Source organism: Arachis ipaensis, chromosome B6 (genome assembly GCF_059453495.1).
Source record: "Arachis ipaensis isolate K30076 ecotype BB chromosome B6, ASM5945349v1, whole genome shotgun sequence".
NCBI classification, from domain to species: domain Eukaryota; kingdom Viridiplantae; phylum Streptophyta; class Magnoliopsida; order Fabales; family Fabaceae; genus Arachis; species Arachis ipaensis.
Genome location: NC_142441.1, coordinates 13,058,185 through 13,191,806, shown reverse-complemented (window position 1 = coordinate 13,191,806; position 133,622 = coordinate 13,058,185). Strand labels below are relative to the sequence as shown.

Here is a 133,622-nt window from a genome sequence, read left to right as displayed (position 1 = left end):
GGAAGAACCACGTCTTGAAACGTATCTCTTGTACCCTGCATGCAGATATGACCAGCATTTAACCACCTTAGAACGCATTAAACGCAGATTGTGATTGGCAGGTGATAGATCAATCGCAGGTTGCGATTGACAGGCACGGAGAGTGCATGGACGACTGTTTATGGAGAATGCTGAAGCGGTCTTTATAAACAAAACGCAAGTTGGGCTGAAGCAAGGTTTTCACTTTGTTGAGAGAGTGTTGGAGCTTTAGAGTGCAGGAGGGTTTGTGAGGGAGAAAGAAGAAGAATACAATAAAGGGTTAGAGTTTCAGTGAGAAAGGAAGGAAAAATAGTTCGTAATTTTACCAAACTTAAAGAACATATTATTAAATATTTGAATTATCCTCAATAGGTAAGTATTATTTTTTAATTTTATGATGAATAAGTAAATTTATTTATTTGTATTTTATGTATATGTGTTTTAAGTAGTAATTTTATTATTATTTTCATCATTATTATTATTATTGTTGTTGTTGTTGTTGTTGTTGTTGTTGTTGTTGTTGTTAAGTTTTCAAAAAAAATTATTATGATTAATATATTGTTATTTTTTTTATAATACTGTTTAAGATAATAATAAATTATTATTATTTTTTAATAATAAATAATAATATTTAATACTTTTTATTATTTTTTATAATTTATTATTATCAATAATAATAATAATAATGTTGTTTATAAAATTATCATTATCGTGTTTTTATTATTATTTTTTAATATAATAATAGTTATTATTATTATTATTATTATTATTATTAGTAACGTGGTTATTATTATTATTATTATTATTATTATTATTATTATTATTATTATTATTATTATTAGTGTTTTTGGGAGTAGTTAATGTTATGATTAGTATATTATTAAGTGTTTATAATAATGTCTATGATAACAATAATAGTTTTTTTTTATAATACCGTTAGTACATTATTATTATTATTATTATTATTATTATTATTATTATTATTATTATTATTTATTTTTTGAATATATTATTAACTGTTATTATTAAGAATTTATTATTATTATTATTATTATTATTATTATTATTATTATTATTATTGTGATAGTTATATATAGTTGTTGCTAGTTATTAAGAAAAGTAATAATATTTTTTTATTAATGTTATTGTTAACACAAATTATAATTAGGGTAAAGTATTAAATTGGTCTCCTATGTTTGGACGTAATCCTGTTTTGGTCCTTAAAATTTAAAGTGTCCTATTTGAATTCAAAAAAGTTTTATTTAGCTTCAATTTAGTCCCACCGTGAGGGCAAAGTAAAATGTATTGATGCATCCACGGTTGATTTTATGTCTTTGGAGCTTGTATTTGTTCTCCAAATTATCGACCTTGTTCTTGTACTGTTGTCATGTAGTACATTCCGTTAATTATTTAACTTTGCCCTCACAGTGGGACTAAATTGAAGCTAAATAAAACTTTTTTGAATTCAAATAGGACACTTTAAACCTTAAAGACCAAAACAGGATTACACCTAAACGTGTAGGAGGCCAATTTAGTACTTGACCCTTATAATTATGAAGTAATATTAATAAGGGTAAAGTATACTTTTTGTTCCTAAAGTTTGACAAAAATTTCAAAAATACCCTAAGTTTTATTTTATTTCAATCTTGTCCTAGAAATTTTCGATTTGCATCAAATATACCCTCGACGGCTAAATTTTCAAACAATTTAAGACCAATTTAACAATAATGCATGAAAATTATGCTTGATTTGTTTGTGTTGAGGGTTGTTCTTATGAAATTGTTGTTGAATTGGTCTTAAATTTTTTGAAAAATTAGCCGTCAAGGGTATATTTTATCCAAATCGAAAACTTTTGGGACAAAATTAAAACAAAATAAAACTTAGGGGTATTTTTGAAACTTTTATCAAACTTCAGGGAATAAAAATATACTTTACCCTATTAATAATTATCATTTTTTTGCAGGCTATCAAGAATTTGTTGCCCAAAAAACTAGATCCATCAGAGACCTTTAACGAGATAGTTACAGCGTCACTGGTATTTACTGGGTTTCAACACGTTTCGCGAGTAGGCGAAATGAGAGGCCATTCTGTACTCATGAGTGCCTTGGTGGAACAATGGAGGCCGAAAACCTACACGTTTCACCTTCTAGTCGGCGAAGTGACGGTGACGCTAGAAGACGAGACACATATTCTTGGCCTCCCGGTTAATGGGGAGCTCGTCACGGGTAGAACAGACAGCAGTCATCAATTTCTGGTGGAAAATTCCATCGCTTGTTTCAGTCAGGAGCCCGGTCCACACGATCACGTCTTAGATAAGGTAAATCTTAGATGGGTCTGACGGTGCAGAGACACCGAATCGTGGGACACGCAGGAGTCCATTGAACGATATGTTCAGACTCATATTTTCTACGTGCTCGGAACGGTTGTGTTTACGGATAAGTCTACCACTTCATTGAACTCGAAATTTCTACCTCTACTTCGAGATTTCCACCTAATTCTACTATACAGTTGGGGGACAACCAGTCTGGTACATCTATACAGATCGTTGTGTCATGCATCACGACACAACTGTAAAGAGATGGATGTGCCACTCATACTACTTTTTGTTTGGGCGTGGGAGCGTATGCCGTTTCTGACGCCCATTCCCCGCGATCAGCTCGTCGATGTTGGTGTTCCACTTGTGCGACGGTATTGTTTTTTACTGTTGTTATTATTATTGTTATTGTTGTTGTTGTTGTTGTTGTTGTTGTTGTTGTTGTTGCAATCATTCTAATTTTGTTCAAGTAGAGTCATTGGCACCGGCATACAAGATATACACGGAAGCCTACTGCACATTTTAGGATAGGACTCGATGACATGGGACCCGATGATGGAAGTTTTAACCATTTATGTTAGGCTGCTTATTTAGAATAATAATTTTACTAATCGGCCTCGTGGTTACTAATGTGCAGCTCATATGGCGGCCGTATATGGAAGTGGGGGTTTCGGAGTACCTCGTTGTAAATTTGTTTATGTGCTCCACAAATTCACCATTAGTGTCATTCGAGTGTATAGAGTGGCTCCCGACAGACTGAGTTAGACAACAGTTCGGACCGCAATAGTTTTCACCAAACCCGGCATTCGAGATAGGTCATGAACATTGTAGGCAGTTGACAGGCCCACAGAACCATGACTGGAGAGACAGGAACAGTCAATGGGTTAACATGTGGATATCTGGCCGCTATAACACACTACCGTTAGGGGAAAGATTGTCAACTTTCATCCGCTCTTGGTGTACTATGAGTGGTACACACAACAGTACCGACATCACCTACGACTGTTAGATAGAGTTGTAGGTGAAGAGGCTGGTGCGAATGAACCATAGGAACAACAGGAAGAACCAGCTGGACCTCAGCAGCAAGTTCTCCCTCATGAGCTGCAATTTCAAATATTATTATTATTATTATTATTATTATTATTATTATTATTATTATTACCGTATTTAATTATTATGAATTATTATTATTTAGGTTTATTAATTATTATTATTTACTATTAATTGTAATTAATAATTAACTAGGTTCCGGTATATGAACACCACTTTCAGGCACCGGCATATGAGCACCAATATCAGATGCCGACATATTAGCAGCACTGTCAAGAGCTGGCATATGGTCAGCATTTTCAAGCACCGGCCTACGGCCAACAGCAACAATTTTGGTATATGAACAACATCAGCAGTGGCCGGCATATGAGCAGCAAGAACCGTACATACCAGAACTACAACCATATCAAGCAGCTGAACCCTACATACCACAGATGGTAATTCCAGTAGATGGTCAGTTTAGTCCGTTGGGTGGATCTGAAACCATAAGTTTGTCTCAAGTCCTGAGAGATACAGATTATCTATTTCCATCGCTAGAGCAACAAGGGCTTGCTGCTTCTCAGCAATCCGCTGGTCGCGTGCCACATCAGGTCACGCCAGTGACTTCGACATGGATCGATCGTCGGATCATGTAGATCATCCTTGTCCTTCCGCACAATCGAGTACCGAGTTGTTCGATTTGAATAAATACCCGCAGTAGGAAGATTGAGTTTTAGGACATGACCTTCAGCACTGGTATGATTATGGTGGAGCGACTGCTCCGGGAATGAGTGGTTTCGGTTTGTACGAAACTGACGATGCGAGCATGCCAGATGTCGGTGCTTCTGACATTGGCAGTGGTCTGGATGCCGGTGTGTCTCAGGGTCGTTGGTATAATTTACAAACACAGACTACGCCACCGGATAAATACACCCCATCTTTGTATTCGAAGAAGGCGCCGAGAAAGTAGTCTGTTACAGTTTATCTTGTACTGCTTGAGTTTGGCTTTGTTTTCAATGTTGTATCTCATATTCAGTGTTGTATCTCGTATTGTATATTTAGATGTTTTTGTTTGTTCTCGTATTCTTATTCCATATTTAGCTTTGTTCTCGTATAACTCTGTGTGAGATTAGCCTGTCCCATAATTAATCTAAATTTATTTATTATTTAGTGTTTAATGCATACATAAATAAACGGACAATTTACTATAATAAATAAAATGGAAACCAATTTTACCAGAATGCACAAAATGAAAAATGGATACCAACATGCATTTTTTGCATAATCTATGTAAACTGCGACAGGAGTCCCGCGATTTACAGAATACACGTAATCCGCTATAGAGGTGTCGCGAATTACGTGCAAGAAAAACTGATCATAAACCAATTTTACGTGTGGGCGTGAATTGTGCATAAACCGCGAGAGGGGTGTAGCGGTTTATGCATTACTATAAATACGCTAAAGGGGTCTCGCGGATTACATTTGTGCTGGAAGAAAAAGTATTCTAGGGAGAGAAGTAGTGGTTTTCTAGATAGAGGAATAGAGATAAAAGTGGTTGAGTTGAGTTGAGATCGGAGCCGGGACCATGGCGGAGGCACGCAGTCTATACAGGCTCAACGGTGTTGCGCACGTGGCTGGGAGCATAAACGAAGAGGTTAGCATTATAATTTTTAGTTAATGTATTTAAATTTAGATTTAAATTATTATTTTAATAAGAAAATGTAGTATTTAAATTATTATTTTAATCGTTTATGTCTTTCATTGAATTTTGTGATTAGAAAATAGGAAGTGTATGTTACCAGTTTAAATTTTAAAATTGTAGTTATGTGGTAGATGACTATAAATTACTGTTGGATTTTTTATATGTTTGGTTTATTCTGTGACATGCTCCAGCTGACTAGGTGTATATATAGTGTCCGGAGGCAGCAGAACATGCCTCTGCATGACAGGATCATACCATATCTGGAGAGGGCCAGTTTGTACCACATGGCGAGGCTCAACGCCAGGTAGTTCTGGTTGGACGAGCCCTTAGTCAGTGCTTTCATTTAGAAGTGGCGTCCTGAGACGCATACCTTTCATATGCCCTTTGAAGAGTGCACTATCATACTGCAGGATGTAGCATACCAGTTGGGGCTGCCCGTGGATGGTTTACCTGTATCCAGTTGCCTTACTGATTTTGAGAAGTTTATGGAAGAAGGCAGACTGGCATGGGAGTGGTTTGAGGAACTGTTTGGCGAGCTGCCACCACAAAATAAGGTGAAGTAGTATACAGTCCAATTCACCTGGTTTCATGAGAGGTTCAGGGTGCTGCCAGATGATGCTACGGAGGAGACCGTACACATATATGCATGGTCTTATATTATGATGCTGCTTTCCACTCAGTTGTTCGGTGACAAGAGTGAAAACTGGGTTCACATACAGTGGTTGCCCTTTGTGGCGAGGCTTGATGATATGGGCAGTTATAGCTGGGGTCGGCATCGTTGGCCTGGCTATATCGATGCATGTGTCGGGTGGCCAACAGAAACATGACAAACTTGGCAGGCCCCCAGCAGCTACTGCAGTCATGGTACTTGCTTGATATACTTCGCCGTCATTGAGTGGCACCAGGTGGATAGGGTGCTGCCACAGCAGGGTGGCGTTCAGCACGAGCCTGAGCCGGCATCGAACATTGATTGGCTCCATGCCAAGGATGGGAGGGGTGGGGACAGATGGTTCTTGAGCTACTACCAGGTATGGCACCTTAGTTGGCAGAACAAGTTTGATGATGTCCTGAGTATCCCCCGGGTGCCTGATCCCGGGTCGTCCGAGTGGTGGTGGTATAGAGTGGCTCTTAGGTTTCTGTCGCCAGATTCCTTGATTGCCGATCCTAGGGCCGAGGAGATCTCATAGGATGTTGTTCAGAGAGGGTCGTCACAGGCTCCTTTGAGGGTACCCATGCCAGACGTGCCAGATAACAGGCGCGTCGAGCGGTGACGACGCGTTGGTACCCGGGGTGCTGACTTATAATCGCATGCGCCTCATTTTGTACCGCCGGATTGCCTGCCAAGTCTTCGTCATCATTTTCGTCATCGACTTCATAGTTGGCTTCAAACTCCTCTTCATTGTCGTTTTTATCTTCTTCCCAATCTATATCCCCGAGTTCATCAACAATGACATCATCGCCAACCGCATCCATCCCTGTATGTTGTTCAAACTCAACGTACAGCTCTATCATCGACACGTGAAATCAGATTTGTTGATAAATATAGAACATCCGCTGCATGCATGCGTCGTCAGTGATGGACATTAGTTGAAACTGTATCAGCCCACCAAATACCTGTACAGAATTTCTATACAAAACGTTGCTCACCCTTTTTAAAATGTGACTTTGTATGTTCTCACAAAAACTATTTTGCAACTCTACAAAACTCATGGTACATGGAATAACAAATGAAAACGGACATTCACAAACAAAAGTCATCATTCGTGTGTGTTTGGTATAATCTCACCGCTATAATACACTCGCATATTTGCAATACTTTTCATAACCTCAGCCTCACCTAACCCGTTTTTTTTTTTTACACAACTAATTGCCAAAAAAACTCACAAGTATGAGATATATGAAAGAAAGAGGAATGAGAATATAATGGAAGTGAGATACAACTTGGTTGAATTGAATTTTGTATTTATAGGTAAGACTCTCGATTAAAATATTATTTTTTATACAAAATGCAGGCTGCGTTTTGCAGCTTCTGAAAAACTTTTTTGACCCGTTTAAAACGTAATCTACGTTTTGGGGTTTCCAAAAAAAAAGTCAATTTCTAAACACAACCTACATTTTGGATTTCAAAAAAAAAAAATGTCCATTTCCAAACGCAATCTGCATTTTGGATTAAAAAACAAAAACAAAAAATTTAAAAAGCTGAAACTTCATAAATGTAGCCTGTGTTTTGGTTGCACAAAAAAAAAAATTAAAAAATGAGATAAAGACAAAACATAGTCTGCATTTTAGCTGACACCCATAGCAATACAAATACTTAATATACATCCATTTTATTGTATTACACCATCATCATTTCCATTTTGAAAAAAACCAATTTTTTAAAATATACGTTAGATAAATTTTTAATTTAAAAAATAAAAAATAAATAATTTAAAAAATATCAAAATTTAATACAAAAAAATAAGTTAAGTAAAATTCAAACAACAATTTATAAATTTTTTATTTTTTTCAATAATATAAAAATTTAATATATTTATATTTTTTATAGATACTACAAATTTGAAGGTCAAATTTATAATTTTTTTAAAGTTTATAAATTTAGTTTATAAATTTGAGGGCCAGATTCATATTCTAACGTTAAAAAATTTTTGAACATGTCAACCGGAAGGTCTGATTTAGGTTTTTTGAATTTTTTTTATTCAAAGTCGATCTTTAATTTTCTATCTCCACCCAAAATATGATCTTCAATTTTTTGTCACCACCCAAAATCTAAGCTTTGATTTATAGTTTCTAAGTAAAATTTTTTTCTATATTTATAAAAAAAAATAAGAAACACACCAACTCTCTAATTATGTTATATTTTTTTGATCCATTACCAAAATAATTAATCAACCTATAAGCAGCGGCGGAACTTGAAACAAAATTTTGGGGGGCCAAATAGAAAATAATTGTCAAAATATTTTTTATATGGACCTCATTTAAGATAAGTTAGTCTAATTTCATCTCTCTGGTTTGAGTGATTTTGCCAAATTTAAAGCCGTTTTTCAAGATCTCGTTCCAAAAAGTTAAGGTTAAAGTCATCAGATGTAACTTTTTGAACTTTTGAAAGTTATATCTCACTTTCTTCGTGATTCATTAAAGTAGAAGAACTATCTACAGGTGTTGATATTGTAAAGTTATATGTTCTCCTTCTTAAATATTAGCATTCCTCTTAAAAAATGTATCAATTCTTTTATTTTTTATTATTATTTTATATAAAAATTTGAATATATATCCTGTAAAATATGTAAAGAAGTTAGAAGGACAAATATTAAAATTTATAATATTTATTGAATTTTTTTTATCAATTTATATAAATACAATAATATTAATACTTATTGAATATTTTATTATTTTTTATCATATAAAAAATTAAATTAAATAAATAGTAAAATATAAAATAATATTAAATTAAATAAATAAAAAATATCTAATTTTTTATATTTGAACTTTAAGATAGAGAGAGTGTTGTTTATTGAACTTATTAGATACTTTAAGTCATAGTAAAGTATTTAAGTCAATTGAACTATTTTTTATTTTTTAAAAAAGTACTAATAAGTTTTTTATAAAAAGTTTAGGGGGGCCATGCCCCCTTGTCTGAACTAAGCTCCGCCACTGCCTATAAATACTATAAAATTGACCTTAAACATTTTAGGTTTTTATCTTGTGACTACTCACGTGCTTCTTCGTATGAAGCTGTTGATAACGGAAAATTATTAAAAAATAATTTAATTAAATTTATTAAATTATTTAATAATTTTTAAATATTAATTTTTTATAAAAATTTTACGTAAAATTTTATTTTATTTTTATATATTTCATATCTACTACGTGAGCATTAATCGGAACTACTTTAATAATGGGGTCCCAATAGGAGTGTTTATAGATCAGATCCGATCTGTATATTCGTGATTTTTATCTGAATTCGATCCAAAAATTACGGATATAAATCCGATCTGTAAGACTATCAGATCGGATCCACATACTAATATGATCGAATTGCGAGTTTTGTATAAATATCCGTATATCTGATCTGTATATCCACAAAAATAAAAGAATAAATAAGTAAATATTATTTTTATATTTTATTTCAATTAATAATTATCATATATGTTGTATTATTTTAATTTATTACTTAGGAAAAATATGTTTAATATTATTTTAAGAGTAAACATATTTAAAAGAATAAAAAAATAAATTTTATTGATATTTTTTAATAAAAATAAATATTTAATTTTTTTTTTTTGTGTTTTACAGATATAGCCGATATCCGAAATTTTAGTATGGATCGGATTGAAATTTTGATAATATCCAATTCGATCCAATCCACATTCACCCTTAAGATCCGACGCGATTTGGTGATAAATAGCAATCGTAAAATCCTATTATAAAAAATTATAAACGTTTTACATTATCAATTATTATCAAAATAAAATTTTATTTAATATTGATTTACAAATTAATTATTTTAACGTTTTTAATGATTCGTCGTAGTTATATGATAGAATGTTGGTATTTCATTTTATAAGAAAGGAATTTAAATTAAACATTTTAGCTTTTTATTTTTATATTTTAAAAAAAATTATTTTCAAAATACAAATATTCTTTAAATGTGCTTTAAATTTGATTTCCAAGTGATGGAATTGGAAGTTTAAAAAGATCTATTTTGAATTTACTTTAATATATTAATAGTGTAAAAATTGTATATTATTTTATTTAATAATAAAATCTCTTTTGGATAATTATTTAAGTAATAAATAATAGATATAAGAATTTATGTTTAATAATATGATGTGATAAAATATAATTAAATATCAATATCAAATATTCTTCACACTAATAATAATACATAAAATATAAATAAAATAAAATGAATTAATTCAACAACTAATAATCTTTTTTATTTTTTTTGGGTACCTACAAGTATTTCCTAACCCGTTCAAGCGTTTGTCCAACAACTACTAATCTTAACATTCTGATTTTTCATCTTTTAAGCCTGTGGCCTTTAATTTTTTTTTTTTTTTTGGGCAGCTAGAGAACCCAAGTTTTATGTACATCTTTGCCCCACACCCAATATATATGATTCGGATCCCATGCAAGAAAAGAAAATATTAGTTAAAAATTTAAGCTCTGAAAAAATCATTCTCCATCATGATCAGTTGGTCCAAGAAGGGACGAATCAAGATCATCATCATATTCCAGAAGATAACAATTCCGCCAAACCAAATTGATTATTATATGCTGTTTCACCAATGTCTGATGTTGAAGTAGACGGTTGACCACAATCTTGCCTCCTTTTTTCTAGTTGACCAGCACCATAGGATATCATCACTTCCTCAGTAGTATAGGTGTTAGCATGATCAATTGTCCCCTTTAGCTTTGTTGAAAATTTACCAAATTTCTAATTAAGGTCACAGTCACAAGTAGCTAGATTCAGATGAAATTTGACACATCAAATTAAAGTACACTTTTACCAAGTAGTAAAAAGTAATTTCCATTCACGAATAGGAAAGAAGAATAAAAATTCTGATCTTTGTTACTCTCCTTGATTAGGAAATATACCTCTTACACTAAAGTTGGATTGGTTTCGTATAGCTGCAGCAGATCCTTAACCGTTTTTATTCCAATCTCAAGCAGCCGCTCATGGATTTTCCCACCTTTTGATATATTTTCCAAACGATATACTTCATCATTTAGACATGGAGGGTACTGTTTCTGATTCACTGAATTAAATTACCAAATTGATAGTACGTATTAGTGTATCAAATTATAGAGAAATGCTATTTATTTGTACACTAAAATCAGTCACCAATATATTTGTATATAAATACATGTGTGGTTTAATTTATTTTCATAATGTATTTATATTCCAGCATGTATTTTATATTGGTGACTGACTTTAATTTGGTGGCTGATTTTAGTGTACATGTAGCATAATCCCAAATTATATATATATATATATATATATATAGTCTTATTAGCTTAATTAGGTCATGATCTTAATCATGTAAGGTTAGAATCATAAGAAAAAAATGTTATACATACATATGATATATTATATATATATTATGGCACAATTTTTCGTATTAAATGAAATATCAAATAACCAAAAGAGTAATGTTAAACAAAAAAAAATGTTTGGTAATTAATTTTTTTCATGTGAAATAATTTTTAAAATTATTTTATTTATTTTAAATTTTAAGTCTTAAATTATAAATTTTTAACCTTACAATTTTAAATTATAAATTTAAATACTAAACTTGACTAATGTTTAACTAACTAAAAAATTAATTTCATATATGTTTAATTAAATATATGTATAGATAACACAAGACAGTAATTTGGTATGCAATAATGAATAATGATAATTATCCTATTATATACGTGATAATTAAGAGCAAATAATTGAAGACTTACACTCTCCTCTACTATCCTTGACGATAAAAGGATTACTTATGGCTTCTTTGATGGTAGCTTGATGGGAAGTTGAGGACACAATGGCTCCTAACCTGAAATGGCGGCTCCATGTACACTTGGAGTTATCAGTAAACATAATTTTACCGATATAACCAACTCCATTGTTCAGTGTAATAACCGTATCTCCTTTCAGTAACTTGCTTCTATTCTCTCTTTCTCGGGAGATATTAGCCTTGAATTCCGTTGTGCTCCAATTCTCATTCTCATCACCACCGAACTCACCATTAAGGACACAAATCTTGACCTTAATGGAAGATAGTAGCGGATCATCAGTGACTATTAGCTGAGACCTAGTATCGTATAAAGCAATCTGAATAGGGCTTCCATCTTTAGCTTTGATGTTGGAGTGTGTAAAAACTGTGGCAGGTAAATCATTCTTGAAAACCAGCTCAAACGATTTGACCACATGTGCGCCAGTCTCATTCATAGTTTGTCTTGATCTACATACATACATCAAATTTAATCATTTAAGACCGTACAATAATCAACACAAATAACTCTTATTTATGCTAATAATAAATTGGAAAATGAATTAACTCTAGGGTTAAAGAGGAACTAACGTTAGAAGAGCTTCCATCTCCTCGCGCAGCTAGTTGGACATACAAATACAATAATATACGCACAGTTAAGTAATATATTAACCATAGTTAAGAAGATCAGATCCTATAAGGTATATATATTTGTAACTAATTTCAAAATGATAAGAGGGAAAACATTGTTACCAAATTTTGGACAAATTTAGCCACATAGGGCACAACCTCTTTCTCTATGTCCAGTGCGAACCTCAAATATTTTCCGCCAGTAACGATACTACACATGGTGAAACAAAATCATAGTTATATATCTTATAACAAAGAAACATATAATAATAATTAGAACAAAATATAATAAATAAAAGAAAGAAATTTATATATATACAATTTGTCTGGCTGCTGTTGATGAGTATCTTCTTCACGTCTCCGTTTGGAATGTTGATGAGCAGCAGCACTTTCATATTCCCTCGTTGAATCCATTTCGAAAGCACAGGAAACTAATTAGGAATGCCCTAAAATTGAAGTTGTTAACTCTTTGGAACTCACTAATAAGAAGTAGAATTAGTTTGTTGATGGAAACGAATAGTTATGGTATGTATTGGTTAATATTGGTTTATATAGATACTTAGATAGTAGTGTTTGTATATTGAAGCACAGAAGGTTCGAGGAATTTACTACAGCGAATGAAGGTTCGAAGAAAACGCTACGCAACTGATACTGTTTTTGCTCAAATGCACAACCAGTGTCACTAGGGAGAGAGAATTTTATTTAGCCATTATTTAGGAATTTAATTTTGATTATCGGTATAATATTTTATACGTGTATTTAATTATATAATAATACATTAATAAAATTAATTATTTTTTATATTAACTATATGAATCGTAAATATTCATAAAAAATTATTATAATTGTACGACTATATAAAATATTTTATACTGTGAATATATTATAATTAAATCTCTTTATTTTAAATTTTGTATCTTAAATTCTAATTATAAATTTTAAATTTTTCAAAATAAAAATTTCTAAAAGTTTATTTATAATAAAAAAAGGTTGATTAATATTAATTATTTAAAACAACAATTGTTTATACTTTTTCCTTCTAATTAATAAGGTATCTCCGTATAATTGAGTATGAACATGTTTTCATCAAAATTGGAACTTCTCGGTTCTTTCTTCATTATTCTTTTATTTCTTTCACTCACTCAAAATTTTTTTTCGTTGGTGTATGTGTCTAATATATATGTGAGATTTCTAAAACTAATAACGTGTTTTATGTGAAGTTAATGTTATCAATCAATAAAAATATAATGTTTCATAACAATGTTATATGAGAGGTAAATATTATCATTTTAAATTAATATTTGACTAATAATAATTTAAATTTATATTTATTAAAATTATATACAAAAAATATATAATTATTATATTTATATTTATTAAAATTTGTGCATATAAATCAATAAAATTGGTATTTATATTTATCATAATTTATTCATATAAATTAAAAAGATTATTTATTAAAGATAATCTAAAATTTATGCTAATCAAATATTAACCGAAATTATTTAAAAAATAAAATATTTTTTTGATTTTTAACGTTTGGATCAAGGCTAAAATGTTTATATATGAATAATTTTAATGTAAAATATAAAAATATATGATTATTTTAGTATTTTATACTATTATGATGGTAGAGCACAAAACATCATTGATATTTTGTAATAAAAAAATTTTAATTATAAAAGAATAAAACGTTACTGACGTTTTGTAATAAAAAATATTATTTTAATTATTAAAACACAAATGTTATTAATGTTTTCTTAAAAAAATATTATTTTAATTGAAGAAATACAAAATATCACTGACATTTTGTAAATGGCTATAGTAATGTTTAACATGCAGTTTGGTTCATCATAAAAAGATTTTACTTCTAATAATACAATATTAAAAAAAAGAGTTCTTTGGATCAAATCTAAATTTACTTCTTATGTAACGTTTCAACTATTTTTGTCTTAAAAAATTTTAAATAAATTTAATGTTATCCTATTATTAAATTTAATATGAATAATTAATAGAATGAGTGATATAATGTTAACAATCTTATTGTTACTAAAACCTTCTTTTAACATTTTTTTTTAAATCTCATTCTTGTAAAAAAAAAATCTAAAATCTAGTAATTATTCACCAACGTTCTATAATTAAAAAAAAGTTTTGTGTTGATGATTGTTGACAGGTCAATTTTATTTACATACTAAAATTAAATATTATTAACTTTTAAATATATTAATTGTTGATGTCGAATTTATCAATAATTAGAATAATATTAAATGTATTTAACATTTTTTAGGATTAAAATATGATGTTTGATCTTTTTTAGAACAAAAAATAGAACATCTAAACATTAAAAATTTAATTAAAATGTAATCTAAATATTAAGGAACTAAAAGAATATTTTATCCAAATTAAAAATTGTTGGCTCCTGCAATTTTCCGATATATATATATATATATATATATATATATATATTAGTGATAGTAATATAATTTCATTAAATATGTAGTTGTGACACGCGACACGTAGAGGTGTATATGGGTCCGGCCACATCGGATTTGGCTTAACTCAGATTCGATCCGAAATATAGACTGGGCCTAATTTTTAGATTCTAACCCGATCCTAGACCTGATAAATCCTACGTACCTTCGGGTCGGGTGAAAATCGGGTAAAAAACGGGTCTGTAGTATGTAAAATTCACCTAATCTTCAATCATTATTTCACAATTCACATAGTAAAATTCACTTAAAAAAAATATAACAAGAACCAACCATTCTCTAAAATTAAAGTATAACCATAATCAATACTAATATTGTTTAATAACACCAAATATTTAAATCAATACAAATAACACAATATTATGCATTAGTCTAAAGTCTTGCATTTTAAATATAAAACATTAACTTATAACCTTAAAATGACTAATAACACAAAATATTAAGGTTTATAATATTTAAATTCCACATAAAAATAGCCATCATCCATCACTAATAACACAAAATATTAATTGTGTATGATGACCGGGCCACCAGGCCGAGTTCGGGTGACCCGAGCTATGGCATGTACCCGACCCGAATAATGACCGGGTCTATTTTTTAGACTCTTACCCGACTCTAAACCCGATGAAATTACACTAAATTAATCCCTAAAGTGTTCGGAGCTAAACTGAGTCTTTAGACCGGACCGGACCATATACACCCCTACTGAGACGCATAGTGTTAAATATGAATAATGCTATATGTTAACAACTATTATTATTTTGGATTTGTATTTAATCATTAATAATTTATATTTATATTTACTAGAATTTGTATATATAAATTAATATAATTTATTTTTATATTTTTAAAATTTATACACATAAATAAATAAATTTATTTATTGAAACTAATTTAAAGTTTATGTTGGTCGAATAATAACTAAAATTAGAAAAAACTGATGGGATAAGTGTTTCTCATTAAATAATAAATATAGTGTGAGGAATTTAAAGTGGTGGGTCTTTGGGACTCCGAGTCAGTAACATAAATTTCCACAAGTAAGCGCGTTTGAGACTTTTAGACCAGAGACAAGATCACATAAGCTGATAAGCATACGTGAAATTAGTTACATTATATGGCATTTGAATGATTATCTTCTTAATCGGGTGTAGCTAACATACGGTAACTTAATGAAAAATTTTAAATATTTTTATTTAATAAATATAAAATAAATATATTACAAATTTAAATTTTTTTTTTATATTTTTAATAAAAAAATTTAATTTTATAATCTTAACATGTGACACATAATAAATAAATCCTTCTTGATTTAGTTTAGTAGGCGTTCAGGGTTTAGCTATGTTGAAGCCGCTTAAATATGCTACAGTCAGTCATAGAACCACCTACAAATTAATTATAACGTAACGAATTTATCACAACGCAGAAGCTCAATCTCCTTGTTCGTTGATCCCTAGATATAGCATACTTAATTAGCTTCCCTTTTTTGCTTTGTTTGTTTCTTTCTAACTAGATTTCATCTTGTCTTACGCTCATTTATAACCACCTTAGCTTACACGCTAGCTACAAGCTGTGGCTACTCTGACGAAAAGATTAAGAAGTTGTATATAACTGAAGAAATTTTATGTACTACTGCAAGAAGAAATTTGTCTTATTTGATATATATATATAAATATAAACTATAGTATAATAATCTAATTTCTCTCTTTCTCTCTCTATCGCATAATCCAATGTAAGTTGTTACCATATTCAACTCTGTAGTAGGGATTTCCCCTGTATATTAATGATATAAATGACCAAAAAAAAAATAAATACATATTATCAGCATTATAGATCAATTAACAACTAATGCTATTGGGGAGTCAAAATTGATTATTTTATTGACGAAAAAAAGTCCTAATTATTCAGTAACATGACTGCAATACACAGGACCAAGGTTGCGAGAACCGGACCGGTCATCAAACCGGTCGAGTTACTGGTTCAATGGTTCAATGGTTCAACCGGGGTTGAACCGTGGTTGAACCGGTTTAATTAAATATAGAGTAAAATCATAAAAAATTCAATACATAATTTTAAAAATTTAAATTCAATCATTTCTAAACTAATAAAATTCAAAATTTAACAATTTCACAAAATAAATTATTCATAATTTATCATTAAAAGTCACCATCACTTCACAAAATTAAAGCATTCTGTCTATGAAATTACCTAAATTGCAAGAAGTTTGAGCATTTCACTCATTTAGGTGTTTTCATAACAAAAATAACATCAACCACAAGCATGAAGAGCTACCATGAGCAATGGATAAACATGAGTTTCATAACTTAAACAAGCATCAAGAGACAACCCAAAGTGCATTATTCTTGAACAATTTGCCTAAACAAAGAGTGGTTCAAACTATATGGTAACTACAACATATAATTCAAACTCAAAGCATCACAGAGGCATTTAATCGAACACCTAGCACGCAATGTACAAATTTAGCATAAACAAACAAACTTCAGCTACAATGCTTATCCATTCAACAACTTCCACACTTAATATAGCCAAACACAACAACAAATAGAAGTAACCAAGCTTATATAAGCAAGCAAAGCATCAGCCAACCGAGAAATTTCCAATTCTCAAAACTTGCAACAAACCTAGAATCTACAAACTGAACTACCTTATTCCAACAACCTAGAATCCACTAACGAAAATAAAAAATCCAACTAAACTAATGTAGAACAAACTATAGACTGGCAGAGCGTTAATGGATTCTATTGAGGCTCCTCTGTTTGGTGAAAAATCCTCAGGAATGCCGAAGACAGAAATTATGCAAGGTAGGCAGCAGCAAATTGTTGCACACAGTATAAAGGGCATGGCATATCCGATAAAGCTGAAGGTAAGGAAGACTATACATAACCTGCACAGATAGAAACCTATATTGTTAGAAGACCTGAGAAAGTGAAAAATAAAGTGAAAATAAACTGTTTGAGTTATGACATTACCTAAGCATCAGATCCAAATCAAACACCAAAGGCAAGAAGCAATAAGAACAAAATGGCAAAAAAATAGAAGCAAACAATGGATGAATCATAAATTACCCCTATACTCGTCACTGAAGCAAACAGAAGCAACAAAATTGGATTGAAAAACAGATTCATGAAGCACAGAAGCAGCAAAAACAGATTGAAGATTCATGAAGCAGCAAACAGAAGCAGCAAAAACAGATTGAAGATTCATGAAGCAGCAAAAACAGAGGAACTAGGAAGCATGTTCAAACAGAACAGGCGAGCTTAGAAAATCAGTCTTACCAGCGAATGAGAGGCGGGCTCGGCGAGCTGGGCGAGGAGGAGGCGGCCTCAACGCGGTGGTGGTCGCGGCTGCTGTGCAGTGGTTTCGGTGGCTAATGACGAGCGCTGCTGGGTGGCGAGTGGCGACTGAGGAGCGCTGCTGGGTGGCGACGGAGGAGCGCTCTGGAATCTGGTCTCTGGAGCTTGGTCGGCGGTGGCGCTGCTGGCCTTGGTGAATGGTGGGTGAGGGGGGAAGAAAGGGGAGGCTGGGTGCTGGGAGCTTGGGGTTGCTGAGTGAGTGAGTGTCGAGTGATTAGGGTTAGGTTAGGTCTTCCGCCAGTTTCTCTTTTTTTTTTTTTTTTTTTTTAAAAAAAAAAATAGCCAAAACGACGTCGTTTTGCTTTTGAATTTCCAAACCACTGAACCGCCAAAAAACCGGACGGTTCTTCCGGTTTACCGGTTAACCGCCGGTTCGACTGGTTTTTTAACCGGTTTTTTGCCATTCGGTTTTTTAAGTTACCCGGACCGGCTAGGTAACCGGTTCCCGGTTTTCCGGTTGAACCGGCCGGTCCGGTCCGGTTTTCAGAACCATGCACAGGACATGCAGAGAGTAGGGTGCAAATGATAACCTTACTCAAAGTTCAACCTATGTTTCATCCCCTCGTAAAACTATGTACAGTAGTGAAATATGAGGATCATTGATAAAGTCCAGAGCCGTGAGGAGATTGCAGATTGATGATGGGTGCGAGAGAAGAGGAGTAGAGAAAAAGAGCATATGAAAGTGAGAGATTTTTTACTGGAAAAATAAGGAGAATTACAAAAATGTTAACTACCTCCTAACTGAAGTTATATACAAGTGCTAACTAAAGACTAACTCTAGTTAATTGGTAACTATGATCAGTTAACAATTCTAACTAACTCTGGTATAAATATTTAGGCTAATCACTATGTTAAGTAACATTATATTAGCTAATATCCCCCCTCAAACTAGGAGTGTGAATATTTAACAATCCTAATTTGGAGAAACATGAACTAAAAGGTCCTGGTGCCAGAGTCTTAGTGAGGAGGTCGGCTGTCTGGTTGGCTGAGGTTACTGGCAATAGCTTGAGAACACCCTCATGAGCTTTATCTCGGACGATATGGCAGTCCGCTTCAATATGCTTTGTGCGCTCATGTAAGACAGGATTGGCAGCCATGTGTAGTACAGATTGACTGTCGGTGTAAAGAATAAAAGGGTCTTTGTGAGAGACTCCAAGCACCTCTAGTAGCCGAAGGAGCCACAGCCCTTCACAGGTGGCGTTCGCCAAAGCACGGTACTCAGCTTCAGAGGACGACCGAGATACTGTTTGTTGCTTGGTGCTCTTCCAAGATACTAAAGTAGTGCCAAGAAAGAAACAATATCCCGAGACAGACCGCCTAGTGTCGGGACATGTCGCCCAATCAGCATCAGCGAACCCTGTGAGCTTGAAATCGGTGGTGAGGGGGAAGAACAACCCAGTGGCTGGAGCATTCTTCAAGTAACGGAGTATCCGCAGAGCTGCTTTGTGGTGTTCAACAGTTGGAGAGTCCAAATATTGGCTCAGTTTACCGACCGCAAAGGCAATGTCCGGTCTGGTGTTGGTAAGGTATTGAAGCTTACCAATGAGCCTCCTATAGGCTGAAACATCATGGTACGGGTCCCCGAAAGTTTTCGAGAGATGAATCGAGTAATCCATGGGCGTAGTTGCTGGTTTCGCCTCCAATAAACCGAATTCCTCCAAGAGATCAGTGGTGTACTTCTTTTGATACAAGGCAAGCCCTTTAGTGTTGTAAGCTACCTCCATTCCGAGAAAGTATTTCAACTTTTCAAGATCTTTGATGCTGAATCTAGCATCCAAGGTGGATTTAATTCGGTCAATCTCGGAACTATCATCTCCTGCCAAGACAAGATCATCCACATACACTAAAATGGCTGTGAACCTTGACTTTGTGCGCTTAGTGAAAATAGAGTAATCGGATTTGGATTGTGTGTATCCAGATTCAGATAGGACAGAAACAAGCTTAGTATTCCACTGCCGACTTGCTTGCTTGAGGCCGTAAAGAGACTTATTCAGCTTACACACAGAACCAGCAGGAGCAGTCAGACCTTCAGGAATCTTCATGTAAACCTCTTCCGATAATTCACCATGCAGGAAAGCCGTATTTACATCCAATTGCTGGATGATCCAACGCTTCGGGACAGCAATGGAAAGAAGAACTCGCAGGGTGGTCATTCGAACTACTGGACTAAAGGTGTCGAAGTAGTCAAAACCCGCTTGTTGAGTGAAGCCCTTAGCCACCAACCTGGCCTTGTGTCTTTCTACAGTGCCATCCGCATTGAATTTCACTTTGAAAATCCATTTTGAACCCACGACATTCTTCCCAGGAGGTAGACTAGTAATTGTCCACGTTTGATTATGTTCAAGAGCACGAAGCTCATCATCAATTGCATCCTTCCAACACTTCAAGCCCACAGCTTCTGCCTAAGACTTTGGTTCGGAAATGGCAGCAACAGCTAGGGAAAAAGCTTTGAACTTCGGAGACAAATGGTTGTATGAGGTAAACTTTGAAAAAGAATACCTGTTTGAAGTTGAGGATGCTAGTGTAGACGGATTTGTAGGGCAATAATAATCATGTAAGTATGTAGGTGGTTGCTTAGTCCGACTGGATTTACGAATTGGTGGGGGAGGAGGCGGGAAAGATGCAGGACCGTTAGGAGCGGCTGTGGCCTCATTATCAGGGGTAATGGCAGAATCTGAATGATGTGAAATGTCATGAGATGCATGTGGAATGATAGAAGAGGTGCCAGACTCCATAGGAGTTGGAGTTTCATCAAGCATAGATGCATGGTGTGTGCTAGGTGAAATATGTTCATGAAGTGTGTCAAGTGACTCAAATCTAAAAGGATCAATGACTTGAGGTAGGGATGCTGGATTGTTGCGAACGGTATCAAGTACCACTGGCTGGTCAAAATTGATTAAAGTCTTGTGATGAAATGGAAATACCTCCTCATAGAACTGAACATGTCTAGAGAGGAGTATTTATCTTGTGTTTATGTCAAGCAGGATAAAACCCTTTACATTGTGTCTATATTCTAAAAAAATGCATTTTCTTGCACGTTCATCAAATTTTCTCCTATGGGTAGTGAGAGTGCAAGCATAGGCTAAGCAGCCGAAAGTCTTCAATTTCATCAAATTTGGGATTTTGGAAAATAATATTTCATAAGGGGATTTATCTTTTAAAACTGAGTTTGGTAAACGATTGATGAGGTAGGCAGCATGCCCAACTGCATAAGTCCAGTAACATTTAGGAATTGAAGAATGAAAAAATAGTGCTCTAGCCATGCTTAATAAGTGTTGATGCTTTCGTTCAACCACCCCATTTTGTTGGGGTGTTTCCACACATAATGTTTGGTGTAAAATACCTTTTTCAGCAAAGAAATTGTGTAGTTGAAATTCAGATCCATTGTCCGATCTAAAACATTTTATAGTTTTTCCAAACTGTGTTTGAATATATGCTACAAATTCTTTAATCAACAACTGAACTTCAGATTTCATTTTCATAAAATAGAGCCAGGTAAAACGACTCTTGTCCTCAACCACAGTTAAAAAATATTTGTGTCCCGCAATTGAGGGAGTAGCATAAGGACCCCAAACATCAATATGTACTAAGTCAAAAATTTCACTAGATTCTATGACATTTTGTACAAAAGGGAGTTTCTTTTGTTTGGCATAATGACAGAAATCACAGGGCTTCATGCAATCTATACTATCAAAGAGAGGATATTTTCTCTTTATTACAAGCATCCTATCTGCAGGTATATGCCCAAGTCTAAAATGCCATGTTTTTGTACTATTTTCTACACTACGTTGTGCTAGTATATGAGATGATGTATCTATATTATGAGATGTGAGTGCAGTCTTATGTGCCTCCTGTGAATTTGGTGGTGTAATTATCAATGTGTAAAGCCCGCCAGCTACACTAGCATACCCAATCATCTTCCAAGTATTCCTGTCCTGCATCTCACAAGCAGTGTCAGAGATGGAGAAATAGCAATTTAACTATTTGGCAGCTTTAGAAACTGATAACAGATTAAAAGTAAAACATGGTATGTATAACACATCAGTGAGATACAGCTTGTTTGAAAACATGATAGTTCCAGCGATGTGAGTTATTGTTTGGTGACCATTTGGAAGTTTAACTAAGATTGGTTTTATATTGTGATAACTATGAAAATTGGCTAAAGAAAATGTGACATGATCGGTGGCACCGCTGTCCACGACCCAGGTATGTGCAGAAAAAGACTTTGTAAACAAAATTTGAGATATATGTGCACTCATGGATAAAATATAGCTCGGTATACCTGACTGTGTTGTGGTTTGGTTGATGACATGACCAGGCTGTGAGGAATTGTCCTGTTGGAGAAGAGCAATTAAAGTGTCTTTTTGTTCTTGAGATAAGGAAATCGTGGATGTCTTGCAGTCTCCTTTCTGAGTTGAAAGCTGCAGCAATGCCTCACTTGACTCATCAATTTCCACACCAGGTGAGGTTGCTGCATAGTTGAAAGCCTTTTGCGGTTGTCTTATATGTGGAGGAGGTCCATATTTCTTATAGCACGTGTCTACCAAGTGCCCCGTCTTGTGACAGAAAGAACATAGTTTGGGAGGCCCTCTACCTCCTCTACCACCCCTTCCTCGGCTAGAACGACCTCTGCCCCTATAGCCATTTGCATTTTGATGCTGATAGTGCTTCTCATTCTCAATCAAGTTAGAAGAGCTTATGAGTGCCCTGGGTTCACCATTTTCTAAGGGATGGAATTGCCTCTCTTGTTGAGTTAACATGCCAAAAGCTGCATTCACATCAGGTAAAGGTGCTATGAGCATAATTTGAGACCTAACGGTGCCATACTCTTCATTTAAACCTCTCAGCAATCTTACTAATTGGCGCTGCTTTCTATATTTTCTCATCACTCCTGAACCACATGTGCATTCTATGCCACAGACACAACTCGGAATAGGTAAAAAGGTTTCCAATTCCTCCCAAATGGTTCGCAGTTTAGTGAAATAGGCAGTTATACTGAGTTTTCCCTATTTAGCTGTGTACATTTCTTCCTCTAGATCGGCAATTCGAAACAAGTCTCCTTGATGATATCTGTACTTGAGATCATTCCACATGTCATAAGCATTTTCATTCCAAATAACGCTCTGAGAGATTTCACTACTCAGGGACAGATTTAGCCAAGCTACTACATAGGTATTACATTTTTCCCAAGCTAAAAAATTAGGATCAGTTTCTTCAGGTTTCGTTAGGGTTCCATCAATGAACTGTAACTTGTTCTTTGATTTTAATGCAAGTCTCATATTTCTTGACCAAGAGTGATAATTCGAAGCAGTTAAAGTCACATTCACTATCGAGATTCCAGGATTCTCACCTGGATGAAGATAATAGGGGCTGTGCAGGTCCAAAGTTGAATTGGTTGAGGAATTGCGAGAGTTCGCGCCGTTCGGAGAGGGATTGCGAGAGTTCGCACGGTTCGGAGATGTAGAGCGATTCATTCTGCGCCGAGAGTTTTGGAAGTTGGTGAGTCGATTCAGGAGTCTGGTGAAGTTGCGAATGTCGTTTGGAGAGAATTCATCCTCCATATCTGAGTCTGGATTCTCCAAATGTTCCTCATTCGCCATGGATGGGCCGAATCGGGAACCTTCGGTAACAATCTCCTTCTTTCTCTTAACTCAACTCAGATCTCGTCACGATTACAACCTCCACGCTCACCGCACCATGATAAAGTCCAGAGCCGTGAGGAGATTGCAGATTGATGATGGGTGCGAGAGAAGAGGAGCAGAGAGAAAGAGCATATGAAAGTGAGAGATTTTTTACTGAAGAAATAAGGAGAATCACAAAAATGTTAACTACCTCCTAACTGAAGTTATATACAAGTGCTAACTAAAGGCTAACTCTAGTTAATTGGTAACTATGATCAGTTAACAATTCTAACTAACTCTGGTATAAATATTTAGGCTAATCACTATGTTAAGTAACATTATATTAGCTAATAATCATGAAAACAAAAATCTGTAAATATTGACATCTGCCGTTATATTCGAAAATGAAAATGAAAATGAAAATAGAGATAAATATAGAGATGAAGGCAAAAATCTGTTTGTGAGAATGGAGATGGAAATAAGAATAAAAATCTTCTGAACAGAGATATATATATATATTTAATTTCCAAAATAATTATATGTATATTAATTAATTTAATAAGATTTTTTTAATTATTAACTTCTTAGATGGAGATACAGTAGTACAAATAATTTTTTATGATAAAGATGTTAATATCTGCTATTTGAAATGAAATTTGGATAACATTCACTTTTTTTTTACATATAAAAGTATTCATGAAAAAAAAATTGATAATTTAATGTTTAGATTTAATTTATAACGTATAATGAGATAATTAAAAATATAAATTTATTTTATCTTAATTATACTAAATTTAACATAATTTTTGTTAAATAAAAAATCCTATAAAAATTTGTGAAAAAATAAAATTGAAATTAGTGCATCCAAAAATAGTGAGAATTTTGAATTTAAAAAAAATGAATAAAAAATTGGTGAAGGGGCTAGTTTGGAATACGACATTCAATTTCAGGGACTAAAATGAGCCTCTTAATATCAAGGTTCAGAAAATCGGACCGATCATTAAACCGCTCTAGTTACTGTTTTACTGGTTCATTGGTCTAATCGGTTCAACCGTGGTCCAACCGAAAAAATTATTTTATAATAAAATAATAAATAAATTATAAATAAACCCTTTAAATTAAAGTATAATTTTAGTAATATAAATTTTAAAATATTTTCTAAATTTAAAGAATACATGAAATGCCATCTACCAAAATCTTAAGATCTTTTAAAAAAGTATAAACTCCAAAAATGAAATGCCAACATAAAAGTGTCATCAATCATCATAAATCCATTTTTTACTTGTGCAGAAACATCAAAAGATGCAACTTAAAGACCACTACTACCGCCACTTTGATATAAATTAGCATCAATATCACATTATTGATACGTGTATTCTGAGAAAAATTGAAGGAGTATTATATTATTATACATAGAACCTATCCAATAATAATTAATATTAGGGTTAAGTACTGAAATCATCCCTAAGGTTTGGGGTGAAAATCAAAATCGTCCCCGACCTTTTTTTTGTTATTAAAATCATCCCCAACGTTACAAAACGTTATAAAATCGTCCTTTGGTCCATAAATAAAATTTTTCGGATAATTTTGCCCTTAAACAAAAATTAAAAAGTCTTTCCACCTTCACCACTACCCTCTGCATTATCATCACCATCACCATCGCTACACCATAACCACCAACAATCCAGCAACACCAACAACAACAATAAAAAACAAATCAACAAAAATTTCAAATTAAACAATTCAGCAATCATCAACTATAATTTCAGATCCAAAATTAGCGACAACATAAATTAAAAAATTTTAAAAAGAAGAACTCATATGTTCTTCAAAAAAAAAGAAGAAGAAGAAGAGAGAAAGAGAACAACGTGAAGAAACTGGGAACAAGAACTTAAAATTGCAGTATCTCACATCACAAAATAGAAGCAACAGATTAATTTTGAGTTAACCAACATGATCTCACTAACGAAGCTATTATCCACTGCCACCAAAAATAGCCTTGAGCTTCTTCACTTCAGAAAGATCAAGTAACGTAGTCTTGGTGATCAAATCAGAATTCAAGTTGCTACCAAACAACGCAACATCAAGAACAGACATCATCACCATTCATATATAACAGAAGCCTCATCATTCTCCTCTTCACCTTCCTCACCCCACCACCACCCCCACTATCATCATCAACACCAGAACCCACCACCACCCCCACCTCAGAAAATCATAACTCAGAATAATCAACAAATTCACTTTGAACAATAATCAACAAATTCAGCAACAACAATATTTCAAATTTAAGCCAAATCACAAAAAATTAAATTATAGATATTCCATAACAAATTTTACTAAAAATTCAGAAATTCTACAACAAAAATCCAGTTCAAAGAAGAAGAAGAAAGAGGAGGAGGAGGAGGAACAGTGGCGGATCACATGCGGCAGGACGGCGGGGCAGCGGTATAGCGGTGCAGCGGTGCGGCTTCCCTTCCCTCCCCTTCCCCCCCACCCCCCACAACGGCGGCTCTGGCGGTGGTGACGCTCCCCTCGGTGGCTCACTCCCTCTCTCGCGCTGTCTCTCTTCTCGGCTCAACTCTGATTCGCGACGGCACTCTTTCTCCTTCTTCCCTTTGATAGCGACGATGACAAGCAAGGCAGCTGGGCATGGCGGCGATGGTGCTGGACACGGCCTCCCTCTCTTCCCTTCTCAGCTCTCTGTCACTCTCTCCCTCAAGCCCTCACCGTTTTTTTCTTTCTTTCTTTTTGTTTCCTGAAGCCGTTTCTCTCTATATCCCTTTCTTTTCTTTCTTTTTTATTTATTTTATTTTATAATTATATTTATTTTATTTTATAATTTTTTTAATGAGGGGTAGTTTGGTAATAAAAAAATAAAATTGATAAAAATGATGATTTTAAAGCGTTTTTGAACATTGAAGATGATTTTAATAAGGAAAAAAGGTCGGGGACGATTTTGATTTTCGCCCCTTACCTTAGGGACGATTTTAGTACTTAACCCTTAATATTAGTATGCATTAACTTACCGATCTTACAATTTACAAAGACCGAAAGACATACATCCTAATTGGATAAAAGTGTTTCTCATTCTATAGCAATTATACTTGATGAGTTTGGAAAACTCTAAATTTTAATTTGATGATGAACAAACATTATTAATTTAATTAAATTACAAAATTGTCAATTTGATTTTGATTCACATGTATTGATTGATAATTTTGTTTGTGCAGATTTTTATTGGGCCGAAAAGAAAAGAAAAGATCCTAATCCCAATGAAATCAAATTTCAGCCTGGTGCAATATTGTCATATGAATGTTGGCTGAAGTATTTTATTTGTTGGGCCAGTCTAAATCATTATTGTTGCAAGCCCAATATGCTTGTAAACATTCAGCTTTGTTCAAAATCTGTTATATTAAGTGGCTGAAGTAATTTGTGGTTAATTGGGCTAGAATCATGTTGAACTAAGCCCAAAACTAAATTGCTTGCTAGAAGCAAGCTTGCATGGTCCGAAACCATTAAGAAAGCAAAGTTTCATTGCTTCCAACGGATCCTACTTTCATCATGTGATGGATTTCAAATGCATTTAAGTTGAATTAAACTTACATTGGAAACATGAGAGAGAGTTAGCTATTGATTTGATGGATATCATCAATGCTACACGCTACCTAATGCAAGGGAAGTGGAAACTTAATTTACTTTATCAAAATCCATTAGTTAGTGTTCAAATTTCTCTCTCCTCTCTTTCTCATCTTGCTTCTTGTTTTCGGTCATTACATAGCAGCTATGGAAGAAACTTTGAGCCACTGAAAAGAAGAAAGTGCAAGCAACAAGACCATCAAAATGATGGCAAGAAAAAAGAAAATAAAAAGTATGCTGTGGCTGTGATTCTCATCACTTATGGTAAGATTTGGTGAAGAGATCTTAGCTTTTCCATACCCAAAAATGGATGAAGAAGATTTCGGTCAGTAGAGGAAGATCCTTGGAGGGATGGCTTGACTCTGATTTTTCTCAACCACCATAGGAGGTAGCTACAGTAGCTACGTGATGAAAGAAGCAGAAGTTGGAGCAGATGAAGCTGTCATAATCATGAAGCATCAAGGGCTAGAAGTCCATCTTGGGGTGCAAGGCAAGATGGAGGGCTCGGATTGATGAAGATTGGTGACCAAGGAAGGACCAGAGGTAATTGCATGTTGGGTTTTACATTCAGTTTCCTATTCGCTCTCTCTGGCCGAACCGATTTGCATGAAGAAGAAGAAGATTAGCTTGGTTTGTTTGGTTTCAACCGTGGAGGATTCTCCCTATATATAAGGGTGAACAGCCAGGGCTTGAAGCAAGGAGTGAGAGTGCAAAGCACAGAGTTCTCATAGCTACCTAAGCTAACAGAAGTTCTTCTCCTTCAATGTTTTCTGTTTTGTATTTTTCTGTTTAATTTTGTCTATCTTGAGTCTCATGGAAAAAGGCAAACAGTGAGGTTTGTAAGAAAAAGCCATAGATCGGAAAAAGGTAGAGAGTGCAAAATTAAAAAAAAAAGCCATAGATGTCCTTAGAGGTCCTTTGAACATCTGTGTTGTGTTTCATGATTCTGTGGGAATCCCCTTAGATTCTGGACTTGTCCTTAGATTCTGGACTTGTCCCAGATAGGAAGGGTAGTTCCTAGGGAGAATTGGTGTATGTAATCAAGAATGATTATAGTGAAATTCCATCATTGTTGTGATGGAGACTGAATGTAGGCTGCATTGCACTTAGCAACTGAACCAAGATATATCTTGGTGTAATTCTCCCTCTCTTCTACTCTATTTCTATTTCTGCTGCTCAAAGAGATAAAACTAAAAAATATCTCGTGCTGATCGACGAGACAAAAAGAAAAGTCATGTGGCTAGGTATGAGACAAAAGAAAAAGTCTCATGGCTGGTTACGAGACAAAAAGGAAAAAAGTCTCCAGAAGTTGTTTCAAAGACCAGCAAGTATTATTAAGTGAAAAGGGGCTAAGATTCAACCCCCCTTCTCTTAGCCACTGAAAACCATCAATTGGTATCAGAGCTTGGTCTTAAAGAGATCAAGCTTTGCAGCTTGGAGAAAAGATCCAGATGGCGGAGAACAGTGGCTCAACTCTAGTGTCCTACAATCTGACAGAAGGACAGTCAAGCAACAGACCTCCTCTTTTCAATGGGAAGAACTACACCTATTGGAAGGAGAGAATGAAGATTTTTGTGCAAGCAGTGGATTACCGACTCTGAAAAATTATATTGGAAGGTCCTTAGTTTCCAACCACTACAAATGCTGAAGGAGTGATCTCACTCAAACCAGAAGCCAGCTGGACCGAAGAAGATAGAAAGAAGGTGGAGCTCAATGCCGAGGCTATCAACTTGCTCAACTGTGCTATCAGTTTTGAGGAGTACCGACGGGTATCACGATGCACAACAGCAAAGAAAATCTGGGACAAACTTCAAATCACTCATGAAGGAACCACCATAGTAAAGAAGACAAGGATAGACATGTTGAACAGAGAATATGAAATGTTCTCAATGAAGGAAGGAGAATCAATAGATGAAATATTTAAAAGATTCAACATTATCATTGTTGGCTTGGATGCTATGGGGATTAAGTCTCCTGATTCTGTGCTTGTGAGAAGAGTCCTAAGATGTCTTACTAAAGAGTGGGAAACAAAAGCCTTAATCATTTCCGAGAGTAGTGGTTTAGATTCCATGACATATGATGACTTGAGAGGAAACCTACTTGCTTTTGAAAACAGTTATTTGAAAAAAAATTCAAAAAAGAAAGGAATTGCTTTAACATCTGTTACTAACCCCCTGGATGATGAATCCGGTGATAATTCCTCTGAAAATGAATTTGTGTTGTTTGCCAAAAAATTCAGAAAAATGGTGAAATTCAAGGAGAGAAGCAAGGAAAGCAAGTCTAGGAAACAAAGGAAAGATCTCAGCAAGGTGACATGTTACAACTGCAAAGAAACTGGGCATTTCAAGTCAGATTGCCCTAAGTTGAAGAAAGAAGAGAAGCCAAAGAAGGGAAAGAAGAAAGGGCTGATGGATTCTTGGGAGGACTTAGAAAATGATTCTGAAGATGACGAAGAATCCGAAACTAAGTCTCAACCATGCCTCATGGAAGATCTCGTTGAACAGGTGTGCCTAGCATCCAAAAGGAAGGAGAATATGTGGTACATGGACAGCGGATGTTCTAGGCACATGACCTGAAATATAACCTTCTTCATAAAGCTTGATGAGTATGATGGAAGACTTGTCACTTTCGGTGATGATGGTAAAGGAAAGATAGTGGCCGTTGGGAAAGTTGGTAAAAGTTTTTCATCTTGTATAAATGATGTTCTTCTTGTAAATGGTTTGAAACATAATTTACTTAGTGTAAGCCAATTGTGTGATTTAGGATATGAAGTTATTTTTAGAAAGTCTATGTGCTTAGTTGTTTGTGAAAAAATTGGGGATATTTTGTTTGAGGCTAAGAGGTGCAATAATGTGTATGGATTGACTCTTGAGGAATTGAAAGAACAAAATGTAACATGTTTTACTTCTCTTGAATATGAAAAATGGCTATGGCATAGAAAGTTGGGTCATGCTAGCATGTACCAAATTTCTAAGCTAGTCAAGAAAAATTTGGTTAGAGGAATTCCAGATATCAAATTTGATAAGGATCTTACTTGTGATGCTTGTCAATTAGGCAAACAAGTAAAATCTTCTTTTAAACCAAAATATGGAATCTCAATCAAAAGGTCATTAGAGATGTTACATATTGATCTTTTTGGTCCAACAAAAACTCAAAGTCTAGGAGGTAAACAGTATGTGCTAGTGGTGGTAGATGATTACTCTAGATTTGGTTGGGTACTTTTTCTTACTCATAAAAATGATGCTTTTCATACTTTCTCAACCCTTTGTAAGAAAATTCAGAATGAAAAAGATTTAAAAATTGCTCATTTGAGAAGTGATCACGGAAGAGAATTTGCAAATCAAGACTTTGAAAAATTCTGTGATGATCTTGGAATTTCTCATAACTTTTCATGCCCTAGAACCCCTCAACAAAATGGGGTGGTTGAAAGAAGGAATAGAAGCCTTCAAGAGATGACTAGGGCCATGCTTTGTGAGAATGAGATTCCAAAATTTTTATGGGCTGAAGCTATAAATACAGCTTGTTACATTTTGAATAGGACCATTATTAGAAAAGGATTGAAGAAAACTCCTTATGAGCTATGGAAAGGGACCCCTCCAAATCTTAAGTATTTCCATGCTTTTGGATGCAAATGCTTTGTACTTAACAATAAAGAAAATCTTGGTAAATTTGATCCAAAATCCTATGAAGGGATGTTTGTTGGATACTCCACCACTAGCAAGGCCTATAGAATTTACCTCAAGGAACATAGGACCATAGAGGAATCTATACATGTTACTTTTTGTGATTCTAATTTAATTCCCAGTACTGTGATAGATAATGATTCAGATTGTGAAGAAGCTATCAACAAGGGAACAAGTGAAGAAAATCCCAAGTCTGCTCAAAATGAAGAATCTGCCAGTCTAGTTTTGTCTCGTCAGAATGGAGGAGACATTTCCATTTTGTCTCCTGAGCCAGCAGGAGAAACTGGAACAGAACAACCCATAGAAACTCATCAAAGCTCAACACCACTCCGAAAGCCTAGAGAATGGAAGTCCATGAGGGGTTATCCTCATGACTTTATCATTGGAGATCCCTCACAAGGTGTAACAACAAGATCCTCATCCAAAAGGCAATCCGAACCAAGAAATTTTGCTCTCTTGTCACAAATGGAGCCCAACAATGTAAAACAAGCTCTTGAAGATCCATCATGGGTCAAAGCCATGCAAGAGGAGCTTGCTCAATTCGACAAGAATGAGGTTTGGACATTAGTACCTCATCCAGATGGTAAGAAAGTTACGGGTACTAAATGGGTATTCAAAAATAAATTAGGTGAGGATGGAAAAGTTGTTCATAACAATGCTAGATTAGTGGCCCAAGGTTACGATCAAAAAGAGGGGATAGATTTTGATGAGTCTTTTGCTCCGGTAGCTAGAATGGAAGCAATTAGGTTGCTTCTTGCCTATGTTGCCCACAGGGGTTTTAAAATGTTTCAAATGGATGTAAAATATGCTTTTCTTAATGACTTTATTGATAGAGAAGTGTTTGTGTCTCAACCCCCCGGTTTTGAAGATAAAGACTTTCCAAACCACGTTTTCAAACTTTCAAAGGCTCTTTATGGCCTTAGACAAGCTCCAAGAGCTTGGTATGAAAGGCTTAGTGCCTTCTTGTTGGAAAATCAATTTCAAAGGGGTACCACCGTGATAAACTACTATTTTATGGTTTATCTTGTGCTTAATTGAGTGGATTTTATCAACTCCTTACCCACTTATTCATACTATTTGCATGGTTTTACATTTGTCTTCCTAATTATGTGCTTTGATTGAAAACATGCTTCTTTGGCCTTAAGTTCCCTATATTTTAATCCTCTCTTATTACCATTAGATGCCTTGATATGTGTGTTAAGTGATTTCAGAGATTACAGGACAGGAATGGCTCAGAGGATAGAAAGGAAGCATGCAAAAGTGGAAGGAATACAAGAAGTTGGAGAAATTGCTAAGCTGTCCAGCCCGACCTCTTCGCACTCAAATGGCTATAACTTTAGCTATAGAGGTCCAAACGACGCGGTTTCAGTTGCGTTGGAAAGCTAACATCCAGGGCTTCGATTTGTATAATATGCCATAGTTTTCCTGATGCTAGGCGACGCGACCGCGTGCTCCATGCGGCCGCGTCGCAGTGACGAAAATCAACGTGTTTGAATTCGCAACCAGCGAATTTTGGGCTGTTTCTGACCCAGTTTGCGGCCCAGAAAATACAGATTAGAGGCTATAAATTGGGAGAATGCATCCATTTATGAGGAAGCTTTCACATTCACAATTTTAGGAGTAGATGTAGTTTTTAGAGAGAGGTTCTCTCCTCTCTTTTAGGATTAGGATTTAGGATTTCTCTTAGTTTTAGGAGTGGCTCTCAATCCCATGTTCAATGTTCTTTTATTTATTTTTCCAATTCAATTTATGAACATCTATGCTAGATTTAATTTCTTAATTAATGTTATTTGACGTATTTCAGATTTAAGATTGCTTTGCTCTGTTTAAGATTGCTTTCAATTTAATTTAGATATTTTTCTCCCTTTTGGCTTTGGTCAAGTGATTGGTAGTACTTGAGTTATCAAACTCAGCAAGTGATTGAAATTGGTAGATTCTGCTTTAACTAGGATTGCTCTAACACTAGTCTCTCCACAGGAGTTGACTAGGACTTGAGAATCAAGCTAATCAGTCCACTTAACCTTCCTTTGTTTAATAAAGGCTGACCAAGTGGGATTAAAACCCAATTCTCTTCACACCTGATAAGGATAACTAGGATAGGAATTCCAATTCTTATACCTTGCCAAGAGATTTTATTATTATTATTTTATTTCACTTGTCATATAACATATTCTCTCCTTACTTCCAAAACCCCAATTTACAAACTCATAACCAATAATAAGAACATACCTCCCTGCAATTCCTTGAGAAGACGACCCGAGGTTTGAATACTCGGTTATCAATTTCAAAGGGGTTTGTTACTTGTGACAACCAAAACATTTGTATGAAAGGACTTTTGAAGGTTTAGAAACTATACTTGCAACGAGGATTTATCCGCAAATTTCTAGACCACACAAAAGTTCTCTCATCAAAATGGCGCCGTTGCCGGGGAATTGCAAACGTGCCTTATTATTGGTTATTGTAAATATTAAAAAAAAATCAATTTTCAATTTTCAATTTTAAAAAAAAAATTCAATTTTCAAAATTTAAAATTCAAATTTAAAAAAAAAATTCAAATTTTAATCTTCAAATTTCAATTTTAAAAATTCAAAATTCAAATTTTAATTTTCAAATTCAAAAATTTGAATTTAAAATTTGCTTTTATTTTTGTTTTTAAATTTTTATTAACTAACTATGAGTTCTCACCCCTCTCGCTTCAAGTTTGATTCCAATGTTGTTGTTAGGAATGGAAACTATAATGAGAACAGGCGTCAAGGTTGGAAGAATCAAAGATGGGAGGAGCCACAAGGATTTGATCAACCCTCATGGCAACAACCACCTCCAATAGACTATCAACAACCACCACCATATGCCTATGAATCCTCTCCTCAACATGACTTTGGACCACCATACTCACAAGCCCCTTTCCGCTATTCACCTCCATATGACCCTAACCCTTAACCACCATACCAACCACCTTATGAGCCATATGAACCATATATAGAACCACCCCAATTCCAACCCAATTACTCACAAGAACCACCACTTCAATATTCACCATCTCCATATCCATCAATCCAAGAGCACTATGATCCTATTTATGAAAGCCGAGTGCATCAAGAGACAAAGGATCGTTTCAAGGAAACAGTGGATCGATTTCAGGCAACCATTCATCAATTGGAACAAGCGATAAATCAATTAGCTTTCCGACGTTCGGACACTCAAGGAACTCTCATGGCTTCATGTGGGCAATCTATTGAAGAACGTAGCATGAAAGAGACATTAGAAACTCCAGTGGATAGTAAAGAGCATGAATTTGTACTGGAACAAGTGGAGGAAGCCGGAATTATTGAAGAAGAAGAAGTGGTTGAAGACTTAGGAGATGCAGAACCTCCATGGGAAAGTCTAGTCATAGAACCCCCTTCCAAGACGTTTGAAATTGATGCTGAGGAGGGTGTACAACCTCCAAGGCATATCACAGTTAAAGACTTGGAAGAGGTTGATCAAGAGATGGAGATTCAAGAAGAAGAAGCACAACCTCCCATGCTCTTGGAAAGCAATGAAGAGAAGATTGAATTGGAAGAAAGCTACCAAGAGGAAGAGGTTGAAATTGAAGAAGCTTGCAAAGAGGTGGTAATTATCAGAGAAAAGCACAAGGGAGTAGAACTTGCAATTTCATTAAAAATACCTCCCCCTAAGTTGCCATCATCCTTCACAACATTCAAGTGGGTAAAATTCATATCCCTTAGCTTTCTAATTCCACTTGAATATGGGCTACTGGAGATGGATGGTCAACTTAGAACTCTTTGTGGCATTAAGAGTAAGAGGAAGATGGTCAGTGGTAAGAAATGTCCTGCAAAGTTCATTATGGTTGGAAGCTTTAATTTTAAACGCAAAGGTTGGTGTAGAGCTCAATTGAATGGGTCTAGGAAGTTGTTTGGATGCTTCAGTGAGAATTCTAAAGCTGAATCACCTGGATGGAATCATGATAATCAACTTGAAGACGGATGCAAAAGCAAGATTTGGGACCCCAGAATTCATTCTGGCAATCAACACTCTTGGGGCCTTGTCACTTGCTTTAACTTACTCGAAGGATTTCTGCGCCTAGTTTGGGATCCCGGAGGCCATTGGAATTACAAACATTGGTGGAGATTCCTGGATGAGTTCAAGCACAAGCCACCATAACAGGGAGCTCACCAAATGTCCAACTTAAGGACTATAACTAAAAGTGCTAGGTGGGAGACAACCCACCATGGTATAATCGTTCTTTTTTCATTTTTATTTAAGTTTTATTTGTTTTCGAGTTTTATTTTATTATATTGAACCTGGAGTTTTGCATCACATTCATATTAACACTGTATTTTGTATTTTTCAGACAAAAAAAAGAAAAGAAAGAGAAGCACGCACGCGACGTGGCAGCGTCGCTGACGCGTCTGCGTCACCAGTGCAATGGGAAGAAAAGAAAATGAACAGAGAGTCACGCGAGAGCGTGGCTGGAGGCGTGCCAATGGCACAAATCGTCCCACGCGACCGCGTGCCCCACGCGGCCGCGTGACCTGGATTTCGACGTAACAAGGGTGCACAGCCAAAAGTTGTGCTAGAGTGGTGCTGGACTGGTGCTAGACGCGCAGTCCCTCTCACGCGATCGCGTACCCCATGCGACCACGTCATATCCTCATAATGGCCACTCATGCGATCGCATGCCCCATGCGATCGCGTCACCCTGGATTTTGGCAATACTGAGTTTTGAACAGAGAGTTGTGCGACCGCGAGGCTTCACTCGCGCCACTAGCATAAATCGAGTCACGCGATCGCGTGCCCCACGCGTCCGCGTCACCCAACCTTATCGCGCACCACGCGACCGCGTCAAGCACGCGGTCGCGTCACCAATGTCGCACAACCTATCCAGATTAGTGCCAATTTTCTTATCTTTTCTTTTCTAATCCTAATTTCTTCCTTCTCTCTCCTTTCTTACTTTCTTTTTCTTTTTCTCATCCTTTTTTACTCTCATTCTATTTTATTTAATTTATTTGCATACTTTCATTCATTGAATTTTAATTTTGTGCATATTTTTATTTTCTTTTTAAAATTATTGGTGTTCAAATGTTCTTATTCAACTGTTATTTCTTTTCTAGTATTATCTTGGTGCTTATGACTTGTTTTATTCTGGTTAGGTAATATTATTTAAATCAATGCCAATCTTTTATACCTGTATTACTTTTGTATTGATTTTTAATTTATATTATCTTTCCTTCCCCACTCTCTTCCCCATTGTTGCATATTCTGCACCACTGGTATGCCATGGCTTCTATTGTTTTCTCATTTACATGTTGTAGCTACCATGTAAATGAGACCCTTTTCATTTGGCATTAATCCAACCATACTTCATTTATTTTCTTATCTCTATTATTGGGTTACCTTTCTTCCCTTTTTCTTTCAGGATGGCCACCAGAAAGAGAACTGGAAGACGTTTACATGGGGAGACAGACAAGTCCATCTGCACAATCCTTAGAGAAAAGCAACAGTTGAAACAACCCGTCCACCTGCACATCTCAGCATGCACCGAGGACGGTGCAATCTTTAAGTGTGGGGAGGTCGATACCGATCTCCGTGGGTTAGTACCTTCCTACCTCAAACACCAATGTTTATTTTTTTCTTATTACTTGTTGCATTTGCATATTTAATTGCATGTTTATTTGATTTTATGCATTTAGTTACTACTTGGTTGAAGTAATATTTTCTTTTTCAAGAAATTTTATAGCATTTCACTAATTTGAAAATTTTTTGTGTTAAATTTGTTTGAAGTTGTATTTGAAACATGGTTTTTGAGCCAAAGAACACACAACCTGTGAGATTTTGAGCTTATTTACATGGTTACATTATTTAACCATAAATTTTTATTCCTGTGTGTTTCCTTCTCTATGATTATAATCTATATTTTGTTCCAATCTATATGTCCATTATTTAGTGTATTTACATGCTTGCATATGATTGAGGCCATTGTTTGATTTTAGCTCACTTATCCCAATTAAGCCTACCCTTTAAATCACCCTTGTCAGCCACTTTGAGCCTTTTAATCCCCATTTATTCTATATTTTACCACATCACTAGCCTTAAGCGGAAAACAAATTAATTATCCCAATTGAATCTTTGGTTAGCTTAAGATAGTGTGTTAATTAAGCGTGGGGAAACTGTGAGAACTTGGGTTAATAATGGAATGTATCATGTTTCTAATTTTGAATATTGAAAAATTTGGGTACCTACTCATGTAAAACAGAAAATTAAAAATTCCATATGCATTGATATGTTATTCTAGTTTTTATGTCTCTCTAAAAAAAATAAAATAAAAAAAATAAAAAAAAGAGAGAAAAAGAAAAAAAAAAATATATATATATATATATAATATAATATAATATAATATAATATAAAAGATCAATGTTAAGTTAATAAAAGATCAATGCATATGTGATAAAATTAAAGAAAAAATGATACATGAGTATGTAATGCAAAAGTGAAGACTATGGGTAGCTAGGCATGATTTTAGAGTTATATAGAGTATATGTATATTAGGTGAAAGTTTAGGTTAATTAAAGATTCAATTCATAAAGCTCACTTAGCCATATACATATACCCTTATCCTTACCTTAGCCCCATTACAACCTTGAAAAGACCTCATGATGTTTGCATTGGTATATTAAATATTGTTGATTGGTTAGGTGAAAAACAAATTTTAGAAAGCATGACTAGAGAAGAGTAGAGTGATTGACCCTATACACTTGAGAGATTAGAGTGATATACACTACTAGTAAGGGTTCAAGGCTTAATTCTATGCTCCCTGCTTTCATGAGCTGTCTTCTTACAAGTTTACTCGCTTTTTATTGTATGATTTGAATTAGTGAAATCTGATTTATTTTTGTCTTGGAGAACTTATTTATTTTTAACCAAGTAGGTAGAAACATTTCTTTGCATGTAGTTGCATTCATATAGATAGGTTGCATTTCATACATTCTACCATTCCTCTTCATCTTTATAGCTTCTCTTGAGCTTAGCATGAGGACATGCTAATGTTTAAGTGTGGGGAGGTTGATAAACCACTATTTTATGGTTTATCTTGTGCTCAATTGAGTGGTTTTTATTAACTCTTTACCCACTTATTCATACTATTTGCATGGTTTTATATTTGCCTTCCTAATTATGTGCTTTGATTGAAAACATGCTTCTTTGGCCTTAAGTTCCCTATGTTTAATCCTCTCTTATTACCATTAGATGCCTTGATATGCGTGTTAAGTGATTTCAGAGATTACAGGGCTGGAATGGCTCAAAGGATGGAAAGGAAGCATGCAAAAGTGGAAGGAATACAAGAAGTTGGAGAAATTACTAAGCTGTCCAGCCTGACCTCTTCGCACTCAAACGGCTATATCTTTAGCTACAGAGATCCAAACGACGCAGTTCTAGTAGCGTTGGAAAGATAACGTCCGGGGCTTCGATTTGATATATAATATGCCATAATTTCTCTGACGCTAGGCGACGCGATCGCGTGCTCCATGAGGCCGCATCGCAGTGACGGAAATTAGCGTGTTTGAATTCTTCTCCAGCGATTTATGGGCTGTTTTCGACCCAGTTTGCGGCCCAAAAAACACAGATTAGAGACTATAAAGTGGGAAAATCCCTTCTTTCATGAACAAGCTTTCACAATTCACAATTTTAGGAGTAGATGTAGTTTTTAGAGAGAGAGGTTCTCTTCTCTCTCTTAGAATTAGGATTTAGGATTTCTCTTAGTTTTAGGAGTGGCTCTCAATCCCAGGTTCTTTATTTTTATTTATTTTCCCAATTTAATTTATGAACTCTTCCATGTTACATATAATTTTCTTAATTAATGTTATTTGAGGTATTTCAGATTTAAGATTGCTTTGCTTTATTTATATTAATACTTTTAATTTAATTTAGATATTTTTCTCCCTTTTGGCTTTGGTCAAGTGATTGGTAGTACTTGAGTTATCAAACTCAGCAAGTGATTGAAATTGGCAGATTCTGCTTGAGCTAGGATTGCTCTAACACTAGTCTCTCCACAGGAGTTGACTAGGACTTGAGAATCAAGCTAATCAGTCCACTTAACCTTCCTTTGTTTAATAAAGGCTGACCAAGTGGGATTAAAACCCAATTCTCTTCACACCTGATAAGGATAACTAGGATAGGAATTCCAATTCTTATACCTTGCCAAGAGATTTTATTATTATTATTTTATTTTACTTGTCATATAACATATTCCCTCCTTACTTCCAAAACCCCAAATTACAAACTCATAACCAATAATAAGAACATGCCTCCCTGCAATTCCTTGAGAAGACGACCCGAGGTTTAAATACTCGGTTATCAATTTTAAAGGGGTTTGTTACTTGTGACAACCAAAACGTTTGTATGAAAGGACTTTTGAAGGTTTAGAAACTATACTTGCAACGAGGATTTATCTGCAAATTTCTAGACCACGCAAAAGTCCTCTCATCAAAATGGCGCCGTTGCCGGGGAATTGCAAACGTGTGCCTTATTATTGGTTATTGTAAATATTTTATTTTTGCTTGTTTATTTTTTTATTTTTGTTTTTATTTTTGCTTTTTCTTAAGTTAAGAGGTTATTGGTTTTTATTTTAAAATTTTTATTTTATCTTATCTTATTTCAAAAATCAATTTTCAAAATTCAAATTTAAAAATGTTCAAAATTCAAAATTTAAATAACCTTTTAATTTAAATTTGTTTTTATTTTTATTTTTAATTTTTATTTGCTACTATGAACTCTCACCCCTTTAGCTATGAGTCTGGTTACAATTATGTTGCAGGAAGAAGAAATTACAATGAGAACAGGCATCAAGGTTAGAACAATCAAAGATGGGAGGAGCCACAAGGATTTAATCAACCCTCATGGCAACAACCACCTCCAATGGACTATCAATAACCACCACCATATGCCTATAAACCCTCTCCTCAACACAGCTTTAAACCACTATACTCACAAGCCACCTACAACCATTCACCTCCATATGACCCTAACCCGTATCCACCATACCAACCACCCTATGAACCAAATGAACCCTCCTATCCACCCCAAACCTCCATGGAGAAAGCACTTACTAATCTAAACTCTACTATACAAGCTCTCGTCGCCCAAATCAGACCACCAAATACCTTCAACAATCAACCCTCAAGCTCTAGTGCACTTCCTTTTCAACCACAGAATGATCTCTCCATCCCATCACCACCATCCATGGAAGAGCACCCACATCCATCAATCCAGGAGCAACATGATCCCAATAATGCTATTGACATGGAACAAGAGAGAAGGGATCATCTTCGCGAATCCATACTTCATAAGGAGCTAGAGGAGGCCCTAAAGGTGAAGGTAGTAAAAACGCTTGAAGTCGAAGGAGTGGTTGAAGAATTAGTGAAGAAAGAATCAAGGGATCATCTCAAGGAAGCATCGGATCGATTTCATGCAACTCTATATCAACTAAATCAAGCGATAAGTCAATTAGGTTCCCGACGCTCGGACACTCAAAGTGTTCCCATGGCTTCATGTGGGCAATCTAATGAAGAACGTAGCATGAAGGAGATATTAGAAACTCCAGTGGACAGTACGGAGCATGACTTTGTACTGGAACAAGTGAAGAAAGCTGTAATTATCGAAGAAGAAGAAGTGGTTGTAGACTTAAGAGATGCTGAACCTCCATGGGAAAGTCAAGACATAGAACCTCCTTCCAAGACGGTTGCATTTGATGTTGAGGAGGGTGTACAACCTCCAAGGCATATCATGGTTAAGGACTTGGAAGAGGTTGATCAAGAGATGGAGATTCAAGAAGAAGAAGCACAACCTCCCATGCCCTTGGAAAGCAATGAAGAGAAGATTGAATTGGAAGAAAGCTACCAAGAGGAAGAGGTTGAAATTGAAGAAGCTTGCAAAGAGGTGGTAATTATCAGAGACGAGCACAAGGGAGTGGAGCTTGCAATTTCATTAAAAACACCTCCCCCTAAGTTGCCATCATCCTTCACAACATTTAAGTGGGTAAAATTCATATCCCTTAGCTTTCTAATTCCACTTGAATATGGGCTACTGGAGACGGATGGTCAACTTAGAGCTCTTTGTGGCATTAAGAGTAAGAGGAAGATGGTCAGTGGTAAGAATTGTCCTGCAAGGTTCATTATGGTTGGAAGCTTTAAGTTTAAACGCAACGGTTGGTGTAGAGCTCAATTGAATGGGTCTAGAAAGCTGCTTGGTAGCTGCAGTGAGAATTCAAATTACTTATCACCCAGCTGGAAAAATACAGATCCCAACAAAAATGGGTGTAAAAGCAAAATTTGGGATCCTGGAATCTGCTCTGACATCTGTCACCCCGGGAGCCTAAGAATCTGTTTGAAGCTTCTTAAGGGCTTTACATGCTTAGTTTGGGACCCCGGAGGTTACTAGAGATACAAACATTGGTGGAGATTCCTGGATGAGTTCAAACACAAGCCACCATAACAGGGAGCTCACCAAATGTCCAACTTAAGGACTTTAACTAAAAGTGCTAGGTGGGAGACAACCCACCATGGTATAATCATTCCTTTCTTAATTTTAATTTTATTTAGTTTTGTTTGTTTTTGAATTTTATTTTATTTTATTGAACTTGGAATCATGAATAGCATTCACATTAATCATTGCAGTCTACATTTTGCATAAAAAAAAAAAAGCACGAACGCGACGCGGCAGCGTCACTGACGCGTCCGCGTCACTAGTGAGTTGGGGAGAAAAGAATTGAACAGAGAGTCACGCGAAAGCGTGGCTGGAGGCGCGCCTTTAGCATAATTTGACCCCACGCGATCACGTCGCTGACGCGTCTGCGTCAGGTGGGAACATTGGCCTCCCACGCGACCGCGTCATCCACGCAGCCGCGTGCCATGTAAATCGACGTAACAAGGGTGTATGGCAGCAAGTTGAGCTGGAGTTGGGCTGGACTCGTGCTGGAAGCCTAAGTCCTCCCACGCGAACGCGTGCCCCACCCGTCCGCGTCATATGGGAAATAAGGCCACTCACGCGATCGCATGTCCCACGCGACTGCGTCACCCAGATTTTTGGCAATAGGCATTTACACAGAGAGTTGCGCGAACGCGAGGCTGCACTCGCGCCAATTGCACAAATCAGGCCACGCGATCGCGTGACCCACGCGTCCGCGTCACCTGACCTTATCGCGCACCACGCGACCGCGTCACCCATGCGACCGCGTCGCCTGCGCCGCACAACATATCCAGATCAGCCAATTTTCTTATCTTTTCTTCTCTAATCCTAATTTCTTCTATCTTTTCTTCTTTCTTTCTTACTTTATTTCTTTTCCTCCTCATTCTTTTTCACCTTCATTCTATTTTATTTAATTTATTTGCATATTTCATTCATTGCATCTTAATTTTGTGCATATTTTTGTTTTCTTTTCTAAATTCTTTATTTTTCCTTTGGTGTTAAAATTTTCTTATTTAACTGTTGCATCTTCTCTTGAATTATTTTGGGTGCTTAGTGACTTGTTTTATTCTGGATAGGTAATATTATTCATATCAATGCCAATCTTTGATACCTGTATTACTTTTACATTGAAATGAATTTATATTATCTCTCCTTACCCACACTCTCTTCCCTATTTTTGCAAATTTCTGCAGTCTTGCTTTGCCATGTACTTCTACTGTTTTCTCATTTGCATGTTGTAGCTACCATGTAATTGAGACCCTCATTATTTGGCATTAACCCAACCATATTTTATTTATTTTCTTATCTCTATTTCTGGGTTACTTTTCTTCCCTTTTTCTTTCAGGATGGCCACCCGGAAGGGAACCGGAAGACGTTTACATGGGGAGACAAACAAGTCCATCAGCACAATCCTTGGAGAAAAGCATCAGTTGGAGCAACCCGTCCACCTGCACATCTCAGCATACACCGAGGATGGTGCAATCTTTAAGTGTAGGGAGGTCGATACCGATCTCCATGGGTTAGTTACTCCTCTATCTCAACACCAATGATTTATTTTCCTTATTCATTGTTGCATTTGCATGTTTGATTGCATATTTGTTTAATTTTTTTCATATTTTACCACTTGGTTGAAGTAATATTTTCTTTTTCAAGAAATTTTTTAGAGAATTTCACTAATTTGAATAAAATTTTAATGTTACACTTGTTTGAAGAGATATTATACTGGAACATGGTTTAGAACTCGAACACACAAAACTTGTGAGATTTTTTAGCCTATTTGAATTGGTTGCATTTTATCAACCAAGATTCTGTTTTAGTGTGTATTTTTCTCTCTAAAATTGTGATCTTTGTCTTGCTTAATTCTATATTTCCATTATTTGATGTATGCATACACTTACATGATTGAGGCCTTATTTCACTGAGCTTACATACCCATATGGCCTTAACCCTTTCATTATCCATTGCAAACCAATTTTGAGCCTATTTTACCCCTTTGTTCTTTACTTTAGCTCATCACTAACACTAAGCGGAAAACAATAATGTCCTTAATTTGAATCCTTGGTTAGCTTAGACTAGTGGGAGTGCTTATAATTTAAGTGTAGAAAAATTGAGATTGAAAATATTTGGTTTGAGAATTGAGTATGTTAGAATTTTTCTGAAAATGTGAAAGAAATATTTAGGACATGTTCATGCATTCAATAATTTAACCATATACATTGAAAAAAAAATAAAAAAATATATAATATAGAAAAAAAAAGAAAAGAAGAAGAAAAAGAGAAAAAGTGCAAATAAGAGAAAGGGGACAAAATGCCCCAAAGTAAGTGGTGAAATCAATGCATATGTACGGTACTTAGAATTAGAATGCATGAATAATGTGGAAAACATGGTTGATAGATAGTTAGATTTTGTATTGTGATTACATGGATTGTCTAAAGTTAGGTGGAAAGTTTAAGTTAATTAAGGATTCAGATTTTAGTCCACTTGGCCAAATACAATCCTACCTTGACCCTAACCCCATTACAACCCTTAAAAGACCTCTTGATATGTGTATCTGTGCATTAAATTTATGTTGATTGTTAGATGAAGAGCAAGCCTTAGAAAGCAAGGTTAGTAGAGGATTGAGAGAATCGAACCTTAAACACTTGAGTGATTAGAGTGTATACACTACCGGTGAGGGTTCGATGCTCAATTCCTTGTCCCCTGCTTTCATGAGCTATTTTCTTCTTGCAAGTCTATTTGTTCTTCATTTTCATGATTTGAATTAGTGAAATCCAGTTCATATTTATTCTTGGAGAACTTATTTACTCTTAACCAAGTAAGTAAAAGCATTTAGCATGTAGTTGCATTCATAGGTTGCATTTCATACATTCTATCATTCCTCTTCATTCTTTATAGCTTCACTTGAGCTTAGCATGAGGACATGCTAATGTTTAAGTGTGGGGAGGCTGATAAACTACTATTTTATGGTTTATCTTGTGCTTAATTGAGTGGATTTTATCAACTCTTTACACACTTATTCATACTATTTGCATGGTTTTACATTTGCCTTCCTAATTATGTGCTTTGATTGAAAACATGCTTCTTTGGCCTTAAGTTCCCTATGTTTTAATCCTCTCTTATTACCATTAGATGCCTTGATATGTGTGTTAAGTGATTTCAGAAATTACAGGGCAGGAATGGCTCAGAGGATAGAAAGGAAGCATGCAAAAGTGGAAGGAATACAAGAAGTTGGAGAAATTGCTAACCTGTCCAACCTGACCTCTTCGCACTCAAACGGCTATAACTTTAGCTACAGAGATTCAAACGATGCGGTTCCAGTTGCGTTGGAAAGCTAACGTTCGGGGCTTCGATTTGATATATAATATGTCATAGTTTTTCTAACGCTAGGCGACGCGACTGCATACTCCATGCGGCCGCATCACAGTGACGAAAATCAGCGTGTTTGAATTCGCAACCAGCGAATTCTGGGCTGTTTCTGACCTAGTTTGCGGCCCAGAAAACACAGATTAGAGGCTATAAAGTGGGAGAATGCATCCATTCATGAGGAGGCTTTCACATTCACAATTTTAGGAGTAGATGTAGTGTTTAGAGAGAGAGGTTCTCTCATCTCTCTTAGGATTAGGATTTAGGATTTCTCTTAGTTTTAGGAGTGGCTCTCAATCCCAGGTTCAATGTTCTTTTATTTATTTTCCCAATTCAATTTATGAACATCTATGCTAGATTTAATTTCTTAATTAATGTTATTTGAGGTATTTCAGATTTAAGATTGCTTTGCTCTGTTTAAGATTGCTTTCAATTTAATCTAGATATTTTTCTCCCTTTTGGCTTTGGTCAAGTGATTGGTAGTACTTGAGTTATCAAACTCAGCAAGTGATTGAAATTGGCAGATTCTGCTTTAACTAGGATTGCTCTAACACTAGTCTCTCCACAGGAGTTGACTAGGACTTGAGAATCAAGCTAATCAGTCCACTTAACCTTCCTTTGTTTAATAAAGGCTGACCAAGTGGGATTAAAACCCAATTCTCTTCACACTTGATAAGGATAACTAGGATAGAAATTCCAATTCTTATACCTTGCCAAGAGATTTTATTATTATTATTTTATTTTACTTGTCATATAACATATTCCCTCCTTACTTCCAAAACCCCAATTTACAAACTCATAACCAATAATAAGAACATACCTCCCCGCAATTCCTTGAGAAGACGACCCGATGTTTGAATACTCGATTATCAATTTCAAAGGGGTTTGTTACTTGTGACAACCAAAACGTTTGTATGAAAGGACTTTTGAAGGTTTAGAAACTATACTTGCAACGAGGATTTATCCACAAATTTCTAGACCACACAAAAGTTCTCTCATCACACCGACACTATTTTATTTATTAAAGCATCTAATGATGACATCCTCCTAGTTCAAGTTTATGTGGATGACATTGTGTTTGGTTCGGCTAATGAGTCCTTGTGTGAAGAGTTTAGAAAACTCATGACTAGTGAGTTTGAGATGAGTTTAATGGGAGAGCTAACTTTCTTTCTTGGCCTCCAAATTAAACAAACTCCTAGTGGTACCTTTATTCACCAAGAAAAGTATTCACAAGAACTAATAAAAAAATTTGGCCTAGAAAGTTCCAAACCAATGGAAACACCAATGCATCCAAACACAAAACTTGAAAAGGATGATGATGGCAAAGATGTGGATGAAACAAGGTATAGAGGAATGATAGGTTCACTTATGTACCTTACCTCCTCTAGACCGGATATTGTTTAAAGTGTGAGTGTATGCTCAAGGTTTCAATCTCACCCAAAAGAATCCCATCTTTCAGTCGTTAAGCGCATCATTATATACATTAAGGGAACTAGTGATTATGACTTGTGGTATCCAAAATCTGATGATTTTTGTGCAGTAGGGTTTTGTGATGCAGATTATGCGGGAGATAGGGTGGATAGAAGGAGCACCTCCGGCATGTGTTGCTTTCTTGGAAGCTCACTTAACATGTGGTCAAGCAAAAAACAAGCCACATTGGCTCTATCCACAGCTGAAGCTGAATATATTTCTGCATCTGCATGTTGTTCTCAACTAATTTGGTTAAAAACGTAGTTGGAAGATTACAAATTAAAGATCAATAGTATACCCTTATTTTGTGATAATATTAGTGCTATAAACATTTCAAAAAATTCTATTCTGCACTCAAGAACGAAGCACATTGAAATCAAATATCATTTTATTAGAGAACATGTACAAAAGGGTGCTATTGATATTCAATTTGTAAAATCTGAAGACCAACTTGCTGACATTTTTACAAAACCCCTCTGTGAAGACAGATTCTGCACTTTGAGAAAAAGTTTGGGAATGATAGATTTAAGCTCTATTGATAACTTGTGAAATTTTTTATTCTGTTCAGTTTTGTCTCGTAGAAAAGCACGAGATAAAAATCAGGATGTGTTGAAAGGGCTATGATCAAGGGGGAGACTGCGTAGACTTTAATTCTTTTGGGCCCCACCAAACCTCTTTGACCCCACTCTGACCGTTTTGTTTGTTCCTCTTTGTGTAAATCAAAATTCCTTTTTGTTGACTCATCAAATCTTGTTACAAGATGTTATTGTCAAATCAAATCTTTTCCTCTTCTCGTCCCTTGATTCTAGGAAACCACTTTTCAGTTTTCATTTCAAATAAAAGGAAACTTCCCCTGGTTAATAACCGCCCATTAATGAGTATTAACTCCCTCCAATTCTCTCTCCACTCTACATTTCATGCGTCCCTAACCTTCCTCTTCTCTCCACTCAATTTGGCTCTCTTCATCTTTTCCCCTTCCACTTCTCCATTTTCTTTATCATGAAAAAGAAAACCGCTCCAAGAAAAAGTGAAAGAATTCTTGGTGTGCGAAATCGTGATCATTCCTTCCTTGGTAACGGCGCTAAAAACTCAATACGCACGTTCATGTTCTTAATTTTGTTTCACAACTTCGTACAACTAACCAGCAAGTGCACTGGGTCGTCCAAGTAATAAACCTTACGTGAGTAAGGGTCGATCCCACAGAGATTGTCGGCTTGAAGCAAGCTATGGTCACCTTGTAAATCTCAGTCAGGCGGATTCGACTGATTTTATGAATTGATAAGTAAAAGATAAATAAAATATAAAATAGGATAGTGGTACTTATGTAATTCATTGGTGAGAATTTCAGATAAGCGTATAGAGATGCTTTCGTCCCTCTGAACCTTTGTTTTCCTGCTGTCTTCATCCAATCCTTCCTACTCCTTTCCATGGCAAGCTGTATGTTAGGCATCACCGTTGTCAATGGCCACCTGTCCTCTCAGTGAAAATGGTCCAATGCGCTGTCACTGCATGGCTAATCATCTGTCGGTTCTCGATCATACTGGAATAGGATCCATTGATCCTTTTGCATCTGTCACTACGCCCAGCACTCGCGAGTTTGAAGCTCGTCAACTCATTCAATCCCTGAATCCTACTCGGAATACCACAGACAAGGTTTAGACTTTCCGGATTCTCAAGAATGACCGTCCATGGGTTCTAACTTATACCACGAAGACACTAATAACTCGGACTCGGTCCCCTGTATTAGATATCCAAGAGATATCCATTCAATCTAAGGTAGAACGGAAGTGGTTGTCAGGCACGCGTTCATAAGTTGAGAATGATGATGACTGTCTTGATCATCACATCCATCATATTGAAGTGCGAATGAATATCTTAGAAGCGGAATAAGTTGAATTGAATAGAAAAACAGTAGTACTTTGCATTAATCTTTGAGGAACAGCAGAGCTCCACACCTTAATCTTTGGTGTGTAGAAACTCTACTGTTGAAATTACATAAGTGATAAGGTTCAGGCATGGCTGAATGGCCAGCCCCCAAACGTGATCTAAAGATAAAACTAAAGATAATCCAAAGATGTAAATACAATAGTAAAAAGTCCTATTTATACTAAACTAGTTACTAGGGTTTACAGAAATGAGTAAATGATGCAGAAATCCACTTCTGGGGCCCACTTGGTGTGTGCTTGGGCTGAGCATTGAGCTTTACACGTGTAGAGGCTTCTCTTGGAGTTGAACGCCAGTTTGTAACTGGTGCACGAAATTGTGATGTCCAGGCTCAAACTATTCTTGGCACGTGAGCAACTTGGTACGCGTAATCGTGATTACACATTCATAATATGTCACAACTTCGATATAACTAACCAGCAAGTGCACTGGGTCGTCCAAGTAATACCTTACGTGAGTAAGGGTCGAATCCCACGGAGATTGTTGGTATGAAGCAAGCTATGGTCACCTTGTAAATCTCAGTCAGGCAGATATAAAGTGATAATGGTGTTTTCGAATATTATATAATAAAATAGGGATAGAGATACTTATGTAAATCATTGGTAGGAATTTCAGATAAGCGAATGGAGATGCTTTTCGTTCCTCTGAACCTCTGCTTTCCTGCTATCTTCATCCAATCAGTCTCACTCCTTTCCATGGCTGGCTTTATGTGATACATCATCACTGTCAATGGCTACTTTCGGTCATCTCTCGGGAAAATGATCCAATGCCCTGTCACGGCACGGCTAATCGTCTGGAGGCATCACCCTTGCCAATGGCTTCATCTTATCCTCTCAGTGAATAATATGCTCACGCACCCTGTCACGGCACGGCTATTCATCTGTCGGTTCTCGATCATGCTGGAATAGGATTTACTATCCTTTTGCGTCCGTCACTAACGCCCTGCAATCGCGAGTTAGGAGCTCGTCACAGTCATTCAATCATTGAATCCTACTCAGAATACCACAGACAAGGTTTAGACTTTCCAGATTCTCTTGAATGCCGCCATCATTCTAGCTTACGCCACGAAGATTCTGGTTAGGAGATCTAAGAGATATTCATTCTAGCTTATTTCACGTAGAACAGAAGTGTTTGTCAGGCACGCGTTCATAAGGGAGAAGGATGATGAGTGTCACACATAATCATCACCTTCATCACGTTCTTGGGTGCGAATGGATATCTTAGAAGAGAAACAAGAAGAATTGAATAGAAAACAGTAGTACTTTGCATTAATCTTTGAGGAACAGCAGAGCTCCACACCTTAATCTATGGAGTGTAGAAACTCTACCGTTAAAAATACATAAGTGAAGGTCCAGGCATGGCCGATATGGCCAGCCCCCTAAACGAGATCACAGGATCAAAATACAATCCAGGATGCCAAATACAATAGTAAAAGGTCCTATTTATAATAAACTAGCTACTAGGGTTTACATGAGTAAGTAATTGATGCATAAATCCACTTCCGGGGCCCACTTGGTGTGTGCTTGGGCTGGGCTTTGAGTGTTACACGTGTAGAGGTCCTCCTTGGAGTTGAACGCCAGCTTTAGTGCCAGTTTGGGCGTTCAACTCTGGTTTTGGCTCCTTTTCTGGCGCTGGACGCCAGATTTGGGTAGAAAGCTGGCGTTGAACGCCAGTTTACGTCGTCTATTCTTGGCCAAAGTATGGACTATTATATATTTCTGGAAAGCCCTGGATGTCTACTTTCCAACGCAATTGGAAGCACGCCATTTTGAGTTCTGTATCTCCAGAAAATCCACTTTGAGTGCAGGGAGGTCAGAATCCAACAGCATTAGCAGTCCTTCTTCAACCTCTGAATCTGATTTTTTGCTCAAGTCCCTTAATTTCAGCCAGAAAATACCTGAAATCACAGAAAAACACACAAACTCATAGTAAAGTCCAGAAATATGAATTTAACATAAAATCTATTAAAAACATCCCTAAAAGTAACTAGATTCTACTAAAAACATACTAAAAACAATGCCAAAAAGCGTATAAATTATCCGCTCATCACAACACCAAACTTAAATTGTTGCTTGTCCCCAAGCAACTGAAAATCAAAATAGGATAAAAAGAATAGAACATACTATAAATTCCAAACTATCAATGAAACATAGCTTCAATCATATGAGCGGGACTTATAGCTTTTTGCCTCTTGAATAGTTTTGGCATCTCACTTTATCCATTGAGGTTCAGAATGATTGGCATCTATAGGAACTCAGAGTTCAGATAGTGTTATTGATTCTCCTAGTTCAGTATGATGATTCTTGAACACAGCTATTTTATGAGTCTTGGCCGTGGCCCTAAGCACTTTGTTTTCCAGTATTACCACCGGATACATAAATGCCACAGACACATAATCGGGTGAACCTTTTCAGATTGTGACTCAGCTTTGCTAAAGTCCCCAATTAGAGGTGTCCAGAGTTCTTAAGCACACTCTTCTTTTGCTTTGGACCTTTGACTTTAACCGCTCAGTCTCAAGTTTTCACTTGACACCTTCACGCCACAAGCACATGGTTAGGGACAGCTTGGTTTAGCCGCTTAGACCAGGATTTTATTCCTTTAGGTCCTCCTATCCACTGATGCTCAAAGTCTTGGGATCCTTTTTAATTGCCCTTGCCTTTTGGTTTTAAGGGTTATTGGCTTTTTGCTCTTGCCTCTTGGTTTTAAGAGCTTTGGCTTTTTCTGCTTGCTTTTTCTTTTTCTTCTAATTTTTTTTTTCGCCTAATTTTTTTCTCTGCAAGCTTTGTTCTTTGCTGCTTTTTCTTGCTTCAAGAATCATTTTTATGATTTTTCAGATTATCAAATAACATGTCTCCTAGTCATCATTCTTTCAAGAGCCAACATATTTAACATTCTTAAACAACAACTTCAAAAGACATATGCACTGTTCAAGCATACATTCAGAAAACAAGAAGCATTGTCACCACATCAATATAATTGAGCTAAGTTCAAGGATAAATTCGAAACTCATGTACTTTTTGTTCTTTTGATTTAAAACAGTTTTTATTTTAAGATAGGTGATGGATTCATAGGACATTCATAACTTTTAAGACATAGTTACTAACTACGAATGATCATGTAATGAAGACACAAACATAGATAAGCACATAACATAGAAAACGAAAAACAGAAGAAATAAGAACAAGGAATGAATCCACCTTAGTGATGGTCTTGAGCTCTTCTAGGTCTCTTCCTTGTCTTTGCTGCTCCTCCTTCATTGCTTTTAGATCTTCTCTGATTTCATGAAGGATGATGGAGTGCTCTTGATGTTCCACCCTTAGTTGCTTCCAATAATTGTGTGGAAGAAAATGTATCCCCTGAGGTATCTCAGGGATCTCTTGATTTACAGTCAAATGTTCTACCACTGAGCTATAGACCCTTGATGGAAGCTTTTGTCTTTCCTTTCCTCTTTCTAGAGGTTTCTCTGGCCTTAGGTGCCATCAATGGTTATGGAAAAAAACAAAAAAGCTATGCTTTTACCACACCAAACTTAGAATATTTCTCGCCCTCGAGCAAAAGAAGAAAGAATAGAAGAAGAAGAAGATATGGAGGAGATGGAGGGATGTGTGTATGAATGTGAGTGGTGGATGGAAAACAGAAGGGATGGTCATGAATGAAGAGATAGAGGGTGAGGTGGGTGGGGATCCTGTGAGATTCACAGATCCTGAGATGATCCTGTGGGTCCACAGATCCTGAGATGATCCTGTGGGGTCCACAGATCCTGAGGTGTCAAGGCATTTACATCCCTGCACCAATTTAGGCATGCAAAATGCCCTTGCACACAACTCTGGGCGTTCAGCGCCAGGTTGGTGCCCATTTTGGGCGTTCAACGCCCATTTGTTGCCATTTCTGGCGTTGAACGCCAGAACCATGCTTGTTCTGGGCGTTCAGCGCCAGGATGTTGCCCATTTTGGGCGTTCAGCGCCAGAACCATGCTCTGTTCTGGCGTTTGAACGCCAGGCAGATGCTCCTCCAGGGTGTGATTTTTCTTCTGCTGTTTTTGATTCCGTTTTCAATTTTTATATTTATTTTGTGACTCCACATGATCATGAACCTACAAAGACATATAATTAAGAAAAATATGGTTAGATAAATAAAAATTGGGTTGCCTCCCAACAAGCGCTTCTTTAATGTCAATAGCTTGACAGTGGGCTCTCATGGAGCCTCACAGATGTGCAGAGCTTTGTTGAAACTCTCCAACACCAAACTTAGAGTTTGGATATGGGAGTTCAACACCAAACTTAGAGTTTGGTTGTGGCCTCCCAACACCAAACTTAGAGTTTGACTGTGGGGGCTCTGGTTGACTCTGCTTTGAGAGAAGCTTTTTATGCTTCCTCTCCATGGAAGCAGAGAGAGATCCTTGAGTTGTAAACACAAGGTTATCCTCATTCAATTGAAGGACTAATTCTCCTCTGTCCACATCAATCACAGCTCTTGCTGTGGCTAGGAAAGGTCTTCATAGGATGATGGATTCATCCTCTTCCTTTCCAGTATCCAGGACTATGAAATCAGTAGGTATGTAAAGGCCCTCAACCTTTACTAATACATCTTCTACTTGTCCATAAGCCTGCTTTCTTGAGCTGTCTGCCATCTCTAGTGAGAATTTAGCAGCTTGCACCCCATAGATTCCCAGTTTCTCTATTACAGAGAGGGGCATGAGGTTTATTCCTGAACCAAGGTCACATAGAGCCTTAAAGATCATGGTGCCTATGGTACAGGGTATTATGAACTTTTCAGGATCCTGTTTCTTCTGAGGCAATGTCAGTTGATCCAGATCACTTAGTTCATTGATGAACAAGGGAGGTTCAACTTCCCAAGCATCAATGCCAAATAATTTGGCATTCAGCTTCATGATTGCACCAAGAAACTTGGCAATTTGCTCTTCAGTAACATCCTCATTCTCTTCAGAAGAGGAATACTCATTAGAGCTCATGAACGGCATAAGGAGGTTCAATGGAATCTCTATGGTCTCTAGATGGGCCTCAGAGTCCTTTGGTTCCTCAGAGGGAAGCTCCTTATTGATCACTGGACGTCCCAGGAGGTCTTCCTCCTTGGGATTCACGTCCTCTCCTCTCCTCACAGGTTCGGCCATGGTGCTTATGTCAATGGCCTTGCACTCTCCTTTTGGATTCTCTTCTGTATTACTTGGGAGAGTACTAGGAGGGATTTCAGTGATCCTTTTACTCAGCTGGCCCACTTGTGCTTCCAGATTTCTAATGGAAGATCTTGTTTCATTCATGAAGCTCACAGTGGCCTTGGATAGATCAGAGACTAGATTTGCTAAATTAGAAGCATTTTGTTCAGAGTTCTCTGTCTGTTGCTGAGTGGATGATGGAAAAGGCTTGCTATTGCTAAACCTGTTTCTTCCACCATTGTTAAAGCCTTGTTGAGGCTTTTGATCCTTCCATGAGAAATTTGGATGATTTCTCCATGATGAGTTATAGGTGTTTCCATAAGGTTCACCTAAGTAATTTACCTCAGCTATTGCAGGGTTCTCAGGATCATAAGCTTCTTCTTCATGAGAAGCCTCTTAAGTACTGTTGGATGCAGCTTGCATTCCATGCAGACTCTGAGAAATCATATTGACTTGCTGAGTCAATATTTTATTCTGAGCCAATATGGCATTCAGAGTATCAACTTGAAGAACTCCCTTCTTCATAGGCGTCCCATTACTCACAGGATTCCTTTCAGAAGTGTACATGAACTGGTTATTAGCAACCATGTCAATGAGTTCTTGAGCTTCTGTAGGCGTTTTCTTTAGGTGAATGGATCCACCTGCAGAAGTGTCCAGTGACATCTTAGATAGCTCAGATAAACCATCATAGAATATATCTAGGATGGTCCATTCTGAAAGCATGTCAGAAGGACACTTTTTGGTCAACTATTTGTATCTTTCCCAAGCTTCATAGAGGGATTCACCTTCTTTCTGTCTGAAGGTTTGAACATAAGCTCTAAGCTTGCTCAGCTTTTGAGGAGGAAAGTACTTGGCTAAGAAAGCCGTGACCAGCTTATCCCAAGAGTTTAGGCTGTCTTTGGGTTGAGAATCCAACCATAATCTAGCTCTGTCTCTTACAGCAAAAGGGAAAAGCATGAGCCTGTAGACTTCAGGATCTACTCCATTAGTCTTAACAGTATCACATATCTGCAAGAATTCAGTTAAGAACTGAAAAGGATCTTCAGATGGAAGTCCATGAAACTTGCAGTTCTGCTGCATCAGAGAAACTAATTGAGGTTTCAGCTCAAAGTTGTTTGCTCCAATGGCAGGAATGGAGATGCTTCTTCCATGTAAATTGGAATTAGGTGCAGTAAAGTCACCAAGCATCTTCCTTACATTATTATTATTTTCAGCTGCCATATCCTCTTCCTGTTCGAAAATTTCTGAAAGGTTATCTCTGGATTGTTGTATTTTAGCTTCTCTTAATTTTTTTTCAGAGTCCTTTCAGGTTCTGGATCTGCTTCAACAAGAATGTTCTTGTCCTTGCTCCTGCTCATATGACAAAGAAGAAGGCACAGAAAAATAATAATAATAGGGATCCTTTTTGCCCAAGCACAGAGGTTCCCTTATGTAAGTAGAAGAAAAGAAGAAAAGAAAATCTGAACTCAGAGAGAGAGGGGGTTCGGATTTTTGGTGAGTTGAAGGAAAGATGTTAGTATATCAATAAACAAGTAGAAGAAGATGAGAGGAGGAAGTGAATTTTCGAAAACAATTTTTGAAAAAGAGTTAGTGATTTTCGAAAATAGTTTTTGAAAAAGGTTAGTATTTTTTTTCGAAATTTTTTTTTTAAATCAAAATTAAAAATAAAAATAATTAGTTAAAAAGAAATTTTTGAAAAAGAGGGGAGATATTTTCGAAAATTAGAGAGAGAGAGTTAGTTAGGTAGTTTTGAAAAAGTTAAGAAATAAACAAAAAGTTAGTTAGTTAGTTGAAACAAATTTTGAAAAGATAAGAAGTTAGGAGGTTAGAAAAGATATTTTGAAGAGATATTTTTGAAAAGGATAAGATAAGAAGATATTTTTGAAAAGATATGATTTTTAAAATCACAATTAATGATTTGATTCACAAGAAATCACAAGATATGATTCTAGAATTTCAAAATTTGAATCTTTCTTAACAAGCAAGTAACAAACTTGAAATTTTTGAATCAAAACATTAATTGTTATTGTTATTTTCGAAAATTTGTGATAAAAATAAGAAAAAGATTTTTGAAAAATATTTTTGGAATTTTTGAAAATAACTAAGAATTTTGAAAAAGATTTGATTTTTGAAAAAGATTTGAAAAAGATAAGATTTTCAAATTGAAAATTTGATTTGACTCATAAGAAACAACTTGATTTTAAAAATTTTTGAAAAAGTCAACTCAAATTTTCGAATTTGATGAGAGAAAAAGGGAAAGATATTTTTTTGAATTTTGAAATTTTTTTTTTATGATGCAAGAGAAAAACACTAAAAAGATGCAATGCATGAAATTTTTAGATCAAAACAATGAATGCATGGAAGAATGCTATGAATGTCAAGATGAACACCAAGAACACTATGAATGTCAAGATGAACATCATAGACACAATTTTGAAAAATTTTTAATGCAAAGAAAACATGCAAGACACCAAACTTAGAATTCTTTAATGTTTAGACACTAAGAATTCAAGAATGCATATGAAAAACATGAAAAGACACAAAACAAAAAATCATCAAGATCAAACAAGAAGACTTACCAAGAACAACTTGAAGATCATGAAGAACACTATGAATGCATGAGAATTTTCGAAAAATGCAAGATGCATATGCAATTGACACCAAACTTATAACATGACTCAAGACTCAAACAAGTAACAGAAAAATATTTTTGATTTTTATGATTTTCTAAATTTTTTTGGATTTTTTTCTTTTATATTTTTCGAAAATCATTTAGAAAAGAGAAAAAAAATAAGGATTCAAAATTTTTAATATGAATTCCAGGAATCTTATGCTCTAAAGCTCCAATCAAAGGGTCAGGCATGGCTTAATAGCCAGCCAAGCTTTAGTATGTAACTCAGACATGACACGCCTGACATTCCTTACATTCAACAGCCAATTGGCTAAGAAAGATAAAGAAGCTCTTCTCTTGAGTATAAGAATTGAGACATGGCTTTACAGCCAGCCAGGCTTCAACATGCTTCATGAAACACTAGAATTCATTCTTAAAAATTCTGAAGCCATAGAATAATTTATTTTTGAAAACATTTTTATTTTAAAATTTTTTTTTTCGAAAACAAAGGAGAAAATTTTGAAAGATTTTTGAAAAATTTTTTGAAAAGAAAATTTACCTAATCTGAGCAACAAGATGAACCGTTAGTTGTCCAAACTCGAACAATCCCCGGCAACGGCGCCAAAAACTTGGTGCACGAAATTGTGATGTCCAGGCTCAAACTATTCTTGGCACGTGAGCAACTTGGTACGCGTAATCGTGATTACACATTCATAATATGTCACAACTTCGATACAACTAACCAGCAAGTGCACTGGGTCGTCCAAGTAATACCTTACGTGAGTAAGGGTCGAATCCCACGGAGATTGTTGGTATGAAGCAAGCTATGGTCACCTTGTAAATCTCAGTCAGGCAGATATAAAGTGATAATGGTGTTTTCGAATATTATATAATAAAATAGGGATAGAGATACTTATGTAAATCATTGGTAGGAATTTCAGATAAGCGAATGGAGATGCTTTTCGTTCCTCTGAACCTCTGCTTTCCTGCTATCTTCATCCAATCAGTCTCACTCCTTTCCATGGCTGGCTTTATGTGATACATCACCACTGTCAATGGCTACTTTCGGTCATCTCTCGGGAAAATGATCCAATGCCCTGTCACGGCACGGCTAATCGTCTGGAGGCATCACCCTTGCCAATGGCTTCATCTTATCCTCTCAGTGAATAATATGCTCACGCACCCTGTCACGGCACGGCTATTCATCTGTCGGTTCTCGATCATGCTGGAATAGGATTTACTATCCTTTTGCGTCCGTCACTAACGCCCTGCAATCGCGAGTTAGGAACTCGTCACAGTCATTCAATCATTGAATCCTACTCAGAATACCACAGACAAGGTTTAGACTTTCCGGATTCTCTTGAATGCCGCCATCATTCTAGCTTACGCCACGAAGATTCTGGTTAGGAGATCTAAGAGATATTCATTCTAGCTTATTTCACGTAGAACAGAAGTGTTTGTCAGGCACGCGTTCATAAGGGAGAAGGATGATGAGCGTCACACATAATCATCACCTTCATCACGTTCTTGGGTGCGAATGGATATCTTAGAAGAGAAACAAGAAGAATTGAATAGAAAACAGTAGTACTTTGCATTAATCTTTGAGGAACAGTAGAGCTCCACACCTTAATCTATGGAGTGTAGAAACTCTACCGTTAAAAATACATAAGTGAAGGTCCAGGCATGGCCGATATGGCCAGCCCCCTAAACGAGATCACAGGATCAAAATACAATCCAGGATGCCAAATACAATAGTAAAAGGTCCTATTTATAATAAACTAGCTACTAGGGTTTACATGAGTAAGTAATTGATGCATAAATCCACTTCCGGGGCCCACTTGGTGTGTGCTTGGGCTGGGCTTTGAGTGTTACACGTGTAGAGGTCCTCCTTGGAGTTGAACGCCAGCTTTAGTGCCAGTTTGGGCGTTCAACTCTGGTTTTGGCTCCTTTTCTGGCGCTGGACGCCAGATTTGGGTAGAAAGCTGGCGTTGAACGCCAGTTTACGTCGTCTATTCTTGGCCAAAGTATGGACTATTATATATTTATGGAAAGCCCTGGATGTCTACTTTCCAACGCAATTGGAAGCGCGCCATTTTGAGTTCTGTATCTCCAGAAAATCCACTTTGAGTGCAGGGAGGTCAGAATCCAACAGCATCAGCAGTCCTTCTTCAACCTCTGAATCTGATTTTTTGCTCAAGTCCCTCAATTTCAGCCAGAAAATACCTGAAATCACAGAAAAACACACAAACTCATAGTAAAGTCCAGAAATGTGAATTTAACATAAAATCTATTAAAAACATCCCTAAAAGTAACTAGATTCTACTAAAAACATACTAAAAACAATGCCAAAAAGCGTATAAATTATCCGCTCATCACAACACCAAACTTAAATTGTTGATTCTTGAACACAACTACTTTATGAGTCTTGGTCGTGGCCCTAAGCACTTTATTTTCCAGTATTACCACCGGATACATAAATGCCACAGACACATAATTGGGTGAACCTTTTCAGATTGTGACTCAGCTTTGCTAAAGTTCCCAATTATAGGTGCCCAGGGTTCTTAAGCACACTCTTTTTTTGCTTTGAACCTTGACTTTAACCGCTCAGTCTCAAGTTTTCACTTGACACCTTCACGCCACAAGCACATGGTTAGGGACAGCTTGGTTTAGCCGTTTATGCCAGGATTTTATTCCTTTAGGCCCTCCTATCCACTGATGCTCAAAGCCTTGGATCCTTTTTATTACCCTTGCCTTTTGGTTTTAAGGGCTATTGGCTTTTTGCTCTTGCCTTTTGGTTTAAAGAGCTTTTGGCTTTTTCTGCTTGCTTTTTATTTTTCTATTTTTTTCGCCATTTTTTTCTTTTCTGCAAGCTTTTGTATTCATTGCTTTTTCTTGCTTCAAGAATCATTTTTATGATTTTTCAGATTATCAAATAACATTTCTCCTTTTCATCATTCTTTCAAGAGCCAACATATTTAACATTCATAAACAACAACTTCAAAAGACATATGCACTGTTCAAGCATACATTCAGAAAACAAAAAGTATTGCCACCACATCAAAATAATTAAACTAGTTTCAAGGATGAATTTGAAACCATGTACTTCTTGTTCTTTTGTTTTTAGAACAGTTTTCATTTAAGAGAGGTGATGGATTCATATTCATAACTTTAAGGCATAGACACTTATACACTAATGATCATATAATAAAGACACAAACATAATTAAACATGAAGCATGGAAACCAAAAACAGAAAATAAATAGACAAGGAGATTAAGGAATGAGTCCACCTTAGTGAGGGTGGCGTCTTCCTCTTCTTGAAGAACCAATAGTGCTTTTGAGCTCCTCTATGTCTCTTCCTTGTCTTTGTTGCTCCTCCCTCATAGCTCTTTGATCTTCTCTAATTTCATGGAGGATGATGGAGTGCTTTTGATGATCCACCCTTAGTTGTCCCATGTTGGAACTTAATTCTCCTAGAGAAGTATTGATTTGTTCCCAATAGTTTTGCGGAGGGAAGTGCATCCCTTGAGGAATTAGTGGTTATGGTAAAAAAACAAAAAAAGCAATGCTTTTTCCACACCAAACTTAAAATATTTGCTCGTCCTCGAGCAAAAGAAGAAAGAAAGGATGAGAAGAAGAAGAGATGGAGGAGATGGAGGTGTGTGAATGGTTCGGCCACTGGGGGTTTAAGGTGGTTATGGTGTGTGAAAAGGAAGGAGTGATGGTTTGAATTTGAGTGGGTGGGTGTAGGTGGGTGTATGATGGTTTTGGAGGGGAATTGGAGGTGATTGGTGGAGGTTATTTTGGGGAAGAGAGTTATGAAAAGGTGTGAAGAGGAGAGAAGAAGTGGTGGGGTCCACAGATCAAGTGGGGTCAAGGACTTAACATCTCTGCTCCAATTAGGCGTGTAAAACGCCCTTGCTGTGCAATCCTGGCGTTTAACGCCAGACTGCTGCCTGTTTCTGGCGTTAAACACCCAAATGTAGCTTGTTTCTGGCGTTTAACGCCAGGTAGATGCTTGTTTCTGGCGTTAAACGCCAGCTTGGTGCCTGTTTCTGGCGTTAAACGCCAGACAGATGCTTGTTTCTAGCGTTTAAATGCCAGACTGTTCTCCTCCAGGGTGTGTTGTTTTTCATTCTATTTTTCATTCTGTTTTTGATTTTTTAGTAGTTTTTGTGACTTCACATGATTATCAACCTAAAGAACACATAAAATAACAATGGAAAATAAATAAATATGATTAGATAACATTAGGTTGCCTCCCAACAAGCGCTTCTTTAATGTCAATAGCTTGACAGTGAGCTCTCATGGAGCCTCACAGATGTTCAGAGCATTGTTGGACCCTCTCAACACCAAACTTAGATTTGAATATGGGATTCAACACCAAACTTAGAGTTTGACTGTGGGGGCCTTGGTTGACTCTGCAGTGAGAGAAGCTTTTCATGCTTCCTCTCCATGGTTACAGAAGGAGATCCTTGAGTTTTAAACACAAGGTTGTCCTCATTCAGTTGAAGGATCAATTCTCCTCTGTCCACATCAATCACAGCTCTTGCTGTGGCTAGGAAGGGTCTTCCAAGGATGATGGATTCATCCTTATCCTTCCCAGTATCCAGGATTATGAAATCAGCAGGGATGTAAAGGCCTTCAACCATTACTAACACGTCCTCTACTTGTCCATAAGCCTGTTTTTTTGAGTTATCTGCCATCTCTAATGAGATTCTGGCAGCTTGCACCTCAAAGATTCCAGTTTCTCCATTACAGAGAGTGGCATGAGGTTTATCCCTGATCCAAGGTCACATAGAGCCTTTTCAAAGGTCATGGTGCCTATGGCACAAGGTATTAAGAACTTTCCAAGATCCTGTTTCTTCTGAGGCAATGTCAGTTGATCCAGATCACTCAGTTCATTGATTAGTAAGGGAGGTTCATTTTCCCAAGTCTCATTACCAAATAATTTGGCATTCAACTTCATGATTGCACCAAAGTACTTGGCAACTTGCTCTTCAGTAAAATCCTCATTCTCTTCAAAAGAAGAATACTCATCAGAGCTCATGAAGGGCAGAAGGAGGTTCAATGGAATCTCTATGGTCTCTAGTTGAGCCTCAGATTCCTTTGGTTCCTCAAAGGGAAACTCCTTGTTGATCACGTCCTCTCCCTCCCTTGTAGGTTCGGCCATGATGGTTAAATCAATGGCCTTGCACTCTCTCTTTGGATTTTCTTCTGTATTGCTTGGGAAAGTACTAGGAGGGATTTCAGTGACTCTTTTACTCAGCTGGCCCACTTGTGCCTCCAGATTTCTAATAGAGGACCTTCTTTCATTCATGAAACTTAGAGTGGCCTTAGATAGATCAGAGACTATGTTTGTTAAGCTAGATGGATTCTGCTCAAAACTCTCTGTCTATTGCTGAGTGGATGATGGAAAAGGCTTGCTATTGCTAAACCTGTTTCTTCCACTATTATTAAAGCCTTGTTGAGGCTTTTGTTGATCCTTCCATGAGAAATTTGGATGATTTCTCCATGAGGGATTATAGGTGTTTCCATAGGGTTCACCCATGTAATTCACCTCTGCTATTGCAGGGTTCTCAGGATCATAAGCTTCTTCTTCAGAAGATGCCTCTTTAGTACTGTTGTATGATTCTTTCAGTCCATTCAGACTCTGAGAGATCATATTGACTTGCTGAGTCAATATTTTATTCTGAGCCAATATGGCATTCAGAGTATCAATTTCAAGAACTCCCTTCCTCATAGGCATCCCATTATTCACAGGATTCCTTTCAGAAGTGTACATGAACTGGTTGTTTGCAACCATGTCAATGAGTTCTTGAGCTTCTGCAAGCGTTTTCTTTAGGTGAATGGATCCACCTGCAGAATGGTCCAGTGACATCTTTGATAGCTCAGACAGACCATCATAGAATATATCCAGGATGGTCCATTCCGAAAGCATGTCAGAAGGACACTTTTTGGTCAGTTCCTTGTATCTCTCCCAAGCTTCATAGAGGGATTCACCTTCCTTTTGTCTGAAGATTTGAACATCCACTCTAAGCTTGCTAAGCTTTTGAGGAGGAAAGAACTTGGCTAAGAAAGCCGTGACCAGCTTATCCCAAGAGTTCAGGTTGTCCTTAGGTTGAGAGTCCAACCATACTCTAGCTCTGTCTCTCACAGCAAACGGGAAAAGCATAAGCCTGTAGACCTCAGGATCAACTCCATTGGTCTTAACAGTATCACAAATCTGCAAGAATTCAGTTAAGAACTGAAAAGGATCTTCAGATGGAAGTCCATGAAACTTGCAGTTCTGTTGCATCAGAGAAACTAATTGAGGTTTAAGCTCAAAATTGTTTGCTCCAATGGCAGGGATGGAGATGCTTCTTCCATGTAAGTTGGAATTTGGTGCAGTAAAGTCACCAAGCATCTTCCTTGCATTGTTATTATTTTCGGCCATGTCTTCTTTTTCAAGATTCTCTGTAAGGTTTTCTCTGGATTGTTGTATTTTAGCTTCTCTTAGTTTCTTCTTCAGAGTCCTTTCAGGTTCAGGGTCTGCTTCAACAAGAATGTTCTTGTCCTTGCTCCTGCTCATATGAAAAAGAAGAAAACAGAAAATATGGAATCCTCTATGTCACAGTATAGAGATTCCTTTATGTGAGTAGAAGAAGATATGAATGGAAGATGGAGAATCCAAACACAAGGGTGAGGAATAGGTTCGAATTCTTAGATGAAGAAGGAGTGTTAGTAAATAAACAAATAAATAGAAGGAGGTGAGGGAGAAGAATTTTCGAAAATTAGATAAAATAAAATAAAAGTATTTTTGTTTTTAAATTAGAATTAAAATTAAAAATTTGAAAATTTAAGAAAGTAAAAATTAAATCAAATTAAATTAAAACAATTAGTTAATTTAAAAAGGAATTTTGAAAAAGATGAAGGTGATTTTCAAAAATTAGAGATAGAGAGTTAGTTGGGCAGTTTTGAAAAAGATAAGAATCAAACAAAAAGTTAGGTGGTTAATTGAAAGAGATTTTGAAAATCAAATTTTGAAAAGATAAGATTGAAATTTGAAAAAAGATTTGATTGAAACAAAAAGATAAAATTGATTGAAAAAGATTTGAAAATCAATTTGAAAAAGATAAGAAGTTAGAAAAGATTTTGAAATTGATTTTGAAAAAGATGTGATTAAAATTTATTTTGAAAAAGATTTGAAAAAGAAATTTAAAAGATTTGATTTTTTTTAAAATTAAAGTTGATTACTTGACTAACAAGAAATAAAAAGATATGATTTTAAAATTTAAAGATTGAACATTTCTTAATAGGCAAGTAACAACTTAATATTTTTGAATCAATCACATTAATTGTTAGTATTAAATTAGAAAATATGAAATAAAGATAAGAAAATGATTTTTGAAAAGGATTAGAAAAAATGAAAAAGGTTTGATTTTTGAAAAAAAAAAATTTTGAAAAAGGTAGGATTTATAAATTGAAAATTTGATTTGACTCATAAGAAACAACTAGATTTTAAAAATTTTGAAAAACTCAAATCAAATTTTCGAATTTGATGAGAAGAAAAAGGAAAAGATATATTTTTTTATTTTTGGATTTTTAATGATGAAAGAGAAAAATATCAAAAAGACTCAATGCATGAAAGTTTTGGATCAAAACAAATGATGCATGTAAGAACACTATGAATGTCAAGATGAACACCAAGAACACTTTGAATGCCAAGATGAACATCAAGAACTTATTTTTGAAAATTCTTAAGAAAAAAAAAACATGCAAGACACCAAACTTAGAAATTTTTAATTTTTAGACACTATAAATGCAAGAATGCACATGAAAAATAAGAAAAGATGCAATACATGAAAATGCAAAGATCAAACAAAGAAATTCATCAAGAACAACTCGAAGATCATGAAGAATGCAATGCATGAATTTTTGAAAAATGCAAGAAAGAGATAAACATGCAATTGCCACCAAACTTAAAAATTGACACAAGACTCAAACAAGCAACACAAAAATATTTTTGATTTTATGATTTTATAATTTTTTTTATTTTCGAAAATTAATTGAAAAAAGAAAAATAAGGATTTCAAAATTTTTAATAAGAATTCCAGGAATCTTGCACTATTAGTCTAAAGCTCCAGTCCAGGAATTAGACATGGCTCACTAGCCAGCCAAGCTTTCATTGAAAGCTCCGGTCCAAAACACTAGACATGGCCAATGGCCAGCCAAGCTTCAGCAAGACATTACATGCATTGAAGTGATTAGTTGAAGCCTCAGTCCAAAAGAATTTAGACATGGCTTTACAGCCAGCCAGGATTCAACAAATCATCATGAAACACTAGAATTCATTCTTAAAAATCGTGATTATTCCTTCCTTGGTAACGGCGCTAAAAACTCAATACGCACATTCATGTTCTTAATTCTGTTTCACAACTTCGTACAACTAACCAGCAAGTGCACTGGGTCGTCCAAGTAATAAACCTTACGTGAGTAAGGGTCGATCCCACAGAGATTGTCGGCTTGAAGCAAGCTATGGTCACCTTGTAAATCTCAATCAGGCGGATTTCACTGATTTTATGAATTGATAAGTAAAAGATAAATAAAATATAAAATAGGATAGTGGTACTTATGTAATTCATTGGTGAGAATTTCATATAAGCGTATAAAGATGCTTTCGTCCCTCTGAACCTTTGCTTTCCTGCTGTCTTCATCCAATCCTTCCTACTCCTTTCCATGGCAAGCTGTATGTTAGGCATCACCGTTGTCAATGGCCACCTGTCCTCTCAGTAAAAATGGTCCAATGCGCTGTCACTGCATGGCTAATCATCTGTCGGTTCTCGATCATACTGGAATAGGATCCATTGATCCTTTTGCGTCTGTCACTACGCCCAGCACTCGCGAGTTTGAAGCTCGTCAAGTCATTCAATCCCTGAATCCTACTCGGAATACCACAGACAAGGTTTAGACTTTCCGGATTCTCAAGAATGGCTGTCCATGGGTTCTAACTTTTACCACGAAGACACTAATAACTCGGACTCGGTCCCCTGTATTAGATATCCAAGAGATATCCATTCAATCTAAGGTAGAACAGAAGTGGTTGTCAGGCACGCGTTCATAAGTTGAGAATGATGATGACTATCATGATCATCACATCCATCATATTGAAGTGCGAATGAATATCTTAGAAGCGGAATATGTTGAATTGAATAGAAAAACAGTAGTACTTTGCATTAATCTTTGAGGAACAGCAGAGCTCCACACCTTAATCTTTGGTGTGTAGAAACTCTACTGTTGAAATTACATAAGTGATAAGGTTCAGGCATGGCTGAATGGCCAGCCCCCAAACGTGATCTAAAGATAAAACTAAAGATAATCCAAAGATGTAAATACAATAGTAAAAAGTCCTATTTATACTAAACTAGTTACTAGGGTTTACAGAAATGAGTAAATGATGCAGAAATCCACTTCTGGGGCCCACTTGGTGTGTGCTTGGGCTGAGTATTGAGCTTTATATGTGTAGAGGCTTCTCTTGGAGTTGAACGCCAGTTTGTAAACTGTTTCTGGCGTTTAACTCCACTTTGCAACCTGTTTCTGGCGTTTAACTCCAGAATGCAGCATGGAACTGGCGTTGAACGCCAGTTTGTGTCATCTAAACTCGGGCAAAGTATGGACTATTATATATTTCTGGAAAGCCCTGGATGTCTACTTTCCAACGCAATTAAGAGCGCGCCATTTGGAGTTTTGTAACTCCAAAAAATCCACTTTGAGTGCAGAGAGGTCAGAATCCAACAGCATCTGCAGTCCTTTTTCAGCCTGAATCAGATTTTTGCTCAGATCCCTCAATTTCAGCCAGAATTTACCTGAAATAACAGAAAAATACACAATCTCATAGTAAAGTCCAGAAATATGATTTTTATTTAAAAACTAATAAAAATATACTAAAAACTAACTAAATCATACTAAAAACTATGTAAAAACAATGCCAAAAAGCGTATAAATTATCCGCTCATCAATCCTCTTCTCCCAAAAATATTCCACACCTCAAACCCACACTCATATACACATTCATTCTACCTCTTCATCCTCTCCCTCACCACCATCCAAGCACACAGACATAATCAGGAGAAAAGTCATTGCAATAAAGACGTCTTCAAGGAAAAAGAACGAGAAGGTACCCGTGGCTGAAGAAGAAGATTCCCACACCTCACCTCTTCCATCACCGCCGCCATCACCACCAAAGAAGACCACTCCCGGACGCAGCTCCCAGAAGACAAAAAGCTTCGTGTTTGAACTTCTACAACGGACACGACTGCTCCATATTCAGAAACCAGTCTACCCCGGATTGGTACGTGAGTTCTATGCAAACATGCGGCTGATTGATGGCACCATCCACTCCTATGTTAAGAGGGTTTACATGACTCTGAACTCTGAGACTATCGGGACTGCCCTAGGCTATACAGACGAGGGGCCAAGAGCGTATATGACTGAGAAGTGGGACTCCCAAGTTGGAGTCACATACAAGATTGCTCTTCAACATATTTGCGAGAACCTATCTGGCTTGGACGGCACCATTCCGACTCACAAGGCACTCGGCCCTACAAACTCCCTGCTCTACAGGATCATCACTCATATCCTTACCCCTCAAAGTGGTTCACATAACCGAGTAACTATTTCTGACTCTCTCATACTTTTTGCTCTTGTTACTTCTACTCCTATCTTATTTGGTTACCTTATGATAAGACACATGTGGGAATTAGTTAAGAGTACCAAAAAGGAAAATCTGCCTTATGTCATGTTTTTAACAAGTATCTTTGAATATTTTAAAATTGATCTCACAAATGAAGCTGTAGAAAATAAGGTATCTATGATCAAAGGAGGAGGAGCTATGAAGGGAACCAAGGGGAAGAAGTCAGCTGCCTCGGATAGTGAGTTTGAGAGTCGGCCTGAGTCCTCCAAGGCAACAGAATTAATCAAAGAAATCCTCACTGAATTCTCAAACATGTCAGAGCTAATGGTACAATCCTATAAGGCAGCCCGCAAGCAAGCCTATGAAAATGAAAGGGCTTGGATGAGGTGCAAAGATAGAGTGAGTCTGATGTTGCAGAGTTTTGGGGAGGAATTGGGTGCTGCTAGTGAAGAAGAGGCGGATGAATCTGAGTTCCACTTATCTGATGATTAATCACTGTTCTTTCTCTTTGTTGATATTTGGCTTTGTTTTGGCTCAATCTGATACTGTAGTAGTTTACTTTGATACTCTAGACCTAACATTGTGACACACTCTTGATATTTTGGGTATATTCTGGATTTTTTTTGTTTCCCATGACATCTTTTGCAGGTGCCCGTTGATGCCAAAAGGGGGAGAAATGGATGAAAATTGAAATTGAAAACAGGGAATGAAATCCGTATGGATTTATGATCACCCTTGTTTTAATTATTATTTGCTGTTTTGTTGTGTGATATGATATATGCTTGTGATGCACCTGTTTTATAGATTTGCCTGCTGGGTTTTGAATTAGAAGTATGTTACCTTGGTGAATATGTTTGTTGCTTTGAATTAGGAATACACATTTGATTTACCTTGGTGAATATGCTTGCTGAATACTTTATTTTTGGCAGTTTCTTTAAGCTGTGATATGAAAATAATGGTTGATAGTTGCTATGGTTTGAGATCAAAAATATTTTCCTGGCCATGATTATTTTGCTCTGATTTGTTAATTGGAAAATATTTTCAAAATAGCTTGAACAAACAGCTTCTTGAAACATCAAATTTTTATGTACTCAATTACTTTGTGTGTTTGAGCAGAAAATCAATTTATGATAACAAATGAGTTTTGCTTATCAAACCAATTCTTCTCATAAATCAAGCATTCAACATTTCAAAAATTAATATGTTGAATAACATAGTTGCCTTAAGCTTGATTTCTAAAGTTACAGATATAATGCTTCCCTTAGTAAAATAGCATACATTAAGGGGGAGCCTTGTGACAATTGAAAAAGGAGAGAATACTAATCTTCAAAAAGAGTACTCAATACTCAATACTCTAATTTCTTTCCATTTCAATTTTAATAATGTTTGTCATCAAGGAGGAGATTGATGAGTTTAGAAAACTCTAAATTTAATTTGATGATGAACAAACATTATTAATTTAATTAAATTACAAAATTGTCAATTTGATTTTGATTCACATGTATTGATTGATAATTTTATTTGTGCAGATTTTTATTGGGCCGAAAAGAAAAGAAAAGATCCTAAGCCCAATGAAATCAAATTTCAGCCTGGTGCAATATTGTCATATGAATGTTGGCTGAAGTATTTTATTTGTTAGGCCAGTCTAAATCATTATTGCTGCAAGCCCAATATGCTTGTAAACATTCAGCTTTGTTCAAAATCTGTTATATTAAGGGGCTGAAGCAATTTGTGGTTAATTGGGTCAGAATCATGTTGAACTAAGTCCAAAACTAAATTGCTTGCTAGAAGCAAGCTTGCATGGTCCGAAACCATTAAGAAAGCAAAGTTTCATTGCTTCCAACGAATCCTACTTTCATCATGTGATGGATTTCAAATGCATTTAACTTGAATTAAACTTACATTGGAAATATGAGAGAGAGTTAGCTATTGATTTGATGGATATCATCAATGCTACACGCTACCTAATGCAAGGGAAGTGGAAACTTAATTTATTTCATCAAAATCCATTAGTTAGTGTTCAAATTTCTCTCTCCTCTCTTTCTCATCTTGCTTCTTGTTTTCGGTCATTACACAGCAGCTATGGAAGAAACTTTGAGCCACCGAAAAGAAGAAAGTGCAAGCAACAAGACCATCAAAATGATGGCAAGAAAAAGAAAACAAAAAGTATGTTGTGGCTGAGATTCTCATCACTTATGGTAAGATTTGGTGAAGAGATCTTAGCTTCTCCATACCCAAAAATGGATGAAGAAGATTTCGGTCAGTAGAGGAAGATCCTTGGAGGGATGGCTTGACTCTGATTTTGCTCAACCACCACAGGAGGTAGCTATAGTGGCTACGTGATGGAAGAGGCAGAAGTTGGAGCAGATGAAGCTGTCATCATCATGAAGCATCAAGGGCTAGGAGTCCATCTTGGGGTGCAAGGCAAGATGGAGGGCTCAGATTGATGAAGATTGGTGACCAAGGAAGGACCAGAGGTAATTGCATGTTGGGTTTTACATTCAGTTTCCTATTCTCTCTTTCTGGACGAACCGGTTTGCATGAAGAAGAAGAAGATTAGCTTAGTTTGTTTGGTTTCAACCGTGGAGGATTCTCCCTATATATAAGGGTGAACAGCCAGGGCTTGAAGCAAGGAGTGAGAGTGCAAGGCACAGAGTTCTCATAGCTACCTAAGCTAACAGAAGTTCTTCTCCTTCAATGTTTTCTATTTTGTATTTTTCTGTTGAATTTTGTCTGTCTTGAGTCTCATGAAAAAAGGCAAACAGTGAGGTTTGTAAGAAAAAGCCATAGAGCGGAAAAAAGCAGAGAGTGCAAAATTAAAAGAAAAAGCCATAGATGTCCTTAGAGGTCCTTTGAACATCTGTGTTGTGTTTCATGATTCTGTGGAAATTCCCTTGCAAGTTGGGTTAGCACTTAGCAGTTGAAAGCTTGGTAGTGACCAAGTCAAGTTCAGGATTGGGGTTTAGATTTTGAACTTGTCCCAGATATGAAGGGTAGTTCCTAGGGAGAATTGGTGTATGTAATCAAGAATGATTATAGTGAAATTCCATCATTGTTGTGATGGAGACTAGATGTAGGCTGCATTGCACTTAGCAGCTGAACCAGGATATATCTTGGTGTAATTCTCCCTTTCTTCTACTCCATTTCTGTTTCTGCTGCTCAAAGAGATAAAACTAAAAAATATCTCGTGTTGATCGACGAGACAAAAAGAAAAGTCTCGTGGCTGGGTACGAGACAAAAAGGCAAAAGGTCTCCAGAAGTTGTTTCAAAGACCAGCAAGTATTATTAAGTGAAAAAGGGGCTAAGATTCAACCCCCTTCTCTTAGCCACTGAAAACCATCAATACTCATGAACAAAAATCACATCAGAAGAACAAAAAATAAAGTTATCTTACTTTAATAAGTCTATACTTAGGCTCATACTTCTTAGCATTCTCAACAGTGTCATAAATCAAACCAAAACTATTGGATGTGCCCCCTCCAAAATGGGTGCGGAACTTGAACACAAACGCAGTGTTGGGATCCTTAACATCATAAATTCTAGCAAGCTTCTCCTTAAGCTCATTTTTCATATTCCAAACACAACAAATTAAAATCCCTAAAAGCCATAATTGTCCAACCAATAATTAGTGAGAAAATTTAATTAAATTTAAAATTTTTAGCTCACAAACAGAATGTACCTTAGAAACATTTTTTTCTCCTTGTATGAAGAACATCAATGACCTATAATCACACAATTAAAGTGAAAACAAGGCTCAACTACATTAATAACCTGATCCCTAATAATTCAAAAGCCAGATTTATTAATGCTATTATGCTAGAATAAAAGCTCTAATTTTCACAACCCATGCAGAAGCAGTCTATTTCCAACATTAAAAGAACAACAAGAATAGAGATGTCACAATCTAGACATAATTAAATCACAAAACAGAAACACAGCATAGCACATCACTACCAAAAAAAATCACAAAACACAAAACAATAACAGAACAGAGCAGCCAGAACTAATCAATAATCATTAATCAGATAATCATTCAATAAAAACATAAATTATCAAAATAAGATCAAAATAACAACATAAACTAAGATCAAAACAATAATAATAAAAACAAAATCAAGAACAACAAACCACAACAAAAATAATTTATCAAAATTAACAAGTTATTAAAATTTCAAAAACAATACAACAACCTAATAATCAAAATAAGTTAACAAAACAACCAAATAATCAAAACAAGTTAACAAAACAAGTTAATACAACAATCCAACAATGAAACAAGAACTGGAATTACAACCTACTAATTAAAATAACAACCAATTAAAGCAAGAACTGCAATCTCCACCCAATCATTGTCCCAAGCATAAATAGTTCTGCATAACTATTCCCAATTTAATCAAATTCCCAACTAAGTGATTATGCACACACAAAAAAAAACTAAGCATGATCTTGAATGAATAAACTAAATCATAGCCAAGCAAAGTAAGGAAGGGACATCTTTAAACAACAAATGAACAAAAAAAGAGCAAGAGAACAACCATTACTTTTTGTATGACTCTGAGCAGTGAGCAATTAGCAGAGTATGAGGGAGAGGGAGCAAGAACGTCGGTGATGAGGACGCAATGAACGACGGGCGACGAGTACAAAAACTCACGACGTGCGACAAATGACAGAGAGAAGCTTGTAATTCGCAAGTCCACAGAAGGGTTGGAGGCGACCGGTTGGACAGTTGAGAGACGACCGAAGCATGAGGGACGGAGGTGGTGAGAAGAATGGTGGTGACGATGGAGGCTAGGGCTGAGCGCGATAGACAATAGTACGAAAAGAGAAGCACACATTGACTGCGACGGACAATGGCAGTGGCTCACTCCTTGTGGCTTGTGGCGGCAGTAGAGTGGTGCGCAAAATTACACTTCGCACAACTGAACCAACAAGTGCACCGGGTCGTCCAAGTAATACCTGAGCGAGTCAGGGTCGATCCCACGAGAATTGTGATTTGAAGCAAGTTATGGTTATCTTGTAGATCTTAGTCAGACGGATAGAAAAGTTGGTTGGTTGTTTAAAACGTATAAAAGCAAAATAAAGATAACGTTACTCAGTTGATGGTGAATGCAATGATAAGAAGATGGTTAAGACTTCAGAGATGCTTTATTCTTCCGGATCAATTCGGTTTTACTGTCTCCTCCAACTGTGAATGATTTCTTCTATGGCAGGCTGTATGTAATTAATGCCTTTCTTAAGAGGTCGCCGATTCTCCTCCAGAGCTGAACACCAGGGTTAGTGTGCATCCAGTTTGATTGAGGGTGAAGCTCCTGCAGTCCATTCCCCTTAGTGATCCTACTCAAAATGCCACAGATAAGGTCAAATCTTCCGGATCAGAGAATGATGCACCTTTGGTTCTAGCCTCTACCACAAAGACTCTAATCTCCCCATACCTCGGCTGAACTGGTGCCTCGAGAAGTTTCCAACAAAGTCGTAGATTAGCCGTCTAAGAGATGTATAATCAAGCTAGTGGTTCATCATTGTCCGATGAAAGACTCACTCTGAACCCATGTAGAATGAGATAACCTTGTACCGGTTCAACGCATTCATAAGGATGAAGAACGAAGATAAATCTTAGAATAGAGAATCAAACACGGATTGAAGATTGAACAGTAATACTTTTATTAATCCATAAAACTCAGCAGAGATCCTCTCCTCAACCTAGGAGGTTTAGAGACTCATACTGATAGAAAATACAATGAAATGTGTAAAGTGTTCGAAGATAATGGTCCTTCCTATCTATATATACTAATCTAATAACTAAGGATTACAAAAATATGATTAACTAAGGTTTGTAGTGTGAAAATCCACTTCTGGGGCCCACTTGGTGAGTGTTTGGGCTAAGCATTAGTGTCTCCCACGTGCTAGGATGCTCCTTGGGCATTGAACGCTGGCTAGGGACACCTTTATGGGCATTGGATGCTGGCCACTTCTCTGTGGGTGTTAGACACCTGGACTGGGGTAGATGGCTGGCGTTGAATGCCAGTTTTGGGCCTTCAATTCTGAAGCAAAGTATAGACTATTATATATTTCTGAAAAGCTTTGGATGTTAGCTTTCCAACACCGTTGAGAACTCTCCATTTGGATATCTGTATCTCCAGAAAAGCTCTTTCAAGTGCAAGGAGGTCAGATCGTGACAGCATCTGTAGTGCTTTCTCTCCTCTGAATCAGACTTTTTCTCCAACTCCTCAATTTTAGCCAGAAAATACCTAAAATTGCATAAAAACACACAAACTCATAGTAGAATCCAAAAATGTAAATTTTACACTAAAACTTATGAAAATATAATAAAACTTAAATAAAACATGCTAAAAACTATATGAAAATGATGGCAAAAAGCGTATAAAATATCCGCTCATCATAGAGGCTAGTGCTTTCATTTTTCTTTGGAAGAGAGAAGCTTGTTCTGCTTTCAGTGGGGACTAGGGAGAAGGAAGGAGAAAGGAGAAAGGACTCTAGGGCTGGGGGCACACGCAGGCTTTCTGAATTTGTTTTCTAAATGAAACAACATCGTTTCATTTGAACCAGCCGGGTCCTGGTTCGGTCTGACTGGCTAGTTTAACGGTTCGCATCTGATTTTTGAATAAGCGGTTTTACCTAAAAAATCAAACCGTAGAAGCTATTGGTTCATTGTCGGGCCGGTCCGATCCATTTTTAGAACCATGCTTAATGTAACGTGAAGGACTAATTTGGTACATCTCTAATGATGACATAGCGGATGACACGTGGACGAATACTGTTGTGACACATGGCCAAATAGTATTGTGTCACGTGGCACAACCATCTACGTCACCATACGATGTCACTAGTCAACACATCATCATACTATTATATATGGCCAAACTATCGAGTGACATGTGTCACTAACAGTCTACATCATGAAGCCATGTCATCACGCCGTTAACGAAAAATGGGTCAAGGATTAACATGGTGCACTTTTGTCAATCTCAGAGACGTAATTGATGTAATTGGAATCTTAGAGACGATTTTGGTGCACGACGCCAATCCCATGTACTATTTTGAGGTTTAACTCTACATTCCTTACATATATATAATATGATTTGATTATTGAATAATGGTACAATCTAAATCTTTTTGTTAATCAAATCCAATCAAGTTGGTCTGACATAACAAAAATCAGTTATAACTAATATTATTCTAAGTATTGTTGTTTAACTTGGTTAGACTTGGGTAAAAAAAAAACTTGAATGTATAACATTATTCTTGATTATTATACTTGGTTACTAAAAGTATTACCTAATATTTTTTAATTGATTACTTGTGTAAAATTCTTTTAAATTGGGATTGCACATAATTTAAATTTATTGTAATAAATTTTATTTATTTTTAATATTTTATTACATAATATAAAATATTTTAATTTATTATAAAAATAATTTAAATTTTTTATATATTTCATAGTTATTAATATAATATATTTATTTTGTTAATATTTAATTATTAATAAATGAATATATAATAAAACTTTAAATCAAATATTTTATATCAAGTTAAAAAAATTTTATATTATGTGATCAAATATTAAAATAAATAAATTCAATAAAATAATAATAAATATATTATTATTATTATTATTATTATTATTATTATTATTATTATTTGATTTAATTAAATAAGTGTTTCTAATATATATATATATATATATATATATATAATAATTGTTTATAAATATTTTAGTAAAATACACTAAAGTATGTTTTATTTTAATTTTACAAAAAAAGAAATATATATTTGATTAATCTAAATATTATTAAATATTTTACACGACAAGAAGTCTCTTTTTACCCGAGGAAATCTCTTTTCTCCTCTTGTACATAATTAAGATGCATGCATTCAGTGCATTGTACATCTAAATATCCTTATTACCTCATGGCACCGTTCCGAATTCAATTTTGTTATGGCTATCTTTAGGGGTGTTCACTGTTCACAGTGCGGTTTAGATCCGTTTTGAGTCAAAAATTTATCTGATCTGAATTCTAATTTTACTTGCAGTGCGATTTAAATTAAATATTTTTTTAAAAAAAATTCGATCTGATTCGATCCAATTTCAAGTGCTTTGGATTGGATTAGATTTGCGGTTTTGTAAATTAAAAAAATTAAATACATATAACAAGTCTTAACAATATCTCAAAAAACTAACGATAAGTCGATAACATAATAATAGAAATAAAATTATAGGTTAGTTAAAATAAATAAATAAATAACATTTTGAACATAAAATATTTATTAAATAATAATAATACATGAATAATATAAAAATGTATAACAAATTGAACATGTTATAAGTATAATTGTAAATATAATAATAAAATAATAATATTATAGCACATTGTGTGATTTGGATTGGATTGGATCGGTAATGAAAAATAGATCCGAAATCCAATCCAATCCAATGATTTGCAAAAAATAAAATTCAATCAAATCTAAATTAGTACAATTTTAATTGATTTTCAGTTTGAATTAAATTGAATGAACAGTTTAATTTGGATCGGTTTAGATTTGAACACCCTAGCTATCTTCTCCATTGCCATTAATTCTTATAATCATACATTCCATTATTTACTTTGTCCGAAAGCCTATATATCTTTGCTCGTTTCGGAAAAATAAAATTATATATACCACCACTGTTGTCTGTTCCATTGAATTAGTCTCCAAAAAGACAAAAGTCTTTTATTTAAAGATATAGATCAGGTAAAATAATTTAGTTAAATATGTTAATAATTTTAATTATTAATTTTATATAAAAATATATATGATGTGAATAATTGTTTTATTAAATGTTAAATAATTTAGACACAAAAAATATTAAATAATTTAGTTAAAATATATATTTTAAAACGTGTTAAAATTATTATTAATATTTTTTAAAATAAAGAAATAAAAGATATATTAAAAATATAAAATTATATCTTTTCATAAAATAATTTTAAAATAAATAATTTTAACATATATTTTAAAGACACATTTAACTAAACTCAATATTAAATGATAATAATTGTTTTTATTGATTAAAAAAATTAACAAATACAAATAAATACCTAAATTATAATTGAATAAAGTTACCCGGCCCATTGCCAAACACTGCCGTATGTGTTTGTCTTTCAAAGTTCTTCAAATAGCTATATATAAACTATAGAGAGAGCCTAATAAGTGCTATACATCTTCGCCCCCATGCATTTCAATTATTCCCACACATACAATATAGAAATTGCCATATTAAAATGTCATATGAACTCATCAGAAACAATAATCCCAATAATTATTCCCTTCTATGCGCGTTTCAGGGGATATATAGTAGCTCAAACAGTTCTTTTTCAAAATCAAACTGGCCATTGTTATCTGCTCCAGCAACGTGTGGTGTTGAGGTAGAAGGTTGGACAAAATCTTGCCCCGTTCCTAGTTGATCTGCATGATATGATAAAGCAGATGGATAAACAAATTCAAGGAAGCTAAAATTAAAGCATAGCTTGTTAAATACTATATATATATATATATAAAAGGATAAACGGGCAAAAATACATTCAAATAATTTTGTCGTTAAAAAATATACTAAAATTTTGTTATCGATAAAAATACTCTCAAATAATTTAAAAATATGATAAAAATATCCAACGTTAAATATGTATTATCAAAAAATATATTATAAATATATACTCAGCGAAAAATCAACTAAGAATAAAAATATCTCACTTTTCTAATCATGTTTACAAAAAATCGCATTAAAATTTAATTTTTAAAATATTTTTTAAAAAATACATATTTAATATTAAATATTTTTATTGTATTTTTAAATTATTTTAAAATATTTTTGTCGATAATAAAATTCGAGTAATTTTTTGTTAATACAAAATTATTTGAATTTATTTTTTGAATCACATACAAGATTACTGCACAACTAGATAAAGAAAGATAGGCAGTACTACAAAATTATTAAGAGATCTGTGTTCTAACAAAAAGTACAAAACTGTTTAATATAGATATAATAAAGTAATGCTTTATCCTGTGGGTTAAGTTCTATTTTTTTTTTAATAATTAAAATATCTTAATTTTATTTTAAATATTTTATTTGTATTCTAGTTTATTTTTTTTTATTAAAATTAATTTTTCTTTTAAAAAATTATTTTATTATATTTTTTTTCTTATTTCTATATCAGTTTTATTATCAAATTATTACAATTACCAAGGTCATTACAACTACTATTATAATTATGTTGTTGACATTACCTAGATAAAGATGACAATAAAAAAAAGTACTTTTAAAAGATAAAAAAAAATTGTGACTAAATAATTAAAATAAAACAAAATAAAATATTAGAATAAAATAGAAGGTTTCAAAAACTAAGAATAAAACTTAATCCAAATAGTTAGATAATACCAAAACAGTAATTTATTTATCCGTTTAATACATATACATACTTGCATAATTCATACCTTGATGTTGTAGACTTGCCATTGGGCCTGGAAAGGTATGTGCAAATGCTAGTGTCTCCTCAACATGCTGCTGTATATATTGTCAACCAAGCATACTATAATATCATCAGATATCCATCGATAAATAATAATGTAGGTATATATTCATGAATTTTTTATTTTTTAAATCAAAGTAAAAATACAAGAGAAAATCAAACGTTAATCTAGGATTATTACCAATGATGATCCTAGTCAGATAGGTCGATTAGAATCTCAAAATATAGAGCTCTTTAAAAACACTGGTAAAATAATAACTTTTTCTTACCATGTATAGGCAAGAGTAAATTTTACAACTCTAACTATTACAATTTCTTATTAACTCTAAATGAAATAATAATTCATCCTGGTTATTGTATTGTAATGATAATTAACAGGCATCGCCTAAACCAGTTTATAAAGTCCTGCAATAATTATTTATACAACTCTTATTACCAGAGATATAACAGGATTAGTATATTTAAAAGCTGATGATCAGTAATTCTGTTTTGTCCCACTAATTAATTATCACAAAGATTCAAGTTAAAAGAAGTATGATACTACCTATACGGATCAGAGGTAGGTGTACCTTATCATCATCGGAGTTGATGATAATATTCTGCGGATGACACTTTTGTCCTTGACATGTCACTGCCGGCGGAGGATAACAACTAGTCTTAGCATGCTTAAGTGTTTCCCTCAGCTTTCTTGGACTTTGGCCAAATGTCTGTGGCCAAAAACAGAAGATTCAAGTGAAAATCTATCATATACTCAAATCACACGCGCACTGCACTGTATATTAATAAAGGTTTAGCTAACTTTGTCCTAAGGGCATAAAGAACACGAGTTAAGATTGTTATTAATAAAAAATTTTAAATAATTTATTTTAATAAATATACAATAAATGCATCAAAAATTTAAATTTTGCATGTTCGCTGAAACCTATTAATAATTAAGTTTCAAATAGTAAAAAAATAAAACATGAACAAATAACATACCTTTTGTAACAAAGGAAGATCGGTGGGGTTGTCAAAACGCAAGAGATCCTCAACAGTTTGGATTTTAAGGTGACGAAAGAGGCGGTCATGGACGTGACCATCTTTTGATATGTTGACCAATCGCCATATTTCGTCCTTAGGTGAGGGAGGGTAATGCTTCTTATTCCCTGATAATGGTTGATGATTAAGATTATGTGTAATTAATTATTATTATTAAGTAAATAATTAGTTGAGTAGTGACCTCTGCTTTCCTTGACCCTGAAAGGATTGCTTACAGCTTCTCCGACGTGTTGTTGATGACAAGGTAAGTGAACAATGGCTCCTAATCTGTAACGGCTGCTTCTTGTACGCTTTGAGTTACCGGTGAAGCTCATGTTGATGTGACCAACTCCTTCCTTTAGTGTGATAACCGTTTTTCCTTTTAGTAACATGGCTTTATCTTCTCTTTGGTGAACGATGTTGTGCTTGAATTCGCTTGTGCTCCACCTTCCATTGGAGCCGAAATCGCCGTTGAGGGCACAAATCTCGACCTTAATGGAAGACAGTGGGCCATGTGTTACTACTGAATTACTCACAGTATCATATAGAGAAACCTCAACATCATTTTCTTTCGCTTTGATTTTGGAGTCTTTATAAATTGTATCACCCAAATCACCCTTGAAAACCAACTTGTAGCGTTTCTCCGCCGCCCTAGCAGATGTCGTCGTTACGCTGCAACAAATTAAATTACATCAATTACTTCATCCATATTATTAAGAATTAAATTAATTAAGAGGAAGAAATTAAAACAAACCCTGAATGTAGTGATGCTTTGAGCTCCGCCACGGACAGTTTGCTCTCCAACTCCTCCTTTACCTAATTGAAATAATACGATACAGAGACCATAAGCGTTAAGTTAACTACTTCCCGAATTTTTCAAAGAAAATAAAAAAGAGTGTTATGTATTTTGTTACCACTTTCCGAATGAATTTTGTGAGAGCCGGCACGATTTCCGTTTCTATGTTGAGCTTCACATATTTTCCAGTCCTGATACTAAGTAATTAACACAAGACACAAGAGAAAGAAACCACAACTTAATTAAACACACAATATAGCAGATAAGAAATTAGAATTTGTTTATTGATACCAGATGCCTCCCTCCTCACGTCTCCGCTTTAAGTCTCCAGCTTGGCTTAGTGTGTTCATTTTAGAAACACAATAATCAATATTATTCAAATTCAACAACTAAAACCCGCTAGTTTAAGCTGCGTAAAGTTAACTTGATCTTTGTATGTAGGGCTATCAGATCACTACTTACTAAGAACGAACTATCACTTATCAAGAAGGATTATATTAATTTCACATTAACGTTCATGATGCTGATTGAAGTGCTTTTTAATTTATAGAGATTAGCTGCGAACCTAAGAGAGAAGATTAATTAATTTCAATATGAACATTCGAGGAAAACGAATTGTGTTGCACCACCACCACCCCGCGTTTATTAATGCCGCGTCTTATGAAAGCCTTCTAACGTTTATGCAGTTATAAAATTAGTTTTGCCCTAATTAAACTACGGGGCAACACAAAAATTCAAAATTTAATAATTTAGAGTGCTATATATTATATATATGCTCTCTAATAAAATTGTTTATATCACTCGCATGAAAATGATAAAATATAAATATATATTATATTAAATAATTTAATCGAACATCATAAATTATTTAAAATTTTTCAGTCATTATTTTTACGTAAAACTATTTTTAAATAACTTAAAATCACATCCCAACCTCAAACACACAAATTAACAACCCAGGGATCATAAAATAATAATTAAACCATATCAATTTCCAGGATAGTTCGCGTTCCTTTCCTTGCCAAGAAATTTCCGGCCCCAGCAATTTCTGTGAAAAGCTCTCCTTTGTATAGATGATGATAATATGTTATATACAGATGTAGTGCTATATATTACGGTTATTTGTTAACTGTGGCAGTTCTAATTAATCCAAGGGTACTTTAATTAATTTTTTTCCTTTTGCCATTTACTAACACTACATGCTAGTCTTTAACCCTATATGACATTTTAAGTTCATATTCTTGCTGAACAGAAAACGTCTTTCCAAACGTGAAAAATAGTAGAAATAATTATTACCTAATCTATTTAAATAGTTATTCTTCGTTCTCATGATATATTTCTGTTTGACTATCTGTCTTTTTATGCAATTCATATTTATTAATGATTATCACGCTAATTGAAATAGCTTAATTAGTTTGGTGGTCGCGGTCAACATTACTTTATTTTTTAAACATGTAGTTTTTTTTTCCCCTTAAAAAAACGAAAGAAAAATACGAGTTGACAACAGTTATTTCATATTTTTCAGTGACCATTTTTTCTCCCGCAATATTATATATTGCACCAAAATTTGAGTTAAATCATTGGATTGGTGCAAAAGAATTAAGAAGCACTTTAGCTGATGAGCATAATTATATTCAAAGAAAACATTAAAAAAACACACCCAGGCCAGAAGTCAGAATGATATAAGTTAACTAGGGATAATTGCCCTGCAATTCTCTTATCATAAGCCTAGTGCATGCATCGACCTAATGATTAATCAAAGCATCAAAATTAATTCGCAATGTTACATGAACATATAATATGCAAACTCAACAGTCAACACGCAATAATCATAACCCACTTTGCATAGATATGAATATGCGTTCAGTATAATTTATTAAATGTTTTAAAGGTATGGATTTAACTAACATATATTTTAAAATTATTAAACAAGGTTTTTATAGAAAAATGTGTAAAATTTAATTTCTAATACATTTGTTATATTTTTATTAAAATACAAAATTTAAAAATTTTAATGATAATAACTTTAATATATATTCTTAAAATAGATATTAACAAACTTTAAAGTAAATAAAATTTTTGATTTATGTTATATACATCAGCCATATTAGAGAATTATTAGTTTAAAAAGGTAAAAAGAAAAATTAATTTTTAAAAGTTTAATTTTATATTTTGAAAATATCATTTATTTGCTCTTAAATTAGAAAAGTGTTTTCTACACGCAAAAATATGAATAAATGATCAAATTAATTCCGAAAAAATTATTCATTTTTTAAATTAGTCTTCGAAACATTTTTTGAATTAAATTTATTTTTCAAAGATTTTAAATTAGTTATTTTAGTTCTTCCGTCATGTAACACGTTAAGTGGTAGCACAACACATACTTAATACTTCTAATTGACAGTTAATATAATAAATTTATGAAATTAGATTAAATCAACTCTAAAATAAAAAATTCTAATACCTCAAGTTTTTTTTTTAATTAGGTTTTAATTTGATATAATTTTAAAAATTTATCATGTTAATAGTCAATTAAAATTTCTATGTATATCTTGTAATATCGTTTAACGAGCCACAATAAAAAATTTTGGCATCGTCAATAAATAACAGAAGGACTAACACAATTAATTTAAAATATTTAAAAGATAAATTTGATTAAAAATATTTTTTAAAGACTAATTTAAGTTGTGATATTTTATAAACGAATTTAACCCTTTATCCCAAAATATCAATCCACTCAAAAATTTTCGGAAAGTTCCTAACACAACTTTTGAAAAATAAAATATACAATCAATTATGTTGGCTTTTTATATTTAAATTAAATAAATTTAATATTTATTGAAATATATAATCCATAGAGTAGTTACTAATTTAAATACGTGTTACTTAGATACTGAAACATAAAAATCATAAAAAAACATAATCCAATGACTTAGTATCTAGGATAAGTAATAGTGTGTGAAAACAAATAAATCGGTTAAATTCAGAATACATATATACAAACTGCACATTTATTTATAAATCTGATTTATTTATTTTTACACATTGTTATTTATTCAGATATATACTGAGTTACTGGATTGTATTTTTATGATTTTTGTGTCTCAGTATTTATGATGTGTAACCGTATTTAAATGAGTAAATACTTAATGGATTGCATATTTTGTAAATATTAATTTTTTTAATTTAAATATAAAAAAGTCTAATTATGTTCGTTAGATATATATTAAAATTAATCATTAGTTTAAAATGTATGTTAAAATATAAAATATATTAAAAATAAATTAAATAATATATATTATACATAAATATATAATAACTAATTTTAATGTATAAATAATATTTTTAATGGACAATACATTTTTAAAGTTCAACCATTTTTAGATTGATTCCACTAGAAAACTAACTAAGATATAATTAACTTAGACTTTTTCTTTTTAGATTATTACTGATATTTTGTTGGTAGGTCTTAGGTCTGGTAATGTATAAAGTAGCATAGTATTTAGATTCTATCTTAATCTTAGTTAAATTTTTTCTAAAATTTAATTTTATTTTATTTGTAAGGTGAGAATCTTTTATTCTTAAACTCTATTCGCATCTTAAAATTCTTTCATTTAATTTTATCGATATTAAAAATATTTTTTTAATTAAATATAATATTTAATCATTCTATATTTTTATAAATATATTGTTTTGCGATGTACCTGAAACAGATTGTAAATTAATTTAGGTTCGGAAAAGAAGTTAAAAATGGTGATAAGAGTGCTAAATTTAATTTCTAATACATTTGTTATATTTTTATTAAAATACAAAATTTAAAAATTTTAATGATAATAACTTTAATATATATTCTTAAAATAGCTATTAACAAACTTTAAAGTAAATAAAATTTTTCATTTATGTTATATACATCAGCCATATTAGAGAATTATTAGTTTAAAAAGGTAAAAAGAAAAATTAATTTTTAAAAGTTTAATTTTATATTTTGAAAATATTATTTATTTGCTCTTAAATTAGACAAATGTTTTCTACTCGCAAAAATATGAGTAAATGGTCAAATTAGTTTCGAAAAAATTATTTATTTTTTAAATTAGTCTTTGAAACTTTTTTTGAATTAAATTTATTTTTTAAAAATTTTAAGTTAGTTATTTTAGTTCTTCGTCATATAATACGTTAAGTGATATCACAACACACACTTAATAGTTTTAATTGGTAGTTAATATAATAAGTTTATAAAATTAGATTAAATCAATTCTAAATTAAAAAATTCTAATATCTCAAGTTTTTTCTTCAATTAGATTTTAATTTGATATAATTTCATAAATTTATCATGTTAATAGTCAATTAAAACTTCTATGTATATTTTATAATATCGTTTAACGAGCCACAATAAAAAATATTGACACCATCAATAAATAACAAAAAGACTAACGTAATTAATTTAAAATATTTAAAAGATAAATTTAATTAAAAATATTTGTTGAGGACTAATTTAAATTGTGATATTCAGAATCGAATTTAACCCTTTATCCCAAAATATCAATCCACTCAAATTTTCGGGAAGTTCCTAACACAACTTTTGAAAAATAAAATATACAATCAAGTATGTTTGTTTTTTATATTTAAATTAAAAAAATTTAATATTTATCGAAATATATAATCCATAGAGTTACTAATTTAAATACGTGTTACTTGGATACTGAAACATAAAAATCATAAAAACAAATAAATCGGTTAAATTCAGAATACATATATATAAACTGCACATTTATTTATAAATCTGATTTATTTGTTTTTACACATTGTTATTTATTCAGATATATACTGAGTTACTAGATTGTATTTTTATGAATTTTGTGTCTCAGTATATGTGACCGTATTTAAATTAGTAAATACTCAATGGATTGTATATTTCGTAAATATTAAATTTTTTAATTTAAATATAAAAAAGTTTAATTATGTTTGATGTATATTAAAATTAATTATTAGTTTAAAATATATGTTAAAATATAAAATATATATTAAAAATAAATTAAATAATATATATTATATATAAATATATAGTAGCTGATTTTAATGTATAAATAATATTTTTAACGAACAATACATTTTACCATTTTTAGATTGATCCCATTAAAAAACAAACTAGGATATAACTAACTTAGACTTTTTCTTTTTAGATTATTACTGATATTTTGTTAGTAGGTCTTAAGTCTGATAACAAGGGCGGAGCTACTTATAAAGAAAGGGGGCAGTCGCCCCCCTAATTTTAATTTTTTACATATAAATTATATGTAAATTTTTGTTTAACCCCTCTTAAAATTTTATTTTAATCTTATTTTATTGTATAAATATTTTTGGCCTTCCTCTAATATTTTATCTAGCTCCGCCTCTATCTAAAAATGTATAAAGTAGGATAGTATTTAGATTCTATCTTAATCTTAGTTACAGGTTTAAAATTTTTTAAAATTCAATCTTATTTTATTTGTAAGGTGAGAAATCTCTCACTCTTAAATTCTACTTGCATCTTAAAATTCTCTCATTTGATTTTATCGGTACTAAAAATATTTTTTTAATTAAATACAATATTTAATTATTTTATATTTTTATAAATATATTGTTTTGGAATGTACCTGAAACAGATTGTAAATTAATTTAGGTTCGGAAAAGAAGTTAAAAATGGTGATAAGAGTGCTAAAGATGTCTTCACGCCAATTTCAAAAACAGTAATAGAGTACCAACTAAAGATTTTGATGCAGCAATAATTTTAAGTAAATTTAAATGAGTTAGGAGAGAATATAATAATATCTAAATTTAGTGAGATATTTATAAAATAGAGTGATAATTTCCTAGATCTTTCTGAATGAATAGTGGGTGATTCATTCTCTTAATTAATACATGAAAAATTATTCCACGTTGTGGAGATACCGCACGTGGATAATAACGGAGATAATAATAGGGAACAGTAACTTACCCCCAAGTTAAGTGGGACACGGGTTATGGTACCCATGCTTCTGCCAAGTTGCGTAGGCTGACTTGCATCTCCTAAACCACATCTGAGTGGATATGGGTTGCTCTCCAGGCGGCTATGGCCTTTGTTCTTTGAGCCATGGTGCAAACTGCAAACACATACTAATAAAATAGAAAAAAAAAAGATTAAATACATATTAAAATTAAAAATAATAAAATCATAATAAAATTATATTAAAAAATATTGATTCGATCTCATCAATTTTATTATGTATGTATTATAATTTTTAATTACATATTATAATATATCAAAAATACGAATATATTGAATTGAATTAAGTTTAAATTCATAATTAATATTACTCGTAGTTTAATTTACTCTGCTTTCAATAATTAATTTGCTATAAATTGAATTGCCAATTTTATTTGTAAGAATTGGATCGAATTAAATACCTACAAATAAAACTAATATTCATTAAGTCCAGTTACCAAATCATTTTTAAAAAAAAGAGAAATAAGAAAAAAATGATTTTGTAATTTTTCTTATCCAAGATATCTTATCCGTCATCACTTTATCAGTCCATGTAAAATAAGGTTGATGACCAAATATTAATTCATTTATATGGCATGAAAATTGTACTGACAACAGGGGATATGTGTAAGATCCATGTTAATATTTTTTAAAAGAATTTTCAAAGTTTTTTTTATTTATATTATATTATTATTGCAACTTTGGTAACAAATAGACACACAAAAAAAAAAAAAAACTATGGTAACAAATTAAATGTTTTCTGTAGAGTAGTAAGGATCTAAAAAACGAACCGATTATTTAAATTATTTTAATTATTGATTTAATCGATTTAATTATGGTTCAATTAAAACAACTGTTTAGTCACCAAAAAAAAAAATTAAAACAACTGTTTTATAATAAAATATAAATAAATACATTAAAATATAATTATAATCTAATATAAATATTAAAATATAATCTAAATTTAAAGTATTATATTAACCAAAATTTTATGACGCTATCGAAATATAAACTTAAGAGTTAAATAACAAAAAAAAATATCAAAATATAAAATACCAACATAAAAATAAATTATTATCAGCAAGTGCTTTTTAATTGATACTATTCTCAAATTGTGATCATAAAATGTATTAATAATAAGAGTAGTCTCTGTTTTGGGAAAAAATTTGTATGAAACGCTGGCCTAAAGTCAACGATACTGCTTGGGGAAGACTGGTGAAGAAGCAAGCAATAGTTGTGAGTTGTAACAACTAGATCTGACTAAAAGTTCTTGGAATAATGGAATATATAAATCTAAGCAGAAAAGTTATTTTAGGCTGCGAATTGAAGGAGGAGGGACACAACTGACCTTTGAGCTGAAGCTATTATTGCTTTTGCTTTTGTAGAACTTGTCCATCAGACCATTGATGATAGCAGAGCTCCTCTATTGCCAGATACATACATCATCTTCTTCGCATTCAACTCGGATCTGTATTTCTACATATTGTTTGTTGTTGGAAATGTAAGCCTAAGAAATAAGAATACGTACATATGGCTGGAGAGTGGAGGAGAAGGAGAAGTGGCCATGACGGACTTATCACTTGAACATAAATTAATGGCAGTTATATTGACTTGGCGGTCAACTTACAGCTAGTTCAATTGTTATCATTATTATTTTGTCTGTTTCGGACTTTCCGTGTGGAATCTTGTCTTCTACCATACCACGTGAGGCATTGCAAATAATACAATATAGTTTAGACAACATTATTTCATTTTATTTTCGTTCTATATATGTTAATAATATAATTTTCTCCGTTCAATTGTATATCTAAAATGCGAAGCAACATTGAATTGAATTTGGGAACCAGATATACAATTACATTCACTCGCATAAAAGAATAAACAGGAAACTGACTAGACTAGACAAGACGAATTGCTAAAGACACCATGACCGTCACCGTGGTTTAGGTTCAGGGATGGTTATTTACTTATTTACGTTACAGCTTACAAGAGAATAAAGTAATGAAGCAAATCAATAGTGATCGTGGGAAAGAAGGTTGGCCTTCCTATTAGCGGCATAGAGTATGGTCCATTTAAGAGCATTTCGGAGTTTAGTCGAATGATTTTGCCCCATAATCACCTCCATCAGAGTTCAAGGGGTAATTTATTAGAAACTGATCAAGCTGTAATGGATTCATGTACTCTTCCCATTTGGCCTCATATAGCAGTTGTTTACTGGAACACCCTACTTGTTCGCCTCCACCGATTGCCCATGGTTGAACCATATGTCCTTGCCCTTCCCCTACAACACCGGTGTTCCTCGAACTTGCTTCAAATGGTTTCAAATCATTCAGGTTCTTGTATGCATCCTGCTTTATTGTTTCCACGCAACGCTGCCATTCACATACAAACACAAGTCTCTTCATCAAATTAGGTACTATATATTGAAACTGTAGCAAGTGTTCTCAATCATACTCATAGGAAAAAGCGGCAGAAGAACACAAACCTTGCCTTCCGCATCCAAACACTCTACACTGCAAAAATTTTGGCCATCATATGAAATAGCCACAGGCTCATAGATGCAATTTAAGAGCAGGGATATTGCTTTTGGTTGCTCTGCTGTTCTTGTGAAATACTGGTAGATGTAGCGCTCATTTTTATCTATCTCACAAGACTTAGCATGCTCAATAATCTTCTCCCAATACTTCCCCGCAATCTTGCAATATCCACAAGCAGAAATTTACATCAGATTAGCATATACATTTAAATATAACAAACTGCAAAATTACCTGTCTTAGTGAAGCTTGGTCAGTTGTGTGCCGGCGCAACAGATCCTTGACAGTTTTAATTCCGTCGTCTGACAACTGCCTGCAGATCTGACCATATTTCGAGATCTTATGCAGACAACTCACCTTGTCATCTAATGAAGGACGATCCGGTTTCTGATTTGCTGAAATGATCACAACAATATGTATTGTAAGTAAAAGATCAATGGACACCCAAAAGCCAAAATCACTTGAAAAAGAATAAAAAAGACTTTGCACTCACCGACTCCTCGCTTATCCTTCACCCTTATAGGCTCACTTCTTCCTTCTTTGATGTCTGCTACAGCGGGAGAATTCGAATGCAGTACTCTAACTCCAATCCGGAACTTGCCACTTCTGGTCCAGCAAGAGTTATCAGTAAACTCAACATTCTTGAAAAAGCCAACTCCATTTTCAATGGTAATAACCGTGTCTCCCTTGAGCAATGGTCCTTTTCCTTCTCTTTGACTTTCTATGTTGCTATTGAATTCCTCAGCAGTCCAATCCTCAATTTCAAAGTCACCCCTCAGGACGCATAGCTGGACCTTCAAGGAGGGACCATCTCCCATGGTGACCTTGGAGTGCTGAACTGTGGCATCGCACACCGCAACTTGGAGCGTGGAACTGTCCTCCGCTCTGATGTTGATGTGTGTGAAAATGGTTGAAGGCAACCCTTTCATCAGACATAACTGCAATGATCTGCCTCCACCTGCTGCTGGACTAATCTTCCGCTTGACCAAAAATCCATGACTGAATTTCAATCACAAAAACAATGTCTCTAATTAAAATGTATGTTTATTTTCTTTTCTTTAGCTTAGTGATACGCGCTTAATCCAACGAGACATAGTTGGAATGGAAACAAACCATGGGGAAGATAGCGAACGGTGCAGCATAGGTGGAATCATCTGTTCTAGCATAGGCGGAATCACCTTTTCTAACATAGGCGGAATTGCCTGTTCTAGCATTGATGGAATAACCTGTTCTAACTGGTTTAAGAAAACAAAGAACAATCAATAATAAATTTTCTTCTTCTTTCTCAAAAGCTTAAGGTTAAGTTTCTTAATATGGACATAAGCAAACAAACAACTCATTTCAACTACAAAGGTGATTTTTTTATGAGAGTATGTTAGAAATCAGCTAGAACAAATACTCACCACTCTCTTAAATTTAGATTCCCGGAGGAACGCCATGTCATTGGTGGAACTAATACCGGAAGCAGTGCTACAAGTAAGCAAAGCAAAACGCGAAAACATGAGAAAAGGGACAAAGACGATAAGAGAGGTGTGAAGTGCATAAAAGACAAGAGAGGTACCGGGTGTCTGGCACTGCTTTTCGTTTACAAAGAGAGACTTGAAGGTCTCTCTCATCATTTCCCTCATTGCATGACGATGCTCGCTTGTTTAGTGCCATTCACTGATGCTTTCTAAACGCAACTTCTGTGTCAAGAGATTTTTAATTTTTTTGGTCAAAGTGATTCTGGCAACCAAAAACAAACAAACGAACAAGCTAGTTCTACACTTGTTGTACGTAGTAGTAAACAATTTCACTCAAGTAGTCTTGGTTTCAAAGCTAGTTACAAGAAAGAAACAAACTGAAAATTTTCAAGCTCAAATCCAGAAAATCTAAACTGTGGTAATCATACAACTACTTTCGTTTTCAGTTGCTTTTATATATGTGTGAAAATGGACAAATGGTTTTAGTGGCAGTCAGGTAGTTTCAGAGAGAATGAGATGCGAGAGAGAGAGAGAGATTCAGAATTTGATAAATTGAGAGAGTGAATTGCTTAACCAGTTGAAGTGAATGATGGAGGAGCCATGCTTATATAGTGTGCAGGGATTTAAGTTAAGGGGAATGCTCTACGCGCAGGGGTTTAAGTTAAGGGGAACGCTACGCGTCTTTCTTTTTAAGATATTTTTTCATAATTAAAATTTAACACATATAATTATTTAAATTATATTATTTTTGTCAAAATTAAATGAAACAAATTAATTTGATCGAAAAATAGTGAATTAAATTTTGAATTTATTTAAATTAATATTATTTTTTATAAAAAATTATTACAATATCCCTATTATATCAAATGACTAAAATACTCTTATTATATATATTAATTTTGAGAATTCTAAATTTTAGACATTTTCTTCTCTATCGTTATAAAGTTAGAATTTAAAGTTTTCAAAAAAAATATATATATATATATATATATATGATAGAGATATTTTAATTATATTTTATAATAAAAATATTGTAGTAATTTTTTATAAAAAATATTAATTTATACCAGTTTAAAAATTTAATTTATTAATTTTTTTTGTTAAATTGATTTGTCCGGTCTAATTTTAATAAAAATAATATAATTTAATTAATTATATATGTTAAATTTTAATTTTTAAAAAATATCTTAAAAAAAACCGTTTTTGACATTTTTATCTAAATACCTCTCTTAACTTAAAAACTAATCATCTAACTAATAACTCTACTTAGTTACAATAATATTGTGCTTAGCTGGCATAACTAACACTCCACTCTAACTAACTTTGTCAACATCAGCACGTCTATCATCACTGACTATTCTTTCAATGTGAATCTGGGAAAGATCCTCACTTTCTCATCTATCATCTATCTCTACGGTGTAAAAGTCAAGAAATCCCAAAAATAGAAGTAGAAATAGGGTTGGATAATTAAATCAATAACATTCAAAAATAATAAAATATAATATCTTAGAATATTAAAAAAATTCGAAATCAAATTAAATTGAAATTAAATTAAGTTGCAATCTAATTTAGAAGGCTATAGAAATTATTATAAATGCAAGAAAAAATTATGAAAATTACATAAATGAAAGTTTTTAATGCAACACATCAAGTTTGACAAGTCAACTAAACATTAATGAAGAAATAGTGAGCAATCTAAATATATATGTAATTTAAAGCAAATTCTACAAATTTTATTGTGCCACCTATATATATAACTAAGTATTAATTGTTAAAAAAATTATTATTTTATTAAAAAATTTTGTCTATAAAAAACATATGTTTATGTAATGATCATCACTCCATAAATAAAATGTTTAGTATTTATTTTAAAATTCTTTTTATATTCTTATGATTTCTAGTAAATTTGAGTGATGAAAACGATGGGAAGTGATAGATTATATATCGGAGATTCGAGGAAAACCGTACCGAATTTACTCAAAATAGGTTTCACCTTATATTGTTAGCTTAGCGTGGTGCATTTTTCTTTCTTTGCAACACCAGACCACCATACGCGGTTTTTCATATAAGTAACACGCACTATATCTACTTACCAAGGCATTTTCTAACGCTATTTCAAAATTATCAGAAATTTATATACTTATAAAATTCTTTTTTTTTTTTTTTTCCTTTTGCCAGTTACTAACCCTGCATGCTAGTCTTTAACCCTAAATGACATTTTTCTGTGGTCATTTTTCCCCTTCAATATTGCCCTAAAATTTGAGTTCAATCCTTCGGTTGGTGGAAAAGAATTAAGAAGCACATTAACTGATGGGCTGAGCAAAACTATATTCTAAGAAAACATGCAAAAAACTCTCAGCATGATATAAATTACCTAGGCATATATAATTGCCCTAATAATTAATTCTCTTATCATAAAGCCTAGTGCATTGACTTAGGAATTAATCAAATTAAAGCATCAGAACTAATTCGCAATACTATATATGAACATAATATGCACTCAATATAGCGCAATTTAATGCATATAGATATAGGTATTTATTATGGTGTCTAAAAGATATTGTCTCATTGTTAAAATAGATTAAATAATTAATTTTAAATTTAAAAATATAAAAGTTAAAAAATTTAAATATTTTAAATTTATTATAAAAAATAATTCAAACAAAAATTAGATACTAAATAAAAGATACTATAAAATTGACCATAACTTAATATTCACTCAACAGTCAACACGCAATAGCACAATTTAATGCATATAGATACGAGGAATATGTGTTGAAGAGAACTTATTAGGTGTTTTAAAAGTAAATGACAATTTGGGTTTAGCTAATACAGTAATACTGTATGTATGTGATTTAAGATAAGTGTACGCGTTTTTCACATAAATAACACTACTACTACTACTTACAAAAAGCATTCTAACGGTACCAATTCATAATTACTAGAAATTTATGCAGTTGTAAAGTTAGGTTTATTTAGATATAACTCAACAATTCAAATTTTAATAATTCGGAGGCTATATATGTTTTTTTTTATTTTTTATATTACTCACATAAAAATAATAAATAAGATATAAACACGTACTATATCAAATAATTTAGTGAAACATAATGAATTATTTAAAATTTTTCAATTATCATCTTTACCTAAAAGAATTTTATATAACTAAAAATCTTAGAGTAAAGATGAAACTTGGCCTGTTTGTTTGTTCATTTTCACAAAAAATAAGATATTTTTTGTCTAAAAAAAAGAATATTTCATTTTTAATATTTTTATTTTAGGATTATAAGATTTTTCTATTAAAAAATTTGATAAATAATAACAAAAATTAGTTTTGTGAGAGTTTAATTTGTAATTTGTGGAAATTTTAAATCCCCGCAAATTTTTTTAATAAAATAATAAACTATGATCACTACTATCACTATTTTTTTCATTTTCATCATTATCACTTTTATTTCTACTATTTCTATTGTGTAATTATATTTTATCACCATAATTATTTCTTCTATTATCATCATCACCAATACAAATATCATCAACATTAGTGTTATCTTTTTATTTTTCGTTCTTATTTGAATCTATTTTTTCTCTTAAAAGGTCTTCGAACTGTAATTATTTTTTTCTTGCGACATCATTTCTAACAATAGTCTTTCTCCATGAAAAAATTTTTTTAAAAATAAATTTATTAATAGTTTATGAAAGTTTAAAATTCCACAAATTATAAATAAAATCCTCATAAAATTAATTTTTATTACTATTTAATAAATTTTTTAACAAAAAAATCGTATTATTCTAAAATAAAAAAATTAAGAATCGAAATATTCAATTTTTAAATGAAAAATATCTTATCCTTAGTAAAAACAGACAACAATCGAATTGGGTCTTCACTGAAAGTTTTATAATCATATTTATATATAATATATAAAGGGGGGATTTCGGATATCGGAATATAAAGTAGAATTGTTGATTTCGCGTAGCTTGGGGTTTGAGACGCCTTTCAGATCCCTCAGAAATCAAAATAACATTCCAACCTCAACACACAAATTAACGACCCAAGGATCATAAAATAAATTAAACTATATCAATTTCCAGGATAGTTCGCGTTCATTTTCCTTTCCAGGAAATTTCTGACCGCGGCACTTCCATTATATATTTCATTGTGAAAATCTCTTCTTTAATTTGTATAGTGATGAGGATATGATAAATTGCTAATACAGACTGAGCATTCAAAGCTATTAGTCTATATATTACGGTTAATTATTGGTTAACTGTGGCAGTTATGTTAATACAAGAGTACTTTTTTGCCTTTAGCCCTACATGCATGCTAGTCTTTATTAACCCTAAATGATATTTTAAGTTCATATTATTGTTGCTGAAGAACAACGTAGTTCCAAATTAAACGTCAACAATACTAGAAATAACTAACTACCTAATATATTTAAATAGTTATTATCATGATATATTTCTATTTGACTATCTGTCTTTTTTATGCAATTTATAATTAATTAATGATTATCACGCTAATGGAAATAATTAACCATGCAAGTATACACACTAAAATTAGTTACAGTAAAAATAATTATCTTTTACGTTAACAACGTGAATGATAATCCAAAAAATAAATATAATTGAACGACTATGTAAAACGTCTTATACTATCAATGTATCAAAATTAAACACATATAATATATATAAAAATATAAAATATATATTAAAAATAAATTATATATATATAATAACTGATTTTGGTATGTTTACGGCATGTAAATAATATTTTTGAATAAAAATAGCTTAATTATTTTGATGAACAAGTTCAATAATTTTACTTTATTTTTTAAACATGCAGTTCATTTTTTATTAGAAAAAAGAAAAATACAAGGTGATGACAACAGCTATTTCATATTTTTCAGTGACATTTTTCCCTGCAATATTATATATTGCACCAAAATTTGAGTTCAATTTCGGTTGGTGGAAAAGAATTTAAGAAGCACTTTAGTAGATGAGCATAATTATATTCGAAGAAAACATACAAATAAAACTCTTCATAATTGATATAACATAAAACATAATAATTATATTCAACTGAAATTAATACTAACATATATAAATAAGTTTATATTTATACTAATTTAAACAAAAATAATTATAAAAATTTTAATTTTCATAACTAAAAAAATAAAAAAAATTACACACAATACTAACATACTCGTTTAGATAATCTGCAATGTGTTTATTTTTATTGTCTTCTCCTATCTTCCACTTCTCTATTTCTCTTTGGCTGCTACATTCTCTCTCTCTCACTCAAATGTTAAATTTTTCAAATAAAGTAGTATGAAAAATGCTGGAAAGGTCACATTGTTTATAGTTACTACTAGTCCATTTTCGCTATCAAAAAAAGCAAAATCGAAAAAAAAGAATTTATGACCTATTTACGCTATTAGAATCTGCACAAAGAGTAGTCTCCATTAGGGAGCTCTTCTTCTCTCAATAGGAGAATCATCCAAAAATTTCGGGTTCTTCTCCAATAGGGAGTCAGTTCGTTCAGTTTTAATACCCACAACTATAATCTCCTACTATCCTCCATCAATCTTGAGCTTTCAAACCACTGGAAAACCTGTAAAACACAACAACATATATCGAGCAACCTTCAACATGCATAGCAAGGAAAAGTAATCAAGCTCAACAAGCCTGGAGAGCTGGGGTATAAGAAAGACTGCTTAAATGTGGTGGGTAAGATAATAGGTGATAAGGAGATAAGTTTTAAAGCATGTAAGAATGCTCTTCTGGGAATGTGGAAAAACCCACAAGGTGTTGCAGTCACTGACATCGGTTCGAAGAAAATGTTGTTCAGTTTTAAAGATAGGAAGAGAGGGCTGCAGATTATGCAGAATAGGCCATGGAATGTCAGAGAAAATATGGTCAATCTCAGATTATGGAGGGAAGGTGAATCAGTGTTTGAAGTTGATCATGACTTAATGGAGTTTTGGATTCAAATACATGGCATCCCACATGACTTCATGGACAAAGAGACAGGTACTCTTATTAGAGAAATGTTGGGAGTATTGGCCGAGGCTGAAGATCCAAAAATGGATGGCGTACTGAGGAGACCATATATGAGAATCAGCGTTAGCGTCAACATCACCAAGACTCTACCTACAGGCTTCTAGTTAGACAGAGAGGAGTTTCCACCTTTGTGGGTCTTCTTCAGGTATGAGAGGCTACCGGATAGCTACTATTTCAATTGTGGTATTTTAAAGCATGAGAAGAAGACATGTAAGAACCCAACAGTCATGGCATACTGGGACCCTACTAAGAAGAAGTATTCACCAGGGCTGGGGGTAGGTCAAAGTCGACCAGGTTCAACCAGGGGAGGAGAAAGCTCAAAACAACAAGGATGTAGAGAGGAAAAGGAGGAGCTGGCGCGTGAGCAACAGAACCTGAAAAGCGAGAATGCTGAGAAGCAGAGCTCTAAGGAGAGTAGGATAAGGGCTGAGTGAGTACAGCAGCAGAAAATCAGGGAGGAGAGTGTCTGGAAAAACCAAATAGGGAGAGAGAAAGAGATGGCAGATGCAGATGAGCAGGTAGAAAAAGTACCAAAAATCCCTGATTTTCAGGGAGTTAGGGATACACAGCCTGACCTATGAGCAGTCTATAAATTGAAAAGTCTTATTGAGGAGATAAGGGCAAGAAATAATGAATGGGCTAATAACAATAAGGCTTAGAAGGGAGAAAAAAATGATTAAGGTACAGAAGTCAAGGGGGAATGGCCCAACAAAGGATATTAGGCCCAACACAGGGGCAAATCTTTTGCAAGCAAGGAACGTGGAAGGAAGTTGCCTGAAGCATTATACAATAAAGGAAGGGGAGGTGAATATCTATAAAATTACAAATTGGAGGTTGGGCCAGGAGAATAAAAAAGGAAAAGAAACCATAGGTCAGGAATTAAAAAGACTTATGTTAACAAGTATGTGATGGCAGAGTGGAGAGGAAGGAATTTCAAGATCTGTTGAAAAGTGGAATGGAGGAGGACAAACTAAAGAAGCCATCCGAGGAAGTGCAGAATAAAGAACATGAATCAGGGGGTAAGCATGTTGTCTGGGGTGAGAATGTCTACTATGTTGAGTTAGCAAGTGATGAAGATCAAGAGGAAGGAACAGAAGCACATACAGATTGGAAAACACAACTAGCTAAGAAGCTGGAACTGAAGCTGAAGTTAAAAAGGAAAAGGGAAAACATACAGGTGCCGTTACTAACACACAGGGAATGGAATGAAGAACAAGATGACAGGGAGCCCAAGAAATTGAAGAACAACAACACTTTTTTGGATTTAGGGGAGTATCAGCTAGCAATGCATGATTTTAATCAATTTAAGGGAGGACAAATGACTGAGGAGGCGGACCTTAACATGCCCCAACCTCAGCCATGAGTATAATTAGCTGAAATTGTCGGAAAATTGTGGCTGCCCCAACAATCTCTGAGTTATATAATCTATGTAAAAAAGTAAAGCCGCTTTTAATGTTTTTAATGGAAACTAGGACCAGTAAAGAAAAAATGAATAGGATAAGAAGGAGGCTTAAGTTTGACAGTATGTTTTACGTAGAACTCCGGGGCTTGTCCGGTGGACTATGTTTGCTATGGATATTTAATATCACTATTAATATTTACGAGTGGTGTGATAACTATATTAAAGCTAATATTAACATCAATAATGATATGAAATAGCAGGGTATTTTTGTGTATGGGAATCAAGTTTTTCACAAGCGAAGAAAACTATGGCAGGAGCTTACGGTAAGTAACATAAGCAAGGAGGAACCTCAAGCTTATTTGGGAGACTTAAATGATATATTAAGTCAAGATGAGAAGGTAGGTGTCCATCCACAACCAAAGATCTATTTAGAAACGTTTAGAAAGTTTGTAGATGATAATGGTTTAATGGATGTAGACCTTAAAGGAAGTAAATACACTTGGTTCAATAATCCAAGAAATAATTTTATTACTAAGGAAAGACTAGATAGGGTGTTAGTGAATTGAAAATGGCTGTAGAGATATCATAATGTTATTCTAAAGGCTGCTCTAGCTATAAGTTTAGACCACTATGCGCTAATTTTGGAAACTCAACCGTGAGTTCGGATAAAAAAAAGATTTCAAGTTTGAGGTATTTTGGGCAGAGCATAAAGAGTGCAAAGAGGTGATCAAGAAGAGTTAGCAACAGGATGATGGAAACAGAAATTGTTGGAGTCAATTCACAAGGAAGAGAAATAGATGCAAAAGGGACTTGATGGAATGGAGCAGACAGAAGTTTAAGAGAGAAAATAAAGAAATAGAAAGAAAGAAAATAGAGTTACATCATATTTAAGAGGCCGATATGACGGAAAGAGATCAGAGAAGAGAGAGAGAATTGAAGACCCAAATTTCAGAACTTTGAAAACAAGAGAGAAAATATTGGGAACAAAGATCAAGGCTGAAATGGTTAAAATGGGGTGACAAAAACACCGCCTTCTTTCATACAACAACCATTCAGAGAAGAATCAGGAATAGAATTGATAAAGTGTTAGATGAAACAGGTCAGTGAATCTAAGGAGAAGTAGACATTATGAGGTTAGTAAAAATGTATTATTCTAATTTATTTACTTCTGAAGGGGATAGGAACCTGGAAGAGTGTGTAAAAGAAATACCTAGGAGAGTCACTAGAGAGATGAATGAGGAGCTGATGGCAAAAATTAATGGTGAGGAAATAAAGGAGGTGGTCTTTAGTATGGGAGGTTTAAAAGCTTTGGGGCTAGATGGATTAAATGGTTTATTTTTTCAACAACACTGAGATGTTTTGAGCAAAGAAGTTTGTGGTTTAGTGAAGCAAATTTTTAAAGATGGTAGTATACCTGAGGACTTAGGGGAAACAACTGTTGTTTTGATTCCTAAAGTGAGTCAACCGAAAAGCCTGAATCATCTTAGACCCATAAGTTGTTGTAATTTTATATATAAGATTGTAACAAGGGTCTTGGTGGGGAGATTAAGGAAAGTGCTTGATGTCGTCATCTCTCCAGTTTAGAGTGCGTTTGTTAAAGGAAGACTCATACAAGATAATATAGTTATAGTGCAGGAAGCTTTTCATAAGTTAAACAGAAAAGGAGATTCGAGAAGCAAAGACTTAGCCATCAAATTGGATATGAATAAGGCCTATGACAGATTGGAATGGAAGTTCTTGCAAAGGGTCATGGAAGAGTTTGGTTTCAGCAATGAATAGGTGAAGTTAGTGATGAGCTGTGTAAAAAGTGCTACATATAGATTCAAAATAAATGAAAAACTGTCTACCAAGATCTTTCCTCAAAGAGGTCTCAGATAGGGAGATCCTCTATTACCCTATCTCTTTATCTTGGCAGCTGAAAGCTTCACTATTCTCATGGATAAGGCGATGAGGGATAATCTTATTTCTGGAATAAGGTTAGCCCAATCAGCACCGGTCATGACTCATTTGTTATTTACTGATGATTGTATAATTTTTGCAGGTGCACAAGAAGATGAGATTTATCAACTTATTCAGATTATAAATAAATACACAGAGGCATCGGGTCAAAGAATCAACACTGAGAAATCTGGGTTGATTTTTGGAAGCCAAGTACCTATACAGAAGAGGTGAACATTGAAGAGATCACCGGAATGACATCGTGAGAGGATCCTGGAAGATACCTAGGGTTATCGGCGAGATGGAGAAGATCCAAAAATAGGGTTTGGAGTAGATAAAGGAGAAGATACTAGACAAGATACAATGATGGAAAGAAAAACTATTAAATCAAGCCAGAAAGGAGGTTTTGATAAAAGCGGTAATATAAGCGATTCCAGCCTACGCTATGAACATCATCAAATTCCTTAAATCCTTTTGCAAAAGAGTTGAAGCAGCAATTGCGAGATTCTGGTGGACAAGTAATGGAAAGGAAATAAGCATTCATTGGAAGAGCTGGACAAAATTGACAAAGAGTAAAATAAATGGAGGTTTGGGGTTTAAGGATTTTGAATGCCAAAACATTGTTCACTTGGCTAAACAAGCATGGAGACTACTAAATGAGGAGGATGCAATCTGGGCTAGGATACTAAAGGCCATTTATTATCCTAATTGCAGCCTTTGGGAGGCAGGAGAAGGAAGGAACACGTCATGGATATGGAAGAGCTTGTTGGAGGGAAGAGATTTCTTTAGAAGGAAGGGTAGATGGAGTGTAGGGATTGGAGTGAATATAGATATTTAGGATGACAATTGGGTGGTATGGATAGATAATTTGGGGAGAGGCGGAGAAGGTCGAATTAGAAGAGTGAGCGAGTTGATAAGAGAGGGGGAGGGCTGGGACGCGAATAGAATTCAGGAATTATTTCTGGGGAATATAGCTGAACTGATCACCAGGACACCCATCAGCCTGATTAATAAGAAAGATCATTTTGTCTGGCCATATAGCAACGACGGACAATACTCAGCGAGATCAGGCTACCATTCTGCGAAGGAGGAGAAAGATACAAAGGAAGAGACAAAGCTCAGCAAAGCTTCGACAAGTCAGAATTTGAGGGAGGTCTGGGAGACTATTTGGAGACTACCAGTGCCACAAAAGGTTAGAATGTTCTTGTGGAAAGTAGTGCATAGAATTCTGTCAGTGTATACGAATTTGTATAAGCGAAAATGTGCAGTTAAACTCTCGTGCAGCATATGCCAGGATGAGGACAAAACCATCGAACATGCGTTACTTTTGTGTCCGTGGACTAGAGTGGTGTGGTTCGGATCTAGCCTTCAAATTGTGCCTACAGCCTATAATGTGTCATCTTTTGAAAAATGGATGATGGATATAATTCAACAAATAAAGAGCAGGACATGGAAGGATCGGGAAAGAATTTTGTGTAAGTTGGGATGTGTTTGTTGGTGTATATGAAAAGTAAGGAATCAGTACATTTTTCAGCAAACAAGAGTCAATCCAGAACAGGTAATAATCAACTCAAATCATCTAGCAACAGAATACCACAATGCAACAAGGAGATGCAACACAGACAATACACTAAGAGCAGGCAGGAATGCTGAGAGGAAGAGAATTACCTGGAGGCCTCCACCACACAACAGGTTGAAGGTAAATACAGACGCTGCTTTCCATAGGAAAACAGGCACGGCAGCTTCAGCAGTCGTTGTTAGGAACTGGCAGGAAAATATCATTATTGGGACAACATCAACATTCACCACAACATCAGCATTAGCAGCAGAAGCTCAAGCATACAGAGAGGCACTCATTCTCATTAAAAATCTACAAATAGGGAATTGTATAATTGAAACAGATTGCTTACCTCTGATTCAAGCTATTAAGGCTAGAATGTCCATAGTGGAAGCGGACACAATCATCAGAGACATTCTCCAACTGCTAGACGAGGCTTCGGACGTGGGAGCTACCTGGACTCCAAGGAAAGGCAACAAATTAGCTCACCAACTGGCAGCAATGGAGGCAAAGGAGCAACAGGGCCAAGAATCTGAACGCTACTGCAGGAGCTTCAGGGCGGATCCATCACCAGGTGCTTCAACATTGGGCGTTTGCGGCGAAGTGCGGTAATAGAGGAACCCACAATGAAATAGTGCAGATTCGGGTTAAGGACAACAACGAGGAAGAACGGTTGAGGCTTCAGATCCATGCATCAAGACTTTCGCCTGTTGATGAAACCTCCGGCAACAACGGCAAAGCTCTGACATAGTGTAATAGAAGAAGATGAGCTTAGGTTCCATTAGGGTCAGGCTCCAAGGGGTCGAGTTTTCGGGAGAGTTGGGTTCTGGTTGTTAGGCCGGGTCAGCTCTCTAGCCCATAACCATGTCCAAAAAAAAATCAGCACAAATATCATAATTTTCGTATTCATTTTTTGTGTTAGTAAATTTGTAATTAAATATTTAAAATAATAAGATTCTGTAAATCGATTTATTTTAGTAAATTATTAATTTATTTTATAAAAAAAATATATTATTATAGAAAGAAGGTAGATACAACCATCAAAATTTTATAATTGTCTTTATATAAAGATATATTTTTTATTATTAAATAATAAATTATAAGATTTGATTTAAATATGTTATAAAAATGTTATTTCTCTTTAAAGTGTAATTAAACAAATAAATCACATATTTAACACAAGTATCTTTATATAAAATGTTTTTAACATCTTTAATCGAGTAAATGCTTCTAAAAAATATAAAAAAAAATTAAATAATAAAATAATTTGGCAATTTTTTTTATCCAAGATATCTTATCAGTCTATCACTTTAACAGTCCATGTAAACTAAAGTTGATGACTAAATATTAATTCATTTATATCGCAGTAATATCGTACTGACAGAACCCAGAAGGCTATTAACATTTTTAAAAGTACTTTCAAAGTGTTTTTTTGTAGATAAATAAAAAGAAGGATATTATATTATTATTGCGACAACGGTGACAAATTACTTGTGAGTTGTAACAACTAGATGAGATCTGAGTAAAAGTTTTGGTTTTATGAAAAAGGAAATATGTAGATGGAAGCTGAAAAGTTATGTTAGCGTGCGAATTGGAGGAGGAGGGACACAACTGACCTGAGCTGAAGCTATTATTGCTTTTGCTGACTGCTGATGAGACCAGAACTCCTCTATTGGCTCACACATACATCATTTTCTTCGCATTCAACTCGGATCTGTATTTCTACTTACTTAGATGAGTTGTGTTGTTTGTTGTTGGAAATGTAAGCCTAAGAAATAAGAATACATACATATATGGCTGGAGAGTGGAGGCCGGAGAAGGAGAAGTGGCCATGAGACTATTAACGGACTTATCACTTGAACATAAATTAATGGCAGTACTGCTATTTCAATTGTTATCATTATTATTTTGTCTGTTTCGGTGTGGAGGAATGGTGGTGGGGAATCTTGTCTTCTACCATACCACGTGAGGCATTGCAAATAATATAATGTAGTTTAGGCAACATTATGTCACTTTATTTTCGCTCTATGTTAATAATATAAATTTTTCCATTCAATTGTATATCTAAAATGCGAAGCAATATTGAATTGAACTTGGAACCAGATAGAATAATAAGTAGAACCATTAATTACATTCACTGAGGGATGATTATTTACGTTACAGCTTGATACATACATACAGATCCAACAAATAAAGAAATAAAGAAATTGAATAATGAATAACATATCAATGGAAAAGTGTAAGGCCAGCAACTTTGTTAAATTCTGTCCAGCATGTAACCAGCAAAGAAAAGTGAGTTATTGGATAAATCTCACACCAATCTTACACCATTAAAATAATCTTTAATGGCTATTTGATGGCTACAAATCACAAAAGTTGCTGGCCTAGCATTATCAATTTTAGATGAGTTTCTAGCATTACTGATAGGGAACAAGAAGCTTGGGCTTCCTTTTGGCGGCATAGAGAATGGCCCATTTAAGAACATTACGAATGACAGCAGTTCGGATTTTAGCCCACACAGTGTTGCACCCACCTTTGCTTGAATAATGAACATCAAAGATAGGGAATGAATCGTTGGATGATGTTGCCCCATAATCACCTCCAACATAGTAAGAGGGGTAAACTGGGTCCGAGTAATTTGGATACGGATCAACCTGTATTGCATTCATGCTGATGTTGCTCCATCCGCTATCGTCAACGAACTCTTCCCATCCCACCTGATGTTGACTGGAACACCCTACTTGCTCGTTAACACTCTGTGCGCCTTCACCAATATATGATGCTGTCGATGCCGATGCTTGAACCATTTGTGCTTGCCCTACTCCTTGCCCTGCACATTCACATAATTATCAACAACTTACATTAATTAATATTAATAGGTGTGTATATATCTATATATTTATGCAATACCTTGCTGATGAGAAACTGGGAAATCAAAGTTTTCCAGAGATTGACCCGCTGAACTTGCGCCAAATGGCTTCAAATCCTTCAAGTTCTTGTATGCTTGCCGCTTTGCAGTTTCCACCCAACGCTGCCATTCACATGCACAAGTCTTTTCATCAAATTAGGCACTATATAATTATGATCTGATATTGAAACCGTGGCCGCACAAGAGGATACAGAATAAAAAATACAAACCTTGCCTTCCGAACTCAAAGACTCTAGGCTGCAAAAATTTTGGCCATCAAATGAAATCGCCACAGGCTCATAGATGCAATTTAAGACAAGGGATGCTGCTATTGGTTGCTCTGCTGTTCCTGCGAAATACTGATAGATGTAGCGCTCATCATTATCTATGGCACAAGACTTGGCATGCTCAATAATCTTCTCCCACGACTTCCCCGGAATGTGGCCGGTTTTCTAATTCCACAAGCAGAAACGTCAGATTAGCATATACATGTACATATAACAAATTGCAAAGCTACATGCCAATCTATACCTGTTTTAGTGAAGCTTGGTCAGTTGTGAGCAAGCGCAACAGATCCTTGACAGTTTTGATTCCATTCGAGGACAGCTGCTTGCGGATCGGACCATTTTTCGCTATCTTACGTAGACAACTCACCTTGTCATCCAACGAAGGACGATCCGGTTTCTCATTTGCTGACATATATTACAAGTAAAAGATCAGTAGACACCAAATATGACATCAGAAAGAATAAAAAAGACTTACTCACCCACTCCTCGCTTATCCTTCACCCTTATACGCTCGCTTCTTGCTTCCTTGATGTCTGCTGCAGGGGATGAATTCGATGACAGTACCTTAATTCCAAGCCGGAACTTGCCGCTTCTTGTCCAGCAAGAGTTATCAGTAAACTCAACATTCTTGAAAAAGCCAACTCCATTTTCCATGGTAATAACCGTGTCTCCCTTGAGTAATGGTCCTTTTCCTTCTCTTGGACTTTCTATGTTGCTATTGAATTCCTCAGCAGTCCAATCCTCACTTTCAAAATCACCCTTCAGGACACACAGCTGGACCTTCAAGGAGTTCGTTACCTTGATGTTCTGAATTGTGGCATCACACACTGCAACCTGGAGCGGAGAACTGTCCTCTGCTGTGATGCTGATCTGTGTGAAAATGGTTGCAGGCAACCCTTTCATCAGACATAACTGCAATGATCTGCCTCTACCAGCTGCTGGACTAATCTGCCCCCTGACCGATAATCCATCACTAAGTTTGAATCACAAAAAGAATATTTCTAATTAAATACATGGTTCTCTATACAAACGAGATATATGTACACAAACATAGTTAAAATGGAAACATACCATGGAGAAGGTAGGTAACGCTGCAGTATAGGTGGAATCACCTGTTCCAGCATACGTGGCATCACCTGTTCTAGCATAGGTGGCATCATCTCCTGTAACTGGTTTAAGAGAAAAAAGAACAATCAATAACACCTTTTTTTTTCCTTCCAAAAACTTAAGGTTAAGTTTCTCAATATGGAAATAAACAAACAAACAAACAAACAACCAACTCACTTCAGCTATAAACAGATAATAGATTAAATACTCACCACTTTCCGAATTACAGGTTCCAAGATCAACGCCATGTGATTGGTGGAATCAAGAGAAGAGAGGTACCGGGTGTCTGGTAGTGCTGCTTTTCGTTTACAAAGAGGGAGCTGAAGGTCTCTCTCATCATTACCCTCATCGCTTAATGATCCTCTCTTGTTTGGTGCCATTCAATGATTCTTTCTAAACGCAACTTCTGTGTGAAGAGCGTTTTTCTTGGTCAAAGTGATTCTCGCAACCAAAAACAAAAAAGCTAGTTCTACACTTGTAGTAGTAGACAATTTCACTCAACTAGTCTTGGTTTCAGAACTAGTTAGAACAAGAAAGATTCAAGCTCAAATCCAGAAACTCTAAACTGTGACAATCACGCAACATTACTTTCGTTTTCACTTGCTTTTATATATGTGAATTGTGAACCTGGGAAGAGTCCTCATTTCTCATCTATCTCTCCCGCGTCAACTCCTAAAGTCAAGAGATATCAAAAATAAAAGTAAAAATAAAAATAGTAATTGTAATGCAGATACACTATAAAATAGCTTACTAAAGCATTATACCTTTTTTAATTCATATCAAAGAATTATTAAATGTTTCCATTAATGTATTATATGTGTATAAGATTTCATGAACCTGCACCAGCACTACACAGGATCATCACTTATTTTTATATTAGTATTAGTAAAATCTCTGGAAATTTAATGATTTTGAAATCTCTTGAGACAAAACCGCGTTGCTACCTATGGAGGAGAATGCTTGATGGCCAAGTATCCAAAAGGATACAAATTTTGGCAGATTGAGAAAATTATGAATCCTCTATGTGTTCATGATTTTAGTTTGGTTATGTATATTTATTTTATTGGTGACGTGAATAAAAATAATTATTTTTTTATTTTTTTTGGTGACTTATTATTTTTTTATTAAAAATGTGGATGATCATCTAAAAAAATAAATATAATTAAATAATTGTATAAAAAATTTCAGTATATGAAAAATGAAAAATACTAATTGAACTAAGTTATTTTTGTAACAAAATCTTTGTATTTTTCTTATGTCTCTCCTTTTTCTCTTTCTTTTTTACCAACTAAAATTTCTAGTTATCAAAACTATTGGCCCAACTTAATTGAATTTTATTACCAAAATAACTTGTCATATATCAAAATTAAACACTTTAGTTAATAACTCAGAAAAGGAATGGTGATCTAATAGTGTGGGGAACAAAATTTCCATAAACCCCGCGTAACTGAGCCATGCCGGTGTTCCTTTTGAAAGTTAAGGTTAGAAATTGGAACCGGAGGCAAAGCTAATCACGTTTCTGTCTTTGTAAACATTTAATATCATAGGAAAATTTAGTCCTCTGAAACTTCTTGGAAAAGTGTTCTTGTTAATTACCAAGAATCTTCCTTTCTGTTTTGTGGCTAATCTATAATCGGCGAAGGTTTGTGATGCTTAAGAAAAGAAAAGAGAAACAATGGTTATCCTATTCTTTTAATATATATGGAACAAAAATATAACTTTACAAGATTAAAACTAGATATTAGATTATTATTATTATTATTATTTATCTTTTTTTTTTTGTATGATTCAGATGACCATGTGCGGCTCACTTTTTCTATACTGAAATTTTATGTTACCAAAGTTCTTGCATTTAATAATAGTGAAAAAAGGTAACCTCCTTGCATGTATTGAGGTTAAACATAAGTAAATAACACACATTTACACAACAATAAGAATATTAAATATTCTTCACTCTCTTTCATATTATTCTCTTTCTTATATTCTTTACTACAATATTATTAAATATATCTATTAATATAGTAATTCTAGTAAACATTACTACTAGAGCCATCTAATTATATTTTCATACTTTATATTTGTTATCTTTTCCTTATTTATTTATTTAGTTATTTTACAACACATTATCAGCACGAGACTCTGATCAAATTTTAGGAATACTCAGGTAAAATTTTTTTATTATGTCGAAACTCTCTCATCTTGAATTCAATGCTCTTGATTTATCTGGAAACACATATTTATCATAGATATTAGATGCTGAAATCCATCTTGATTCAATGGATCTTGGAGATACCATTAAGACTGAAAATAATGCATCCCACAAGGATAAAGCCAAAGCCATGATTTTCCTTCGTCGTCATCTTGATGAAGGATTGAAAAATGAATATCTCACATTAAAAGATCTTGCCGATCTTTGGAAAGATCTTGAAGAAAGGTATTGTTACGATAGGTAACCGGAGATTAATGGGCTGGACACGTTAGGCTGGCCCAATCGTCTAAAGAGGGAAGCCTTCGTAGGGAATCACGTTCCTGGCCTCCTGATGAGCGAATATTTTATACGCTTTTGGGGGTTAATTTCATATAGTTTTTAGTGTGTTTTAGTTAGTTTTTAGTTTATTTTCAGTAGTTTCTAGGCAAAATTCATATTTCTGGACTTTACTATGAGTTTGTGTGTTTTTCTGTGATTTCAGGTATTTTCTGGCTGAAATTGAGGGAGCTGAGCAAAAATCTGATTCAGGCTGAAAAAGGACTGCTGATGCTGTTGGATTCTGACCTCCCTGCACTCAAAGTGGATTTTCTGGAGCTATAGAACTCCAAATGGCGCGCTCTCAATTGCGTTGGAAAGTAGACATCCAGGGCTTTCCAGCAATATATAATAGTCCATACTTTGCTCAAGGATAGATGACGTAAACTGGCGTTCAACGCCAGTTCCATGTTACAGTCTGGCGTCCAGCGCCAGAAACAAGTTACAAGTTGGAGTTCAACGCCAGAAACAGGTTACAACCTGGCGTTGAACGCCCAAAACAGCCCAGGCATGTGAGAAGCTTAAGTCTCAGCCCCAGCACACACCAAGTGGGCCCCAGAAGTGGATTTCTGCACTATCTATCATAGTTTACTCATTTTCTGTAAATCTAGGTTACTAGTTTAGTATTTAAACAACTTTTAGAGATTTATTTTATATCTCATGACATTTTAGATCTAAACTTTGTACCTTTTGACGGCATGAGTCTCTAAACTCCATTGTTGGGGGTGAGGAGCTCTGCTGTGTCTCGATGAATTAATGCAAGTATTTCTGTTTTCCATTCAAACATGCGTGTTCCTATCTAAGATATCCATTCGCACTTCAATATGAATGTGATGAACGTGACAATCATCATCATTCCTCCACGAACGCGTGCCTGACAACCACTTACGTTCCACCACAGAATGAATGAATATCTCTTAGATCTCTTAATCAGAATCTTTGTGGTATAAGCTAGATTGATGGCAGCATTCAAGAGAATCCGGAAAGTCTAAACCTTGTCTGTGGTATTCCGAGTAGGATTCAGGGATTGAATGACTGTGATGAGCTTCAAACTCGCGAGTGTTGGGCGTAGTGACAGACGCAAAAGGATAGTAAATCCTATTCCGGTACGATTGAGAACCTGCAGATGATTAGCCGTGCGGTGACAGCGCATTTGGACCCTTTTCACTGGAAGGATGGATGGTAGCCATTGACAACGGTGATCCACCAACACACAGCTTGCCATAGGAGGACGTGCGTGCATGAATCAGAAAACAGAGGAAAGCAGAATTTCAGAAGACAAAGCATCTCCAAAACTCCAACATATTCTCCATCATTGCATACAAGTATAATTTGTGTTCTGCCCTTTTATTCCTTGCAATCAAATTTGATAAGTGAATTATTTTATTGTTTTCCTGACTAAGAGTTACAAGATAACCATAGATTGCTTCAAGCCAACAATCTCCGTGGGATCGACCCTTACTCACGTAAGGTATTACTTGGACGACCCAGTGCACTTGCTGGTTAGTGGTACGAGTTGTAAAAAGTGTGATTTACAACTCGTGCACCAAGTTTTTGGCGCCGTTGCCGGGGATTGTTTGAGTTTGGACAACTGACGGTTTATTTTATTGCTTAGATTAGGAAAAATTTTTCTTTTTGGTTTAGAGTCTTTTATTATTTATACCTTGTTAAAACACTTTAAACTTATAGCTCAATTAGCTAGAGCGTGGTGCTTATGTTCTAAGTAATTGGCTAGCCCATTTTTAAAATCTTTTTCAAAAATAATTTTTCTTTGAATAAATCTTGTGCCAAACTTTAAGTTTGGTGTTTTCTTGCTGATTTTTCTTTGTTTTTCGAAAATTTTAGTTTGGTTTTCTAAAAATTTTAAGTTTGGTATTCTCTCTTCATGTTCTTGTGTTCTTGTGAGTCTTCAAAGTGTTCTTGAGTTTCCTTGTGTCTTGATCTTAAAATTCTTAAGTTTGGTGTTCCTCGGCGTTTTCCCTCCAAAATTTTCGAAAACAAGGAGCATTAGATCTAAAAATTTTAAATCTTGTACTATCTTATTGTTTTTCTCTCTCCTCTTTAAATCCAAAAATATCTTTTCTCTCTATTTTAAAGCAAATTTTCAAAATTTACCTTTAAAATTCAGATTTTTATTTCAAAATTTAAAACATTTTTCAAAAATCATCATATCCTTTTCAAAACTTCCTAACCACTTTCTCTCTCCTCATTTTTTTTTCGAAAATCTTCGCCTATTTTTTATTTATTTTATTTTAATTTATTTTGTTTTCGAAATAAATAAATAATTAAATAAATAAAAATATTTTCTTCTATTTTACATCCTCTCCCTTTCTCCATCATGGACCTAAGCGGAAATGAACAGTCCAGGAGGACTCTGGGGTCATATGCTAACCCCTCTACTGCTTCATATGGGAGTAGTATCTGCATACCCTCCATTGGAGTCAGTAGCTTTGAGTTGAATCCTCAGCTCATTATCATGGTGCAGCAAAGTTGCCAGTATTCCGGTCTTTCACAGGAAGAACCTACAGAGTTTCTGGCATAGTTTTTACAGATTGCTGACACAGTACATGATAAGGAAGTAGATCAGGATGTCTACAGATTATTACTGTTTCCATTTGCTGTAAAAGACCAAGCTAAAAGGTGGTTAAATAACCAACCTAAGGCTAGCATAAGAACATGGAAACAGCTGACAGAAAAATTCCTGAACCAATACTTTCCTCCAAAACGGATGACACAGCTAAGGCTGGACATCCAAGGCTTTAAACAAGGGGATAATGAATCTCTTTATGATGCCTGGGAGAGATACAGAGAGATGCTACAAAAATGCCCCTCTGAAATATTTTCAGAGTGGGTTCAGTTAGACATCTTCTACTATGGGCTTGCAGAAAGAGCTCAGATGTCTCTAGATTACTCAGCTGGTGGATCTATCCACATGAGAAAGACAATTGAAGAAGCTCAAGAGCTCATTGATACAGTTGCCAGAAATCAGCATCTGTATCTAAGCAGTGACCCTTCCATGAAAGAAGAGGTTAAAACAGTAACTGCTAAACTCAGTCCTGTAAAACAAGCTGCTGAATTCAATCAGCAATTGGACTTTCTAACAAAGCAGTTAGCCGAATTCAAGGATAGACTACAAGAGACAAGGATGGCTAATATAAATATGGAAGAACAATTGAAGCAAACAAAGCAGCAGCTGTCAAAACAAATAACAGAAGAATGCCAAGCAGTTCAATTAAGAAGTGGGAAGACATTAAATACCCCACCTCAAGGTAGTAAGAAGCCAAGAAATGAGCAAATCACCCAAAATCCACCTAAGGACAGTAAGAGCCCAGGGAAAAATAATTTTGGCGCTAAAACGCCAGAAATTGGGTGGAAGGCTGGCGCTGAACGCCCAGACCATGCTCAGGACTGGCGTTCAATGCTAGAAACAAGCAAGGATCTGGCGTTGAACGCCCAAAAGAAGCACAGTTCTGGCGTTCAAACGCCAGGAACAGATGAGGAGCTGGCGTCTAACGTCACTCCAGCTTCTAACTCTGGCACTCAATTGCCAGTGAGGGATCAGACACACACAAGTGCTGATGACAACCCATCTAAAAAAACTCCTTCAACCACTTATGTAGGAAATAAACCTACAACAACTAAGGTTGAGGAATATAAAGCCAAGATACCTTATCCTCAAAAACTCCGCCAAGAGGAGCAGGATAAGCAATTTGCTCGCTTTGCAGATTATCTCAGGACTCTTGAAATAAAGATTCCATTTGCAGAGGCACTTGAGCAAATACCTTCTTATGCCAAGTTCATGAAAGAGATCTTGAGTCATAAGAAGGATTGGAGAGAAACTGAAAGAGTTCTCCTCACTGAAGAATGCAGTGCAGTCATTCTGAAAAGCTTTCCTGAAAAGCTTAAAGACCTTGGGAGTTTTCTAATACCATGCACATTAGAAGGTAATTGCACCAAGACAGCTTTATGTGATCTTGGGGCAAGCATCAACCTAATACCTGCATCCACTATTAGAAAGCTTGGTTTAACTGAAGAAGTTAAACCAACCCGGATATGTCTCCAACTTGCTGATGGCTCCATTAAATACCCATCAGGCGTGATTGAAGACATGATTGTCAGAGTTGGGCCATTCGCCTTTCCCACTGACTTTGTAGTGCTGGAAATGGAGGAGCACAAGAGTACTACTCTCATTCTAGGAAGACCCTTCCTAGCAACTGGACGAACTCTCATTGATGTCCAACAGGGGGAAATAACCTTGAGAGTCAATGAGGATGAGTTTAAGTTGAATGCTGTCAAAGCCATGCAGCATCCAGACACATCAAAAGACTGCATGAAAGTTGATCTTATTGACTCTTTGGTAGAAGAGATCAACATGGCTGAGAGTCTCGAATCAGAGTTGGAAGACATCTTTAAAGATGTTCAGCCTGATTTGGAGGATTCAGAGGAAATGAAAGAGCCTCTGAAATTTCCTCTGGAAGAGGAAAAACCTCCTAAACCCGAGCTCAAACCATTACCACCATCCCTGAAATATGAATTTCTGGGAGAAGGTGACACTTTTCCAGTAATCATAAGCTCTGCTTTAAATCCACAGGAAGAGGAAGCACTGATTCAAGTGCTAAGGACATACAAGACAGCTCTTGGGTGGTCCATAGGTGACCTTAAGGGCATAAGCCCAGCTAGATGCATGCACAAAATCTTATTGGAGGATAATATTAAACCAGTGGTTCAACCACAGAGGCGGCTAAATCCAGCCATGAAGGAAGTGGTGCAGAAAGAGGTCACCAAATTACTGGAGGCTGGGATTATTTATCCTATTTCTGATAGCCCCTGGGTGAGCCCTGTTCAAGTTGTCCCCAAAAAAGGAGGCATGACAGTGGTTCATAATAAAAAGAATGAACTGGTTCCTACAAGAACAGTTACAGGGTGGCGCATGTGTATTGACTACAGAAGACTCAATACAGCCACCAGAAAGGATCATTTTCCTTTACCATTCATAGACCAGATGCTAGAAAGACTGGCAGGTCATGATTATTACTGCTTTTTGGATGGCTACTCAGGCTATAACCAGATTGCAGTAGATCCCCAGGATCAAGAGAAAATAGCATTCACATGTCCATATGGAGTGTTTGCTTATAGAAGGATGCCGTTTGGGCTGTGTAATGCGCCTGCAACCTTCCAGAGATGCATGCTCTCTATTTTCTCTGATATGGTGGAAAAATTTCTGGAAGTCTTCATGGATGACTTCTCAGTATATGGAGACTCATTCAGCTCCTGTCTTGATCACCTGAAACTAGTTCTGAAAAGATGCCAAGAGACCAACCTGGTTTTAAACTGGGAAAAATGTCACTTTATGGTGACTGAAGGGATTGTCCTTGGGCATAAAATTTCAAACAAGGGAATAGAGGTGGATCAAGCAAAAATAGAGGTAATTGAAAAATTACCACCACCTGCCAATGTTAAGGCAATTAGAAGCTTTCTGGGGCATGCAGGATTCTATAGGAGGTTTATAAAGGATTTTTCAAAAATCGCAAAACCTCTGAGCAATCTGCTAGCTGCTGACACGCCATTTGTGTTTGACACAGAGTGTCTGCAGGCGTTTGAAACGCTGAAAGCCAAGCTGGTCACAGCACCAGTTATCTCTGCACCAGACTAGACATTACCATTTGAGCTAATGTGTGATGCCAGTGATCACGCCATTGGTGCAGTACTGGGGCAGAGGCATGACAAGCTTCTGCATGTCATTTATTATGCTAGCCGTGTTTTGAATGATGCCCAGAAAAATTACACAACCACAGAAAAAGAATTGCTTGCAGTGGTTTATGCCATTGACAAGTTTAGATCATACTTAATAGGATCAAAAGTGATTGTGTACACAGATCATGCTGCTCTTAAATATCTACTCACAAAGCAGGATTCAAAACCCAGACTCATAAGATGGGTGTTGCTTCTGCAAGAGTTTGATATAGAAATAAGAGACAGAAAAAAGGACAGAGAACCAAGTGGCTGACCATCTGTCCTAGATAGAGCCAATAGAAGGGACGTCATTCCCCTCTCTTGAAATCTCTGAGACCTTTCCTGATGAGCATTTGTTTTCCATTCAGGAAACACCATGGTTTGTAGACATTGCAAACTACAAAGCTGCAAGGTTCATTCCCAAGGAGTACAGCAGGCAACAAAAGAAAAAATTAATTACTGATGCAAAGTACTACTTGTGGGATGAACCCTATCTCTTTAAGAGATGTGCAGATGGCATAATTCGTAGGTGTGTGCCTAAAGAAGAAGCACAAAGGATCTTATGGCATTGCCATGGGTCACAATATGGAGGTCATTTCGGAGGTGAGTGAACAGCCACCAAGGTCCTCCAATGTGGCTTCTACTGGCCTACACTCTACAGAGATTCCCGAGAGTTTGTACGTAACTGTGACAGTTGCCAGAGAGCTGGTAATTTGCCTCACAGTTATGCCATGCCTCAACAAGGAATCTTGGAGATTGAGTTGTTTGATGTATGGGGTATTGATTTCATGGGGCCTTTCCCACCATCATACTCAAACACTTATATTCTGGTGGCAGTTGACTATGTATCAAAATGGGTTGAGGCCATTGCCACACCCACTAATGATACTAAAACAGTGCTGAAGTTCCTCCAGAAACATATATTCAGCGGGTTTGGTGTTCCCAGGGTACTAATCAGTGATGGGGGCACTCACTTCTGCAACAAACAGCTTTACTCTGCCATGGTCTGGTATGGGATCCGCCACAAGGTGGCGACTCCATATCATCCACAGACAAATGGGCAAGCTGAAGTCTCTAACAGAGAACTAAAAAGAATCCTGGAACGGACTGTAAGTACCCGTAGAAAGGATTGGGCACGAAGCTTGGATGATGCTCTGTGGGCTTACAGAACAGCATTCAAGACTCCTATAGGGACCTCTCCATACCAACTTGTGTATGGTAAGGCATGCCACCTGCCCGTGGAACTGGAACATAAAGCCTACTGGGCAACCAGATTCCTAAACTTTGATGCCAAATTAGCTGGAGAAAAAAGATTGCTCTAGCTAAATGAGCTAGAGGAATTCAGATTCACTGCTTTCGAAAATGCCAAGCTTTATAAAGAGAAATAAAAAAAGTGGCATGACAGAAAGCTGTCATCTAGAATCTTTGAACCAGGACAAAAGGTTCTGTTGTTTAACTCTAGGCTCAGGCTATTCCCCGGGAAACTGAAGTCCCGGTGGAGGGGACCATATGTGATTACAAGTGTATCACCATATGGTTATGTGGAGCTTCAAGATATTGATTCTGATAAGAAGTTCATTGTTAATGGACAGAGAATCAAGCACTATCTTGAAGGCAATGTTGAGCAAGAGTGCTCAAGGCTGAGGCTAGATTAAAAACTCAGCAAGGTCCAGCTAAAGACAATAAAGAAGCGCTTGCTGGGAGGCAACCCAGCCATGGGGCATCACTTCCTCTAAGCATTTTGCCCTATTCTTGATTTTATTTGTTTATATAAAGTTCACTGATACTAAGGTAAAGAGTCAATTGTATAAGTTCACAGGGTTACAGAAGGATTTTGCACACAAAATAGAGAAAAAGAGCTCACTGGCAAGAAAATGCCAGTAATAGTCTGTTTTGGGCATTCAACTCCCAAAAGAAGCATCCACTGGGCGTTGAACGCCAGTAAGGATAGCCATCTGGGCGTTAAACGCCAGAAAGAAGCATCTTCTGGGCATTGAACGCCAGAAAAAAGCTCCTTCTGGGCGTTTAACGCCAGATTTACAGCGTCCTGGGCGTTCAGAAAAACGCTCAGTGACAAAGGAGTTCCTGGCGTTCAACGCCAGAAAGAAGCAACAGCTGGGCGTTGAACGCCCAGGAGAAGCAGCAGTTGGGCGTTGAACACCCAAAACATGCAACGTTTGGGTGTTCAAACGCCAGGATGGTGGGGAGGAGGTAAATTCGTTTTTTCTTCATATTTTTCATTTTAATCTTAATTTTCATGTTTCAATTCATGATTTCTTGCATAAACATGTTACAAACCCTGATTTCTAAAAACCCTTCTTTAAAAATATTAAATGTATCTTAATCCATAAGCACAAATCCTTTTTTTCAATCCAATTCAACTCTTTTTCAAAATTTTCAAAACAAATCTATCTCTTTTCATTCAAAAATCCTTTCAACTAATCAATATCTTTTTCAAATCTCTTATATTTTTCAAAAATCCAATTTTATCTTTTTCAAATATCTTTCATATCTTTTAAATTTTAAACTATATCTTTTCTTATCATACTTATTTTTTTAAAATCACATCTTCTATCTTATCTTTCTCCCTATTTTCGAAAACCCCCCTCCCTTTTAAAAACCCATTCGGCCTCCTTCCTCTCATCCACCATCCTACACTGGCTCTCCTTCTATCCCTCTCCTTTCTTTTCTTTTGCTTGAGGACAAGCAAACCTCTAAGTTTGGTGTGTTTATCCGTGATCACTAAACCATACCCACTAAGATCATGGCTCCTAAAGGAAAACAACCCACTCCAAGAGGCAAGAAAGAGAGTGTTCTAAAACCACTTTGGAATCAAGGGAAGTTCTTAACTAAAGAACATTCAGACCATTATTACAAAATAATGGGTCTATGATCAGTGATCCCGGAAGTTAGATTCGATCTGAAAGAAGATGAATATCCGGAGATCCAGGAGCAAATTCGAATCAGGAACTGGGAGATCCTAGCTAATCCTGAAACGAAAGTGGGAAGGAATATGGTCCAGGAGTTCTATGCTAATATGTGGCATACAGACAAGCAAAGACTATCTGGATCTGCTCTCTATGACTATCGGACCTTGGTCAGAGGAAAGATTGTTCATACCCACCCTGACAAGATCAGGGAGATCTTAAAGCTACCTCAGCTGAAAGATGATCCAGACTCCTTCAATAGGAGAATGATGAGAACAGACAAGGGCCTGGATAAGATTCTAGAGGATATATGTATCCCTAGAGCCAGGTGGACCACCAGCACGAAGGGTGTCCCAATTCAACTTAAAAGAGAAGATCTCAAACCAGTCGCCAGAGGATGGCTGGACTTCATTGGGCATTCTCTGCTGCCCACTAGCAACTGTTCTGAAGTCACTATCAGAAGAGCAGTGATGATCCATTGCGTCATGATGGGAAAAGAAGTGGATGTTCATCAACTGATTTCAACTGAATTTTACAAAATTGCAAACAAAAATTCCAAAGATGCCAGGTTGGCTTATCCAAGCTTGATTTCTATGCTCTGCAAGGATGCTGGAGTAAGGATGGGAATAACTGAGTATATCTCAGTTGAGCGACCAATCACCAAAACATCAATGGAAAAATAACAAGCACAGGATGACCCCATCAAGAAGAGAACACATGAATTTCTCCCAGAAATCCCTCAATCTGAATACTGGGAGTATCTTGAAATATCTATTACCAAGATGCAAGAAGCTATGGAACAAATAAAGAAAGAACAGAAGGAACAAAGTAGCATTCTTTGCTATTTGCTTAAAGAACAGGAGGAGCAAGGGCGTGATTTAAGGGAATTGAAGCACCAAAAATTATCTCTTGAAGGACCAAGCACCCCGCAGATTAGAGGAACATCCACTTCCCAGAACAAAGGTTGTTAAATTCCAATCTTAGCCTTAACTCTGTGATAACTGTTTTTATTTTAGTCTTACCTTAGGAGTCATATAGTAGTAATTAGTATCTATATTTTTTATTTTATCTCCAATTAAGCTATAATTTAATTTTATCATCATCATTAAACATGAATAAAATAGAAGAATTTCTTTAGAATAAGAGGCAATATTTTGCGAGTTTTTAATAAGATAAATTCTAATTATTTACATGTGGTGGCAATGCTTTCTGTCTTCTGAATGAATGCTTGAACAGTGCATATGTCTTTTGAATTTGATGTTTAAGACTGTTAAATATGTTGGCTCTTGAAAGAATGATGAACATGAGACATGTTATTGATAATCTGAAAAATCATAAAAATGATTCTTGAAGCAAGACAAAGCAGTGAATACAAAAGCTTGCAGAAAAAAAATAGAGAAAGAAAAAGAAAAAGCAAGCAGAAAAAGCCAAAGCTCTTAAAACCAAAAGGCAAGAGCAAAAAGCCAATAGCCCTTAAAACCAAAAGGCAAGGGTAATAAAAAGGACCCCAAGGCTTTGAGCATCAGTGGATAGGAGGGCCTAAAGGAATAAAATCCTGGCCTAAGCGGCTAAACCAAGCTGTCCCTAACCATGTGCTTGTGGCGTGAAGGTGTCAAGTGAAAACTTGAGACTGAGCGGTTAAAGTCAAGGTCCAAAGCAAAAAGAAGAGTGTGCTTAAGAACCCTGGACACCTCTAATTGGGGACTTTAGCAAAGCTGAGTCACAATCTGAAAAGGTTCACCCAATTATGTGTCTGTGGCATTTATGTATCCGGTGGTAATACTGGAAAACAAAGTGCTTAGGGCCACGGCCAAGACTCATAAAGTAGCTGTGTTCAAGAATCAACATACTGAACTAGGATAATCAATATCACTATCTAAATTTTGAATTCCTATAGATGCCAATCACTCTGAGCTTCAATGGATAAAGTGAGATGCTAAAACTGTTCAAAAGCAAAAAAGCTACTAGTCCCGCTCATCTAATTAGAATCTGAGCTTCACTCAAAAACCCTGAGATATTATTGCTTCTTAAATTATTTGTATTCTATTTTATTTATCTAGTTGCTTGAGGACAAGCAACAGTTTAAGTTTGGTGTTGTGATGAGCGAATATTTTATACGCTTTTTGGGGTTAATTTCATATAGTTTTTAGTGTGTTTTAGTTAGTTTTTAGTTTATTTTCAGTAGTTTCTAGGCAAAATTCATATTTCTGGACTTTACTATGAGTTTGTGTGCTTTTCTGTGATTTCAGGTATTTTCTGGCTGAAATTGAGGGAGCTGAGCAAAAATCTTATTCAGGCTGAAAAAGGACTGCTGATGCTGTTGGATTCTGACCTCCCTGTACTCAAAGTGGATTTCTGGAGCTACAGAACTCCAAATGGCGCGCTCTTAATTGCATTGGAAAGTAGACATCCAGGGATTTCCAGCAATATATAATAGTCCATACTTTGCTCAAGGATAGATGACGTAAACTAGCGTTCAACGCCAGTTCCATGTTGCAGTCTGGCGTCCAGCGCCAGAAACAAGTTACAAGTTGGAGTTCAACGCCAGAAACAGGTTACAACCTGGCGTTGAACGCCCAAAACAGCCCAGGCACGTGAGAAGCTTAAGTCTCAGCCCCAACACACACCAAGTGGGCCCCAGAAGTAGATTTCTGCACTATCTATCATAGTTTACTCATTTTCTGTAAACCTAGGTTACTAGTTTAGTATTTAAACAACTTTTAGAGATTTATTTTGTATCTCATGACATTTTAGATCTAAACTTTGTACCTTTTGACGGCATGAGTCTCTAAACTCCATTGTTGGGGGTGAGGAGCTCTGCTGTGTCTCGATGAATTAATGCAAGTATTTCTGTTTTCCATTCAAACATGCGTGTTCCTATCTAAGATATCCATTCACACTTCAATATAAATGTGATGAACGTGACAATCATCATCATTCCTCCATGAATGCGTGCCTGACAACCACTTACGTTCCACCACAGAATGAATGAATATCTCTTAGATCTCTTAATCAGAATCTTCGTGGTATAAGCTAGATTGATAGCAGCATTCAAGAGAATCCGGAAAGTCTAAACCTTGTCTGTGGTATTTCGAGTAGGATTCAGGGATTGAATGACTGTGACGAGCTTCAAACTCGCGAGTGTTGGGCGTAGTGACAAACGCAAAAGGATAGTAAATCCTATTCCGGTATGATTGAGAACCTGCAGATGATTAGCCGTGCAGTGACAGTGCATTTGGACCCTTTTAACTGGAAGGATGGATGGTAGCCATTGACAACGGTGATCCACCAACACACAGCTTGCCATAGAAGGACGTGCGTGCATGAATCAAAAAACAGAGGAAAGCAGAATTTCAGAAGACAAAGCATCTCCAAAACTCCAACATATTCTCCATCATTGCATACAAGTATAATTTGTGTTCTGCCCTTTTATTCCTTGCAATCAAATTTGATAAGTGAATTATTTTATTGTTTTCCTAACTAAGAGTTACAAGATAACTATAGATTGCTTCAAGCCAACAATCTCCGTGGGATCGACCCTTACTCACGTAAGGTATTGCTTGGACGACCCAGTGGACTTGCTGGTTAGTGGTACGCGTTGTAAAAAGTGTGATTTACAACTCGTGCACCACCTCCGTCCGACTTGTGGATATGAGTGAATGGGGGGTGGTACCTGCAAAGACACTCCGATGCCTAAGTCAGCAAGAGAATAAGCAGGTCTAGAGAGTATTGGGACTTAAAGATACCTGAGGGATGTCAGGGTATTTATAGGGGTGAACCAATAGCCACCATTGAAGTAGTTCCACCTTTTAAGGTGGATAACCGTCCCTTTATCTTAGGGAAGTTGGGATATGGCTCCTGGAAGTGGGTTGAGAGATTCTAGGGGCAGTTACTCATTTGAATGAGTGTTTATCTGCCAGCCCATCTTCGTCTCTGACTTCTTTAGAGCAGGTCGTGTCAAGAACCGACTTCTACGGGGGAAGGTCGGTGTAGGGCGAGGCTCAATCCTTTGGGTTGGGCCTTTCGTTTGTACCTGGGTCATAGCGTTGGGCCAGGGTATGAACAGTGCCCCTACTCGAGCCCAATTTCTTTTAAGAGTTGGGGTCGAGTATTTAACTCAGGGTCGTAGCCGACAGATAAAGAACCGACGTGATGTTTCAGAACCGACGTATTTTAAAAATTCTCAACAGTCGCGTCTAATCAAACGTCGCGTCCGTTAGGGATTTGTGTATTTATATGCGGGGATCAGTTACATTGGAAACGGTGCCTATCTTTAAATGACAGCTTCTGTTTTTACCATTATGCCCCCAACGTTCTTATAAATACTTTCCCTCTATTTTCTTGTTTCGTTTCTGAAAACTTTCACACTTCCTCTTCTCTGTTCGGAAGAAGCTTTTGTTCGAAAGAATTCACCTTTCTCTGCCCCTATCCTTTTTCAAGTAAAGGTTAGTTTTCCTCTACTCTCTTTTTACAAATGCTTTCATTTGCATGTTTTTATTTTAGAGAGGAGGGTTGGCTTGTAGGCTTCTAGTGATTCTGTTTTTGTTTGATTCTAGGCCCTTTAGAGACCCTGTTTTTTATCCTTTTTCTTTTTTCCTTGTAGGTTTCACTATACCTTTTTAGGAAAAAATGTCTTCTGTAGAAACACTTGCTCAATGGGTGGATGTTACTGTTCTGGGGGAGGAACCCTTTGTAGATACTGACTTCATCACCAATCTCCGCACTCATCACCGAATTTGTACTTCTGATGAGGATGAGCCAAAGTATGAGTTGGTGGTCCCGGGTCCTGAAGACTGGGTTTGCTTCGTGAGGGCTGCTGAGGCAGCCCCTCATTTTTTCTATATGTATGAGAGCATGATTACCCGTTTGGGTGTTCTTCTTCCTTTTTCTAATTTTGAAATGGCCGTCTTACGTCACTGCCGTGTTGCTCCTACCCAACTTTACCCAAACTCTTGGGGTTTTCTAAAAATTTACCAGTTCATTAGCCATGCTTTAGACTTTCCGACTTCCTTGAGAATTTTCTTTTTCCTCTTCCACATGACTAAGCCCTTTAGTGGGCAAAATAACAAACAATAGTGGGTGTCTTTCCGAGCTATACAAGGTCGGAGAGTCTTCACCCTTTTTGATGAATCTTTTCACGACTTCAAAAATTATTTTTTCAAAGTTCAAGCTGTAGAGGGTCACCACCCCTTTTTCTTGGATGAGAGTTCTTCTCCTCGCTATCCTCTGTACTGGTTAGAGGCCTCCCCCTGTGAGAAATATAGTTTGGATGACTTGGATGAAGTGGAAGCAGCCATTGTGGGGTTCCTCCGAGAAGTGTAGGGGAGGGCCCCCTATCTGGATACCAAAAAGTTTCTCCAGGGGGCTCCGACCTTTGTCCAGACACAATTAGGTAGCTTTTGGTTTGTTTATATTTTCCGACTTTGTTTCTTCCGACTTGTTTTGCTGACTTTGACTACCAATTATTTTTTACAGAGATGGCGAAGAAGAATTTCAGGGAGTCTTACCAGAGAGTTCAAGAGGCCAAGGCAAGATCCCACGCCAGAGTTGGTGGTGCCAGGGTAACTAGCTCTTCTCTTCCTTCTCCTCCCCCTCCTTCCCACAATTTGGGGACCCCTGCCCGACCTATTGTTATTTCTTCCTCAGCTTCTTCTCAGCCGTCCCCTCCTTCCCGATCTTCCCCTGAGCCAAAAAAGAAGAAGCGCAAGACTTTAGAGTCTGGCTCTTCTTTTGAAGGTGAGGCTAAAGTGGATGCGCCTCAGTTTGTTCAGAAGCATATCTATCCTCATACTCGTATAAGTATGGATGATGCTTCTGCTTGAAACCACCTCACTATTCTGGCTCAGGAGAGTATCAGGGCAGCTGGGGTGTGTACAAAGTTCCTGGATATTTTTGAGAAGGCTCCCCTCAGTTCTTTGGGTTCAACCTCGAGGGTTGAAGAGCTAGAGGGGAGGCTTCTCTTATATCAGGAGCAGGAGAAGGTGCTGAGGGAGGAGGTCGCCAAGTTGAAGGAAGAGAGGGATGGCCTCCAGGAGAGGGAAAGGAAGTTGCAGGCCCAATGTTCCATGGCGGAGGGCCTGAGGGAGAAGGCGCAGGAGAGCTATTCGAGTTTGTTCGAGGATCTCGTGGAGGTGAAGAAGGATTTGATGAAGGTTCGGGAGGCTTATACCGAGTTGGAGGACTCCATTGCTGACGGGGCTGAAGAAGCATGGAGGATCTCTAAGGAACAGGTCGGGGTTCTTGCTCCCGACCTGGATCTCTCTCCTTTGGATCCTGACAAAATTATGGTCGATGGGGCTATTGTTTCTCCTCCCTCTCCCCATTATGTCACCGAGTCCGAGTTAAAGACTCGGGGGCAGAGGATAATGGAGTCTCCTCCCCGACCAAAAGATGCCCCGAGTTCTTCGAAGGCTCTTGGAACTTCTACCCCATCTCCTATGGACACTTCTCTTCCTGGTCCTGATGGCGCCCTTCCTAACTCTGGTGATGCTCTGACTACTCTCCCTGACTCTGGTGGTGACGTCCTTCCCAGCTAAAAAATTTCTTGTGGCTATATGGGGACCCGGCTTGTGGGCCCTCCTTTTTAAACTATTTATTTTTATATTTATGGTGGTACTTTTCTGACATTCTCTTTTGGCCTTTTATGGCCGTTAACAAAAAAATACCCTTTTTTGGATAAGGGTTTAAGTTACCTTTCTGTTTGTTGTGCGCATGCTTTTCTGTTTTGGATTTCGAAGAGAAATCTTTTTGGATCTTTGCTTTGAAAAAACATTTTTCTTGGCTGACTGTCCCTTTCTTCAAGTTTTCCTTAGTAACTTGGGACAACCTTTTGCCTTAATGCTTTTACTAGGTTTCTTGATCTCTTTTTCGGTATTCCTTATACTCAATTTTTTGATTTATTGAGTTTTTATGACTTAGGTTATTTTTGTGATGCATTTTTCTTTGCTTCTCGGTTTTTTCGACTTATGAGTCGGATTTCCCGAGTTTATCACGATCAACTTTTATAACCTCTTTACACCGACTTGTACCTCGTCGTTTCATCCTGACGACCATCTAGGTCGGTTCATGGGATTTTCATGCTTTGTCAAGCTTAAGTCGGCGTATTTCGTAGAAAGAAAAACGGGAAGGAATTTATAAGAGATAAAAGATCTTTATTTATTTGCAAAGGTACTTTTACTGCTACTAAGGGTTTTTTTACTATTTGTGATCCCTTAGTCTCTACTATGATGCCTCGTTAAAAACCCCCTTTAGAAAAAATCCTTTTTGGGAAAAATCACAAAGTTGGGAAAAGAGTACATCAGGGAGTAGAGGTTGCTTTTAACTATAGTACCTTTTTATGTTACAAGCATGCCACGACCTTGGTAACTCAGTGCCGTTTAAGTCGGTCACCTTGTAATAACCTTTTCCTAAGACCTCACTAATTTTGTATGGTCCCTTCCAATTAGCAGCGAGCTTTCCTTCCCCAGATTTGTTGACTCCAATGTCGTTTCTGATCAAGACCAAGTTGTCTGGGGTGAAACTCCTTCGAATGACTTTTTTGTTGTACCTGGTAGTCATCCTTTGTTTCAACGCTGCTTCTCTTATCTGGGCTTGCTCTCGGACTTCGGAGAGCAATTCAAGCTCCTCTTTGTGCCCCTGTATGTTTTCGACTTCATCATGGAGGATCACCCTTGAACTTTGTTAGCTGATTTCTACTGGTATCATGGCTTCTACGCCATAGACAAGTCGGAAGGGTGTTTCTCCTGTGGCAGATTGTGGCGTCGTCCGGTAAGCCCATAACACTTGTGGGAGCTCCTCAGCCCAAGCTCCTTTTGCATCTTGTAGTCTTTTCTTTAGTCCTGCCTGTATGATTTTATTAGCTACCTCGGCTTGTCCATTTGCTTGTGGATGTTCCACTGAGGTGAATTGGTGCTTAATCTTCATACTGGCTACTAGGCTTCTGAAGGTAGAGTCGGTGAACTGGGTTCCATTATCTGTAGTAATGGAATAGGGTATCCCGTACCTTGTGATGATATTTTTGTAGAGGAATCTCCGACTTCTCTGGGCTGTGATGGTGGCTAATGGTTCTGCTTCTATCCACTTTGTGAAGTAGTCTATTCCCACGATTAAGTATTTGACTTGTCCTGGGGCCTGGGGAAAAGGACCTAACAGATCCATTCCCCATTTTGCAAAGGGCCATGGAGAAGTTATACTGATGAGCTCCTCGGGGGGAGCCACGTGGAAATTTGCATGCATCTGGTATGATTAGCACTTTTTCACAAATTCTGTGGCATCTTTCTGCAAGGTCGGCCAATAGAGTCCAGCTCGGATTACTTTTCTGGCTAGCGACCTGGCTCCGAGATGGTTTCCACAAATCCCTTATGGACCTCTTCTAGTACTTCAGTGGTCTTTGAGGTCGGTACGCACTTCAGCAATGGCGTTGATATTCCTCTTTTATAGAGGACATTTTTTACCAGAGTGTAGTATTGTGCTTCCCTCCGGATTTTCTTGGCCTCTTTTTCCTCTTTGGGGAAGATGTCGAACTTTAGATATTCGACCAAGGGATTCATCCATCCGAGATTTAGCCCGGTTATTTCAAGAACATCCTGTTTGTCCTCTGCTTTCACCACAGAGGGTTCTTGGAGAGTTTCCTGGATCAAGCTTCTGTTATTCCCCCTGGTTTAGTACTTGCTAACTTGGAGAGGGCGTCTGCTCTGCTATTAAGATCCCGAGTTATGTGCCTGATCTCGGTTTTTGCAAAGCTCCCCAGGTGTTCCAGAGTTTTTTCCAAGTATCTCTTCATATTTGGGTCTTTGGCCTGATACTCTCCATTTATCTGGGAGGTCCCCACTTGAGAGTCACTAAATATCATCACTTTTGTTGCACCGACTTCTTCTGTCAGCTTCAATCCTGCAATCAGGGCTTCATATTCTGCCTGATTATTTGAAGCTGGGAATTCAAATTTGAGGGAAACCTCTATTTGAGTTCCCCTTTCATTAACCAGTATTATGCCTGCACCGCTTCCTGTCTTGTTTGAGGATCCATCTACGTAAAGTTCCCACGTAGTTGGATTTTCCTTTTAGTCTCCCGCATATTCCGTTATAAAGTCGGTGAGGCATTGGGTTTTAATTGCCGTCCGAGTTTCGTACTTCAAGTCAAACTCGGAAAGCTCTATCGTCCACTGAACCATTCTCCCTGTAATATCCGTCTGTTGGAGGATTTGCTTCATAGGCTGGTTTGTTCGGACTCTTATTGTGTGGGCTTGGAAGTAAGGCCGTAACCTTCGTGAGGCTATTACTAAGGAGTACACAAACTTCTCTAGTTTGTGGTACCTTAGTTCAGGGCCCTGTAGAACTTTGCTAGTGAAGTACACTAGGTGCTGTCCGACCTCGTCCTCTCATATCAGGGCTGACGCGACAGCTTTGTCTGCTACAGACAAATATAGGACGAGGTCTTCCCCGACTAGAGGTCGGGTCAGGATTGGAGGTTGGCTCAAGAACCTTTTGAATTCCTGAAATGCTTCTTCGCACTCGGGAGTCCATTCAAACTGACATCCCTTTTTCAGTAGAGAGAACAATGGAAGGGATCTTAATGCTGATCCTGCCAAGAACCTGGAGAGGGCTGCAAGTCGGCTATTCAATTGTTGAACCTCTCTTAAGCAGGTCGGGCCTTTCATTTCTAGGATGGCTTTGCACTTGTCGGGATTTGCTTCGATCCCTCTTTGGGTTAGCATGAATCCTAGAAATTTTCCAGCCTCCACCACGAAGGTACATTTTGCGGGATTTAGCCTTATCCCATGTAACCTTATGGTGCTGAAGACTCGCGAGAGGTCTGTTAAGAGGTCGGCTTCCTCCCGGGTTTTCACCAGCATGTCGTCTATGTAGACCTCCATTGAGTTCCCGAGGTGAGGAGCGAACACCTTGTTCATCAGCCTTTGGTATATGGCCCCTGCGTTTTTTAATCCAAATGGCATGACCACGTAGCAGTAGTTTACTCTGAGCGTGATGAATGATGTTTTTTCTTGATCTGACCTGTACATCGGGATCTGGTTGTATCCCGAGTAGGCATCCATAAACGACAAGTATTGGTACCCCGAGCTGGAGTCCACTAGAGTATCAATGCTTGTGAGCGGATATGGGTCCTTGGGACATGCCTTATTCAGGTCGGTGTAGTCGACGCACATCCTCCACTTGCCGTTTTGCTTCTTGACTAGCACTACATTCGCTAGCCATGTTGGATATTTAACTTCTCTGATGAAGCCAGCTTCTAGGAGTGCTTGTACCTGCTCTTCCACCGCTTGGGCTCGTTTCGGGCCGAGCTTACGCTTTCGCTGTTGTACAGGTCGGGATCCTGGATATACTGAGAGTCTGTGAGACATGAGCTCGGGGATCTATCCCTGGCATGTCGGAAGCTTTCCAGGCGAAGATGTCAGAATTATCTCTTAAGAGCTCTGTCAACCTTTGCTTTAGGTTTTCTTCTAGGTTGGCTTCTATGTTGGTATTTTTTCCTTCCTCTTCGCCGACCTGTATTTCTTCAGTTTTTCCTCCTGGTTGTGGCCGTAGATCTTCTCTGGCTCTCGTGCCACCGAGCTCAATGGTATGGACTTCTTTGCCTTTTCCTCTTAGGTTTTGGCTTTCATTGTAGCATTTTCTTGCCAATTTCTGGTCTCCTCGTACCGTTGCTATCCCCGCATATGTCGGGAATTTCATGTAAAGATGAGGGGTAGACACCACTGCTCCGAGTCGATTTAGGGTAGCTCTGCCAATTAAGGCATTATATGCTGACCCCACGTCGATGACTATAAAGTCTATGCTCAGAGTTTTGGATTTTTTCTCTTTTCCAAAAGTCGTGTGGAGGGGTAGAAATTCCAGTGGTTTTATTGGCGTGTCGCCTAGTCCATACAAGGTATCAGAGTAGGCTCTTAGCTCCTTTTCGTCCAGTCCTAGTTTGTCGAACGCGGGCTTGAAAAGGATGTCCGCTGAACTTCCTTGGTCTATTAGAGTTCTGTGGAGATGGGCATTGGCTAGGATCATGGTTATCACCACTGGATCATCATGTCCAGGGATTACTCCTTGCCCATCCTCCTTTGTAAATGAGATAGTAGGAAGGTCGGGTGATTCGCTCCCGACCTGATAGACTCGCTTGAGGTGTCTTTTGCGGGATGACTTGGTGAGTCCCCCTCCCGCAAAGCCTCCCGAGATCATGTGTATGTGTCTCTCGGGGGTTTGCGGTGGTGGGTCTCTTTTGTCTCCATCATCTCGCTTCTTTTTTTCATGATAGTCCGACCTTTCCATGAGATATCTATCAAGTCGGCCTTCTCTGGCCAGCTTTTCTATCACATTTTTGAGGTCGTAGCAATAATTTGTTGAGTGACCATACAGTTTATGGTACTCACAGTAATCGCTGCGGCTTCCTCCCTTTTTATTTTTGATGGGCCTGGGAGGCGGCAGTCTTTCAGTATTGCAGATTTCTCTGTATACATCCACTATGGAAACTTTTAGAGGAGTATAAGAGTGATATTTTCTTGGTTTGTCGAGACCGGCCTCTTCCCTTTTCTTGGGCTCCCTTTCTCTCTCCTTTACCGCGTGAGGATGCCCAAGTTGCCAACTCGGCTCTCGTAGTTTGGCATTCTCCTCCATGTTGATGTACTTTTTTTGCTCTTTCTTGTACATCACTCAAGGAGGCGGGGTGCCTTTTTGATATGGATTTTGAGAATGGACCTTCTCTAAGTACATTTACTAGTCCCATGATGACTGCCTCAGTGGGCAGGTCTTGAATTTCCAAGCATGCTTTGTTGAACCTTTCCATGTAGTCTCGTAGAGGTTCTCCGACCTCCTGTTTTACTCCCAGGAGGCTCGGTGCGTGTTTTACTTTATCCTTTTGGATGGAGAACCTCATCAAGAACTTTCTCGAGAGGTCCTCAAAGCTGGTAACTAACCTTGGAGGGAGGCTGTCGAACCACTTCATCGCTGCTTTTGACAGGGTGGTCGGGAAAGCTTTGCAGCGAGTTGCATCAGAGGCGTCAGCCAGATACATCCGATTTTTGAAGTTGCTCAAATGATGCTTTGGGTCCGTGGTTCCATCATAGAGGTTCATATCAGGGCTTTTGAAGTTTCTTGGAACTTTTGCCCTCATTATGTCCTCACTGAATGGATCCTTTCCTCCCGAGGGCGACTCTTCACGGTCGCCACGGGAGTTCCGACTTCTAAGAGAAGATTCTAGCTTTAAGAGTTTTTCTTCTAACTCTTTTCGTCGCTCTATCTCTTCTCTGAGATTTCGGTCATCCTCTCGTTGTCGCTCTAACTCCTGTTCCAGCTGTTCCAAACGACCTTGGTGGCCATGGACCAACCCCATTAGCTCGGCTGCATAGGGTGGCCCTTTCTTCCCTGATTCGCGTCCCTCTGAGGAGTTTACCTTCAGATTTTTTAACCCGGAGGTGCCTTCTCTTTGTTGGTCGTTGGCTCCCTGGTGAAGAGTTAGGTCCGCGTCGTTGTTTCTGGTATCTAGGTTTTCTTGTTCGGAATCAGACGCTGTATGACCATCTTCGGGTGAATTGTCCGCCATCACTGGTTGATCTCTAGGGTCCCCAGCAACGGCGCCAATGTTACGATGGGTAACCAGAGATTAATGGGCTGGACGCATTAGGCTGGCCCAATCGTCTAAAGAGGGAAGCCTTCGTAGGGAATCACGTTCCTGGGCCTCTGTCTGACTTGTGGATATGAGTGAATGAGGGGTGGTACCTACAAAGACACTCTGATGCTTAAGTCAGCAAGGGAATAAGCAGGTCTAGAGAGTATTGGGACTTAAAGATGCCTGAGGGATGTCAGGGTATTTATAGTGGTGAACCAATAACCACCGTTGAAGTAGTTCCACCTTTTAAGGTGGATAACCGCCCTTTATCTTAGGGAAGTTGGGATATGGCTCCTGGAAGTGGGTTGAGAGATTCTAGGGGCAGTTACTCATTTGAATGAGTGTTTATCTGCCAGCCCATCTTCGTCTCCGACTTCTTTAGAGCAGGTCGTGTCAAGAACCGACTTCTACGGGGGAAGGTCGGTGTAGGGTGAGGCTCAATCCTTTGGGTTGGGCCTTTCGTTTGTACCTGGGCCATAGCGTTGGGCCAGGGTATGAACATGTTTAATCATCAAAAGACGGTGATACTTCCTCAAGCCCGATATGAATGGACGCACTTGCGTCTACAAGATTTTAAATCCATAAATGAATATAATTCTGCAATGTTTTAAATCACTTCACGAATGAAATTATGCGGGGAAAAGATATCTGATAATAATATGTTAGAAAAAACTTTCTCGACCTTCCATGCCTCGAATGTGTTCCTGCAGCAGCAGTATCGAGAAAAAGGCTTTAAAAAATATTCTGAGTTAATTTCTTGCCTTCTTGTTGCTGAACGCAACAATAAGTTGCTCTTAAAAAATCATGAAGCGTGTCCAGCTGGCGACGCCCCATTTCCTGAAGTAAATGCGGCAAATTATTACCCCAGAAGAGGTAAATGGCAAGGTTTTGGTAATAAGAAAAATTATGGAAGGAAAATGAATTATGTTCAAAAGAGATGATCTCACCAGAAGTGGGATAAAGAAAGAAATATTGGGCAAAATAAATCAACAGAGGATAAGTGTTTCCGTTGTGGTGGAAAGGGCTATTGGTCGCGTACTTGTCGTACACCAAGGCACCTAGTCGATCTTTATCAAGCATCTTTGAAAAAAGACGACAAAGGAAAGGAGACGAATTTCGTTTCAAATGATGATGCTGAAAACTCCACCACTCATTATGATGTATCTAATTTCTTTGAAGACCCTGAAGGAAATATTGGTCATTTGATCAATGATGGAATAGTTTAAAATGTGAGATTGTTATGTATCTATGTAAATAAATAATGTAAAGAACTTATTGTTAAGTTTTATTTTTTATGTATTTAAGTTTCAAATGTGACGAAATATTAATGTTTATGAATTTTGAAATCATTAAATGTGTCAAGTTTTAAAATAAAATTTTAGTATATGACATTATGTGTAGTGTTTCTTAGAAAAATAATTTCGATCAAGTATTCAATTTAACTGTGCATGTATTGCTACTCATTTTATTATTTATCTTTGAAGAAAATGGCAAGGATAAGATGTATGCCTTGCGGATAGTGCAAGTTCGCACACCATTCTCAAAAGTGATATATATTTTACCCATCTGGTGCCAAAAGAAGAATATGTTAATACTATTATTGGCTTAGGCAATGTGATTGAAGGCTCCGGAAGAGCTATAATTTTGTTTCCCAGAGGAATAAAACTCATAATAAATAATGCACTATTATCTACTAAGTCTCTGAGGAACTTATTGAGTTTCAAAGATATTCGCCGAAATGGATATCATGTTGAGACAATGAATGAAGGAAATCATGAGTATTTATGTATCACAACTCATGATTTAAATAAAAAGGTTATATTAGAAAAGTTACCCTCACTTTCATCTGGGTTATATTATACCAAGATTAGTGCAATTGAATCACATGCCACTGTAAACCAGAAGTTTACTAGTCCAAATGAATTCATAACTTGGCACGACCGATTGGGTCATCCGGGAACAACCATGATGCGGAGAATTGTTGAAAACTCCCATGGACATTTACTAAAGAACTAAAAGATTCTTAAATCTAGTGAATTTTGTTGTGCTGCATGTTTTCAAGGGAAGTTAATTTTAAGGTCATTACCAGTAAAGATTGGATTTGAGTCCCCTGAATTCCTAGAAAGGATTCAAGGTGATATATGTGGACCTATTCATCCACCATGTGGATCTTTTAGATATTTTATGGTCCTGATAGACGCATCTTCGAGATGGTCACATGTGTGCTTATTGTCTTCTCGCAACCTGGCGTTTGCGAGATTACTGGCTCAAATTATTTGATTAAAAGTATAATTTCTAGAAAATCCAATCAAAACAATTCGTCTTGATAATGCTGATGAATTTACTTCCCAAGCTTTTGATGTTTATTGTCTAGCTAATGGAATAAGTGTTGAACATCCAGTAGCTTATGTTCACACACAAAATGGGTTAGCAGAATCACTTATTAAGCGCCTCCAATTAATTGCTAGACCCTTACTTATGAGAACAAATATGCCAACCTCGGTTTGGGGGCATGCTATTTTACATGCCGCAACACTTATTCGTTTGAGGCCAACGAATTACCATCAGTTCTCTTCTATGGAATTAGCTTTTGGCCAGCAGCCAAATATTTCCCATTTAAAAATATTTGGATGTGCGATATATGTTCCCATTGCACCACCTAATCGCACCAAAATAGGACCCCAAAGAAAATTGGAGATATATGTTGGATATGATTCTCCCTCTATAGTGAGGTATCTTGAGATACAAACTGGAGATGCATTTAAATCCTGATTTGCGGATTGTCATTTTGATTAATCAAAATTTCCAACATTAGGGGGAGAGAATAAGCTTCCTGAAAAGAACTTAATTGGAATGCATGATGCATTTAGACCCTCGATTAGGGCAATGTAAACTAGAAGTTCAAAAGATTATACATTTGCAAAGAATAGCAAATGAATTGCCTGATGCATTTTCTGATACAAAGAGGATAACCAAATCTTATATACCATCGGAAAATTTCCCAATTCGAATTGATGTCCCAGTAGGACAAGTAGCCACTGAAGCAAATTCACGCCAGAAGCGTGGCAGGCCTGTCGGTTCCAAAGACAAAAATCCTCGAAAAAGAAAAGAGGTAAATACGATTCCTGTTGAAAAAGACATAGTAAAGACACCTACAGTTGTCCAAAATTCTGATATAGTTTTAACGCCAGAAGACGTTCAGGTACCTGAAAATTATGAAAATGACGAGATCTCGATAAATTATGTCTTTACAGGAGAGAATGGTACCGAAATAAGACAATTGTCAATGAAATATTTGTATATAATGTGGCATTAAATATCATGCATGAAAGTAAGGATCTTAAGCCAAGATCAATCGAAAAATGTCGACAAAGAAATGATTGGCCAAAATGGGAAGAAGCCATAAAGGCTGAATTAGACTCACTTGCAAAACGTGAAGTATTTGGACCTGTAGTCCGTACACCAGAAGATGTAAAACCTGTTGGATACAGGTGGGTATTTGTGAGAAAACGAAATGAGAAAAATGAAGTTGTGCACTACAAAGCCCGACTTATGGCACAAGGTTTTTCACAAAGGCCCGGTATAGATTATGAAGAAACGTATTCCCCTGTAGTGGATGCGATAACATTGTGTTATTTGGTCAGTTTATCTGCATATCATAAAATGCATATGCACTTAATGGATGTGGAAACAGCCTATTTATACAGCTCATTAGATTGGGATATCTATATGAAAGTCCCTGAAGGACTAAAGATATCTAAACCATCCAATGAATATTCACAGGGGTTCTACTCAGTCAATTTGCAAAGATCTTTATACGATCTAAAGCAATCTGGACGAATGTGGTATAATTGTCTTATTGAGTATTTGGCCAAAAACAGATTCAAGAATGATGATATATGTCCGTGTGTTTTCATAAAGAAAATTGCATCTGGATTCATTATAATTGCTGTGTACGTTGATGATTTAAATATCATTGAACTCCTGAAAAGATTCCAACAATTATAAAAACTCTAAAAGAAGAGTTTGAGATGAAAGATCTTGGAAGGACTAAATTTTGTCTCGACCTGCAGATCGAGCATATAAAAAATGGGATCTTTATTCATCAAACAACATACATAGAGAAGATCTTGAAAAGGTTTTATATGGATAAGTCACATCCCTTGAGTACCCCAATGATCGTAAGATCTTTAGATGTGGAAAATGATCAATTCTGTCCTAAAGAAGAAAATGAAGATATCCTTGGTCCTAAAGTACCATATCTTAGTGCTATTGGAGCGCTAATGTATCTTGCTAATAACACAGGACCTGATATATCATTTGCTGTGAATTTACTAGCAAGATATAGTTCATCTCCAACCAGAAGACATTAGAGTGGAGTCAAACAAATCTTTCGATATCTTCATGGAACGGTTGATTTGGGATGTTTTATCCCTATGGATCCAAGTCACAATTAGTTGGTTATGCAGATGCTGGATACTTGTCTGATCCACATAAAGGGAGATCTCAAATAGGATATCTGTTCATATATGGTGGTACAGCTATATCATGGAGGTCTACAAAACAGGCGATAGCAGCAACCTCCTCTAATCATGCTGAAATACTCGCGATACATGAAGCTAATCGCAAGTATTTTTGGCTTAGGAGTTTGATCCAACATATTCTGTCATCATGTGAACTGATTGATCATAAGATAGCTCCAACTGTCTTGTTTGAAGATAATACAGCATGCATTGCTCAACTTAAAAGCGGATACATCAAAGGTGATAGAACAAAGCATATTTCTCCCAAATTCTTCTTCACTCATGATCTTCAAAATCAAGGGACAATTGATGTTCAACAGATCCACTCAAGTGACAATCTAGCAGATTTATTCACAAAGTCACTCCCGAAATCCTCCTTTGAAAGATTGGTACATGAGATTGGGATGCACCGATTTCGAGACATTAAATGATGTCGATAAGAGGGAGAGACTGTACTCTTTTTTCTTTAGTCAAGTTTTTTCCATTGGGTTTTTCTTGACAAGGTTTTTAATGAGGCAGTCCCATCACAAAGGATATTGTACTCTTTTTCCTTCACTAAAGTTTTTTTTTTCCATTTGGGTTTTTCTTTAGTAAAGTTTTAACGAGGCATAATCCTAAATGGTTATCCAAGGGGGAGTGTTACGATAAGAATGAAATGGATGACCATGGGCGGCTCACCTTTTCTATACTGAAGTTCTATGTTACCAAAGTTCTTGCATTTAATAATAGTGAAAAAAGGTAGCCTCATTGCATGTATAAATAGAGGTTAAACCTCAGTACGTAACACACAGTTACACAACAATAAGAATATTCACTCTCTCTCTCTCTTATACTATTCTCTCTCTTATATTCTTTACTACTATATTATTAAATATATCTATTAATATAGTAATTCTAGTGAACATTACTACTAGAACCATCTAATTATATTTCCATACTTTATATTTGTTACCTCTTCCTTATTTATTTATTTAGTTATTTTACGACAATCCTATTCTTTTAATATATATGGAACAAAAATATAATCTTTAC

At 35.8% G+C, this 133,622-nt stretch overlaps 5 protein-coding genes and 2 non-coding genes across 13 annotated transcripts; 3 read left to right on the top strand and 4 right to left on the bottom strand.

Annotated features, from left to right (window-relative positions):
* Positions 1-10,106: 10,106 nt before the first annotated feature.
* Positions 10,107-12,678, bottom strand: LOC107646520 (calmodulin-binding protein 60 B-like). Its single transcript, XM_088491920.1, has 6 exons — positions 12,498-12,678; positions 12,302-12,389; positions 12,140-12,168; positions 11,520-12,019; positions 10,665-10,825; positions 10,107-10,503 (listed from the first exon to the last, which is right to left on the bottom strand). The coding sequence occupies exons 1-5, from the start codon at positions 12,590-12,592 to the stop codon at positions 10,668-10,670; spliced, it is 870 nt and encodes a 289-aa protein (XP_088348046.1). The 5' UTR covers positions 12,593-12,678; the 3' UTR covers positions 10,107-10,503; positions 10,665-10,667.
* A 41,431-nt stretch (positions 12,679-54,109) lies between these two features.
* On the top strand, positions 54,110-54,217 carry LOC148554651 (small nucleolar RNA R71). The gene has a single exon (XR_015887575.1). It is a non-coding gene; the product is annotated as a small nucleolar RNA R71 (small nucleolar RNA).
* Positions 54,218-61,937: 7,720 nt separating this feature from the next.
* LOC148554650 (small nucleolar RNA R71) lies at positions 61,938-62,045 on the top strand. Its single transcript, XR_015886565.1, has one exon. It is a non-coding gene; the product is annotated as a small nucleolar RNA R71 (small nucleolar RNA).
* A 13,670-nt stretch (positions 62,046-75,715) lies between these two features.
* Positions 75,716-81,048, bottom strand: LOC107645946 (calmodulin-binding protein 60 B). Of its 3 annotated transcripts, XM_088490199.1 has the most exons (9): positions 79,487-79,507; positions 79,305-79,422; positions 79,132-79,204; positions 78,972-79,033; positions 78,420-78,889; positions 78,179-78,345; positions 77,770-77,907; positions 77,166-77,235; positions 75,716-76,139 (listed from the first exon to the last, which is right to left on the bottom strand). In XM_088490199.1, the coding sequence occupies exons 2-9, from the start codon at positions 79,361-79,363 to the stop codon at positions 76,015-76,017; spliced, it is 1,164 nt and encodes a 387-aa protein (XP_088346325.1). In that variant the 5' UTR covers positions 79,364-79,422; positions 79,487-79,507; the 3' UTR covers positions 75,716-76,014. The 3 variants fall into 3 exon arrangements, with proteins under 3 accessions (XP_088346325.1, XP_088346326.1, XP_020959665.1); XM_088490200.1 differs by having other exon boundaries at positions 77,166-77,232; positions 79,305-81,048; XM_021104006.2 differs by having other exon boundaries at positions 79,305-81,046.
* A 5,765-nt stretch (positions 81,049-86,813) lies between these two features.
* LOC107645945 (calmodulin-binding protein 60 B) lies at positions 86,814-101,934 on the bottom strand. Of its 4 annotated transcripts, none has more exons than XM_088490198.1 (10): positions 101,589-101,934; positions 100,325-100,823; positions 100,083-100,178; positions 89,110-89,233; positions 88,952-89,018; positions 88,662-88,783; positions 88,042-88,547; positions 87,906-87,943; positions 87,500-87,709; positions 86,814-87,386 (listed from the first exon to the last, which is right to left on the bottom strand). In XM_088490198.1, exons 4-10 carry the CDS (start codon positions 89,205-89,207, stop codon positions 87,105-87,107), a joined length of 1,323 nt encoding a protein of 440 aa, XP_088346324.1. In that variant the 5' UTR covers positions 89,208-89,233; positions 100,083-100,178; positions 100,325-100,823; positions 101,589-101,934; the 3' UTR covers positions 86,814-87,104. The 4 variants fall into 4 exon arrangements, with proteins under 4 accessions (XP_088346324.1, XP_088346322.1, XP_088346323.1 ...); XM_088490196.1 differs by having other exon boundaries at positions 87,783-87,943; positions 101,589-101,927; XM_088490197.1 differs by lacking the exons at positions 100,083-100,178; positions 100,325-100,823 and having other exon boundaries at positions 87,783-87,943; positions 101,589-101,686; positions 101,762-101,927.
* A 120-nt stretch (positions 101,935-102,054) lies between these two features.
* On the bottom strand, positions 102,055-105,033 carry LOC107645943 (calmodulin-binding protein 60 B). Of its 2 annotated transcripts, none has more exons than XM_088490195.1 (7): positions 104,487-105,033; positions 104,239-104,336; positions 103,647-104,122; positions 103,412-103,572; positions 103,111-103,332; positions 102,883-103,003; positions 102,055-102,802 (listed from the first exon to the last, which is right to left on the bottom strand). In XM_088490195.1, exons 1-7 carry the CDS (start codon positions 104,652-104,654, stop codon positions 102,390-102,392), a joined length of 1,659 nt encoding a protein of 552 aa, XP_088346321.1. In that variant the 5' UTR covers positions 104,655-105,033; the 3' UTR covers positions 102,055-102,389. The 2 variants fall into 2 exon arrangements, with proteins under 2 accessions (XP_088346321.1, XP_020959660.1); XM_021104001.2 differs by having other exon boundaries at positions 103,647-104,140; positions 104,487-105,025.
* A 16,487-nt stretch (positions 105,034-121,520) lies between these two features.
* On the top strand, positions 121,521-121,994 carry LOC148554649 (uncharacterized). Its single transcript, XM_088489999.1, has one exon. It carries the CDS (start codon positions 121,524-121,526, stop codon positions 121,992-121,994), a length of 471 nt encoding a protein of 156 aa, XP_088346125.1. The 5' UTR covers positions 121,521-121,523.
* The last annotated feature ends 11,628 nt before the right edge of the window (positions 121,995-133,622 follow it).

What these genes read in the sequence shown, in the direction of transcription:
- LOC107645943 (XM_021104001.2), bottom strand. Translation starts at nt 104,654, where the DNA reads ATGGCACCAAACAAGAGAGGATCATTAAGCGATGAGGGTAATGATGAG. An exon ending in CTTTGAGTTCGGAAGGCAAG is followed by an intron (nt 103,004 to 103,110) that starts GTTTGTATTTTT and finishes TGTGAATGGCAG; the next exon opens with CGTTGGGTGGAAACTGCAAA. An exon ending in CCCAGTTTCTCATCAGCAAG is followed by an intron (nt 102,803 to 102,882) that starts GTATTGCATAAA and finishes GTGAATGTGCAG; the next exon opens with GGCAAGGAGTAGGGCAAGCA.
- LOC148554649 (XM_088489999.1), top strand. Translation starts at nt 121,524, where the DNA reads ATGGCGGAGGGCCTGAGGGAGAAGGCGCAGGAGAGCTATTCGAGTTTG.
- LOC107645946 (XM_021104006.2), bottom strand. Translation starts at nt 79,363, where the DNA reads ATGAACACACTAAGCCAAGCTGGAGACTTAAAGCGGAGACGTGAGGAG. An exon ending in AAAGCATCACTACATTCAGG is followed by an intron (nt 78,890 to 78,971) that starts GTTTGTTTTAAT and finishes AATTTGTTGCAG; the next exon opens with CGTAACGACGACATCTGCTA. An exon ending in TCAACTCCGATGATGATAAG is followed by an intron (nt 77,236 to 77,769) that starts GTACACCTACCT and finishes CAATATATACAG; the next exon opens with CAGCATGTTGAGGAGACACT.
- LOC107645945 (XM_088490196.1), bottom strand. Translation starts at nt 89,207, where the DNA reads ATGGCACTAAACAAGCGAGCATCGTCATGCAATGAGGGAAATGATGAG. An exon ending in AAAGCAGTGCCAGACACCCG is followed by an intron (nt 89,019 to 89,109) that starts GTACCTCTCTTG and finishes GCTTACTTGTAG; the next exon opens with CACTGCTTCCGGTATTAGTT. An exon ending in AATCTAAATTTAAGAGAGTG is followed by an intron (nt 88,784 to 88,951) that starts GTGAGTATTTGT and finishes TTCTTAAACCAG; the next exon opens with TTAGAACAGGTTATTCCATC.
- LOC107646520 (XM_088491920.1), bottom strand. Translation starts at nt 12,592, where the DNA reads ATGGATTCAACGAGGGAATATGAAAGTGCTGCTGCTCATCAACATTCC. An exon ending in CAACAGCAGCCAGACAAATT is followed by an intron (nt 12,390 to 12,497) that starts GTATATATATAA and finishes CACCATGTGTAG; the next exon opens with TATCGTTACTGGCGGAAAAT. An exon ending in GAGATGGAAGCTCTTCTAAC is followed by an intron (nt 12,020 to 12,139) that starts GTTAGTTCCTCT and finishes GTATGTATGTAG; the next exon opens with ATCAAGACAAACTATGAATG.